The sequence below is a fragment of the Argopecten irradians genome, chromosome 12, assembly GCF_041381155.1.
Source record: "Argopecten irradians isolate NY chromosome 12, Ai_NY, whole genome shotgun sequence".
In the NCBI taxonomy this organism is placed as follows: Eukaryota; Metazoa; Mollusca; class Bivalvia; order Pectinida; family Pectinidae; genus Argopecten; species Argopecten irradians.
The window spans coordinates 175,114-307,300 of NC_091145.1; the positions used below are offsets into that span (position 1 = coordinate 175,114).

The 132,187-nt window shown below is 36.6% G+C and overlaps 1 protein-coding gene and 1 pseudogene across 2 annotated transcripts; one reads left to right on the forward strand and one right to left on the reverse strand.

Annotated features, from left to right (window-relative positions):
- Positions 1–32,924: 32,924 nt before the first annotated feature.
- On the reverse strand, positions 32,925–52,373 carry LOC138336378 (DNA-binding protein P3A2-like). Of its 2 annotated transcripts, none has more exons than XM_069285854.1 (5): positions 51,696–51,853; positions 43,171–43,427; positions 42,319–42,439; positions 40,070–40,199; positions 32,925–33,235 (listed from the first exon to the last, which is right to left on the reverse strand). In XM_069285854.1, the coding sequence occupies exons 2-5, from the start codon at positions 43,370–43,372 to the stop codon at positions 33,068–33,070; spliced, it is 621 nt and encodes a 206-aa protein (XP_069141955.1). In that variant the 5' UTR covers positions 43,373–43,427; positions 51,696–51,853; the 3' UTR covers positions 32,925–33,067. The 2 variants fall into 2 exon arrangements, with proteins under 2 accessions (XP_069141955.1, XP_069141953.1); XM_069285852.1 differs by lacking the exon at positions 51,696–51,853 and adding an exon at positions 52,246–52,373 and having other exon boundaries at positions 32,927–33,235.
- Positions 52,374–71,559: 19,186 nt separating this feature from the next.
- On the forward strand, positions 71,560–104,156 carry LOC138336510 (innexin unc-9-like; annotated as a pseudogene).
- Positions 104,157–132,187: the final 28,031 nt, after the last annotated feature.

The following is a 132,187-nucleotide window of genomic DNA, read 5'->3' on the forward strand; positions in this document are numbered from 1 at the left end:
GTTCTAGCATTACAGCAAATTGTTTCAGCGTTTTCTATAAAATTGGGTTTTAAGTACTTCAAACATAACTTTAAGGGATCTTATATGCAGAAGCTTCATTTCTACTGTGATCTTATGTCAAAGAGTTCATGGATAGTTTAAGAAGTTTAATATCTTTCGTGACTGAGTTTTCAAAAAATTTTCATATGTAAATGAACAACACATAACTTTTTACTTTTTATCTACATAAACAGCAAAAGATCATACTATGACTCAAGAATTTGGACCTTAATATGTTTTCTGAAAATCCCTAGGGGGGGGGACGCCGCCAATTTTGTCCCTCCGTCTCTTAAAATTCGATGGACGTCACGTCCATTTTCCTGACACGCTCATTTTTTATTGTTTTTTCTGACCAAGCTCCACATTGGATTTTCTAAGGCCCAATGAAACAACTGATTTCAGGTCCATTATTTTCACTACGTGACAATACGCCAATATTATACTCACACACATTATTAGTGAACATCCACTTGATATTACGCACGGTTATGTGAAAAAAAAAAAAAAAAAAAAAAAACATTAAAACAATAAAAAAAAAATAAAAAAACAATATGTTTATTTAGAGAATTTACTTCGCGTTACGTATCTTCACATTACAACGGTTGTTTTGGTGCGAGACTTTAGGAAAGCCGAGATGACGAGGCTCTGCCGAGTCATCTCGGCTTTCCGTGTCGAGCACCAATAATAAATCTTGTATTGTAAGATTACTAACCGTGTAATCTGTTTTTTTCCTGCAACCATTGTGGTCATTCAAAAACGAAAGCAAATTGACAGTTATTTACTTGGTTTCGCTCGAAGCGAGACGCTTCTTTGATGCGGAGGTAAAGATTCATTCACTAAACCGAATGAGAGTTGTACTCCCTTTTTACTGCCGTGGGAAATAAATAAGCGCATTCACAAACGGAACCGGTAATTCTATTCAGCGTGATATATATCACTGAAACAAAATTGAAAAATACTCAAAAAAAACAACAAATACCCATTTAAGAATTACTAGAAATACAACACATACCTTTTCCATGAGCCCAAGAAAAATGGACGACACCGCCATACGCGATTTTCGATATCGTAAATATGACGTCATTCCGGTGAATGTAACGTCAGGTTTTAGCGGGACTGAATGACGTTTTTTATTTACCGGAAGGTTCAAGTTCTGGGTCAAGTTAGAAAAAGTTCCTTTAGATATGGAACAAAATTCACGTGATCGTATTGACGGATAAAGCATTTCGTACTGACGGATTAAGCACAAGTTTATCCGTCAGTAGTTATCGGTCAGTATGTGGGACAGTTGCAGGATAAAGATACTGTTCAGGGGCAATGTAAATTTATATTGTATACACATTATAAGTAAAGTAACTGTAAACATTTGTTTATTTACACGTATGACAATAAAGTGTGTGAATGTATTACATCTAACTTGTAGTTTTCTTAATCTATACCCAAAAATCCATCTCCCAATTGTCTTCAGACAAATATATCTAAAATTCGATTTTTTTAACTGAATTTCATTTGACTCAACCTAAGGCCACCACACCAAAATAAACCAGTTTTTCGTCGGGAATCTCGCTCCTAAAATATCGTTCTAAGTTGTGAAAAAGTAAAATAAAAAAAAAAATAAAAACAAATCTGCTATCCAATACATAGGTTCAGAGGGAAGTAATTTATATGAAAATAGTAGCCTAATTGACCTTTATTTGACCCTGCCCCTCAGCCCCGGGGGGTCAGCCCCTATCATTTGTACAATTTCAAATCCCCATCCTATAAGGATGCTACCAATGTATTATGAGTGCTCTTCCATGCTTAGTTTCATAGAAGAAGTCGTATATATGGTAACAGCCAAATTGATCCATTTTAGACCCAGCCCCTCAGCCCCCCGGGGTCAGTCCCACCATTTGTACAATTTTGAATCTCACCCTATACGGATGCTACCATTGCATTAAGAGTGCTCTCCCATCCTTAGTTGCAGAGAAGAAGTCGTTTATATGGTAATAGCCGAATTAATCCCTTTTCACCCAGCCCCTCAGGCCCCCCGGGAGGTCAGCCCCATCATTTGTACAGTTTTGAATCCCCACCGTATAAGGATGCTACCACTGCATTATGTTTTGCAATCCCATGCTTAGTTTCAGAGAAGTCATTTATATTGAAATAGCCAAATTGATCCTTTTGTACCATGCCCTTCAAGCCCCCAGGGGGTCAGCTCCATCATTTGTACAATTTTGAATCCCCACCCTATAAGGATGCTATACCATTGCATTATGAGTGCAATCCCATGCTTAGTTTCAGAGAAGTCATTTATATTTAAATAATAGCCAAATTGATCTTTTTTGACCCCGCCCATCAGGCCCACAGGGGGTCAGCTCCATCATTATGTATGGATATAGCCAAATTGACCCCTTTTGGCCCCGCCCCTCAGGCCCTTGGGGGTAAGCCCAATCATTTATACATTTTCAATTATATAGTGCCCATAAGGATGCTACCAGTCAAATTTTGTTGAAATCCGACCAGCGGTTATGGAGAAGAAGTCGATCTTGAAGGACGGACAGACGACGGACGACGGACGCCGGATGCCACGGTATGACCTAAGCTAGTGAGCTAAAAATCGGCAAATTCCAGATTTTTCTAGACGTTTAATTTACATACGGTTAAATCCGCCAATCCTAGCTATATCTACATATATACCAGGCAGTAGAGCAATGGCCATGGCTTGCTAAAGAAAGTAAACAAAGAGGTGTGAACACTCTATTATATCAGCAGTCCTAATTATTAGTCTGTCATGGGGCTACACCGATGTAGTTATTAGAATCGGTCGCTTTGCCTGCCATGTTGTTGGGATTTCACATGGTTATAAATAATCTGTTCACTTTGATTGGTGTGGCCAAATCTATTTACGTATGTTGATTGGTTACATTGTTGTTGAAGATGTCATGTGTGTAAGGAGTACCAGTGGGGAAATTATTGCAAACAAATTATCATTAGATACACCCAGAGAAGTCCGAATGGTTTTTCTGTTTGTCGGGCATTATTCTCAGAAATTACACAAGGCGGCGCTACATGTACTGACTTAAGTCTCATTCAACCAGACTCCTATTGGCTTTGTATGCTACGCCTGACAGAGAATGCGTCTGGTTGAACGAGACTAGTACTGAATAGGGTAAGTCTAGAGAGGTTTCAAATGTTCGGTGATATTGATGTTCATCTATCCTATATAGCCTAACTGTTAGCTAGCAAGCTGATATGACCTACTTGTAGTATTACTGTTCGTACATGGGAGATGCTGAAACAAAATGTTAGGCTTTTACGTTAGGTTAATACCGATGATATAGCGGGCCTGAAGACAACCTGAACTGAATGGACATGAGGGCAAGAATATTTTGAATGAGATCGGATTGGGGAGGGGGAGAAGGAGGGGAGGGGGGGAGAGAGAGAATTTTAGTGTTTAAAACTTTAAAACACCACTATATATTTTTCTTATGTTCAGGGGATCATATACTTGCTTAAATACTTTGCCATAAAATTTTGAAATGCAATAATATAATTTTGTAAATGTTTAAAATGTGCATTGCATTATAAATAATTACAAATTAAAAAAAAATAGTAATATTTAACCAGTTTATCTTAATTCTGAACATAACAATACATTAATAGGTGTTTTAAAGTTTAAAAAAATCCTCCTCTCCCACTTGCTCCCCCTCCCCAATCCCATCCCATCCACAATATTCTTTGCCTGAGTATATTATATGCAAATATATTGCTCAATATAATCTCATATGATATAAAACATTTTGTTTCTGGCATATTATGGCACCATATGAACTTTATTCTTAGATAATTGACATTTTTACAAAACTAGGTCACTGTGACCTATATTTTGACTCTAAGTCATATTTTCCAAAACGTTTTATTTTCAACATATATAATGCATTATTAAAAAAATCATTCAAAAATATCATTTGGTTCCAACAAATCTGGACAAAACAGAAAATTGCCCCTCCTGTTTAACCTCCAATAACTCACAAGGGGAGTCCGACCTGACCTTAACCATATGTCATATCATGATGTCCTAACCCCCGGGTATCTGTAAACAAAAATAATGCTTATCGGTCATGGCCACCAGAGGGCCCAAATTGACACTCCTCCTTTGGCATGTCCAGGGGCTCAGTGGAATGAATAACTTTGGGATTTTTTTTTTATTATCTTTTTTTCGAATAATGCTGCTTTTTGGTTATTTTTGTCAATGAAAGGGTGCAAAATTAATATATTTTTATTAATCCAATGTAAACATTTTGAAATGTGATATGAAAAATGCCAAAACTTTAGCGCTCACATGACAATTAGATCCCTTCGCCTCTGTAAATCTCAAAATAAGTATTTTATTAAAAAAAAAAGCAAAATTTCGCTCGCTCGCTCCCATTTTTTTTCCTCATTTCCAGAAGAACAACTGATTTATTTTGTGTGGCGTAAGAGGTCGTCAAATATCAGATACCCAACGACCAGTTTGAGGTTAGCTTGATCAAAACTCTCCTTATCCTTGACAATGATGAAGAGAATCCGAATAAGTGGTCTAGAAACTTGCAAATGTAAATGTGATAGACATATTATTTTTTGAAGTGACCATCTTTGTCTACGTGAACATGGAAATTGAAGTTTTATTTTGGATATCCAAATTGTCGACGGGAAGACATTGCCTTAACTGCTAGTGAATAATAAGGAACAACAGGTAATTTCTTTGTCAGAAAATAAAATTTTATCGATTTCAAAATTTTCCTGTTCATGCGTTCTGGATTTATAACATTCTACTATTTCCCAATAATTTTAACGATTGCATAGTAATGCCTCGAGACATCGCGAAAATATCCCCTGAGATAATAGCTGGTATTATCATGATATTTTTAAACATTGGTAGAGTTCCAGAGCTAGGTAATATTGTCAGGTTAATTCTATGTGTAAGCTCTGATCATTTCCATTGCACATTATAATATACAATGTACCTGTATACGTATGTTTGTGTGCAATTTTATGACTGTATACACAAGTACTTCACATACAAGTCAACTTTAATTAAATTTAATTAATCTTTATATTCAGAATTTGGGAGAGAACAAAGTTAAACGTTTTTTATAATGGCATTACTTAAAAGTATTTCTATTTGTAGGTTTTCAGTGCATGAATCACAGACGAAAATAAAATATACTTTAGAAGGTTGACAAGTCAAGGTGGGCATTCCGTGTACAGACACAATCTTTTTATAAAACCCTTGTAACCACATTCATTACTAAAAACGGCGGACTCGTATGGGTAGAGACCAACGTTTAGGTTTCAGCTGGTTGATCAAATATTTCTACATCGTTATTGAGGACAAAATACAAAATGGTTTGTCGGGATCACGACAAACAGCTGATGATGGTGTGCGGACAGTGTAAAACTGCGGTGTGTGACGAGTGTATAGAACTCCATCATAACGGACACAAGCCACTTCTAACACTAAAATCGGCGGCTAAAGCTGTTATTGAGGATCTACAGAAAGCCATTGATAATCCGGATTATACCAAAATTGAAGAAGATTTTGAGAAAATTTCCGAAAAAGTGCACGCGGACAGGACGAAGCAGGAGCTTCTCGACAGACGAGACCATCTCAAAGAAGTACTCGATCAGGTGACGGAGGCGGCTGTCTATAAAATGGAACGTCACATGGAAAGTGTCTTAGAGGAATTAGACAGGATGAAAACCGATACAGAACAAAGACGTAAGGCTATCAATGATTTCAAAGGTACGGTACAAAGGCTAAGTACAATCTCAAGATTACCTTGAAGTTATCGTGCAGGGATGGAATTTGAAGCCTCCAGAAAACATCTACAATGGATTTTCGAAATATTTCCGAACTTAAATTTAGTCCAGATACGCGAAGTAATGAAACTAACCGCGTCGAGATGTTGTTTGGAGAGTTGGTACTTCAGGATAGCACGTCCCACCATGACGGAACAATTTCTCCGAATTTAGAACATTCTAAGATTGATATGCTTTCCACTCTCAGTATCTGCTCAGATGACATGTTTGGAGATGGCCCTGACAAAAATTCCATATCTGCACAATCCGACGAATCAACCAAGATCAAATTATCACACAATGGTGAAAGTCTGAGATGTGATGTGAAGCCAACCTATCATCGTTCTTTCAAACCTGGTTCTTCAGCACGAACGATTGTACCAATAGCAGAGGAGAAAAGCTCTATCTTGGCTTCTGATCGGAAAACTCTTAACCTTGTAGATACAGGAGGTGGAGCAAGACATATCTTGAGAACTAAGAACGCATTTCCGCTTGGTGTTGCTTCTGTCTCTTCGGATAATTCAACAGTTAAAAAACGTATTAAACGTGGTGCGCTCAAGGAAGAGAGAAACCAAGACAAGCATAGTTTTTCCATGTCAAGATTTTATTCGTGCAGATCCCATGTTTCCCCGTGGTTTGCGTCGCACACACAAAACGGTGACATCTTCTACTGTAGGACTCACCAACAAATGTCTACCGCCTGCAGGACCCGATCATACATCCGTACTAATCGGGTACAATAAAAAAGGGAAGTAGATAAGACGAGTTCAAAAGGACCGACATGGTCAGAATCTGCTTTTTATTCTTTTTAGGATAAAAGAGCAGTAACACAGGTTTAGTGGCTGTTTTAAATTTAACTGAACCGGGAACTGCTCACTTAGTGATATTGGATAACGATCTCAACCGGACATTCCGATATATTGGTCAGGGAGTTGCTCTTTCTGCTAATAAACCGCTACCAAGACCAACTGAAAAGTTCAGCATAACTGACGTGTTGTTCAGTCATCAGGATTTCCTACTCATCCGTGAGTATCACTCAAGAACAATGCAGCTGTTAGACTCCGTGTGTAACCTATTGAAGGTCATGGTTACTGACCTCAGTACATCACCATGGTCTCTGGCTCTACAAGCTAGTGGAGATCTTTTTAAAAAATGCCATTTTTAACACGGATGCTGATTTCTAACGTAAGCTATCATTGTAAGTGTTGCAATAATAGTATTGTTAGGACAGTGTAAGAATTTTATGATAAAGATTCTTTCGTGTTAGAATATGTTTTGTTGTGAATGAAATCAAAATGTTTAGTTTCCTTTTATAAATGACCACAGTACATGTACTTTGCGATGATAATAGCCTGCCGTACATTTCAATAAAAATAAATCAATGAGAAGGATGGAGACTGAATTTTTTTCCATCCCATCGGACATAGATATCCAATTGGACAATCAATATCACAATTCGAACTCGTGCTTTACGCGCTTGCTGAACTTTGCTAATGATCATCATGATCGGAATTCCACCTACCGTCACATATTTAAGTGATATTTACCCTGTAATAAGACTTATTTAACAGGTTTCATACAATATTAGTTCAGATTTCTATGGCTGTGAATATTTCAAAATGACCAAGATGCTTGTTTGTCACAGTACAACAAGTCTAACAAAGTTTTTGACAAAGTAAATTGGAAATCTTCAAGTTGATTACGTATATATCGCATATGCCAATTGTACAACGGTATATTCAATATGAAGTGCATTAAAATAAAAAATGAGGAATGACATATTATTATATTATATGATCATATTATAATATGAAACATTGAGAAATGGTTATATTTTTGACATGCATTGTTGTGTAATATACATTGGATTTTCTATAAATTGGGTTTAGTATCAGCATATACGTACTGTACAGAAGAAATGGAAATATATATAATATACAGGATAAGTAAATGTAAACATTCGTTTTATTAACAAGTTTGATAATAAAGTGTAAATGCATTACATCTAACTCGGTGTTATCTTACTTAAGAACCTTATTTCATCTATACACAATAATACAATGGCGCGAATCCGTCGCTCAATTATCTTCAGACAAGTATTTTCAAGAATAGTTTTTTGGCTGAATTTCAATAGACAAAACTAAAAGGTCGTTGGTTATCAGACACCCTAAACTGGTCGTTAGGTCTTGGCCTCTTTGATACTCCATGGGGTTACTATCACTGGCATAATATCTACCCCTTGAATATATCTCAATAGTAAAACAGGAGGCAACAGAAGACACGAGTAATTTGATACTTTGAAAAAGTCAAAGGGAATTATATAACAGTACACTGTGGTCGATTGCCTCCAGTTTTACTATACGATAGCCCAGGGGTGGATATAACGTCAGTGATAGTAAACCCTGGAGGATCGAGGATGGGTTAGTTCGATCAGAACTCTCAATCTCTGACTGATGATGGGTTTGTTAAGCTATGTTCGAGTTCCCGGAGATATGGAAAATTAATAGTATAAGTTTGTTTTTAGACTGGCTACCAGTCTCTAGAATATTAAAGATGCTCCACCGCCGACAAAGCATAAATGATATTCATCATTTGAACAGTAATTGGTGTTTGATCATGTATATATATATGTCTAATCAACACAAAATATAATATAAAATAATCTTTTTGGCCTTTGGTGCATGCGCAAACAGTACTTCCTTCCATATAGGATATAGTGACACGGAATTTTTTCGGGATCCAATTAATTATTTTTCATATTTTTAACTTAAAGTAAAATTAGAAGCTCAAACTTTTCAATGGTGGTAATGGTGTAAAGTAAGTAACTTTTGTAACTGAAAAAAAATACGAAATTGTCTGCTCCTGTTTGTGATAGTGAAAAAATACCAGTTGTCAGCGGTGGAGCATCTTTAAACAAATCACTAAAAATTGGTTTGATTATTTTTGTCTCTACTACATGCCTGAAACTAGGGGGAGATAATCTAGTTAAGAACTCTGCTGAGAAAGTCTAATCAGCAACTTAGGGTCTGGTGGCCAGTCTAGTTTGTTTTGAAAAGTCGCGTTATAATCTATAGCGGCACATGATGATGACTGACCCTTATAGGCTTGACTGTGATAAAGTGGACCCGACTCAGTGGTCAAGAAACTGGCTAATGTTAATGTGATGGACATATTTGTTACAGGAAGTCAATCTTGGTTCTACGATATCACGCCCCGCCCCGACACACACACACACACACACACACTCAAGTGATTTAAATTCGACAAGAACATTTCATAGACGCCAAATAACATCAATTCATACTTTCTCAGGTTGTTTTTTTTTTTTTTTTTGGGGGGGGGGGGGGGGGGGGGGGGGGGGGTCCTTTACAAACGCTTATGAATAATTTTGTATAGCAAGTTATTTTTGACGTGTCAGAAAATATTATTTCATCGGTTTCAAATATTCACGTTCTCGCTGTCTGGATATATATGATTCAACAATTTCTCAATATTTCGCGAGTCAAATTTAATTTTAGCGATTGTTTAGTAATGCCCCGTGAAATCGCGAAAATATCACCCTGTGATAATAGCTGGTATATCATGATATTTTTATGAACGACGCTAAACATTGGGCAGCGTTCCAGAGCTAGTAAGTATTGTCTGGTTATGTACAATCTCTGCTCAATTCCATTACACAATATATAGTATACCTGTATACGTTTGTCTGTGTGCAATTTTATGACTTTGTACACAGGTAATTCACATACAAGCCAGCTGTAATTAAATGTTTTGATTAACAGAACCTGGGAAAAATAAAGATTAAGAAAAACATTTTTTATAACAGCATTACAGCATACTTAAATTTGTTTCTGAAATAATAATATTAATACCTATTGTGCTATAGGTTATCAGTGCATAAATCACAGAAAAAAACACCGATATGAAATATATTTCAGAAGGTTCACAAGTCAAGGTTTCGATTTGAGTTGGGTATTCTGTGTACAGGCACAATATATTTATAAATCCATGTAACCACATTCTTTACTAAATATGGCGGACAAGTACGGATAGAAACATATGCTAAGGTTTCTAGCTGGTTGATAAAGTATTTCTACGTTGTTATTTAGGACAAAGGACAAAATGGCCTGTCTTGATCACGACAAACAGCTGATGATGGTGTGCGGACAGTGTAAAACTGCGGTATGTGACGAGTGTATAGAACTCCATCATAACGGACACCAGCCACTTCTAACACTAAAATCGGCGGCTAAAGCTGTTATTGAGGATCTACAGAAAGCCATTGATAATCCGGATTATACCAAAATTGAAGAAGATTTTGAGAAAATTTCCGAAAAAGTGCACGCGGACAGGACGAAGCAGGAGCTTCTCGACAGACGAGACCATCTCAAAGAAGTACTCGATCAGGTGACGGAGGCGGCTGTCAATAAAATGGAACGTCACATGGAAAGTGTCTTAGAGGAATTAGACAGGATGAAAAACCGATACAGAACAAAGACGTAAGGCTATCAATGATTTCAAAGGTACGGTACAAAGGCTAAGTACATCTCAAGATTACCTTGAAGTTATCGTGCAGGGATGGAATTTGAAGCCTCCAGAAACATCTACAATGGATTTTCGAAATATTTCCGAACTTAAATTTAGTCCAGATACGCGAAGTAATGAAACTAACCGCGTCGAGATGTTGTTTGGAGAGTTGGTACTTCAGGATAGCACGTCCCACCATGACGGAACAATTTCTCCGAATTTAGAACATTCTAAGATTGATATGCTTTCCACTCTCAGTATCTGCTCAGATGACATGTTTGGAGATGGCCCTGACAAAAATTCCATATCTGCACAATCCGACGAATCAACCAAGATCAAATTATCACACAATGGTGAAAGTCTGAGATGTGATGTGAAGCCAACCTATCATCGTTCTTTCAAACTTGGTTCTTCAGCACGAACGATTGTACCAATAGCAGAGGAGAAAAGCTCTATCTTGGCTTCTGATCGGAAAACTCTTAACCTTGTAGATACAGGAGGTGGAGCAAGACATATCTTGAGAACTAAGAACGCATTTCCGCTTGGTGTTGCTTCTGTCTCTTCGGATAATTCAACAGTTAAAAAACGTATTAAACGTGGTGCGCTCAAGGAAGAGAGAAACCAAGACAAGCATAGTTTTTCCATGTCAAGATTTATTCGTGCAGATCCCATGTTTCCCCGTGGTTTGCGTCGCACACAAAACGGTGACATCTTCTACTGTAGGACTCACCAACAAATGTCTACCGCCTGCAGGACCCGATCATACATCCGTACTAATCGGGTACAATAAAAAAGGGAAGTAGATAAGACGAGTTCAAAAGGACCGACATGGTCAGAATCTGCTTTTTATTCCTTTTAGGATAAAGAGCAGTAACACAGGTTTAGTGGCTGTTTTAAATTTAACTGAACCGGGAACTGCTCACTTGGTGATGTTGGATAACGATCTCAACCGGACATTCCGATATATTGGTCAGGGAGTTGCTCTTTCTGCTAATAAACCGCTACCAAGACCAACTGAAAAGTTCAGCATAACTGACGTGTTGTTCAGTCATCAGGATCTCCTACTCATCCGTGAGTATCACTCAAGAACAATGCAGCTGTTAGACTCCGTGTGTAACCTATTGAAGGTCATGGTTACTGACCTCAGTACATCACCATGGTCTCTGGCTCTACAAGCTAGTGGAGATCTTTTTAAAAAATGCCATTTTTAATACGGATGCTGATTTCTAACGTAAGCTATCATTGTAAGTGTTGCAATAATAGTATTGTTAGGACAGTGTAAGAATTTTATGATAAAGATTCTTTCGTGTTAGAATATGTTTTGTTGTGAATGAAATCAAAATGTTTAGTTTCCTTTTATAAATGACCACAGTACATGTACTTTGCGATGATAATAGCCTGCCGTACATTTCAATAAAAAAATAGATCAATGTTATATTAAGAAGGAGGGAGACTGAATTTTTTTCCATCCCATCGGACATAGATATCCAATTGGACAATCAATATCACAATTCGAACTCGTGCTTTACGCGCTTGCTGAACTTTGCTAATGATCATAATGATCGGAATTCCACCTACAGTCACATATTTAAGTGATATTTACCCTGTAATAAGACTTATTTAACAGGGTTTCATACACTATTAGTTAAGATTTCTGTGTCTGTGAATATTTCAAAATGATTTGATTCTAATTGTTTGTCACAGTACAACAAGTTTAACAAAGTTTTTGACAAAGTAAATTGGAAATCTGCAAGTTGAATACGTATATATCGCATATGCCAATTGTACAACATCATATTCAATATGAAGTGCATTCGCACTGCATTAAAGGGACAATTCATTCTACGATAACATTAAAATTTGTATATATATCGGAAAACCCCCAGTTCTAATGGGAATTAGATCAGTCGGTTTTACTGTGATATGTCAGAAAATCCCATGGTGGTGAAATGTTCAAACTCACTCGCTGTCCGCCATTACAAATTGTGGTCGAATATCTTGTATGCCGAACCCAGTCCCTTGCTCGTAGAGTAATGCTACTTTTGTCCAGAACAGCTCAAATCGCTCTGACAGAAATTTTTTTTACCTTATTAGGTGAATTGTCTTGCCTAAAAAATCATTTTTATCACCTCCTCAGTGGTTATGTAGTTCATTTGTTTAACGTGCGTGACTTAGGCTCGGGTATGGGTACAGCGTATATATTGTTACCTGCTTAATCGTATTGATCAACGATTTGTAATTACAACGGTATCAATTAAAATACTAAACAATGACGTGGAATTTGTCAATATCTTATGTTATATGTTTCATAAGAAATGTAGAACAATACATTTATGCCATATTTTGCTTCTTGGTTATGTAAAAGAATTAGCGTGAGTGAATTGTCCCTTTAAAATAAAAATGAGGAAAGACATATTATTATATTATATGATCATATTATAATATGAAACATTGAGAAATGGTTATATTTTTGACATGCATTGTTGTGTAATATACATTGGATTTTCTATAAATCGGGTTTAGTATCAGCATATACGTACTGTACAGAAGAAATGGAAATATATATATAATATACAGGATAAGTAAATGTAAACATTCGTTTATTAACAAGTTTGATAATAAAGTGTAAATGCATTACATCTAACTCGGTGTTATCTTACTTAAGAACCTTATTTCATCTATACATAATAATACAATGGCGCGAATCCGTCGCTCTCAATTATCTTCAGACAAGTATTTTCAAGAATAGTTTTTGGGCTGAATTTCAATAGACAAAACTAAGAGGTCGTTGGATATCAGACACCCTAAACTGGTCGTTAGGACTTGGCCTCTTTGATACTCCATGGGGTTACTATCATTGATATAATATCTACCCTTGAATATCACATAGTAAAACAGTAACAGTACACTGTGATCGATTGCCTCCAGTTTTACTATACGATAGTCCAGGGGTGGATATAACGTCAGTGATAGTAACCCCTGGAGGATCGAGGATGGGTTAGTTCGATCAGAACTCTCCATCTCTGACTGATGCTGGGTTTGTTAAGCTATGTTCGAGTTCCCGGAGATATAGAAAATTAGTAGTATATGTTTTGTTTTTAGACTGGCTACCAGTCTCTAGAATATTAAACAAATCACTAAAAATTGGTTTGATTATTTTTGTCTCTACTACATGCCTGAAACTAGGGGGAGATAATCTAGTTAAGAACTCTGCTGAGAAAGTCTTATCAGCAACTTAGGGTCTGGTGACCAGTCTAGTTTGTTTTGAAAAGTCGCGTTATAATCTATAGCGGCACATGATGATGACTGACCCTTATAGGCTTGACTATGATGAAGTGGACCCGACTCAGTGGTCAAGAAACTGGCTAATGTTAATGTGATGGACATATTTGTTACAAGAAGTCAATCTTGGTTCTACGATATCACGCCCCGATCCGCCACACACACTCAAGTGATTTAAATTCGACAAGAACATTTCATGGACGCCAAATAACATCAATTCGTACTTTCTCAGGGTTTTTTTTTTTTGGTCCTTTACAAACGCTTATGAATAATTTCGTATAGCAACTTAGTTTTGACGTGTCAGAAAATATTATTTCATCGGTTTCAAATATTCGCGTTCTCGCTGTCTTGATATATATGATTCAACCATTTCTCAATATTTCGCGAGTCAAATTTAATTCTAGCGATTGTTTAGTAATGCCCAGTGAAATCGCAAAAAATATCACCCAGTGATAATAGCTGATATATCATGATATTTTTATGAACGATGCTTAACATTGGCAACGATCCAGGACTAATCAGTAGTGTCTGGCTATGTCTATTTACATTCTCAGATCAATTTCTATTACACAATATATAATATACCTGTATACGTATGTCTGTGTGCAATTTTATGACTGTATTCAGAGGTACTTCACATACAAGCCAGCTTTAATCAATTGTTTTGATTTACAGAACTTGCGAAAGAAGTAAAATATTTTGTTATCTCAACATTACTTAATTTTTTTTCTGAAATAATGATATGAATACCTATTGTCCTATAGGTTATCAGTGCATAAATCACAGAAGAAACACCGATATAGAATATATTTCAGAAGGCTGACAAATCAAGGTTTCGTTTTGAGTTGGGTATTCCGTGTACAGGCACAATATATTTATAAATGCTTGTAACCACATTCTTTACTCAAAATGGGGGACTCGTATGGGTAGAGACCTACGTTTATGTTTCTAGCTGGTTGACAAAGTATTTCTACGTTGTTATTTAGGACAAAGGACAAAATGGCCTGTCGTGATCACGACAAACAGCTGATAATGGTGTGCGGACAGTGTAAAACTGCGGTGTGTGACGAGTGTATAGAACGCCATCATAACGGACACCAGCCATTTCTAACACTGAAATCGGCGGCTAAAACTGTTATTGAGGATCTACAGAAAGCCACCGATAATCCGGATTATAGCAAATTTGAAAAAGATTTTGAGGAAATTTCCAAAAAATGTCAAGAAGAAAAAATGCACGCGGAGAAGACAAAGCAGGAACTTCTCGACAGACGAGACCATCTCAAAGAAATACTCGATCAGGTGACGGAGGCGGCTGTCAACAAACTGGAACGTCACAAGGAAAGTGTCTTGGAGGAATTAGACAGGGTGAAAACCGATAGAGAAGAGAGACGTAAGACTATCAATGATTTAAAAGATACTGTGCAAAGGCTAAGTACATCTCAAGATTACCTCGAAGTTGTCGTACAGGGATGGAATTTGAAGCTTCCAGAAACATCTACAGTGGATTTTCCAAATATTTCCAAACTTAAATTTCGTCCGCATACGCGAAGTGATGAAGCTAACCGCGTCGAGATGTTGCTTGGAGAGTTAGAACTTCAGGATACCACGTCCCACCATGATGGAACAATTTCCTCAGATTTAGGACATTCTAAAATTGATATGTTTTCCACCCTCAGTATCTGCTCAGATGAATTGTTTGGAGATGGCCCTGGCGAAAATCCCATATCTGCACAATCCGACGATTCAACCAAGATCAAATTATCACACAATGGTGAAAGTCTGAGGTGTGATGTGAAGCTAACGTTTCAACATTCTTTCAAACTTGGTTGTACACCACGAACGATTGTACCAATGTCAAGAAAGGAAGAATACTTGATCTTAGCTACTGATTGGAAAACTCTTGACCTTGTAGATACAAAAGGGGAAGTAATAGATACTTTGCCAACTGAGAATGTGATTCTGTATGATGTTTCTTCTTTCTCTCCGGATAATTCAACATTTTTATGTTTATTTGCAAAGAAATGTATTAAATGTGGTACTTTAAAGAAAAAGAAACTCGAAGGCAAACACAGTTTTGAAATGTCGACATTTATTCGGACAGATCCCATGTTTCCCCGTTGATTTGTGTCGCAGCACACAAAATACGGTGATATCCTTGTTGGACTCATCCCAACAAACCTCACCCTGCCTGTAGGACCCGAACCATAACCTCAGTACTAGTCCAGTACAATCAGAACGGGAAGGAGCTAACACGAGTTCTGTTTGTTATGTTTAAAAAGACACAGGACATGTTGGTCAGATTTAACTATGTTTGTTTTTCCTTTTAGGATAAAGAAAAAGTAACACAGGTTCAGTGGTCTGTTTGTAAATTTTACTCCAAGAAACGCCGGGAGCTGGTCACTTGTGATGTTTTGGATAACGATCTCAACTTTGGGTCTGACATACCGATATATATTGATCATGAGAAGAAGAGTAACACTCTCTGCTGATGAATCCGTTACATGAACCAACTGAAAAGTTCATTGATAACTGACGTGAGAGAATAATAGTTATTGCCTTGAGGACAAATAGTGTAATTCCTCGAAATAAAAAAATCAGTGTAAAAAAACACAAGTGTTGTCAATAATAGTGCAGGTTTCTGTACAACAATGTTTGACATGTTGTAACGGAATATCTGTAAGTCTTGGTTACTGAATCCAGAAAATTTGTCCATGGATAATCGTGTGTAATCGTCAAATAATCATTGTAAGTGGGGAATAATGTTATTGTGAGGACAGTGGAAGTATATCAATGTAAAGTGTTGTAATATACAGTATTGTGAGGACAGTGTAATTGAATGTTTGTATAATGTACAGTGTAAGGAATATTCATTGTAAGTGTTGTAATAATAGTAATTGTGCGGACAGTGTAACGAATATCAATGTTAGTGGCCCAATAATAGTATTGTGAGGGACAGTGTAACTCAGTGTCATTGTAAATGTGTTGTGAGATACAATATTGAGGGGCAGCCTAATGTATTGTAATAAGTAGTATTGAGAGATTGTGGAAAGTGTAAGCAATATCATGTTGTTAAGTGTTGTCAGATATAGTATTGTGAGGACCAAGTGTAAAGAATATCATTGTTAAGTGTTGTCGATAATAGTTTTGTGAAGGACAAGTGGTTAGATATGTCTTTGTAATGTGTTGTTAAGAAATAGTAATTGTGATGCCATTGGAAAGTGTTTAAGCGTATATCATTGTAACAAGTGATTGTGATAATTGTATTGTGAGGACAGTGTAAGAATGTCATTGTAGTTTGGTTATAGAGTATCGCAATGTGATGAGAATGTGTAAGAATATCATATTGTAAAGTGTTGGTTATAATAGGATTGAGCTCGGACAGTGTAAGAATGTCTTTGTAAGTGTTTAAGAATAATCAGAATTGTCAGGGACAGTGTAAGAATATAAGTCATTGTAAGTGTTCGTTGTTAATGAATAGTATTGTAAAGTATTCGGAAACTCTTTTAAGAAATCTTGTAAGCTGCTAATTGGAAGTAATGAGGTCATTGTAAGTGTTGTAATAAATGTATTGTGAGGAAGTGTAAAGAATGTCATTGTTAGTGTTGTAATAAAAGTATTGTGAGGACAGTGTAAGAATGTCATTGTAAGTGTTGTAATAATAGTATTGTGAGGACAGTGTAAGAATGTCATTGTAAGTGTTGTAATAATAGTATTGTGAGGACAGTGTAAGAATATCATTGTAAGTGTTGTAATAATAGTATTGTGTGGACAGTGTAAGAATATCATTGTAAGTGTTGTAATAATAGTATTGTGAGGACAGTGTAAGAATATCATTGTAAGTGTTGTAATAATAGTATTGTGAGGACAGTGTAAGAATGTCATTGTAAGTGTTGTGATAATATGTATTGTGAGGAAAGTGTAAGTGTAATGAATATCATTGTAAGTGTTGTGATAATAGTATTGTGTGGACAGTGTAAGAATGTCATTGTAAGTGTTGTAATAATAGTATTGTGAGGACAGTGTAAGAATGTCATTGTAAGTGTTGTAATAATAGTATTGTGAGGACAGTGTAAGAATGTCATTGTAAGTGTTGTAATAATAGTATTGTGAGGACAGTGTAAGAATATCATTGTAAGTGTTTGTAATAATAGTATTGTGAGGACAGTGTAAGAATATCATTGTAAGTGTTGTAATAATAGTATTGTGAGGACAGTGTAAGAATATCATTGTAAGTGTTGTAATAATAGTATTGTGAGGACAGTGTAAGAATGTCATTGTAAGTGTTGTAATAATAGTATTGTGAGGACAGTGTAAGAATGTCATTGTAAGTGTTGTAATAATAGTATTGTGTGGACAGTGTAAGAATGTCATTGTAAGTGTTGTAATAATAGTATTGTGAGGACAGTGTAAGAATGTCATTGTAAGTGTTGTAATAATAGTATTGTGAGGACAGTGTAAGAATGTCATTGTAAGTGTTGTAATAATAGTATTGTGAGGACAGTGTAAGAATGTCATTGTAAGTGTTGTAATAATAGTATTGTGAGGACAGTGTAAGAATATCATTGTCATTGTAAGTGTTGTAATAATAGTATTGTGTGGACAGTGTAAGAATATCATTGTAAGTGTTGTAATAATAGTATTGTGTGGACCAGTGTAAGAATGTCATTGTAAGTGTTGTAATAATTGTTTAGTAATATGTATTGTGTGGACAGTGTAAGAATGTCATTGTAAGTGTTGTAATAATAGTATTGTGAGGACAGTGTAAGAATGTCATTGTAAGTGTTGTAATAATAGTATTGTGAGGACAGTGTAAGAATGTCATTGTAAGTGTTGTAATAATAGTATTGTGAGGACAGTGTAAGAATGTCATTGTAAGTGTTGTAATAATAGTATTGTGAGGACAGTGTAAGAATGTCATTGTAAGTGTTGTAATAATAGTATTGTGAGGACAGTGTAAGAATGTCATTGTAAGTGTTGTAATAATAGTATTGTGAGGACAGTGTAAGAATGTCATTGTAAGTGTTGTAATAATAGTATTGTGAGGACAGTGGAAGAATTTGATGGTAAAGTTTCTTACGTGTTAGAATTGTGATATTGTGAATGACATCACAAATGTTTCGTTCCTTTTAAAAATGGCCATACAGAGTTTGCGTTGATAAGCCTGCCTTAGTTTTTTTCCTACTCTCCGCAGGGAGAGTAATATATAGTATTAATGAGCGCATCCATAGCTAGCGGATATAATAGACAAATTTTTCCTTTTGTCTGGTTTAGCCCAGCTGCTTATGTCATCGTCGCTACCGTCCGTCGGTCCCGTCCGTCGTCCATCAAACTTTTCCACAAAAAGCTCTACAAGTCATTAATGGGCTCATTTGAGATTTGGGCCAATATTGGTCTGAAGCTTCTTTGGTTACCAATCCTGTATACATAATAGCTTAGCCTAGGTCGCCCCCAAACAGACTGAAGGATGGCTCGGAGTAAGGAGAAAAATATTTTTAAAAAACACCCTTCTATAGGAATTGTAGGAATTTTTGTTTTAATATGGTCTGAAACATCCTCGGAATGAAGGGGAATCCTTTTTTATAAACAGTGGGTCTGGGTCCCCTAGAAGTCTTAGGGGCGCGGACAACTATGGGAAATGTGTAGCAACTTCTTTAAAAACCTTCGCTGTAGAAATGCAAAGCTGTTTAAGTTCAAATCTAAAGCCCTTCATTGCTGATTAGCCTTGTGTTCTTGACCGTAAAAAACAGGTGAGCGATACAGGTCCACTGGGCCTTTTTGATTTTTCAATCTTGGTATACCGGTTTAACACTTACACATGTTTTTGACCAATTATTGACATACAATGTTAATTAAATAATTCAATGCATACAATTCATAACATGATTTGATAAGAAAGAGTGTTTTAATTGTCACCATTAATGTTAAGAAGTATTATCACATCACTTGTTTTTGATTTAAAAAGAACTCTACAAGGACTAAGATATGGTTTAGGGTCCTTTTTGCAGCCCCCATGTCCGTCCAAGTTCCAAACCCTGGTGATTAAAAAAAATTGTATACTTCCAGTGTATCAAATACAATATGGTATGATAGTTTTGTATTATTACTGATACGCTACATTGTAAAACCGATCCAGGACACTCTCTCATACGTGTAAACTGGCGTAGAAAAGAAATTTTAGCTCCCTTATTTTGAAAAATTTGTATCATTAAAAGAGCCTTATAAACGGCAGATTACTGTTGTTGACTGTTGTTGCTTTAGAAGTTGGGGACGACGCTTCTCTCTGTAAGTCTTCAAAAAAAAGTTTTTGGCAGGCCTGTGATGGTTCAGATTTGTTCCCTGAAGCTGCCTTCAATTTTACTTATGAAAAGTCCTTGTGGTAGTAGAGAACGTTTAAGTGAACGGAACCCCTTGAGTGATTGGAGGAGATGGGTGTACATGGCTAAAGTGACGCAGCATATTAAATGAAATAGTATAAGCATTGAGAACTTGTAGTCAGTTAATTGTGCAAACCCAATTAACATAGTTACATGTGTATAGACATAAGAACTGTTTAAATTGAAGTTTTTAAATACATGGTGTGTTTCATATATGGTTGAATGAAAATAATGCCTCGATCGAGAACGAAAATTTACCCATAACGACTATGCATGTTTCACGATGGAAAACTCATGTAGATAAGAATTTCATAGCAGTTGGTTATCGTTTATGTTTAAACACTCCAATGTCGTAGAACAACCTACGGCGGCTTCCTGAATGGTCAATTCCAGGATCTCTTTAGTCCGATTGGCTCTCAAGTTCGGGCTACTTTTTCACAGCGCATTTCTTTATAAATATCATTGTATATTCAAAGTATTAAAACAATAGAATATTGGCTCTCTATTTAGGCACTATACTTTATGGCGGAAAGATATCACTACACATTGTAATGTGGTAAGTTTCCCTGAATGAAGACGAAGAAATGGTCAATACGGTATAAATATAGTTGAAAGTTATGGGATAAATAAGTTTTCCCCAACGCGTGACTGTTGTTTATCATGTTTATCTTAACTCTCGTTAGTTAATTTTCATTTTTTTTTAAAAGACACTCGCTAAAGCTCGTGTCCTTTTCAAAATTTGAAAATTAACTAACTCGAGTTTGAGATAACATGATAAACAACAGTCACGATTGTTGAGGAATCTCAATATTCAACATGAAGAGCGCATTGCATTTAAAAAAGAGGAATGATCTGCGAAATATTGAGAAAATGGTTATATATTTTTGACAAGCATTGCTGTGTAACATGAGGTGTTCGATTATCAACGAGGTTTAGTCATTCAGCACATAGGAGAGGTACTGTACAGAGGTAAATTCACTGTTTATGTAATGGTATTAGAAAAGTACAGAATGTTAACATTTGGTCTTATTTCATGCAGAAACAGCTTGATCATACAATGAATAGAATATAGTACCATCATAATTCTGTATGGTTTGTTATGTAAGAAGTCTTTAATTCAACTATACACAACAGGGTCGCTTGGATATCAGAGAATCCAAAACAGGATTTGTTAGGGATTTGGCAGTTCATCTTCGTTACCTCAGGGGTTTACTATCTCTGGGAAGTTCTAGACCAAGCATTGGATAGTCGTTCAAAATGGACAGGGGGGGGGTCCGGGGGGCCCCCCCCCCCGGGCGGCAGGACAACAGAATTCGAGTGGTAATTATTGATGCTCGTTTTGATTTACATCAAAGGAATGATATAAAAATAACACTGCTGGCGGACTGCCTTCCAGTTTTTTTACTAATACGATAGTCCAGGAGTTGATATTAGCATCAGTGATAGTAACCCCTAGGGGGTAATAGAAGACGGGTTAGTTCCGATCAGAACTCTCCATCTCTGGGCTGATGAGGGGTTTGAAAAGCCATGTATAGTGTCCCTATCTAGGAAAAAGTAGCGGTATGTGATTATTTTGGAAACGTCGCGTTAAAATCAATAGCTGCATAAGATCATGAACTGACCCTTATAGGCTTGACCATCGATGATGAAGAGGACTCGACACAGTGTCAAGAAACTGGCTAATAGTTTAATGTGATGGAACAGATCTTTTGAAGTGACCACAGGTGGTCAAGCTTTGTGAACGACCCATAACGCTCTGGAGGTGTAAATATGTGTCAAGAGTTAAGCGTAACTTTGTAACTTTTCTGTTATAGTGGTAAGGCCTGTTAGCTTTGATCAGAAATACATAATTGATCGTTATAGTTGAAAGTATTTATATCTGACCATTTCAATGGTGATCCATATCTCCTCCAGAATAGTGGGACTTCAATCTTTTCATTTGCCTTTTATAATATTATAATGCTTAGTATCTTTTTTAGAAGTCTATAATTATAGAAAGATATTAGCGAAAGCACAAATCATTCACATATAAATGTACTTGTTAATGTGCTAACAGTAAATCTCAGCTTCTGCGTAACTTTGTCTTTTGAACTGTAATTGGCTTCCAAAATCTTTTAAATGCAGGTACATTTAGCCACAATTTTACAAGTTCGTTTTCCATGTTTCAGGTTTATTATTTTTGCAACTTAATCCAGACACATACATTCAAACACATTCAAACAAATTGAATGTTCTTCTAACGGATCTGGGAAACCTCACCCGCAAGGTGCAGCCGGTGGTCAGCCTTTCACTTTTAAGTTTGGTCACCTAATTTCAACCAAAAAGTCTGCTGGTTTGTTAAAATAAAGCTAACTATACGGATATAATTCCATCTCAGCATTTAATTCCCACTTAGCCAAACTGACGTATCAAGTATCTTTAAGGAGATATATATTATATGTAAGTAAACAAGCCATCCTTTGAAGGCGTCGAGAATAGTATCTATGTAAACGGAAATGACGTAACATAGATGGCAAGAAATCTCCGTAAACACCGGGGGCATCGCTTGTTCCACGAGAGGATCCTCGCTATATTTACGAGGGGGAAGTCGGAGGGAGAGGGGTCGCTATTTCATACAATTTTTATACAAGGAATGTTTGTGCAATTTGTTTCAAAAAAATATTTGTGTGAAGGAAGATTGGCCTTATCCATAAGTAAATTTCAGTAGAACTTTATAATAACACATATATATATACAAGGGCCCAGTTTCACGAACATAAGGAATTCCTTAACTAAAAATTCTCTATAGGAAAGCATTACATATTTTAAGGAAGGCTCCTTAACTGAAGTTTCAGTAGCGCTTTCCTTTGAGGAATTTGAAGTTATATAAGGATTCAGTTCAAAACAGAAAAGCCATCTGTAGCGCGTGTACACGAATCTCTTATATTTTCTTTCTTAACTTAAAATGCTTATGAATGTTATTCGTGAAAGTCGCTTTTAAATCTCGGGTGGAAATCTTTCTGTTTCGGCCGTAACGTTTAAAACCCCACTTTATCATTGAAAAAATGCCGATTTCTTTTCTTTGTAATTAGGAACAGATTTTTCTCTATTGGGGGCCCAAACCTAACTCCAAAGATGCGACGTTCGCTGAAAATAAGATTCAACAACCTGATTCATTAATCAAAACAAACTGTTCAAAATTGTTCAAGACACATTTCAGTGAAATACAGAATGATTTTAAATGCGGTGTAATAGATTACGAGATCCATTTCCGATAAGAATGGCGTTATTTGAGGGGCGCGTTGAAGGGGTTTTAATTTAGTGGCACATAAAACAAATCGTACTGCTATGAGAAGTCTGAACAAAATTGCGTTATGCATAGTTGCAAACCAATATTCGCTGTTTAAAAAGTCGCATTCGTAAACTTAATTCTGGAAAATTAAAGACGTTTATTGATTAAGATTTCGCGATCTTTAAAATAAGAGCACCTATGGTTCTTTCGTTACTTTTTAGCAGTTTGTTTGTTGTTTTAAGTCGTATTAACTGGTAGCGTATTTTAGGATGTGCCAGAGTATTAAAGAAGGTGTTTTTTTTTGTTTTTTTTTAACTACCCTACCTCAAATTCAATTCTGTCAGACCAACAAAATAGTGCGTGAATTACTAATGAATTAAAACTTCAAAAAATGAAAACAATATAATTATAAACAGAAATTAATTGCAAGAATTTTAAAGTAAGATTGACGTGCAAATTTCCTGTGCAAAGAAACATTTCGTTTCAAATTTAAAGATTATCCATTAAGTAGATATCCCCGTCGCTGGCCCTCAAACTTGACCAGTGGACAGTGTGAAATGTTTATTGCTCCACGTGGTGTCTATTGGTCATTATCTCCGAGGTCATCGGGCTCATAAATCATAGTGGTCAGTGTCTGTGTCCAGCATCTTGTGTGAGAAATGCTGTGGTCAGCGGATCCGCGTCAACACTCGTGTAAACTATAGTAGACTGACCACCAGTCTCTAGAATCATTTAATGTGGTTCGTAGTCCACTAAACCTGCATATATTGTTAGTTTTTTTCCCTAATATATATAGATCTATTAAGGAAAAAATAAATGAAATAAAAAAACAAACTAGTATTAACAAAGGTAGATTTAGCGGACTATGTGGTTTAGTGATGGTTTTTGTCTCTAGACATACATGTATCCGATACTAATTATCATAAGTTTCAAACAGAAAGGAGATTATTACCTAGCATTCCATCTTTAAATATTGCAGAGTTACCTCCCTTGCGGGTATTTGTATCCATAAATTATGATGTCATTATTTTGTGAGAATTACGTCGGGGTTTTTTTCTCTCGGGAAAATATGACGTTACGCTCCCAAACACATGGCGTCACAATAAATGTCTTTCCGCAATGGCGGATAATTCCTGATATGCAAATACGGAATATAATAATTTAACTGAGAAATTCATACTAAATTTCAAATCAAACTTAGAGTCTGGTGACCAGTCCATTAATACAACTCGACGTCACCATCCTCGATACTCTAGGGGTTCCGATCACATAGATTTCTAGATCGTAAGTGATCGGAACCCCTGGAGTATCGAGGATGCGACGTCACATGAGTATCCATGTAAAAAATATATGAAATTAAAAAAAATATGAATCCATGTATACACGTCTTATATTGGTCCAGAAAGTAATACTGCAAAGATAATATTTCAGATAACCACTGGGTACGAATAGCATACAGTAAATACTTAAAATGAGATTTATTAGTCTGGACAAATTTTGGCGAGCGGATACTGCAGGCTGATTATATTAGTTCGAGAGTCCTTATCATCAGCAGCATTAGAGCTCTGAACGACAGACGGGAGATTTGGGAGGCAGGGTATGATTATTCGTTCTAGGACGTACATGTAATGCGATCCGGAATTGAAATACAATTAGGCATTTAACGTAAACTATTAATAAATTATGGAATAGCAAATTAGTACTCTCATGCCGTGACTAATAACTGGGATAGTTTTAAAACTGAGATTCACTTCAAAGTATAACAATTGTAGTTTTTCATTGCTTATTGAGATATTTGCAGAAACATATGCAGCAGTTTCGGCAATCTTCGCGTAGGAAGTTTTTCTACCATATGTAAGATCTCACGAGTTATGCCCCTTTAAACTCACATGTTTCGTACGATTCCATCGTAATGGTTTTAACATATGTGACCGTCCTTAATTAGTATGCAATTTTATTTGTTCTTATTGTGTCTTGATAAAGGGGCAGATCGCCTCGAAAATTCGACAATATTTTGTCAACACTGTTGGAATATTACTTCTTTGCCCCATAATACAGATATATGTTTATAAGGATCCAGTGTTATCTGGAATACAACTGTTGATATTATACTTATTTGACATAATTTGTACAGTACGTATACACTGTTCGTGTAGATTTAGAGTCTACATATGTTTGTTTAAAAGGTCTAAACAGGTCTATGGACACTCGGGTAAATCTAAATTCTCTGATTCCTTTGGTAGTTATTGCCAAAAGTACATGTACCGTTCCACCGCAACAACATTTTTTTTGTACATGTATTTATCATTACTTTGCTTTTATACTTCTTTTATATACCCCCATTTAATTTTATATATATAATCTTCTTACTTTTGAAAAGAAAATGAATTCCTTCATGTAATACATTCAAACTATATCTTCATGGAAAAAAAACAAGTCATAATGGACTTCCTTGTATACCACCAGCTGGTTCACGCGGTTTTTTTTTTTTTATCTCGTTCATATACACGTATCATGTATCAAATACGTTTGTGACTTTGAAAATTGATTGTGACCGCAACATACACATGTAATAGCTGTTATTTTTATATCAATTATCTTAAAATTGAATTGGCATACAAAAATGTACATGTTGTAAGTCACATGTATGCCTACAATATGTATGTGAAATATCTGGGCTTCTGTTTGAGTTTGAAACTTTGTCAGATGACCTTAAAGCAATATTGAGGTAAAAGACATGCAAGTTGTGGAGACATAAAGATGATTTTTAAGTACATGTAATTTCTTGATATTAATTGGGTTCTTTATCCAAAAAACTGATGTTACCTTTGAAATAAAATAGGAGTCAGGGTAGTTAATTACATATTTTTTCGATTAATTAACACGATTTGCAGGTGTGATAAGATTACATAATTCATGTTTCAATAAATAGTACGTATCATCTAGACTATGGGTAAATTGCATGGGATAGTATACCTATATACAAGTACATATTCAATGTTTGTTAGGATGTGAAAAGTGTTAAAAACGGTATTCGTTGCATAAAACCAGTTAACGTTTTCAACACTTTTTCTCAACACCCCGTGAAGTTTTAATCGGATAATTTCTATACATGTTACCAATAATTAAAAGTTTTTGCAAAAAAAAGTTTTTTGGTCTAAATACAGTAGTCAGTTGTCCGAAATGTTATTGTAGATCGTTGCTTTCACTTTTTTTATGCTGCATATACATAAATAATGTTATAATATTTTTGTCTGTTATTGAAGTTCAAACATAAAAGATCATGCAGAATTAAAACAGGTACAGGTCAAGTTTATCTTGATCGTATATTGCGTCAATGGTCCAATAATTATAACTTGTCAAACATACAGGTAAGCCACAGTATCCAGCTATACAGGTGCCTCAAGGTGACCATCGATAGATGGCCAGAGGGCAGAATCGTTACCTTCTGTGTTTGCACGGCTTTATGAGAATGGGGGCAGTATCTTTATATAATATGTGATTTTAGAATTGTTTCTATGGAAGTTTGTTAAGACAAACAAATATACTTTACCGTTTAAAAATCATATAGGTTCATGAGTATGAAACACATAACTACCATTCTTATTAGATACATGTATATGCTTGTTGTAGAGCCTTGGTAAACATATACACCGGTTCCCGGGTGGGGGGGGTGGGGGGGGTTAGATTGGGATGAGGTATGAGGTAAAAACTAGCTGGCAAAACATATAGTAAGTGATGCTGTATACACCTCAATTATTGTCATGATAGGCAGCCGTGAAGTGGAGCTGACGGTAGCTGTACAATGCGTAAATCATGCATGTCTGTCACAACCTTGAATTTACCAGTAATACATAGAGATTGAACAGTGTTTTGATGTTTTGATTGCGTTAAAGGTGGTATGAACGCAATGGGATACAGACATATTCAATGTAGCGCGTTAGCGCTACATGTAGAATATGTCTGTATCCCATTGCGTTCATACCACCTTTAACGCAATCAAAACACTGTTCAATCTATATATTTACATAAATAAATCTACTTTTACGTAAAATTTAAAACGGTGATGGTTGCTAAGTTGGGTAACTACGGTAGTCAGGATGACCGAAGATATAGTTCCGATTGTTGAATGTTATAGCTGCAGTTTGGTTTGAAATACAATAATGACACTTTTCAATTATTTTCAACATATATTTTTTTTTCAATTTGATGATATATCAATAATGTCCATTTCGAATAAAAATTGAGATAACCAAAGCGGAACGACTACCGGTATGTATCGTTGTCAGGGTAGGGATGCGGTCCGAAGTGGAGTGAGCCGCCATATTTGATTTTCAACCGAAGAAAGTGACTGTGATTTAGCCTTTTGATGGTATGACCGTTGAGCTGCTGAATGTTTGTCATGTATGTATCGGTCTAAGAACGCGATTTAGACTAAATTTTTCATAGTCATGACTTTTATTTTATTGTACGGAGGATAGACAAGTGTTTGCGTATGTGTAGGCCTATTTTGAATGCCAAGACGCCCCCATTTAAGCTGATGATACTGTTTCGGATAGGCTACCTGTATAATGGGTTTTTTTTCTGGAAACCTGTATATGATCTGTTAACCTATTGTTCGCTTAGACGCTCCCAGAATTGTTCACCGACAATAAGATGTTCTGTATATTTAGGTGAGATAAGTGACCGTACACACATGTACAACTGACGTAACTATGGGATTCCCCGAACATTCCTGAGGAAAGCCCCCGGTTGTAGCCCTGACCAGCGATTCATTTTGTAGTTTATTACCGTTACAATGCTTGAACACATGTTTTGTTTTGATGTCAAATACATATCTAATTGGATGTAATAAAAACTCTTTATTGTTATTTTAAAATCCGTCAACTTATGACGCAAAATCTTATCGAAGCGTGAACTAGAAATAGTCCGAACCTGCACTGCTTTTGTATTCATACGTCATTGCGTTTACGCTAATTTGAACGCAACTCCCCTCCCGTTGACTATATAGGGACATATGTAAATATATGTATATATTATAATCAAAATTAATGTAGATTAGGTACTTATTCAACATTGTAATATGGTATTTTATATACATAGTCATGCTAATCAGGTTTCTGATATATGTAAACAGCCAGTGTAAAAAAAAAAAAAATTAATGAAAAGATATTGGATGAAATATGATATTCCAATAATCTTGAAATAAATGTTTTAGTTAACTATACACTTGGTATTTAGATTATTTTTAATTTTAATATATAAAGCTTCATTAACAAATAAATTAAAATGCACTACCAGTTAAAACACATATCCCTATTGACTAGCATTGTTGTAGAACTGTACGTATTTGTGTGATGAGTACAATGTATGTATGTAGAGAGGCTGCCACCTAAGTACAGCATGCTATAAATGGACCTCCTGGGGTTGGGATAAGGTACTACATGTATACAGGTGTTGTTAGTCTGTGATACACTTGACTGAACATATTGAAGGGTGCCCAAAGAAGGTCCCAGGCCCCTGGCCCCACTCTGACCAATGTTAGGTAATTTAGATTATCATACCCGTGTGGTTGATGGAACAGTATGAAGTCCAAGTGACCATGGCAACTGCAGTCCTAGCCTAAGGGTCTACCTTTCGAGCAGGCAAATTTAAGTGAACAATATACTACATGTATGGATCATACATTAATATATTATATATATTGTTATCATATAACTCACGCGGTTTGTAAAAGAAGGTCAGAATAGGATATTGTCAAATTATCAAGGTTTCTAGAATTAAAATAATTATGACAAATTCAGAATCTAATCAAAAACTATGAATCTACAGTTTAAATGGGTAGAAGTTGGATTTATTTTAATTCTGTCTGTTTGATTTGTTATCAGACATGTGACCTACATTTTAGCGATCGGTCCTTTGAACAGTGGTGCTCACGAGCAGCCACATGCCCGATAATAAATTTTTGCTTTCTTAAGCCAGTGCTTACAGGTTCCTCAATCGGTTGAGTGTAATAAAGGGTAATTTCTAATGCCGATTTTTAACGTCTATGGACGATTTCCCATTTTTCCAATGCTTTGCAACGCGCCAGGTTCCATGTAGCAAATATATACGTATTATACAAACTATTTCGCGCACCTTGCCGTTTAGAAAACTATATTCCATACATACATAGTTAAACATTTTATGAAGAATTTAATTTGTTTATGTTTATATGTCCTTGCTTTTATTATGCCCATCAATATATTCTTTTTAATCAAAATAATTTGCCGATTAAAATATATCTTTGGCGACGATTTGCTTATACTAAAAATCTTACTCCACGCAAGGTTCACCACTTTATGCGTACGAAAAAGAATTTCATCTTTAAACTACTTATCACTAGCTAAGAAAAATAGTTTTTACTGGGAACTATCCATTGATGAGACATAACCAGTATGTGGTTTACCGTACGCAGTTAATTTGCTTTTATTTAAGCATTGATGTCACTATTTTTTAATTTTATCGGGGTATTGCGGATTCTCACAAAAGTTTTCGGATTTTTTTTTTCATAGTGGTATGCAAAAAAAATATTGGCCAATCAGAAAGCCAGATTTGGTATGAAAACAAAGAAAAATTAATTATAAATTCTATAATTAACGTCCTTATTTATAAATTAAATTGTATGATAATATATATTGGTACATTTTACTTTATATGTATCTATTCAAATAAACATTACAGTACGAATGATTTCCAGTAATTAACGGCAATTTTTATGTTGCAATAAATATTATGTTTCTGATCGCAATAACTATTTCTATCTGTCAAAGTCCATATAGACTGCAGAATCAATACATATTTTGTCATATTTCTGTGGCACATCATCTAGTCTGTCTGTGGTCTGGATGTAGTGGACATTTTACCTGGACACGATGTCCACCTGTAGTGGACACTGTGTTCACACGTAGTGCACTCCGTGTCTACCTGTAGTCTAAATCTTGTGCACTCCGTGTCTACCTGTAGTCTAAACCTCGTGCACTCCGTGTCTACCTGTAGTCTAAACCTCGTGCACTCCGTGTCCACTCGTAGTTCACACCGTGTGCACAATGTGTAACCTTTAGTCTACTACCAACTGTAGGATTCTTATTTAAGGAGATACAATAGATAGGTAGTGGGTAGTTTTAGTCAGAATTTAAGTTAGAGTTACAATTAAGTGATCAGACTGATATTTGGATTTTACCTCTATCAACAGGATTTTATGTGAAGTTTATTACATATACTTAGAATTATTTGACTAACTCATCACGGTGACTTGACTTTCCCCTACAACTTCAACTGTATATATATTGGTGACTATTGTGTATTATCATTCGATTATGTGTAATAATTCCTCTCATCTGTAAATAAACATTCTTATCATATACTATGTGTTAATTGTGCCCCGCTAATTCCCCCATCATGACAATCTACAACAACGATTCAAACGTGACCTGCTCAATCCGACCAGGGCTCCGGTAACAAAAACAACGAAAATTAAACACAAACGAAAATTTAACCAGAACTAAGTCTTTATCTTAAATAGAAGAACAATGAAAATTTCCTCCAACGAAAGTGTTTATAGACATCAAACAATGAAATTAAATGTTTTTACAGTATATAATACACAAAACGACCGTTCCTGATTTCATCCTTTTCTCAACAACACCATTGTTTCGATATATATTGTTTCGATATATATTGATACATCGTGATATTTTCCTTCCGATATATCGATCCTTAAAATTCATATCAATGACAGCTTTAACACCTACAAACAAAAGCTGCATTGACAAGCTACAAGAATTACAAGTGTTACAGGCCTTATAGCAACTACTCGTAGTTTACATATTACGTACAGTAAATATCATATAGCATACCATATGTTACATAATTACCATGATCAAATTTGACACAAATGTGGATTCGTTTTTGGCACGCATTGACACCATTATCACAGAAAAATCGAAGACTGAAATTAATTTAATCTACTGTGAAATCATTAATTTTCGTGGGGGTTTAATTTTCGTGGATTTCGTTGTTTGACCAAAATCAACGAATTTACATCCCAACGAAAATAGATCTTTTTAATGAGTGTATACTAATGTCATGTAAGTTTATGCGTTAATACATCGTAGGATGATTAGTACCTCACTACATAAGTCTATTTCAGGGAATAGCATAACAATATCAAAGTTGGAAAGTGTATACATTGTTCAAAGATAGTTTTCAAAATTTGATAAACTATTTCTACATGGTCCAACGATAAATAGATTGAGTCTATCATGAAATTATCAATGTGACACGATAATTGTTTCATGGCTACAACTGAAAAAACACTGGTTGAGTACCGACTCTAGCTTTTGATTGTAACTGTACGTGGTGCAAATGTAGAGCTGAGCTCCGCTCGAGCGATCACACGGTGACAGTGTCGACTGTGTATTTTTAACAGTAATTTGTAAGGCATTCTCCACGAATTTAAGTGTCAACGAAATTGTAAAATTTTACAATCCACGAAAATTGAGCCCAACGAAAATAAATGATTTCACAGTACACAAAATTACTTAACCTATGAATAAGGAAACCAGACCATGTACAGTAGCTATGTATTGGTAGTTTACTTCATTGAATAATGATTTCTGTGAAAATCATACCTATTTAAATGTGCAGGTCCCCGTCGAGATAACATCACCAACACTATGAAGTTATGAAGTTATCAAGAATGTAGCCACAGCGTGTGAAGGTATAGCGACAGTTCGTTGATGTAGTGATCAACCAAAACAGTTCAAGGTATTATTGGGTCAGCAGTAAAAAAAATTGTTCATATTGATGTTACGAAATCAATGTCACTTGTTACGGACAACAGTAATTACAACACTTGCACCAAACCCTTAACGTTGTCATTTCCAACACCAACTTCAGAGTGATTCTATAAGCCCCCTCTCTCTCTTTACCAGAGGCAAGGTTATAACTTCTGTGTAGCAACCTTGTTACCATGGCAACCAAATTTTGACTTACAACAATTGCAAGCACATCTATATACATAGTCCCAATTATAATTGCCAAGATTTATAAAAATCGCTCCAATAATTGAAAACCTGTGTTACCATAGTACTTTTGACAAATGAAAACCTGTATACATATCTATACACGCAGTCCCTTTACTGCCAAGTTTCATTAAAAAGTAGTTTAGGAGAAATTGTCAGGACAAACTTTTCCTACAGACAGGGTGGTTCTAGTATATAAAATCCAGGGTTCCTACTATTTTTTGGACAAGAATTCAAGGCTTTTTCAAGTTTTTTTCAAGGACAGTAAGTGAAATTCAAGTTATGTTTTCACAGATATCTTTCACAAGTGGTGTGCTTATTTTTTAAGAGTAATGTAACTTGAATGATGCTGACTGGACCTATTCCAACATAAAACTATATATTCATTATGAACGAAAACAATGAATAAACTATATATTAACATTGGTTTGTTTGTGTATCTTTCTTCATGCCTCATGTTAAGAGTGTAATAAATAAGCTGGTTGCTGATTGGACACAGTTTAATAAATTAAAACAAGTAATAAAATTCAAGGCTTTATTCAGGTATTTCAACAGATTTTCCTTGTTTCTCAAAGTTTTCCCTATCCTGATTTTTTATTTCAATTTTCCCCACTTTTTCCAGTTTTCCAGGTTGCGTGGGAACCCTGTAAATCTAAAATACTAAAATGGTCCAACATTCACAAATACTATTTCTGAAAAGTAAATACCTGTGTCATTTGGTCTACTGAGGTAGGTATGCCATCAATGGACAGGGGGGGTAACTCATGCAGGCCACTTGTCTCAGTTTGATTCGAAGGTAATTCCGATAACGTTGATTCAAGATCTTGTAAAACCACACCTTTACAGCTTTTTACCTATAAAAGTAAAAAGTGGGATTTGCCAAAGCCAAGATTTATAAAAACTCTGTTTCATTTTGCAAAAGGATGTTTCAGGCAAAAATTGGTTACAACTGAAACAATGCAGAATTTTTGGACTATATAGCTACTAATTGACGAACCACAGACACCTGCCAAGACATAAGCCCACTAGCTGCAATATTGTAGCTCAAAAGACTTTTAGACAGAAACTGGTGTCGTCTTTAGAGCTATAATTGGTGCCTATTACTGCTAATGGAGCAAAGTAATGATTATGCAAACCAATATTATTAAATCGTTTGCATGCATTTCATCTTACTTGTTTTATGTCGCTTACCTACTAGGCAATAAAACTGAACCGTATAAAATATCAAATTCTCGGCAAAACATTATTTTTTACATATACATGTGAAGGCCTTTCTGAAGAGAATTTATACAGCAAGTCTACAGATTATAAATTTGATGTCTTGTGAGCAATACGGTAGATATTAAGAATGGTAGTTATGTTTGTTTTGGACAAAAATATTATGTAAATGCTTGTATACGCAAAAAATAATTGAAAACCTGCAGAAAAGTAGAGAAATTATGCCCGAGTGATTTTCTAAGGCACTACTCCACTATGATATATTATACAGGGACCAATTCGTACCCGGCCGAAAGTATAGTAGGCCGGGTACGTATATTTGTTCTATCAGCCCAATAGCAAGAGTCACATGAACAAGAGGCCCATTGGACCTAAGTCATATGACTAGGTCATATGACTATTGACACACAAAAAAAAAAAAAAAACATAAGACACAGTATACAGTTAATAAGACAATACAACAAACTCCTTATTTGAAGCTGTGAGTTTCCAAAATCAGGTACGGTAAAGGTCATTCACTTCAACAAATTTGGTTGCCCTTCATCCTAGTATGCTACCGGCCCAATATCAGTACTCTGGGCCTGTTAGTAAATCACAAGAAGTTGTTAAAGGATTTGTGCAGTCAAAAATGATAATTTCAGTTTATGCTGGATATGGCTTTATTAGACCGTGAAGAAACCTCTCCGTGCCACGCGCGACCGGAATAACCTGTAAACCGCCGATATCGAGGTCAAAATTTCAGACCTCCCGATTATGCATATTTTCTAGCTCTAAACCGTGTGACGTCATAATAGTCCGTGGCTTATAGCTGTACTATAACTGATGTGTTATCACTTACATCGACGGTCACAGGAAAAGTTGATCAAAGATTTTTTTTATGATTACTTTTGAGTGAAGTTAATCGTACAACAACTTTGGCTCGAATATAAATAACTAAAAGAGTGAAATTCGATGTTTCAAGACTCTAATTTATGCTCTAATAGCAGGTTAGTCCGCTAAACCTGCCTATATTATTAGGCTTTTTTTTTTTTTTTAATTTTTTTTTTTTGCCTAATATATAGTCAGCTCGCGGTACCTCTTAAAAATGTGAAATCGTAGGCCAGATTTGGCCTACGCTACGTCAGCGGCATATTTCTAATATATCGTCCATGCAATGCCGGGAAAATTTACACATACCTTTATATTGGGATCTTATGTACTCCTTTGCCCCCATGTTACATTCCATTTATGAAATTAAACAACTGTGTACAATGAAATACTTCCGAGACCCTTCTATTTCACACATTTGTAATGGCCGCCGTATACACATTTAGTAGAGCAAACGGCAGCCAATCAACTTCGCTTCCGGTTTTATTTTTAAATATCCATGTGTTTAATGCTGTATACATGTATAGTACTAGGCTTACCTTGTGTAGCCGCGGACTACTCTGACATCACAAGTGACCACCTAGCTCATTATCTCTGAACCGTAGTCGACACTACCCGTAAATCACGACCAAAACCAACCAATAGCGCTAAAAGCTAGGCGATTCGTTGGGTGGGACTTAATTTTTCATTCATCCAAAGCAATATCCTGACGTATTATCAAAAAAAACACCCATGTGACCTTAAATGGCAGTCAAAGTGATTTATTCAAACAAAATTGATAGCCTTTCAAGCCAGCATGCTGCAGGCCCAGTATTATGTCCCTATGGCCCTTTTCAGTTATTGACAAGTATTCATTAAAGAGTTTAGCTTATTCAACCCTGGTGACCTTAAATAAAAGCCAAGGTCACTCAGTTGAACAACTTGGTAGACCTTCATTCCAGAATGCAACAGACCCAATTTCAGGTCTCTATGCCTCTTAATTATTCACAAGTTGTTTAACAATTTAAGCCTATATGACTCCTGTGACCTTGAATGAAGGTCAAGGTCATTCATGTTAGCAAACTTGGTAGCCCTTCATTCCAGCATGTTACTGCAAGCCAATCTGATTAAAATACAGATCCTTATTATCACTGCGTTGGATAAGAGGATCTGGCAACATCCCATTAGGGGTCATGTCTAGGTGACCTTTGGAAATGGCCAATCAAATTGCTGCTGCCAGAATCTTGAATGTGACTTTAAAGGGATGAAATTGTTTGAAAAAGCTGTCAGAAATATTTTCCTGTACGAAGTCATTTCGCCCAAACAGCACAACAAACCTAATTGTATATGTATACTGGGACGAAATGGTGTTTTCAATTGATGTAACAATGTGTAGAAAGTGCATTGGATCTGAAGTACACGTGGTACAAAGGTCAGCCAAACATGACCCCTTATGGATGTAGTCAGAACCTCTATTGAACGAAGTGGTTATAAGGATCTGTATTTATCAGGCCTCTAAGCCTCTTAGTTATTCACAAAAAGGCGTTTAAAGATTTTAGCCTATTTGACCCCTGTAATCTCAACGAAGGCCAAGGTGATTCATTTTAACAAACATGAAAGCCCTTCATCGCAGCATGCTACAGTCCTAAAATCTGTACCCCAGGCCTAGGTTATTAAGAAGATATTGAAAAAGAAAAGTTTACTAAAGGCGTATTGCGCACTTTAGACATTGACGGATGGAATATGATGACTATAGGTCATAAAGAAATCATTTATAGCACTATGATCAAACAGACACCTTTTGGTTCCTAGCCCCTCAGGCCCCATGGGGGTCAACCCAACCATATGTACATCGCCAAATAGACACCTTTTGGTCCCTTGCCCCTCAGGCTCCCTGGGGGTCAACCCAACCATATGTACATGGCCAAATAGACACATTTTGGTCCCAGGTCCCTCAGGCCCCCTAGGGATCAACCCAACCGTATGTACATAGCCAAATAGACACCTTTTGGTCCCTAGCACCTCAGGCCCCCTGGGGGTCAAATCAATCATATGCACATAGCCAAAAAACACATCTTGGTCCCTAGCCCCTCAGGCCCCCTGGGGTCAACCCAACCATATGTACATAGCCAAATAGACACCTTTTGGTCCCTGGTCCCTCGGGCCCCCTAGGCCTAAGGGTCAACCCAGCCATTTGTACATAGCCCAATAGACACCTTTTGGTCCCTAGCCCCTCAGGCCCCCTAGGGTCAACCCAACCAATGTACATAGCCAAAAAGACACCTTTTGGTCCCTGGCCCCTCAGGCCCCTTGGGGGTCAACCCAGCCATGTTGACATAGCCAAATAGACACCTTTTGGTCCCTAGCCCTTCAGGCCCCTTGATGGTCAACCCAACCATATGTACAAATCCAAATAGACATATTTTAGTCCCTGGCCCCTCAGGCCCCCTGGGGGTCAACCCAACCTTATGTACATAGCCAAATAGACACCTTTTGGTCCCTGGCCCCTCAGGCCCCCTGGGAGTCATCTCAACCATATGTACATAGCCAATTCACAAAAAGACAACTTTTGGTTCTTAGCCCCTCAGCCCCCTAAGGTCAACCCAACCATATGTACATAGCAAAATAGACACCTTTTGGTCCCTGGTCCCTCAGGCCCCATGGGCCTATGGGTTAACCCCGCCATTTGTACATAGCCCAATAGACAACTCTTAGTCCCTAGCCCCTCAGGCCCCTGGGGGTCAACCAAACCATATGTACATAGCCAAATAGACACCTCTTAGTCCCTGGTCCCTCAGGCCCCCTGGGGATCAACCCAACCATATGTACATAGCCAAATAGACACCTTTTGGTCCCTAGCCCCTCAGGCCCCCTGGGGGTCAACCCAACCATATGTACATAGCCAAATAGACATATTTTGGTCCCTAGCCCCTCAGGCCCCCTGGGGGTCAACCCAACCATATGTACATAGCCAAATAGACACCTTTTGGTCCCTGGTCCCTCAGGCCCCATGGGGGTCAACCCAACCATATGTACATAGCCAAATAGACACCTTTTGGTCCCTGGTCCCTCAGGCCCCCTGGGGGTCAACCAAACTATATGAACATAGCCAAAAAGACACCTCTTGGTCCCTAGCCCCTCAGGCCCCTCGGGGTCAACCCAACCATGTGTACATAGCCAAATAGACAACTTTTGGTCCCTAGCCCTTCAGGCCCCTTGATGGTCAACCCAACCATATGTACAAATAAAAATAGACATATTTTAGTCCCTGGCCCCTCAGGCCCCCTGGGGGTCAACCCAACCATATGTACATAGCCAAATAGACACCTTTTGGTCCCTGGCCCCTCAGGCCCCCTGGGAGTCAACTCAACCATATGTACATAGCCAATTCACAAATAGACAACTTTTGGTCCTTAGCCCCTCAGCCCCCTTGGGTCAACCCAACCATATGTACATAGCCAAATAGACACCTTTTGGTCACTGGTCCCTCAGGCCCCATGGGCCTAAGGGTCAACCCCGCCATTTGTACATAGCCCAATAGACACCTCTTGGTCCCTAGCCCCTCAGGCCCCCTGGGGGTCAACCCAACTATATGAACATAGCCAAAAAGACATCTTTTGGTCCCAGGTCCCTCAGGCCCCCTGGAAGTCAACCCAACCATATATATTCATAGCGAAATAGACACATTTTGGTCCCTAGCCCCTCAGGCCCCCTGGGGGTCAAATCAACCATGTGTACATAGCCAAATAGACACCTTTTGGTCCCTGGCCCCTCAGGCCTCCTATGGGTCAACCCAACCATATGTACATAGCCAAATAGACAACTTTTGGTCCCTAGCCCCTCAGGCCCCCTGGGGGTCAACCCAACCATATGTACATAGCCAAATAGACACCTTTTGGTCCCTGGTCCCTCAGGCCCCCTGGGGGTCAACCCAACTATATGAACATAGCCAAAAAGACATCTTTTGGTCCCTAGCCCCTCAGGCCCCCTGGGGGTTAACCCAATCATATGTACATAGCCAAATAGACACCTCTTGGTCCCTAGCCCCTCAGGCCCCCTGGGGGTCAAATCAACCATGTGTACATAGCCAAATAGACACCTTTTGGTCCCTGGCCCCTCAGGCCTCCTATGGGTCAACCGAACCATATGTTCATAGCCAAATAGATACCTCTTGGTCCCTAGCCCCTCAGGCCCCCTGGGGGTCAAATCAACCATGTATACATAGCCAAATAGACACCTTTTGGTCCCAGGTCCCTCAGGCCCCCTGGGGGTCAACCTAACCATATGTTCATAGCCAAATAGACACTTTTTGGTCCTTAGCCCCTCAGGCCCCCTGGGGGTCAACCCAACCATATGTACATAGCCAAATAGACATCTTTTGGTCCCTAGCCTGGCCTTCAGGCCCCCTGGGGGTCAACTTAACCATATGTACATAGCCAAAAAGACACCTCTTGGTCCCTAGCCCCTCAGGCCCCCTGGGGGTCAACCCAACCATATGTACATAGCCAAATAGACACCTTTTGGTCCCTGGTCCCTCAGGCCCCCTGGGGGTCAACCCAACTATATGAACATAGCCAAAAAGACATCTTTTGGTCCCAGGTCCCTCAGGCCCCCTGGGGGTCAACCCAACCATATATATTCATAGCGAAATAGACATCTTTTGGTCCCTAGCCCCTCAGGCCCCCTGGGGGTTAACCCAATCATATGTACATAGCCAAAACGACACCTCTTGGTCCCTAGCCCCTCAGGCCCCCTGGGGGTCAAATCAACCATGTGTACATAGCCAAATAGACACCTTTTGGTCCCTGGCCCCTCAGGCCTCCTATGGGTCAACCGAACCATATGTTCATAGCCAAATAGATACCTCTTGGTCCCTAGCCCCTCAGGCCCCCTGGGGGTCAAATCAACCATGTGTACATAGCCAAATAGACACCTTTTGGTCCCAGGTCCCTCAGGCCCCCTGGGGGTCAACCTAACCATATGTTCATAGCCAAATAGACACTTTTTGGTCCTTAGCCCCTCAGGCCCCCTGGGGGTCAACCCAACCATATGTACATAGCCATATAGACATCTTTTGGTCCCTAGCCTGGCCTTCAGGCCCCCTGGGGGTCAACTTAACCATATGTACATAGCCAAAAAGACACCTCTTGGTCCCTAGCCCCCCAGGCCCCCTCGGGTCAGCCCAACCATATGTACATAGCCAAATAGACAACTTTTGGTCCCTAGCCCCTTAGGCCCCCTGGGGGTCAACCCAACCATATGTACATAGCCAAATAGACATTTTTTGGTCCCTAGCCCCTCAGGCCCCCTGGGGTCAAGCCAACCATATGTAGGAATCCTTAAACTACTGGTATGCTACCAATGCAATACAAGTCGATCACCCCTTTGGCACTACCCCTAAGGCCCCCATGGGGTCAGCATGAGAATTTATTAAATTTTCAGTCCCACACCTTAAGAATGCTATACTGTAATAATCAAATTTGTTTAAATTCTAATGAGCAGTTATGAAGAAGTGGATTTTTGACAGATGGATGGATGATGGATGGACGGATGCTGCGGTATGGCATATCCTCCTGAACAGAAGATAAAAGAGGCAGCTAATGCAGTATTTACATTGTGCTTACCACATTCTCCAAGGGTTGTGATCCAAACACTTTGTAATTGTTGTGAGAAGATTTGCCTGGAGTACAGCACAACACCACCGCCTGCTGACCTACACGGGTTGTGTATTCCTCAATGGTTCTCTTCAGCTTCCTAAAGCGAAAAAATTTCAATCTCAATGCAGTATTTCTCGTTCCATTTATTTCTACTTTTTTTAACTTTTTAAAATGATTACAAATATTTAAACAGTAGACATACGGTACTAAATAATTAATGGTCACTAATTAAGGTGCCCTTGAAAATTAATGGTGAGGGTCACTTATTAATAGGCCCTTAATAATTAATGGTGAGGGTCACTAATTAATAGGCCCTTAAAAATTAATGGCGAGGGTCGCTTATTAATAGGCCCTTAATAATTAATGGTGAGGGTCACTTATTAATAGGCCCTTAATAATTAATGGTGAGGGTCACTAATTAATAGGCCCTTAAAAATTAATGGTGAGGGTTACTTATTAATAGGCCCTTAATAATTAATGGTGAGGGTCACTAATTAATAGGCCCTTAATAATTAATGGTGAGGGTCACTTATTAATAGGCCCTTAATAATTAATGGTGAGGGTCACTAATTAATAGGCCCTTAATAATTAATGGTGAGGGTCACTAATGAATAGGCCCTTAAAAATTAATGGTGAGGGTCACTAATTAATAGGCCCTTCAAAATTAATGGTGAGGGTCACTAATTAATAGGCCCTTAAAAATTAATGGTGAGGGTCACTCATTAATAGGCCCTTAAAAATTAATGGTGAGGGTCACTAATTAATAGGCCCTTAAAAATTAATTGTGAGGGTCACATATTAATAGGCCCTTAATAATTAATGGTGAGGGTCACTAATTAATAGGCCCTTAAAAATTAATGGTGAGGGTCACTTATTAATAGGCCCTTAATAATTAATGGTGAAGGTCACTTATTAATAGGCCCTTAATAATTAATGGTGAGGGTCACTTATTAATAGGCCCTTAATAAGTAATGGTGAGGGTCACTTATTAATAGGCCCTTAATAATTAATGGTGAGGGTCACTTATTAATAGGCCCTTAATAATTAATGGTGAGGGTCACTAATTAATAGGCCCTTAATAATTAATGGTGAGGGTCACTTATTAATAGGCCCTTAATAATTAATGGTGAGGGTCACTTATAAATAGGCCCTTAATAATTAATGGTGAGGGTCACTTATTAATAGGCCCTTAATAATTAATGGTGAGGGTCACTAATTAATAGGCCCTTAAAAATTAATGGTGAGGGTCACTAATTAATAGGCCCTTAATAATTAATAGTGAGGGTCACTAATTAATAGGCCCTTAACTATTAAAGGTTCATGAAACTTTGATGAAACAGTTCAAGCTACCTTAGCAATCACCTTGTATAAAGAAGACCTACTCACAGCAATAAGCAGGGTCCCAAATGATAAATTTCAATACAATTTGCACTGTGTATAAAGTGTATTTTGACCATTTGTTCTTGTCCCTTGGGTGATCTTTTAAAAGCCCACTTCCTCTGCGAAACAAGAAATGTTCTTCAGTGTTTACATCCTCATAGATTTACCTCTATTTCTTCTATTGCACCCCATCCCTCCTGCCACAGGGCAGTCATATGCAGATATGAAATTTGTACACTCTGTCCCCATAGTATGCCCTTGACATTTCTGGTCAAAGGACTATGTATGGTTTAGGTGTTTTTTGCCCCCCATATCCGTCAAATTTTGAAACCTGTTGTTGAGTGATTAAATTGGTGAATATCAAATATCGAATTTATCCTTAATAATTGCAAAAAAAGTCTTTTATGTTTACACTTTATGGAAATGCATTGAATATTTGTTATATATCACATAATCTGCCTGATACATGTATCTAGTGATTCCGTGCGTGTACTATTTTTGTATATGTCACTAATGTAATATGACCTGGAGCAATTTTCATCAGCTGGAACTGCACTGACTGTGATGGCAAGACATAAACAATAAAATGAAATCAGGAGAAATAATGTGAAGTCAGGATTTCGAGGAAGGCGGGACAAAATGGCGGCCTCCACTGGATTTTCGCAATTCAACATTTTGACACGAGATTCTTTGAAATGTAGGTTGATGTAGTTATGTGATAAAAAGTATCTTGAATTTGTGTTCATTTCATATGAGATTTTATGAAATGAACATTCCTTTAAGATCCTATACTTATAAGAAGTTGCCATATCAAATGAACATTTAAACCAAAAAACCTTAGAAGTCTCGTCTGTTGACGCTTCCTTATTGAAGGATTTGTTTCAAAAGTGTGTGGTCTCTTTGGTTTTCTCCGGATACCACTGGCTATGGCTGCTGCTGCTGCCATTCCAACTGTTCCTGAAAAAGTAGAAACTTTGAATTCAAAAGCAAAAGTCAATCAAATTATCAAAATAAATCTTTAATTGTCCCAAATATTAATCTTATCTATTGAATCTGGGAAGGATTTTTTTAAATTATTGTATGCATATAAGTTAAAGGGACAATTAACTTAGGCTAATTTTTTTTCATAACCAAGAAGCAAAATATAGCATAAATGTATTTTTCTACATTTCTTATGAAACATATAACATAAAACATTGACAAATTCCACAAAATTGTTAAGTATTTTAATTAATATCGTTGAAATATCAAATCGTTGATCAATACGATTAATTAATAAGCAGGTACAATATGGACGCTGTACCCATATCCAAGCCAAAGTCACACACGTTAAAGACATAAACTACATAACTGAGAAGGTGATATAATGATTTTTAGACAAGACAATTCACCTAATAAGGTAAACATACTACTGCCAGAGCGATCTGAGCAGTTCTAGACAAAAGTTGCATTACTAGATACGAGCAAGGGACAGGGCTCGGCATACAAGAAGTTCAACCACAATGTGTAATGGCGGACAGTGAGCGGGTTTGAACATCTGCACACATGTCATCACAATGGGCTTTTCAGGCATATCACAGTAGAACCGACTGATCTAATTTCCATTAGAACTGGGTTTTTTCCGATATATGTACAAATTTTAATGTTCTCCTGGACTAAATTGTCCCTTTAAATAGTAAATGACTCACCGGAAGCAGCAAGCTGAACAGTGATTTCATCCGACAGTCCTGTTGACAAAAGATCTGAAGCATCAAATGAGCTTTCAGGAGAGCTTGGCTCACTCATACCATCACTGAGCATGCCCGTGCTCATCTGGCTAGTATTGATGGTCAGGGTGCCAGCACTAGTAATGGCATTTGCCACTGAAGTGGCCATGGCTGTGTTGATCATAATTTACAAGTCTCACATATCTCTGTAAGGTACAGCAGATTTCATATACCTGAAACTAGACAGAAAAATAAGTTTGAGCAGCAACCTTTCAGTGTCCGAATTGAATGTACCTGACGTTATCACAAAATTTTCTGCAACAACCTATTGTAATTAGTATAGATCAAGATTGTCATCTATACATGTAGCTGACCTTGCAAGTCTTTTACAATGTGAATCATGACCTAATAAATGTGTCTCAAAGGTCTGAAGGCATATGCATGTTTACTGTAATAGGTTAATTTAACATGAGTACAGAAAGAGTTCAAGCATTGCTGACATTTTGGTTCAATGATCAGGGTCCTTGTTTGTTAAGTTGTTATAAATTATAAAGCGACCTGGGCATTATTTATGGTGAATACAGTATCTAAAACACTTTTTGAATTATGTACATGATTTGAATTGCCAATCAATCAAGTTTAAGTAATTTTAAGGTTAATTATTTAGTTTTGGGGCAAAATATTTTGTCAGTTATTACCGCAAGACCTTAGGTCACTACCAGAATATTATTTTTCATTACAGAAATGCAAATGGTTTATTACTGAAACAGCTGATTTTTAAATTTTACCCCAAAGAATTGGCTAATGATGCTCAGTTAGTTTTTTTTTTTTCTATACAACGTAGAGTTGAAACAAATAGCAGACTGGGATATTAAAATATTTGTTTGATGTATTTGAATGGTATTCAAATATTTGGACCTTTATAATGTCAAAGATCTTTGAAACTCCCAAACTCTTTTTGTACTCATTCTAATTTCCTACTTGCTACTGAAGTAAATATGGGCTTCATCCTTTGTGTATTGAGCAAATACAGAAATAGATTAAATGATGTTGTAAATTTTATGACAGTGTGATGGTTATATTATCAGTATTATTACCTGTAATTTACGTGCATAAACTTGATTGCTGATTATTTAGATAAAACACAGTGAAATTGTTTGACAGAATCCCAGGAAAGACTGACATGTGTAACGTTACGTGTGCAAGTTAGCAGTCATTCAGAAGATTTTTGTTAACAAAGCATTACAGTAAAACCTTGTGGAATCAAACAATAAACTTTTGAACTTAGATGGTTCTAACTGAAAGACATAAATGATAGGTCCTTTTTTTAATCATTGCAATGTAACAACAGAACCTTGTGATTACTTAAAAAATGTGATTTTATCATTGTTGTTAACAGAGACACAGCACAGCAACAGTATTTAGCAGCCAGCTATTTTGGGAAAAGGACCCAAAGCAAAAATTGGGACAATATTAAAAGTATAACTTTAATAAATTGTTTCCAATTTTGAAAAGTTACGGAAAAAATATACGACCTTTGAGAAATGCCTTCACCTTTTTCAGGATATTAAAGGTAGGTTTCACCGAATGAAATATAAAGACTACAAAATTGAAATTTATCCTGTACATAGATATAATCTTCAGATCATTTCTAATGCATACAGCAAACAATATCGGTGGTCAGTTGCCTAGCTTGACCAGGAAAATACTCCTCTAAAAAAGGAGCGAAGATTATTGTACTTCTCAAATGATGTTTCAAACCAAATATGGATGAAATCCATCCAAGGATGAAGGAGGAGTAGGATTTTAAAGCTTAAATTAAGAAAATTTACCCTTTTGGGGCCCCGCCCCTCAGCCTCTAGGGGTCAGACCAGGCTCATTTATATAAATATGAATGTCCTTACCCAATAATGTTTCACACCAAAAATGGAAGAAATCCATCCAAGGATGAAGGAGGAGAAGGATTTTAAAGATATAATTAAGAAAATTTGCCCATTTGGGGCCCCATCCCAAAGCAGCTAGGCGTCAGACCAGGCTCATTTATATAAAATATGATTGTCATAGCTTACCCAATAATGTTTCACACCAAAAATGGGTGAAATCCATCTAAGGATGAAGGAGGAATAGGATTTTAAAGCTAAAATTAAGAAAATTTGCCCTTGCTAAAATTTAAGAAAATTTGCCCTTTGGGGCCCCACCCCCTCAGCCCCTAGGGGTCGGACCAGGCTCATTTATGTAAAATATGATTGTCCTTCCCCAATGATGTTTCACACCAAATATGGATGAAATCCATCCAAGGATGAAGGAGGAGTAGGATTTTAAAGCTATAATTAAGAAAATTTGCCCTTTAGGGGCCCCACCCCTCAGCCCCTAGGGGTCGGACCAAGCTCATTTATATAAAATATGAATGTCCTTCTCCAATGATGTTTCACACCAAATATGGATGAAATATGCTTAGTGGTTAAGTAGCTCGAGGAGTAGCCTTTTAAAGGAAAACGTTTATGCACGACGGACGGAGGACCACGACGGGCGGCGGACGACGACGGACGAATCATGATGACTATAGTCATCCTGACCCTTCAGGTCAGATAACCTAAAAACTATTACTTTGCTAGTTATTATACAATGAACTACAAGGATGAATTGTAACTATGTAAGGACCAGTAACTTTCAGTCAGGACCAGTAAATTTTATGGTCCGTCTGTCGTTTACATAATTAGGACCAGCAACGATAACGAAACGATATTGATTCCTATTTTCCTAAATCAATACATTAATGACCGAAATTGCACTCGATGACCTTCTTATGACCTAGTAATGTTGGAATTTCAAATAACAACGAATTATGTATTATATTTTACTGTATACCAACTGTATATATATTGTAAGGTTACTGATCATTTTAACTCAATGAATTTTTCACAATTACCACAAATTATATATGAAATACTCGATCAGCAATAGTTCTAGAGTGGCATGTGTTGTTTTGTTTATAGAACCGATTATGTAGTACACAAAACGACTGTTCTGGATTTCATCTTTTTCTCAACAACACCATTGTTTTGATATCGTGATATTTTCCTTTTGATATATCGACACTTAACATTTATATCAATGGCAGCTCTACAGCGAAGACTGATTTTCTTTTGATATCCACTAGCGCAATCTTTGATGTAACTTGCGGGTGCGATCGAGGGTTACGTCTAACTTTCTCTTTAAACGGGCAGTGATTTCATGAGTTGTCATATTTTGTTTTTAATGAAATATATGACATTTCTTCAAAATCTTCTTTTGTTAAAGTAATTAAGGATTAGACGTCGTGAAATTTATTAGCTTTACATTGGTTTTTCATTTAACTTGACAAGTATTTGTTAAAGGCCTACTACCTTTCCGGAGCAAAATATATAGGTTTCTTAAGTTAAAAACATTAACAACATCAGAAAAACAATGCCGATGGCCTAAGATGAGGTTACAACACCCAAAAATATACAAGAATTCCTGTGTAATATATGAAAACAGTGGAGAGTCATTTCGCTGTTTTGCTGTCTGGCACAGTGACAGCCAACTACTGTGCGGTATTTAGGATGACAGCAGGAAACAAAAGACGACCAGCGTTATGAAAATTAACATTTTATTCATTTTAATTAAATTGTTCAGAAGGTGATGATAAATGTACTATCATAAGTAAACAAGAGGCCCAAAGGGCCTTAACGGTCATCTGACTACCTTGGCAATAGTAAATTTAATTTCATATGGTGTCACTTTGTCAGGACCATGTCAGGATCATTTTCAATTTCTTTCAACAAATTTTCTTTCAAACAAGAGGCCAAAGGGCCTTAACATGTAGGAAGTTAATAAGATATAGTGTCATGGTAGCCATCTTCGATTTGGGATCAACCAGAGATGTAACAACACTTTGTCGGGACCATTTCATGCAAGTTTCAGCCAAATCGCACTGGTAGAACTTGAGAAGAAGTTCAAAATGTGTTTTCAAGATGGCGGCTGTGGCGGCCATCTTGAATTTCGGATCGACCCGAAAAATAACAACATTTTGTCGGGACCATGTCAGGATCATTTCATGCAAGTTTCAGCCAAATCGCACCGGTAGAACTTGGAAGAAGTTCAAAATGTGTTTTCAAGATGGCGGCTGTGGCGGCCATCTTGGATTTCGGATCGACCCGAAAAATAACAACACTTTTTCGGGACCATGTCAGGATCATTTCATACAAGTTTCAGCACAATTGCACCGGTAGAACTTGAGAAGAAGTTCAAAATGTATTTTCAAGATGGTGGCTGTGGCGGCCATCTTTGATTTCGGATCGACCCGAAAAATAACAACACTTTTTCGGGACCATGTCAGGATCATTTCATGCAAGTTTCAGCACAATTGCACTGGTAGAACTTGAGAAGAAGTTCAAAATGTATTTTCAAGATGGTGGCTGTGGCGGCCATCTTGGATTTCGGATCGACCCGAAAAATAATAACACTTTGTCGGGACCATGTCAGGATCATTTCATGCAAGTTTCAGCCAAATCGCACTGATAGAACTTGAGAAGAAGTTCAAAATGTGTTTTAAAGATGGCGGCTGTGGCAGCCATCTTGGTTTTCGGATTGACCGGAAAAATAATAACACTTTGTCGGGACCATGTCAGGATCATTTCATGCAAGTTTCAGCCAAATCGCACCGGTAGAACTTGAGAAGAAGTTCAAAATGTGTTTTCAAGATGGCGGCTGTGGCGGCCATCTTGAATTTCGGATCGACCCGAAAAATAACAACACTTTGTCGGGACCATGTCAGGATCATTTCATGCAAGTTTCAGCCAAATCGCACCGGTAGAACTTGAGAAGAAGTTCAAAATGTGTTTTCAAGATGGCGGCTGTGGCGGCCATCTTGGATTTCGGATCGACCCGAAAAATAACAACACTTTGTCGGGACCATGTCAGGATCATTTCATGCAAGTTTCAGCCAAATCGCACCAGTAGAACTTGAGAAGAAGTTCAAAATGTGCTTTCAAGATGGCGGCTTTGGCGGCCATCTTGGATTTCGGATTGACCCAAAAAATAACAACACTTTGTCGGGACCATGTCAGGATCATTTCATGCAAGTTTCAGCCAAATCGCACAAGTAGAACTTGAGAAGAAGTTCAAAATGTGTTTTCAAGATGGTGGCTGTGGCAGCCATCTTGGATTTCGGATCGACCCGAAAAGTAACAACACTTTGTCGGTACCATGTCAGGATCATTTCATGCAAGTTTCAGCCTAATTGCACTGGTAGAACTTGAGAAGAAGTTCAAAATGTATTTTCAAGATGGCGGCTGTGGCGGCCATCTTGGATTTCGGATCGACCCGAAAAATAACAACACTTTGTCGGGACCATGTCAGGATCATTTCATGCAAGTTTCAGCCTAATCGCACCGGTAGAACTTGAGAAGAAGTTCAAAATGTGTTTTCAAGATGGCGGCTTTGGCGGCCATCTTGGATTTCGGATCGACCCGAAAAATAACAACACTTTGTCGGGACCATGTCAGGATCATTTCATGCAAGTTTCAGCCAAATCGCACTGATAGAACTTGAGAAGAAGCTCAAAATGTGAAAAGTTAACGCACGGCGGACGGCGCACGGCGGACGACGACGGACGAAACATGACGACTATAGGTCATCTTGACCCTTCGGGTCAGATGACCTAATAACTTTTGCGACCCTACAAAATTATTGATTTCGTTTTATGATCCCATTTTAAACAAGAGATCCCAGAGGGATCTTGGCGCCCACCAAAGAATGATCTATGTCTGACAATGGAAAGAGGGATATTTTCCCTGCTTTTCAAACTTTTTCAAACACACTATATATAAAATTTGAGACAGATCGCTATAGTACTTTCTAAGAAATAGCGATAACAAACTTCAAGTATCAAAATCCAAGATGGCCGCCTGTACCGATCAGTCCCAAAATGCAATATACACAACAAGAGTCATAGGGGAACCTGTATATGAAATTTGAGAAAGATCCCTTCTGCACTTTTTGAAAAATAGAGGTAACAAACTTCAACTATCAAAATCCAAGATGGCCGCCTGTCGGCCATCTTGTTGACCGATCAGTCCCAAAATGCAATATACACAACAAGAGTCATAGGGGAACCTGTATATGAAATTTGAGAAAGATCCCTTCAGCACTTTTTGAGAAATAGCGGTAACAAACTTCAACTATCAAAATCCAAGATGGCCGCCTGTCGGCCATCTTGTTGACCGATCGGTCCCAAAATGCAATATGCACAACTAGGGCCCTAGGGGAACCTATATATGAAATTTGAGAAAGATCCCTTCAGCACTTTTTGAGAAATAGCGGTAACAAACTTTAACTATCAAAATCCAAGATGGCCGCCTGTCGGCCATCTTGTTGACCGATCCGTCCCAAAATGCAATATGCACAACTAGGGTACTAGGGGAACCTGTATATGAAATTTGAGAAAGATCCCTTCTGCACTTTTTGAGAAATAGTGGTAACAAACTTCAACTATCAAAATCCAAGATGGCCGACTGTCGGCCATCTTGTTGACCGATCGGTCCCAAAATGCAATATGCACAACTAGGGTCCTAGGGGAACCTACATATGAAATGTGAGAAAGATCCCTTCAGTACTTTCTGAGAAATAGCGGTAACAAGAATTGTTAACGGACGGACGGACGGACGGACGGACGGACGGAAGGACGGACGGACGGACGGACCACGGACGAAAGGCGATTTGAATAGCCCACCATCTGATGATGGTGGGCTAAAAATCGAAAGCCGTTTCGGAAAGGTAGTGGGCCTTTGAGAAAATGTTTTTTATTCGCGTTCATAAGTGTCTTGCTAGCCCGAGATACTCTGGCCCAGCTGACACCAGACATTATGACAGATAGATGTCTGGTTTAGGGCCAGAGCGCACTACTATATCAAAATGTGGATCAAGCGGACCAGGTCATCTCCGATTCAGCCTGACCACCGAGAAGCACCACTAACCTTAGTCTATTCAACAAATGAATAATTTATCTACCCAAATATAATAATCCGTTGAGAGTAAAGGCGATTTGCATACTTTGATAAAATGGCGACGACACCGATGGAAATTTAAAGTTGCGGAAAAGAAACGTCTGTGTTGACACAAAAGAATGTGCATGTGTGATAAAATGGATGGCTATGAGTAGATAAATTATTCATTTGTCTGGGTGGGATGACATTTCCCAAGACTTTTCCCATTCGGCAAATTTATTAAGGTCTTCTTGTAGGCATTTCACATCATGTGTGGATTTTATTGTCATGTATGCAATGGTGTCATCTGCAAAAAGGCGTACAGTGGAATTAAGGCCAGTTGGTATGTCATTGATGTAAAATAAGAAGAGGGAAGGACCTAAGACTGCATGAGCCTTGAGGGACTCCAGACTTGACATCTACGTAACCAGATCTTTCACCTTCTACTATAACAGCCTGCTTTCTATTATGTAATAAATTCTCAATCCAGGTGTTAACCTTGTCATTGATTGCATAGTACCTCAGCTTGTGACATAGGAGAGAATGACTCACCTTATCAAAAGCCTTGGAGAAATCCATTATAAGTACATCAGTCTGTTTGCCTTGGTCTACATGTTTAGTAACATCATCAATGAATTCTATTAATTGGGTTTCGCATGATAGTGACCTGCGGAAACCGTGCTGTAATGGATACAGGATGTTGTGAGTATCTGCATGGTTCATGATATTACTAACCACGATGTGCTCTAACAGCTTACTACATATACAGGTAAGTGATATAGGTCTATAGTTTTCAGGGTTGATCTTATTGCCTTTTATATAGATCGGGGCAACATGCGCTAGCCTCCAGTCAGTAGGAACAGATCCAGAGAGGAGAGATTGGTTGAAGATAATTGAGAGTATAGGGGCAATTTCTGTTGCCAAGTGCTTAAGGATCCTTGGTTTGAGCTCGTCAGGGCCAGCGGCTTTACTGGGGTTTAGATTATTTAAAAGTTTTAAGATTCCTTCAGGTGTAATCAGGATTTCGGGCATGATAGGAAAGTATGGTGTAGTTGGTATATTACATTTTTTAGAAAATTCTTCCGCCGAAAATTTGGTTCCAGTACTGAAAGACCGACTGAAATTGGAGGTTAAGTGCTTCAGCTTTAGCTATGGGATCAGTTAATAATTTTCCTTCAGATTTCAGGGAGGATATGCCGATGTAATCTGTTTTTTTGTTTTTAATGTAAGACCAAAACCTTTTAGAAGCACTGTATGTGTTATCATTTTCATGTGGTTTCAGGATACCCTCTACATATTGCCAGTATGATTGTCGGAGCTTTCTCTGTATGTCATGTTTCAGCTTTTTATAATGTTCACGTAGGTTTGAATCACCAGTTTTTTTAACTTTTTTTGTTCAGGTGGTCTCTCTTCCTGAGTATATGCTTTATCTCAGTCATTATTAACCCATGGGTTGTTATGTTTGGGTTTGGTGGTGATATGAGGTATATGTTCCATTACTCATGCATAAGGATTAGCTGATTTTGTCACTTCTGTTTTCAGCAGATAAGTTGGGCCTAGTTGTTGTCCAAGAGACCAGCACCTGAGGCAGTGTCGTCTGCATTGTTGGTGTCAAAGTTCGCCTGCGTGCGCAAGGTGAAAGACAGGTGCTGCATCATTGCGACTGCGCTTGGCTTTTCGGGCACTTCCCCTTGTAAATGTATGTAAACAGACGTATGTTTGGACAGGACACAGATTTAAAAGAGATTAACAAGTTATCGCGACGTCTCGGACTAGACTTAAATTCGAAATCTACATTAGAGGACTTTAATAATCAAAGAATATCGATTAAGAATGTTTTGACAGGATCGCTTGAATATTTATCATCGAAAACAGAACGTGACAACGAGGAAGTCGCCATTGCGTCTGCGCCCGGCAAGGATTTACTCAATGCGGTAACTCCAGTTGGAGCTAAATTTCACAGATATCGACAGAAAAATATCATGTCATCATTATACAAAACAAAAGATAAATAAATAAACAATGTTGTAAATGATCATTAAAAGCTTACCTCATCTATGGAACAGTGAAGTAGGACTGCAAATTTGACAAAATCACTTAAATTTATGCGCAGAAAATCTTTATTTTTGTCGTTCCTGAGCAGGGAAGTTCGAATTGAGTATTTTTGGCGGTGCACAGTCAAACAGAAGGCCTAAGTGTAAAAGGCCCCAGTTAAACAGTTCCGTTTAAGATTACACACAACGGTTCTGTTTCTATTTAAATTCAAGAAACATATTATGACTTTGTTGTTTATTCGTTTTTCAGCTGTTTACGTTTTAGTTCAAAGAATTGTTGTATGAAAGTACTTATTAAATCTAATTAATATTTTGAAATTAAACTACATGTATGTATGGTGCTAGTGTTATAGAACCCATATATGTATGGTGGTAGTGTTATAGGACTTAAATATGTATGATACTAGTGTTATAGGTACTACATATGTATATGGTGTAGCGTTCTTGCCTTAGGTATCATTAGATAAAACAAACAGCACTTGTTTAACTGCTCTGTGTATTGACCACGTATAATAACTACACGCGGTTTTTTACATCCGGTTCAGGGAGTACTCATTATTTGCATTGGGGAGTAATCATTATCTTTAACAAATTATGGTGCTGGTGTTTTAGTACCCAGATATGTATGGTGCTAGTGTTATAGGACCTAGATATGTATGGTGTTAAATTTATAGGACCCATATATGTATAGTGCTGGCGTTGTAGAATCCAGATATGTATGGTGCTTGTGTTAAAGGCCCACTACCTTTCCGAAACGGCTTTTAATTTTTAAAATGGGAATGTAAAACAAGATCGATAATTTTGTAGAGTCCTAAAAATTATTAACTTACCGTTAATACTACATTTATCATCACCTTCTGAACGATTTGATTAAAATAAATAAAATGTTTATTTTCATAACGCGGGTCGTTTTATGTTTCCCGCCGTTGTCCTAAGTACCGCGCGGTAGTTGATTATCACTGCGTCAAACGGCAAAACAGCGAGTTGACTCTCCACTGTTTTCATATATTACGCAGGCAATCTTGCATATGTTTGGTGTCGTAACCTTATTTTAGATCATCGGTATGCATTTTCTGGTGTTATTAATGTTTTTTAAGAAACCTTTATATTTTGCTCCGGAAAGGTAATGGGCCTTTAAAGGACCTTAATATGTATTTTTCTAGTGCTGTAGTAGCCATATTTGTATGGTGCTAGTGTTATATGGCATAGATATGTATGGTGCTAGTGTTATAGTACCCAGATATATATGGTGCTGGTGCCATAGTACCCAGATATGTATTGTGCTAGTGTTATAGTACACAGATATATATGGTGCTGGTGTTATAGTACCCAGATATGTATGGTACTAGCGTTCTACTAACCAGATATGTATGGTGCTAGTGTTATAGAACCTAGATATGTATGGTGCTGGCGTTATAGTATCCAGATATGTATGGTGCTAGTGTTATAGTACCCATATTTGTATGGTGCTAGTGTTCTAGTAACCAGATATGTATGGTGTTAGTGTTATAGTACCCAGATATATATGGTGCTAGTGTTATAGTACCTAGATATGAATGATGTTAGCGTTCTATTAACCAGATATGAATGGTGCTAGTGTTATAGAACCTAGATATGTATGGTGCTGCTGTTATAGTATCCAGGTATGTTTGGTGCTAGTGATCTAGTACCTAGATATGTATAATGCTTGTGCTAGGACCTAAATATATATTTTGCTAGTGCTATAGTACCCATATATGTACGGTGCTCGTTTTCTAGTACCTAGATATGTATGGTGTTAGTGTAGTACCTAGATATGTATGGTGCTAGTGTTATAGTACCTAGATATGTATGGGGCTTGTGTTATATGTATATCACTAGACTTCTGGTTCTCAGATATGGTTGGTACAGTACCTGTGTTATCCTTATTAAATGTTTAAGTTGTCTTAGCTTTTTAGGAATGTGTTGCAGTAAATATTTATAGGAATTAGATGTTTATAAATAAAGTTTTATGTTGGATGGCAATTTTATTTCTTTCATAGCAGTTTTGTGAACATAGCATATATTGACATGAAAACTCACTATCATTCACCATCTTTTTCATTGTCAGTTGTTTTTATTTATCCAATCTTATTTTGAAAATACAAAATTGTAATACCTTTTTACACATTTATGCTGAATCACTATGACAAACACACACACCACAATATATATACACAACACATACACCCTCATACACACAGACATACATGTACACATAGACATATCATACAAATAAAGACAGAAAGACAAGCACAGCATAGTGGCAGATAAACATAGAAACCCAAAGATAGACAGAAATTTGTATTGATATTGAGGAGAAAAAATACACATGTAAGTTTTCTGTGATATTTCAAAAGCTTCTGACTAGAAATTACAATCATATGTCCATGGTATTTCTGGAAATTTCTTGTTATGGTTGGAAAATTGTCTTAGTAATCGAAAACAAAAAGCATTTATCAATAATTCATTTTCTGAAATAGGTAGGATTAAGGCTGGAGTCCCTCAAGGCTCAATACTCAGTCCTCTTCTTTTTGATATCTTTCTGAATGATATCACTGATGATCTTTTAATTGAATGTTCTACATGTCTTTTTGTGAGCAATACAATTAAAATTCTCATCTTCATGCAAAGAAATTGGATATGCCCTTAAAAGCGATTAGAAAAGATGGATAGGTAGGAAAAAGCATTGATAAAGATTTAGATTTGATTTTTTGATGACATTTTTGACATTTGAGTTGACATGCCACATCGTGAAGTATTAACTATAAAAGTCTTAATTGAAGTAAATCTAGAGAATTTTTTTAACACACTATACATTACAGATAACTTGAAAACAGTTTAAAACAACTATATCATTTATTTGTATTTGTGAATAAATTCCATAACATTTAACATCTTGCAAGATTTCACATGATTCTAGGATAAATTTAAGTTAATTGATAAGAATCAATATGTGTTTAAAAAAACAACAGGCCCATGGGTCATCTGACTATTGGCACATTATACAACACCTCAAAGAATAAAGTAGTGGCAAACAATTAAGGCAATACAAAGACATCTTTTAATAGGAAAAGTTCAGGTTATGATATATTTTACGAATTAGACCATGAATGAAAGTCCCTTGATCCCCATCATGCTACACGTTTAATATCCAGTCTCTAGGACTCTTAGTTATTTACAAGAATTCGTTTGAAGATTTTAGCCTATTTGACCCCTGTGACCTTAAATGATTGTCAAGGTCATTCATTTTAACAAACTTGATAGCCATTCATCCCAGCATGTCACAGGCCCAATATCATGCCTCTAGAATTCATTGTTATTCACAAGTCATTTATAGATTTTACCCTATTTGACCCCTGTGACCTTGAATGCAGATCAGTCATTTATTTGAACAAAATTTTTAGCTTTTCATCCCAGCACGTCACAGGCCCAAAATCAGGTCCCTTGGCCTCTTAGTTATTCACAAGAAGTCATTTAAAGATTTTAGCTTACTTGACCACTGTGATCTTGCATGAAGGTCAAAGTCATTCATTTGAACAAACGTGAGAAGAAGTCATTTGAATCAAAAGTTTACGCATAGCGGACGGCGGATGGTGCAGGATGACGGACGATGCATGATGACAAAAGGTCATCCTGACCCTTTGGGTCAGATGACTTAAAAATAGTAACTACTTTGTATCAATTTCACAAATGTCATCTGTTCAGATCATCACACATATTACTCTTCTTTGTAAAATAAATACAACAACTATTATATATAAGTTACAAATGTCCACAGAATACCTATAACAATAAACTTTCAATAGATGAATAACAACTGAATCATATGGAATACATTTTATGCCAATCTTGTCTCCATAATAAATATTTATTCTATTAAATTAATTGAAAATAAATACTACTTCAATAAAAAAGAAGTATTGTAGTCATATTCATGAATGACATTTTATGTAAAATATAACTTGAACTCTATAAATTCATGTTTTATGAAAAACTACAAACTGATTTTGTCACCTTAAAGTCATAAACGATATTGACATAATAAAAAAACTATAGAAACTGTTTTCATATGATTAACACACATCTCAATTAAACATTTTATTTTCTTAAATAAACATAGCTGACTAGCTGCAAATGACACCAAATATTCATATATCTTTTTTTATTCTGAAAAAGTATCAACTGTTTGTTAAACAATTAAATTGACAAACACAACTTAATAAATACATACCAACTGTTCATGATCAAGTCACATAAGAACACAGCACAGATCATTTCATATGAACAAATCATAGTACAAGTTAAATTCAAGCACTAATTATTCTCTCAATTCCATTTGGAAATCTGAAGATTTGTGACACATACTATATTTCCTTGTTGCTGTGTTTGTCAGCTTCATGATCTCATGGATAGGTTAAAAGGTACAGCAAAAGTCATCAGTGCGATGAGATTACACATTTTCCACATACTGGCCCATTACCAGGAACCAATCTAGGAAGTTCAGAATTCAAGTGTAATCAGTCAGTTCATCCTCTAGTTTGGTTCATTGATTGATTAATGAGGCTTAACCACCTTAATGTCCATGCTACAGTTATAACGGAGCCCAGGACACACTCCTGGGAACTTCCTGGCAATGGCCATCACATCTATTGGTGTGTCATATCTGATCTTGTAGCAGGGTTAAGGTAACCCAACTTGGCGACGACTGTACCCTCAAATGGAAACTTCTTGATCATCTTGTCGACAACAGTGCAATAGAATTTCCTGACAGACCTGTTAGAATAAAAAAGAAAACAATTAGTGTGAAGATTTTCTTGGGCAGGTTATCACAAATGAAATTGAAATTCCTTTTAAAGTAATTATTATTGATAATAAATCATAACAAACTTCTGTTATTATCCTCCTAGAAATACATTTAATTCAGATTAATGCAGAATTTGAAATATCCTTGATTAATCAATGTTTTACAAGTATTTATAATACATAGTCATGATTTATACACTTATGTTGTTTAACTTACCCAAAAAATCTATTGATCAAGGATGGGGAAATGCTGTCCTCATTGTCGACTACCTATGCCTGGCACAATGGTCTAATGTCCAAAAATTGTTGTGTAAAATAATTAAGAATTATCAAAGATTAAAACATAAGTGTGTGACATTCATATACAAATATACATTTTATATTGACAAGAACTACTACGGCCTCTCTGCACCACACTCTCACTTCACATGTCACACGGACCACCCATCCACAATCCCATCACCGGCCTCTCTGCACTATACTCTCACTTCACATGTCACACGGACCACCCTTCCACACTCCTATCACCGGCCTCTCTGCACCACACTCTCACTTCACATGTCACAAGGACCACCCATCCACACTCCTATCACTGGCCTCTCTGCACCACACTCTCACTTCACATGTCACAAGGACCACCCATCCACACTCCTATCCCCGGCCTCTCTGTACCACACTCTCACTTCACATGTCACACGGACCACCCATCCACACTCCTATTCCCAGTCTCTCTGCACCACACTCTCACTTCACATATCACAAGGACCACCCATCCGCACTCCTATCCCCGGCCTCTCTGTACCACACTCTTACTTCACATGTCACACGGACCACCCATCCACAATCCCATCCCTGGCCTCTCTGTTACACACTCTCACTTCACATGTCACACGGACCACCCATCCACAATCCCATCACCGGCCTCTCTGCACTATACTCTCACTTCACATGTCACACGGACCACCCTTCCACAATCCCATCACCGGCCTCTCTGCACCACACTCTCACTTCACATGTCAAAAGGACCACCCATCCACACTCCTATTCCCAGTCTCTCTGCACCACACTCTCACTTCACATATCACAAGGACCACCCATCCGCACTCCTATCCCCGGCCTCTCTGTACCACACTCTTACTTCACATGTCACACGGACCAACCATCTACACTCCTATCCCTGGCCTCTCTGTTACACACTCTCACTTCGAATATCACACGGACCACCCATCCACACTCCAATCCCCAGCCTCTCTGTACCACACTCTAACTTCATATGTCGCACGGACCACCCATCCACACTCCTTAACTGGCCTCTCTGCACCACACTCTCACTTCACCTCTCGACAGGGTATGGACGGACCTGTCAATCTATACACGCCTTCCTCCACCTGCAAGAATCTCTGATATGAATTAGCAGGAAAGTGTTCATAAATTTGTGCTCATATATGTCCTCAGTGAGTATTTTTCCATTGTGTTAATGACGTTTGAGAATACATATACTTTTATCTCTTTTAGGTCTTCTCCATAATGGAATGATTTGTGACATCAGGGAGTGTTACCTAATGTAACAGTCTCATCTAAACATAGGGGTGCGGTCGCCGATTGGTTATCAAATGTCACGATTAATAATCACAATCCCTCCTTCTCTGAGTTGCGAGTCCAAATTACATGTGGAGCAGTTGCCAGGTAGTTACCGCTGGTCGGTGGTTTTTATCTGGGCACTCTTGCTTTTCACCACCACCACCAAACCTGGTATGTCCTTAAATGACTCTGGCTGTTAATGGGAAGTTAAACTAACAAAACAAACATCTGGTGGCTTCAAAATGATATTGAGACTGATATTGACTTTTGAATTGAAACATCATTTAGTTTAGGTGCATGTATGTTCAATATCAATATCACTGTAAACATGAAGCTTTCGCCCATACATAACTTGGAACTATTTTGTTGCTAAACTACAAGTTCAAAGATACCTTTACAGAAATATAAGGCCAAATAAATTCAAAAAATTCATTGCATTGTTAGTCCATACCTGTAACAAGAATTAACAGAATGTGATTTTCAAACTTCTATATCAATACCTTACTTCATCAAATATTGTGACGGTCAAGTGGTCAAGACTCTATATCCTGAACCGACTTGAAAATAACCAGTGGTAGCGCGGCTTCCGTCACACAACTATTTTAGGGGTAGAAGACTCTTGCCTAACTACCCTAACCATTGACGACTTAGTTACACCATGGTTTCACCTGAATAGTTATAAATCCTATAAGAAACAACCAGGATTCCAAAATACAGGTACAAACTTAGCCATTTATTTATGAGACATATAAAATAAATAGTTTTACATATAAATAAAATAGCTCTCATTCTTCCATACTTGTCTCATCTGTTATTTAGTTATATAATTTGGATAATAAGTATTAAGTTAATTCTTTGATAATAAATAGTAACAATGTTGTAAATAGTTTCAGATCTGATCCAATAAGTAAATAATTTATTCCATACTAAAGCTCAATAATAATCACTATCTCAGAGTTATACTATTACTATTACATTTGTACTACAAGTACAAATGATAAACATTCTTTTACAGAATAATGAACCACTCTCTACTTGGAATAATCAACTCCTATATTCTCAGCAGAATAAATCCAAGTATAAAATACAACTTTTAGTCTATTTCCAAAGTAACTGTACTAATAAAATACCAAAAGATTAGATAAATCCCTTCTATTATAGTAATTCCTAAAAGTTCCTTGAAATAACCCTCTGATTAAATAATCTATGTATAATTCAACTGTAGAATTCCAGCCTAAGCTAACAGAAATCCCGTTACAAAATAACGGTAAACTGTTCCCTTAATAAATCACATATTTACAATAAATTCCCAGAAATATTACATTTAAATACAGAAAACCCATCCCACACATATAAACTACACCTAACCTAATACATAAAGACAAGACAAGCTTTGGAACTGAGGAAACACCTCTTTGTCCATCGCTATACACCCACCTAAACAATATACGACCGACCCAGACAGAGACAGAACGCAGACTGACTGAAACTCGTTGTGACGCAATGTTTAGAATCCGTGCGCGTGCAGCGATTGCTGGATTTGCTGGAAATGCTGGATCGCTTGCTGGAAAATCTCTAACCAAAGTGGAATATTATTTGATAATGATAAACCCAAACATTAAAGAGCATAACTGTAGTAACACACGTATCTTTATATTTATAATCATTATTAAACTATCGTCTGCAACTATTTAAGACGCCGGAAGTGTTTCCAATGTAAACTACGAATCATCAGGAAAAATACGAAACTACCGTAATATGCCAGCTCCGCCGCTGTCATACTAACATCATGGCTGCGTCCAGTATCGAGAACATGTGTTTCGGTTTACCGATTACCTGACAACTTATACATGAAATAACTTTGTAAGTAGTTCTAATAATAGATGCATGAATTATCCGATTGCTTGTTTAAACAGTGTGATATACATAGAAGAGTATTCGTACCGAAACTATGACAAAACGTAGTGTTGTCACATTACCCCCCACTTAACGTGTTCAATGTCCCCATGAACACGAAACAATATTTTAAAAAAATAGGTCTCTGATAACTTATGGTTTTGTTCACGCTTTTGAATGCTTACAGGGATACACAAAAATGTACAAGTGTACCCTGCTATTTACTATCATCACAATACTGACACAATACCATTGTATTTCACAATAATTAGATACACACAAAATTACAGGTGTGTTCCAGTTACACTCCCACACTTCCTGATAAAGATACACACAAAAGTACAAGTGTGCTCTATTTTACTTCAGTGAGCTTATATAAAAAATATAAGTAATCAGATGAGATCACGCAAATTTACAATACTTTGTGCTATTATTTACTTGAATAATTATAGTTATGATACATAAGAGCAATAGTTCTCAAACCTAGATACACACAAAAGTTACATGCATGTTCTAGCACAGTATACGCGATATGAGCCACTTTACATAAGAATGATTGTTTCTCAACTTTAGATACACACAAAAAGTACAAGTGTGTTCTAATAAACAGTATTTACCCGAAATGAGCTAATCTACATAAGTACGATTGTTTCTCAACTTTAGATACACACAAAAACTACAAGTGTGTTCTAATATACAGTATTTACCCGAAATGAGCTAATCTACATAAGTACGATTGTTTCTCAACTTTAGATACACACAAAAACTACAAGTGTGTTCTAATATACAGTATTTGCCCGAAATGAGCTTATTTACATAAGTACGATTGTTTCTCAACTTTAGATACACACAAAAACTACAAGTGTGTTCTAATATACACAGACTTCCTTTATATCCACCCGTTCCTAGCTATAAAGCTTTTATAGTTAATGCGTTAGATTAAAATACAATATAACAGTTTTCACACTGCTCAACTATTAATACTCTGCAAGTATTCATACTACACAACTACTCAAAGATTCAACTAGTAATATGTTTGACAGAAAACTTTTAAAATTTATGATATACCAGACTTAGCCAACTATTTCTATCCGATATGTGTATATATATACGTAGTTAGATTATGTTACAGGGACTTTATAATATTATTATTCCAGACTCGGCACCAGTACCAATTATATAAACTCCAATGATATCCTATTTAACAGCTTACGACTTACATTCACTCTTCTTTACATACGAGATAGTTTGAACTTAACAAATACTCTAACAATCACAAACAAAAAAAATAGTCCGTATGATCTAGTTCATATGTCTGAATACAACATTTCCCGAAAAATTTCCCCGGACAATAAACAGATGACAAACTCTGATGTACAGCAGGCCAAGTTTACGAGTGATCAGACTACGCCAGTGACTTACGATCTTACAACTTTTTACAGTGTGCCAGAGGATCGTATCCTGTTCTGTAAATCACGTTATGTCATCAACCCTAGTTAAACCCCAAGAAATCCTTTCCCATGAATAAAATAATTCTAGACAAATGAAAAGGAACACCGGTAACTATATACAACAATGTACATTCCTACTGTTTCTCCTTCAACACAACCTTTCTCTTCTTACTCGCACACACACACCTATTCTCCTTTTCTCGCAACTTACGTTCGAGCTCTCTCTTCTCCTTTCTCTCCTCCTCCAGACTCTCAGCTAATTTTGTCACGGCTGCTGTATTACTCCGAACGTGGCGGGACAGGTCCAAGATAGTCTCCTCCTGGGCTGCAAGGATCTTCTGCTGCTGCTCCAGGAGCGTTACGATCGGGCCCATCCACGCCGGTGTCTTGTCCTCGCTAGTTGTCTGGTGCTGGGTCTGGATATCTTCTAAAGCTTCATCTAGTCCGGTCAACTCCTCCAAGACATCCACTTCTGGTACTTCAGGTACCGGAAGTGGAATGTCTGGCAGGGATGGAGCGGGTATAGTTGGCTCTGGTGTTATTAAAGCCTCCGGCATGGGTAGTTGTGGAACAGGGGCATCCTCCACGGTCTTTCTGGATCGGGTCCTCCACACCACCTCTGATTCCTCTCGGCTAAGTTGGAAAAAATCTTTATCTAGGGCCAAAGTTCTGGGGTTCGGATTCTTCCTGAGATAGTTGGAGGCAATCCCTAAACCCTGGCTCTCCCGCTGCTGAAGCTTTTGGCGATGGTCCGGATAATGATCTACATGACGGGCCAACTCATGTTCCCGGAGACATCGGAACAGACAAAGTGAACAATAAAAAGGTGTATCCTCTAAGGCGGCGTGGTATTTATAGAAGTGATAGACCACTCGTCTTTTCACCTCCGTGAATTCACATTGGCTGCACTTATACGCTCTCCCTCTTGAGTTCTCCATGTCTACTGTAAAACATAAATATGATCTTCATTGAAATTTTTAGGTTGTCTCCCCTTAATAGTATGACTTATTCTGCTTTGAATATAGAGTCTCATCACCTCTGCACACCATTCATACTGTATATATATTATATTATATAGTTGACAATTTTTAAAGTTTCTGTATCTTCTTTTGTAGACGTGATATCCAGCTGATGTTGTTCTCCCCAGTGAATGGTTTCAGCTTGTCGTGGTGAAGAAGACGAGTTTTCCCCCTATCATCTAACTGAATCAAGTAGTTGAATTCTGTCGGCTTCTCTGTAATAATACATGGCCCTAAATACGTTGGTTGTAGTTTTGGTGCAACTCCTACTTTCCTTTCTTCATTTAGATACCATACTAAATCTCCTACGTTATATTGATTGCAGGACAAGTTTACATCATAGTGGTCTTTCCTTCGGCGAGCATTGTCGTGAAGGTGCTTACGAGCGACATCATGTGCATGGTTCATCCTCTCACGAAGAATGGTAACGTATTCACTGTAACTGGTAATGTCATCAGAATCCGGAGTTCTCCTGCCCAAAATTATCTCAATTGGTAGCCGTACCTCTCGTCCCATCATCAGCATGTTAGGTGTAAGTCCTGTTGACTCTTGTGGTGTAACTCTGTAAGCACCAGCTAAACATCCCAAGTTCTTGTCCCAATCTGTCTGCTGTCCTTTAAGGTAGGCTTTAATCATACGTAGTAAAGTGCGATTAAATCGTTCCACTTGGCCGTTGCACTGGGGGTGACGAGGTGAAGTTCTAGTCTTCTTTATGTCTAATATAGAACATAGTTCTCTAAATATGGTACTCTCGTAGTTCCTTCCTTGGTCTGAGTGTATAGATAGAGGACATCCAAAACGACTGATAACTTCGTTCAATATAACATCTGCACATGTCTTCGCAGTCTGGTCTGGAATTGGAAGTATGTCAACCCACTTGGAAAAATAATCTGTGACAAGTAGTATGTATCTGTTTCCTCTCGGAGTTAGTGGTAAAGGTCCTAGGACATCTGTGGCGAGACGGTCTAACGGAGCTCCCACAAGCATATCGCCTAATCCAGCTTTCGGCTACTTTTCAGGTTGTTTCATTTGAGCACATGTGTTACATCTCAGTACCCATAGGTTTACGTCTTCTCTGACTTCATACCAGTAGTATCTTTGTATAGTTTTCTCACGGGTCTTCTTCTTTCCTAAGTGGCCTCCAAGGAGGTTGTTATGCATATGATGTAATACTTCAGTTCTGAGGATCTTTGGTACCAGTAGCTGTATATGATGACCGGTTCCGTCTTTACGATGAAAAGTTCTGCAAAGGACGTCATCCTTTATAAGAAGAGACTTAAATATGTGCCAATAATGGCGAACTGCTAAACTGTACTTGATTACTTCAGAGTGTGGTGGTCTTGCTTTATCTTGGACCCATAGGTATACATCTCTCAAAGTAGGATCTTCTAACTGGAGCTTCTTAATATTCTTGGAAGTACAAGAATCTTTCCAAGGTGTTCATATAAGATCTTCCTCTGGTACCTCTGGTTTTGTTTGAGATCTGGTCTTGACAGCTCGGACTTCATCTGTTACATCTTTGACTAATGAGCTCATCATATCTCTGCCTCGTTTGGTACACTTGGCACAAGGTCCACATCTCAGATACTCTGCATTGTCAGCTTCTGGACAGTCACAATCATAAGGATTCTCGCATCTTGACATACCGTCTGCATTCCCATGTTTTAGCCCTGCTCTGTATTCTATAGAAAAATCAAATGAGGACAATATCTCTAGCCACCTAGCAATTCTACCCTTGGGTTCTTTCATGCTGTATAACCATACTAAAGCTTGGTGATCTGTTCTGACAACAAATTTTCTTCCTAAAAGATATTGTCTGTAGTAGTCGACAAAATACCTCACAGCTAACAGTTCTGCCACCAAAAATACTATGTGACGGTCAAGTGGTCAAGACTCTATATCCTGAACCGACTTGAAAATAACCAGTGGTAGCGCGGCATTGACGACTTAGTTACACCATGTTTTCACCTGAATAGTTATAAATCCTATAAGAAACAACCAGGATTCCAAAATACAGGTACAAACTTAGCCATTTATTTATGAGACATATAAAATAAATAGTTTTACATATAAATAAAATAGCTCTCATTCTTCCATACTTGTCTCATCTGTTATTTAGTTATATAATTTGGATAATAAGTATTAAGTTAATTCTTTGATAATAAATAGTAACAATGTTGTAAATAGTTTTGGATCTGATCCAATAAGTAAATAATTTATTCCATACTAAAGCTCAATAATAATCAATATCTCAGAGTTATACTATTACTATTACATTTGTACTACAAGTACAAATGATAAACATTCTTTTACAGAATAATGAACCACTCTCTACTTGGAATAATCAACTCCTATATTCTCAGCAGAATAAATCCAAGTATAAAATACAACTTTTAGTCTATTTCCAAAGTAACTGTACTAATAAAATACCAAAAGATTAGATAAATCCCTTCTATTATAGTAATTCCTAAAAGTTCCTTGAAATAACCCTCTGATTAAATAATCTATGTATAATTCAACTGTAGAATTCCAGCCTAAGCTAACAGAAATCCCGTTACAAAATAACGGTAAACTGTTCCCTTAATAAATCACATATTTACAATAAATTCCCAGAAATATTACATTTAAATACAGAAAACCCATCCCACACATATAAACTACACCTAACCTAATACATAAAGACAAGACAAGCTTTGGAACTGAGGAAACACCTCTTTGTCCATCGCTATACACCCACCTAAACAATATACGACCGACCCAGACAGAGACAGAACGCAGACTGACTGAAACTCGTTGTGACGCAATGTTTAGAATCCGTGCGCGTGCAGCGATTGCTGGATTTGCTGGAAATGCTGGATCGCTTGCTGGAAAATCTCTAACCAAAGTGGAATATTATTTGATAATGATAAACCCAAACATTAAAGAGCATAACTGTAGTAACACACGTATCTTTATATTTATAATCATTATTAAACTATCGTCTGCAACTATTTAAGACGCCGGAAGTGTTTCCAATGTAAACTACGAATCATCAGGAAAAATACGAAACTACCGTAATATGCCAGCTCCGCCGCTGTCATACTAACATCATGGCTGCGTCCAGTATCGAGAACATGTGTTTCGGTTTACCGATTACCTGACAACTTATACATGAAATAACTTTGTAAGTAGTTCTAATAATAGATGCATGAATTATCCGATTGCTTGTTTAAACAGTGTGATATACATAGAAGAGTATTCGTACCGAAACTATGACAAAACGTAGTGTTGTCACAATATTGACCAGGAAGAGTAACGGCCATGGTGTCACAAATATGTGCGTAAATCACACAAGTGGAACTTGTGGAACTTGGGATGAAGTTCAAAATGTGTTTTCAAGATGGCAGCTGTGGAAGACATCTTGCAAACATCGAATCAACCCAAAAATTACAACACTTTGTCAGGATCATTTCAGGCAAGTTTCAAGTTCTTGAAGTTCAAAAAATGGTGTTAAGCCATTATAAGGTTCGCCCAAGGCAAGGACAGTGAAAAGGGCTGACTTGACCACTGACAACTAAAACCACATGTACATGCTGACACATGACCTATGTAAATTCCTTCTCCTACAAGTTGACAAACAAACAAAAAATTTGTGTGTTTTAGGTTTTAGGGTTTTTATCATCTTTTATTTATCTGTAATTGTAATGACATTGTAATGACAAAGTAGTTGTGATGACAAAGTAATTGTAATGACAAAGTAATTGTAATGACATTGTAATTGTAATGACAATGTAATTGAAATGACATTGTAATTGTAATTACATTGTAATTGAAATGACATTGTAATTGTAATGACAAAGTAAATGTAATGACAAAGTAATTGTAATGACAAAGTTAATGTAATGACAATGTAATTGTAATGACAAAATTATCACAATGACAATGTAATTGTAATGACAAAGTGATGATTATAATGACAATGTAATTGTTATGACAAAGTAATTGCAATGACAAAGTAGTTGTAATAACATTGTAATTTTAATGACAAAGTAATTGTAATAACAAAGTAATTGTAATAACAAAGTAATTGTTATGAGAAAGTAATTGTAATGACATTGTAATTGTAATGATAAAGTAATTGTTATGACAATGTAATTGTAATGACAAAGTAATTGTAATGACAAAGTAATTGTAATGATAAAATAATTGTTATGACAATGTCATTGTAATGACAAAGTAATTGTAATGACAAAGTAATTGTAATGACAAACAAAGTAATTGTAATGATGAAGTATTTGTAATGATGAAGTATTTGTTATGATGAAGTAATTGTAATGATAAAGTAATTGTAATAACAAAGTAATTGTTATGACAAAGTAATTGTAATGACATTGTAATTGTAATGATAAAGTAATTGTTATGACAATGTCATTGTAATGACAAAGTAATTGTAATGACAATGTTATTGTAATGACACAGTAATTGTAACAAAGTAATGGTAATAACAAAGTAATTGTAATTAATGATCTTTTTATAGTCCCCACTGATCAATTTCAATACAAAGACAACCTGATTACTAATTAAGACTAATTTTCCTCTGTCCCTTGTGTGGTCTTTATAGACAGGTTTGACTGTAATTACTGTGTAAACAAGCAAATTCGTTGAATTTCAATTCCCCGCTTTCAGGACATATTGTAGGTAAACATTATTGAGGTTAGGTTTAACCTTGGTTGAAACTTATTCGGAAGTAAGACATTTAACTTTGTTACCAAGTTTAAAGAAAATCAGTTAATATTTATTAGTTATTGTACGAAAGTGGCAGAAACGGACTTTTTTTTATTTAAACAAAGGGCTATAACTCTAAATAAGGTCCGTTGAAAGTCCCGATCGAAGTTGGTCGAGTCCATAAGGCATTTAACCTTGTTACTAAGTTTGAAGAAAATCGGTTTAGATTTGTTACACTAATTCCATGGAAATGGCAGAGAATGACGTTTAAATTCAAACGGCCATAACTCCGCTAAATAAAGTCCATCAATAAACGAAGTGTTACAGACAGACGGACAAACCCAAATTGATATCCGCTGTTTCGAAGAAAGTGAGGGATATAAAGTACGTAACTTGTTATGGTAATTGAATTGAGACCCAAAGGCTTAGAATCAGACATAACAGTGTCATTACCTGGCCTTAATACATGTATATTTGAATTATTGAAAAGAAGCTGCTTAATGAGGAGGTCATCTCCCAACCATTTTTACAATAAGTCGTGAGACCACAATTATTTTGGTTGAAGTTTAATTTTAACATTAAATTAATGTTTCAATCCATCAAGTGTCACCATGTGCCAATTATATATACATCCAGGTCAGGGGATGGGGATTTTTTTTCACAGGATCCTGGACAATAATAGAAAATTCAATATTTTACATTATAATAGTTAAATTGACATCTACACTACACATCTACATGTACATTAAATTTGCTGACAAATAGTAAATACCAAGTTCACACTTAATGTTTTCATGAAATATTTCTGAAAGGACTTTATTGGTGGGTTTTTCTTTGTTTTCACGTCAAATGCAGCTTTTGGATTGGTTTGAAAAACTACTATGAAAAAAAATTAAGCTCTGCCTAGTTGATAACAATTAGCTCATGCACGCACTCTGCAAGAAACTGCTGAGAACTACAGTACTCAGAACTACAGTACTCAGAACTACAGTACTCAGAACTACAGTACTTTTTTGAATTAATGAAACTCCATTGATTACTACTACAGTTTAAATGTTAGTTTTCTGACAATCTTGCTACAGTAAGATTTAATATCGCTTGCATTAAAAAAAATAATTTTAAAAATACGTGAATATTACATACCAATGTCAATATAAGATCCCAGAGAGATCTTGGCGACCACCAAAGATTTATCTTTTCTCTTCTTTTCAAACTTCAACTACCAAAATCCAAGATGGCAGCCTGGTGGCCATCTTGTTGACCAATTGGTCTCAAAACACAATACAATGTATGCACAACTAAGGCCCTAGAGGAACTTACTTATGAAACTTGAGAAAAGTGTCGGGTTTGCAATATATAATATAAATTCAGGTCAGGACTCGAACCCAGATCTTGTTTATTTCAAACATGCTCTACCTTGAGCTACCTGAATTATATACACAAGCAAAGTACTGCATAACTCAACGTTTTTTTTATCAGACTGGAGTCTGGAATCAAACGGGAAACAGCTTAATCTACAAAGTATATTAAAGGAGGCCCTCTAATGCTGAAGCTACTCCAAGATATGTTCAACAAAGCAAAAAGCATGGTAACATTTATCAATATGGTAAGAGAATACCATAAAAATACTCTAGTGAACGCTCGAGGTGCCATCAACAGGCATCTATGATCCAGTATTCAGCCTCTAACAGTCAGAACATATTGTCTGCTGAAATTTTGTCCAATTCCACTTTCAATAATCGTACATTTTCCTTTTGAAAGACAGACTGGGCTAGTGTCATTGTTCTTGACTGAATACAGGTAGGCCTAGTACATGTTGACAGACCGGGCTAGTGTCATTGTTCCTGACTGAATACTAGTAGGCCTAGTACATGTTGACAATAAAAAGGGCGCGGAAACGTGACGTCATGTACACATCACAAGGTAGTGGCATTGCCCTCGGGTATTAATTTGTTAAAAAATAATCTGATATTAAATCAATGAAAGTGTATATTTATGTTTTTATTTTTAAATATATGTACTTTAAAAATTAATTACCATTGATCGCAATATTTTTTACTTCATCTTTTGCAAGAGAGCAGTTTGCAATTAGTTTTTTTTTCATACTTCAATGAAGTAAAAAAATATTGGGATCAATGCTTAAATGTGTGCTGAGGAAATGTATCAATGGGAACATGAATACAAACCAACGGTCTGGAAAATAATCCTGGTATCATTAGCTGTTAACAACAAAAGGAGCACACAAAAATGTCCAAGTCTGCTCGGAAGTGGGTCTACAGGAGAGGTCAGCTGGATGCCACCATTCACCAATGCAAGGGAGACAATCAAAAATATTTAGAACACGTGTGTTTAATACAGATCCAGGTAAAAATAGGTGTCTTAATTGAATTTTTTAGATTCATTTTAGAGGGAAATTTCAACCTGACTTGACTCTGAACAGGAGGTATAAGAAATGAAATCTAGGTTTCAAAAGCAGTGTACACCATAGTAAGGGTAAATTATGTGCTGAACATGGGGTAATTTACAACCTGGAAGAAACTGAGTCCTGATGTTTATTCTTTAGCTGTAAAGACACGTAGTAGTTTTCCCAGCACCTGAAGTTCCTTAGGCCCCGTATAGTCAAAGCAAAGGGCTTGAGACCTGAATATAAACAAGATAACAATTAGAATCTAGCACCTGAAAAACCTAGCATCTGAAGTCATGGTAACAGATTGTTAAAGACAATTTAAACCGGTGATCTTGTGCAAATTATTTCCTCACACAAGTGCATGTGACAATCCAGAAGTTGTTATTTACAATAAGAATAAAGTAGGGGGTTTATGTATCAGTTTCACTACAGCGAGCTTTCCTGACATATCAAAGTAAAACCAACTAATCTAAGTTCTATAAGAACTGGTTTGTTTCCGAAATATGTGCCTTTGTAAATCTCCATGTATCCAGTACCTGTACTTTGAGAATTTGTGATTATAATAAATAATAAGTTGATTTTTATTCCTCTCTTTGTTCTTTATGGAGTAGTGCTAGGCTGGAACCGAATCCCTTATATATTACTTTTACTTGGCGATTGCTGAAATACGCAACCCAACTCGAAAAGTTACAAGGACAATTCAGTCTAAGAGTACATTAAAATTCTTACACTGAAATAGTTATCTAGATTTTTGAATACATTATTGTAAAATGGAACATTTCCAGCGACGGAGGTGTTTCCATCTATACTGGTATATATAATGCTCCGAATATGGAGACAGGTCGTTGAATATTTTATACACTTCTACAACATCTTTTCATTCTCTTCTATACTCTAATGTAGGTAGTCCTAGTTTTTTGCCACATGGTAGGTCTTGTATAGTATATACTCTTTTGGTGTCTGTCTGCTGGACATTTTCAATAGATATTTGGTCTTTCACTTATATTGTAGACCACACTTGAGTTGCATATTCTAAATGGAGCCTAATAAGCAGTGTTCAATCTACGGTTTTTTTCGTGGGTCCTTTTCAATGGTTTTTGTGAAAACAATGGGTCCCACAGTGTTATAAATACCCATTCCCAGAAATTACATTGGTCGTTTTAAAATTCTGTGAGTCCAGGACTCGGGATGCGCACGTAGATTTATCATTGAATAAGACTTGTAGAGTGATAAAAACAAGTTATATTCATGTATAAGAAAGTTCTAAAAATGAGACCTAGAATACTATTTGCTTTTTTTTAGATATGTTGGCTGAAGTATAAAATGTCACCCTTAGGTCTTTCTCTGTGAATACTTTTTGTATATGTTCGAATTTTGTGTTAGGTTGCCAATATTGAGGTACCTTTCCAGTCTTGAGTCCATTTGACTATGCCGTTTATATCGGACAGTACCGTTGTTCTTAAACAGCTTAGAGTCATCAGCAAAGTGTTTAATGACACTGGTTAACCACAGGCATTTGGCTCTATAGACATATAATACTATGTCACAGAGATAAAAATGTCTATAGAGCCTGTGGGTTAACGACATCTGGCAGATCGTTAATATAGATGATCAAGAATAGGACTGGACTTAGTACACTACCTAGTTACTTTAACCAGAATATCCCAATTCAACGATCCCGTAACCTTGGAGTTGTTTATTAAATGGTTGTGAGGAACTTTGTCGAACGCCTTACTGAAATCTAAATAGATGGTATAAACATTTTCTCCTTTATCAATGACTTCGGCCAAACTCTCCATTACCTCTAGTAGGTTCCTTGTACATGATTTTCCTGTCATGAAACCGTGTTGATGTTCAGTAAATAATTTATTATGGTCCATGTGATTCACTATTTCATCTCTAATAATTCTTTGAAGGGGCCGCGGTGGCCGAGTGGTTAAGATGTCCCGACATATTACCACAAACCCTCCACCTCTGGGATGCGGGTTCGAATCCCATGTGGGGCAATTGCCAGGTACTGACCACTGGGAACTCCGGCTTTCCTCCACCAACAAATCTGGCACGTCCTTACATGACCCTGGCTGTTAATAGGACGTAAAACTAAACAAACAAAATTGAAGGATCTTGCCTGGAATTGATGGGGTGATAGTTTTCTACTTGGTGTTGTTTGCCATTTTTGAAAATGGTTGTAACATGAGCTATAAGCCATTATTTGTCAGGAATCTTTCCTTCATCTAAGGATTTTGTGAATGTTTCTAGAATTAATTTCGGATGAAAAATATCAGGCCCTTGTGATTTCTTGGGGTTTAACTTCTTAATCACTTTTCTGATTTTGTCTTGATTTATTTTGATGTTCGATAAAATATTTTCAAGCAAGGCCTGATGGGAAATTGGTCTTCATTGTCTGGTGAATTGAAAAATGTTCCGAAGTAGTTGTTCAAGTACTTTTCAACGCTGTTTCTTGGTGCAAGTTTGTGGTGTGCCATCAGTTTTTACCACGTTAATTACAGACAAACATGTTCTTGTTCTTTCTTGTACATATTACCAAAATAGCTTGTTATTGCTATTGTTTTTTCATGACGATAATGAGAATTCCTGATTTTACTTATGTAGCGGAATTGGACTGGGTCGATCATCTGTGACCAAGTAGCTCAGTCGATAGAGCACTCGGCTATTGTTCGAAGGGTCCCGGGTTCGAATCCCGGTCTGGCCGCTACATTTTCTCCTCTCCTGTTACAGAATGGCACCCAACTAAATAACCCACGGTGGTGGTGTTTGGAAGGGTCTCGTATGTCTTTGAGGGCGAAATGGAGTATCTTGTATTTTTGATGAATATCAATAATTTCTATAATGCTGTAACAAACAATTAGGATATAAATCCCCATGTCCTGTGCATCTGTTCATATTTTTACAGTGGTTGTTTTTTTACATAATGAGGCTGTAAGGACGGCCTTCCATGTATGTAGTGTGTGTATGTAGTGTGAAGTGCCTGTACTCATGTTGTGTCTTCTTGTATAGTGGAATTCTTGCCCCTTTTATAATTCAATTATCACTGAAACATGCAGCCGAATACATCAAAAAACACGCCCCACCCGGTCACATTATACTGACAACGGGCGAACCAGTCGTTCCACTGTTTGCTGAGCGCTAAAGCAGGAGTAGACGTCATAGACTATTTTTGGAAAATGAACCAGGAAAAAAGTTACCTTTGTTTATTATTCTTGATGTCAAATCAAAGATTTCAATGTTAAATTGATTTTGATAACTATAACTTGATGCTGTTGGAATGTACAGTAATAAGTTATATGTGTGACGGCCATATTGGAAAATGGCCGCCATGACGTCATAGGTGATTTTTGGAAATGGCCCGGATCCTAAAAAGTTTCATTTGGTTGTATACTTCATGTCAAATCAAATTAATTATATTTAAATCTTAATGAAATTTTATAACTTAATGTGAAGATATGCAACAAGTAAAAAAGTGTCTGGCGGCCATATTGAAAAATGGCCGCCATGACGTCATAGGCTATTTTTGGAAATGGCCCGGGTGCTTAAGGTGGCAGTGTACAGTAGATTTGAAAAATTCAGCAAAATAGTGCAGGCTTTAATTATGTACAAACAGCTTTTTAACCTTAAGGTAGCAGAAAACAGTAGATTTGGACAATCTATGAAATTAAGGCACATGCCTTAGAAATATAGATATAGTCATTTAACTGTAAAAAATACCTGTACAAAAGTATATATATACTTAATCAGCAAAACTTTTGCAATTACAATTTGATATTTTGATACAGATTTGGCCATATTCTGCGCTTATACATGCATGTGAATACCATGGTAACAACAAAAAAATACATGAAAAATTGCAAAATATGATTTTTAGCCCAAAATTGCATAAAATTGTACTCAATTTTTTTCTTAAGACCTACCTTAAATTGAGCGCTTCTATCACAATGGCAAAATAAGCTAATTTATTTCATAGGTCGATTAGGTGGATTTTTCAATATTTTTGCCTAAACCCGCGCCATGGATTTTCCTTCAAGTAAAGCTAGCATTTCAGGTCAAGACGCACTTCCGGAGAAGCCCAGAATCTCTAACCCATTTTTGTTATGTTTATTTTTGAAAAAAATGAAACTTATATCAAACCCTCCATATTGGATGTACCAATTTCAGAATATATTTGATTTTTAATTATGCATGGCTCAAAACAGGGGCTCCCCACTTAATAACAATATAGACCGTGGCCAGGCTGTTCTTCTCTGGTTTGCTACCTTATGCAAGAAGTTATAACTTTCTAAGCTTCTCGAAAACCCAAATATTGTCTTGAACATGATGCGACGAACAAAATGACATATCCGCTTAACGCGTATCTTTAATAGTCACCGAGTACTGCCAATTTCCCTGAATGGTACATTTTGATTGATTTTCCTCTCAAACAAGCAACAAGGGGAGGTAATTTTAAAAAATAAAAGTCCTATAACTCTGTCATTTACTGAATTAAAATGGATTTGAATATTGAATATTTTGAGATTCTCTCTATGACATGCAGTGGAAAAAACAAGGATTTCATCAATATTGACCCTGCTGTATGACGTCATAATTACTCTGACGTCATCAGTAACCATGACATTATCAGTGTGTATCTATGACGTCATAAATACTCAATGACGTCAAAAATAAGGTCAGAAACCCTACTTATACTGTTGCTCTGCAACAGATAAACTGATTCTGATACATGTATCTAAATAATGACATGACATCAAGGATTCGGAAATTTCACGTATATGATATTATGGTTTTGTATTCTTACCCAGGAAATAAGCATTTTCATGAATAATCTGTAAAAGTCTCCGCCACCCCTATTTTATCAAAAATAGACTGTTTTCCCTCATATAATTAAGAAATTGGTAATAATAGACAATACCGGCCTTGCCGCACACTCAATTTCTGACAAATACATGCTTTTTTGAGATCAAGACAAGTTAAATAGTGTTTTTACAGAGAAAATCACAAAATAACACTATTGCTCTAAGTTTCCATGGATACCGGGCAATAAATCAAGTTAAAATAATCAGAATTCATGCAATATGGGTTGTATAACATCCAATAAATTATAATGAGTTAGTTTTCAAACAAATGAAAGCAAAATGAATTTTAGCCAAATTATTTAACAATAAGCATGTATACATGCCATGAAAATGAGCAAATAAGCCAATTACCTCCTCTCACCCATCCCATGTGAAAATCATGATTTCTCCCTGTCTATGACCTGTTTTCTTGAGGTTCCCAGCTATAATGAACAGAGGCACTGCTTATTTACAAATGACAATGCACTTCCTTCGAAAATCTCTTTTTCCATGCAGTATAAGGTAGCAGAAAACAGTAGATTTGGACAATCTATGAAATTAAGGCACATGCCTTAGAAATATAGATATAGTCATTTAACTGTAAAAAATACCTGTACAAAAGTATATATATAATTAATCAGCACAACTTTTGCAATTACAATTTGATATTTTGATAAAGATTTGGCCATATTCTGCGCTTATTCATGCATGTGAATACCATGGTAACAACAAAAAAAAATACCTGAAAAATTGCAAAATATCATGATTTTTAGCCCAAAATTGCAGAAAATTGTACTCAAGACCTACCTTAAATTGAGCGCTTCTATCACAATGGCAAAATAAGCTTACTTTTAGACGTTTCAGAGCAAATCCATGAGTCTGACAACTTTTCAGCGGCAAAAAACGTGTTTTACAGTTTTGAGTTTAAAATCGTCAAAAATTTGTTTTACAATTAAATGATACGAACGTTTTTTAGACGTTTCAGAGCAAATCCATGAGTCTGACAACTTTTCAGCGGCAAAAAACGTGTTTTACAGTTTTCAGTTGAAAATCGTCAAAAATTTGTTTCTCCATTTCAATCATGCTAAAGCCTACTTTTAGACGTTTCAGAGCAAATCCATGAGTCTGACAAATTTTCACGGGCAAAAAACGTGTTTTACAGTTTTGAGTTGAAAATCGTCAAAAAATTTGTTTTACCATTTCAATCTTGCTAAAGCCTACGTTTTAGACGTTTCAGAGCAAATCCATGACTCTGACAACTTTCAGCGGAAAAAACGTGTTTTACAGTTTTGAGTTGAAAATCGTCAAAAATTTGTTTTACCATTTCAATCATGCTAAAGCCTACTTTTAGACGTTTCAGAGCAAATCCATGAGTCTGACAACTTTTCAGCGGCAAAAAACGTGTTTTACAGTTTTGAGTTGAAAATCGTCAAAAATTTGTTTTACCATTTCAATCATGCTAAAGCCTACTTTTAGACGTTTCAGAGCAAATCCATGAGTCTGACAACTTTTCAGCGGCAAAAAACGTGTTTTACAGTTTTGAGTTGAAAATCGTCAAAAATTTGTTTTACCATTTCAATCATGCTAAAGCCTACTTTTAGACGTTTCAGAGCAAATCCATGAGTCTGACAAATTTTCAGCGGCAAAAAACGTGTTTTACAGTTTTGAGTTGAAAATCGTCAAAAAATTGTTTTACTATTTCAATGCTGCTAAAGCCTACTTTTAGACGTTTCAGAGCAAATCCATGAGTCTGACAACTTTTCAGCGGCAAAAAACGTGTTTTACAGTTTTGAGTTGAAAATCGTCAAAAATTTGTTTTACCATTTCAATGCATGCTAAAGCCTACTTTTAGACGTTTCAGAGCAAATCCATGAGTCTGACAATTTTCAGCGGCAAAAAACGTGTTTTACAGTTTTGAGTTGAAAATCGTCAAAAATTGTTTTTTACCATTTCAATGCTGCTAAAGCCTACTTTTAGACGTTTCAGAGCAAATCCATGAGTCTGACAACTTTTCAGCGGCAAAAAACGTGTTTTACAGTTTTGAGTTGAAAATCGTCAAAAATTTGTTTTACCATTTCAATCATGCTAAAGCCTACCTTTAAACGTTTCAGAGCAAATCCATGAGTCTGACAAATTTTCAGCGGCAAAAAACGTGTTTTACAGTTTTGAGTTGAAAATCGTCAAAAAATTGTTTTACCATTTCAATCATGCTAAAGCCTACTTTTAGACGTTTCAGAGCAAATCCATGAGTCTGACAACTTTTCAGCGGCAAAAAACGTGTTTTACAGTTTTGAGTTGAAAATCGTCAAAAATTTGTTTTTACCATTTCAATGCATGCTAAAGCCTACTTTTAGACGTTTCAGAGCAAATCCATGAGTCTGACAACTTTTCAGCGGCAAAAAAACGTGTTTTTACAGTTTTGAGTTGAAAATCGTCAAAAATTTGTTTTACCATTTCAATCATGCTAAAGCCTACTTTTAGACGTTTCAGAGCAAATCCATGAGTCTGACAAATTTTCAGCGGCAAAAAACGTGTTTTACAGTTTTGATTTGAAATGTCAAAAATTTGTTTTACCATTTCAATGATGCTAAAGCCTACTTTTAGACGTTTCAGAGCAAATCCATGAGTCTGACAATTTTCAGCGGCAAAAAACGTGTTTTAAAACAAGTTTTACAGTTTTGAGTTGAAAGATGTCAAAAATTTGTTTTACCATTTCAATCATGCTAAAGCCTACTTTTAGACGTTTCAGAGCAAATCCATGAGTCTGACAACTTTTCAGCGGCAAAAAACGTGTTTTACAGTTTTGAGTTTAAAATCGTCAAAAATTTGTTTTACAATTTCAATGCGCCTAAAGCCTACTTTTAGACGTTTCAGAGCAAATCCATGAGTCTGACAACTTTTCAGCGGCAAAAAACGTGTTTTACAGTTTTGAGTTGAAAATCGTCAAAAATTTGTTTTACCATTTCAATCATGCTAAAGCCTACTTTTAGACGTTTCAGAGCAAATCCATGAGTTTGACAACTTTTCACTGGCAAAAAACAAGTTTTACAGTTTTGAGTTGAAAGATGTCAAAAATTTGTTTTACCATTTCAATCATGCTAAAGCCTACTTTTAGACGTTTCAGAGCAAATCCATGAGTCTGACAACTTTTCAGCGGCAAAAAACGTGTTTTACAGTTTTGAGTTGAAAAATCGTCAAAAATTTGTTTTACCATTTCAATGCTGCTAAAGCCTACTTTTAGACGTTTCAGAGCAAATCCATGAGTCTGACAACTTTTCAGCGGCAAAAAACGTGTTTTACAGTTTTGAGTTGAAAATCGTCAAAAAATTTGTTTTACCATTTCAATCATGCTAAAGCCTACTTTTAGACGTTTCAGAGCAAATCCATGAGTCTGACAACTTTTCAGCGGCAAAAAACGTGTTTTACAGTTTTGAGTTGAAAATCGTCAAAAATTTGTTTTACCATTTCAATCATGCTAAAACCTACTTTTAGACGTTTCAGAGCAAATCCATGAGTCTGACAACTTTTCAGCGGCAAAAAACGTGTTTTACAGTTTTGAGTTGAAAATCGTCAAAAATTTGTTTTACCATTTCAATCATGCTAAAGCCTACTTTTAGACGTTTCAGAGCAAATCCATGAGTCAGACAAATTTTCACGGGCAAAAAACGTGTTTTACAGTTTTGAGTTGAAAATCGTCAAAAAATTGTTATACCATTTCAATGCGCCTAAAGCCTACTTTTAGACGTTTCAGAGCAAATCCATGAGTCTGACAACTTTTCAGCGGCAAAAAACGTGTTTTACAGTTTTGAGTTGAAAATCGTCAAAAATTTGTTTTACCATTTCAATCATGCTAAAGCCTACTTTTTAGACGTTTCAGAGCAAATCCATGAGTAAGACATATTTTCAGCGGCAAAAAACGTGTTTTACAGTTTTGAGTTGAAAATCGTCAAAAATTTGTTTTACTATTTCAATGCTGCTAAAACCTACTTTTAGACGTTTCAGAGCAAATCCATGAGTCTGACAACTTTTCAGCGGCAAAAAACGTGTTTTACAGTTTTGAGTTGAAAATCGTCAAAAATTTGTTTTACCATTTCAATCATGCTAAAGCCTACTTTTAGACGTTTCAGAGCAAATCCATGAGTCTGACAACTTTTCAGCGGCAAAAAACGTGTTTTACAGTTTTGAGTTGAAAATCGTCAAAAATTTGTTTTACCATTTCAATCATGCTAAAGCCTACCTTTAAACGTTTCAGAGCAAATCCATGAGTCTGACAACTTTTCAGCGGCAAAAAACGTGTTTTACAGTTTTGAGTTGAAAATCGTCAAAAATTTGTTTTACCATTTCAATCATGCTAAAGCCTACTTTTAGACGTTTCAGAGCAAATCCATGAGTCTGACAATTTCCAGCGGCAAAAAACGTGTTTAACAGTTTTGAGTTGAAAATCGTCAAAAATTTGTTTTACCAATTCAATGATACGAACGTTTTTTAGACGTTTCAGAGCAAATCCATGAGTTTGACAACTTTTCACTGGCAAAAAACAAGTTTTACAGTTTTGAGTTGAAAGATGTCAAAAATTTGTTTTACCATTTCAATCATGCTAAAGCCTACTTTTAGACGTTTCAGAGCAAATCCATGAGTCTGACAACTTTTCAGCGGCAAAAAACGTGTTTTACAGTTTTGAGTTTAAAATCGTCAAAAATTTGTTTTACCATTTCAATGCGCCTAAAGCCTACTTTTAGACGTTTCAGAGCAAATCCATGAGTCTGACAACTTTTCAGCGGCAAAAAACGTGTTTTACAGTTTTGAGTTGAAAATCGTCAAAAATTTGTTTTACCATTTCAATGCTGCTAAAGCCTACTTTTAGACGTTTCAGAGCAAATCCATGAGTCTGACAACTTTTCAGCGGCAAAAAACGTGTTTTACAGTTTTGAGTTGAAAATCGTCAAAAATTTGTTTTACCATTTCAATCATGCTAAAGCCTACCTTTAAACGTTTCAGAGCAAATCCATGAGTCTGACAACTTTTCAGCGGCAAAAAACGTGTTTTACAGTTTTGAGTTTAAAATCGTCAAAAATTTGTTTTACCATTTCAATGCGCCTAAAGCCTACTTTTAGACGTTTCAGAGCAAATCCATGAGTCTGACAACTTTTCAGCGGCAAAAAACGTGTTTTACAGTTTTGAGTTGAAAATCGTCAAAAATTTGTTTTACCATTTCAATCATGCTAAAGCCTACCTTTAAACGTTTCAGAGCAAATCCATGAGTAAGACAAATTTTCACGGGCAAAAAACGTGTTTTACAGTTTTGAGTTGAAAATCGTCAAAAAATTGTTATACCATTTCAATGATGCTAAAGCCTACTTTTAGACGTTTCAGAGCAAATCCATGAGTCTGACAACTTTTCAGCGGCAAAAAACGTGTTTTACAGTTTTGAGTTGAAAATCGTCAAAAATTTGTTTTACCATTTCAATGCTGCTAAAGCCTACTTTTAGACGTTTCAGAGCAAATCCATGAGTCTGACAACTTTTCAGCGGCAAAAAACGTGTTTTACAGTTTTGAGTTGAAAATCGTCAAAAATTTGTTTTACCATTTCAATCATGCTAAAGCCTACTTTTAGACGTTTCAGAGCAAATCCATGAGTCTGACAACTTTTCAGCGGCAAAAAACGTGTTTTACAGTTTTGAGTTGAAAATCGTCAAAAAATTGTTTTACCATTTCAATGCGCCTAAAGCCTACTTTTAGACGTTTCAGAGCAAATCCATGAGTCTGACAACTTTTCAGCGGCAAAAAACGTGTTTTACAGTTTTGAGTTGAAAATCGTCAAAAATTTGTTTTACCATTTCAATCATGCTAAAGCCTACTTTTAGACGTTTCAGAGCAAATCCATGAGTCTGACAACTTTTCAGCGGCAAAAAACGTGTTTTGTTTTACAGTTTTGAGTTGAAAATCGTCAAAAATTTGTTTTACCATTTCAATCATGCTAAAGCCTACTTTTAGACGTTTCAGAGCAAATCCATGAGTCTGACAACTTTTCAGCGGCAAAAAACGTGTTTTACAGTTTTGAGTTGAAAATCGTCAAAAATTTGTTTTACCATTTCAATCATGCTAAAGCCTACCTTTAAACGTTTCAGAGCAAATCCATGAGTCTGACAAATTTTCAGCGGCAAAAAACGTGTTTTACAGTTTTGAGTTGAAAATCGTCAAAAATTTGTTTTACCATTTCAATGCTAAAGCCTAAATTTTTACTTTTAGACGTTTCAGAGCAAATCCATGAGTCTGACAACTTTTTCAGCGGCAAAAAAACGTGTTTTACAGTTTTGAGTTGAAAATCGTCAAAAATTTGTTTTACCATTTCAATCATGCTAAAGCCTACTTTTAGACGTTTCAGAGCAAATCCATGAGTCTGACAACTTTTCAGCGGCAAAAAACGTGTTTTACAGTTTTGAGTTGAAAATCGTCAAAAATTTGTTTTACCATTTCAATCATGCTAAAGCCTACTTTTAGACGTTTCAGAGCAAATCCAATAGTAAGACAAATTTTCACGGGCAAAAAACGTGTTTTACAGTTTTGAGTTGAAAATCGTCAAAAAATTGTTATACCATTTCAATGCCGCTAAAGCCTACTTTTAGACGTTTCAGAGCAAATCCATGAGTCTGACAACTTTTCAGCGGCAAAAAACGTGTTTTACAGTTTTGAGTTGAAAATCGTCAAAAAATTGTTATACCATTTCAATGCCGCTAAAGCCAACTTTTAGACGTTTCAGAGCAAATCCATGAGTCTGACAACTTTTCAGCGGCAAAAAACGTGTTTTACAGTTTTGAGTTGAAAATCGTCAAAAATTTGTTTTACCATTTCAATCATGCTAAAGCCTACCTTTAGACGTTTCAGAGCAAATCCATGAGTCTGACAACTTTTCAGCGGCAAAAAACGTGTTTTACAGTTTTGAGTTGAAAATCGTCAAAAATTTGTTTTACCATTTCAATCATGCTAAAGCCTACTTTTAGACGTTTCAGAGCAAATCCATGAGTCTGACAACTTTTCAGCGGCAAAAAACGTGTTTTACAGTTTTGAGTTGAAAATCGTCAAAAATTTGTTTTACCATTTCAATGATGCTAAAGCCTACTTTTAGACGTTTCAGAGCAAATCCATGAGTCTGACAACTTTTCAGCGGCAAAAAAAACGTGTTTTACAGTTTTGAGTTGAAAATCGTCAAAAAATTTGTTTTACTATTTCAATGCCGCTAAAGCCTACTTTTAGACGTTTCAGAGCAAATCCATGAGTCTGACAACTTTTCAGCGGCAAAAAATGTGTTTTACAGTTTTCAGTTTAAAATCGTCAAAAATTTGTTTTACAATTTCAATGCGCCTAAAGCCTACCTTTAAACGTTTCAGAGCAAATCCATGAGTCTGACAACTTTTCAGTGGCAAAAAACGTGTTTTACAGTTTTGAGTTGAAAATCGTCAAAAATTTGTTTTACCATTTCAATCATGCTAAAGCCTACTTTTAGACGTTTCAGAGCAAATCCATGAGTCTGACAACTTTTCAGCGGCAAAAAACGTGTTTTACAGTTTTGAGTTGAAAATCGTCAAAAATTTGTTTTACCATTTCAATCATGCTAAAGCCTACTTTTTAGACGTTTCAGAGCAAATCCATGAGTAAGACATATTTTCAGCGGCAAAAAACGTGTTTTACAGTTTTGAGTTGAAAATCGTCAAAAATTTGTTTTACCATTTCAATCATGCTAAAGCCTACTTTTAGACGTTTCAGAGCAAATCCATGAGTCTGACAACTTTTCAGCGGCAAAAAACGTGTTTTACAGTTTTGAGTTGAAAATCGTCAAAAATTTGTTTTACCATTTCAATCATGCTAAAGCCTACCTTTAAACGTTTCAGAGCAAATCCATGAGTCTGACAATTTTTCAGCGGCAAAAAACGTGTTTTACAGTTTTGAATTGAAAATCGTCAAAAATTTGTTTTACCATTTCAATGATGCTAAAGCCTACTTTTAGACGTTTCAGAGCAAATCCATGAGTCTGACAACTTTTCAGCGGCAAAAAACGTGTTTTACAGTTTTGAGTTGAAAATTGTCAAAAAAAAATTTGTTATACCATTTCAATGATGCTAAAGCCTACTTTTAGACGTTTCAGAGCAAATCCATGAGTCTGACAACTTTTCAGCGGCAAAAAACGTGTTTTACAGTTTTGAGTTGAAAATCGTCAAAAATTTGTTTTACCATTTCAATGATGCTAAAGCCTACTTTTAGACGTTTCAGAGCAAATCCATGAGTCTGACAACTTTTCAGCGGCAAAAAACGTGTTTTACAGTTTTGAGTTGAAAATCGTCAAAAATTTGTTTTACCATTTCAATCATGCTAAAGCCTACCTTTAAACGTTTCAGAGCAAATCCATGAGTCTGACAAATTTTTAGCGGCAAAAAACGTGTTTTACAGTTTTGAGTTTAAAATCGTCAAAAATTTGTTTTACTATTTCAATGCGCCTAAAGCCTACTTTTAGACGTTTCAGAGCAAATCCATGAGTCTGACAACTTTTCACCGGCAAAAAACATGTTTTACAGTTTTGAGTTGAAAAATGTCCAAAATTTGTTTTACCATTTCAATCATGCTAAAGCCTACTTTTAGACGTTTCAGAGCAAATCCATGAGTCTGACAACTTTTCAGCGGCAAAAAACGTGTTTTACAGTTTTGAGTTGAAAATCGTCAAAAATTTGTTTTACCATTTCAATCATGCTAAAGCCTACTTTTAGACGTTTCAGAGCAAATCCATGAGTCTGACAACTTTTCAGCGGCAAAAAACGTGTTTTACAGTTTTAATTTTCATTTTCAAAAATTTGTTTTACTATTTCAATGCTGCTAAAACCGACTTTTAGACGTTTCAGAGCAAATCCATGAGTCTGACAACTTTTCAGCGGCAAAAAACGTGTTTTACAGTTTTGAGTTGAAAATCGTCAAAAATTTGTTTTACCATTTCAATCATGCTAAAGCCTACTTTTAGACGTTTCAGAGCAAATCCATGAGTCTGACAACTTTTCAGCGGCAAAAAACGTGTTTTACAGTTTTGAGTTGAAAATCGTCAAAAATTTGTTTTACCAATTCAATGATACGAACGTTTTTTAGACGTTTCAGAGCAAATCCATGAGTTTGACAACTTTTCACTGGCAAAAAACAAGTTTTACAGTTTTGAGTTGAAAGATCGTCAAAAATTTGTTTTACCATTTCAATCATGCTAAAGCCTACTTTTAGACGTTTCAGAGCAAATCCATGAGTCTGACAACTTTTCAGCGGCAAAAAACGTGTTTTACAGTTTTGAGTTGAAAATCGTCAAAAATTTGTTTTACCATTTCAATCATGCTAAAGCCTACTTTTAGACGTTTCAGAGCAAATCCATGAGTCTGACAACTTTTCAGCGGCAAAAAACGTGTTTTACAGTTTTGAGTTGAAAATCGTCAAAAATTTGTTTTACCATTTCAATCATGCTAAAGCCTACTTTTAGACGTTTCAGAGCAAATCCATGAGTCTGACAACTTTTCAGCGGCAAAAAACGTGTTTTACAGTTTTGAGTTGAAAATCGTCAAAAATTTGTTTTACCATTTCAATCATGCTAAAGCCTACTTTTAGACGTTTCAGAGCAAATCCATGAGTCTGACAACTTTTCAGCGGCAAAAAACGTGTTTTACAGTTTTGAGTTGAAAATCGTCAAAAATTTGTTTTACCATTTCAATGATGCTAAAGCCTACTTTTAGACGTTTCAGAGCAAATCCATGAGTCTGACAACTTTTCAGCGGCAAAAAACGTGTTTTACAGTTTTGAGTTGAAAATCGTCAAAAATTTGTTTTACCATTTCAATGATGCTAAAGCCTACTTTTAGACGTTTCAGAGCAAATCCATGAGTCTGACAACTTTTCAGCGGCAAAAAACGTGTTTTACAGTTTTGAGTTGAAAATCGTCAAAAATTTGTTTTACCATTTCAATCATGCTAAAGCCTACTTTTAGACGTTTCAGAGCAAATCCATGAGTCTGACAACTTTTCAGCGGCAAAAAACGTGTTTTACAGTTTTGAGTTGAAAATCGTCAAAAATTTGTTTTACCATTTCAATCATGCTAAAGCCTACTTTTAGACGTTTCAGAGCAAATCCAGGATCCATGAGTCTGACAAATTTTCAGCGGCAAAAAACGTGTTTTACAGTTTTGAGTTGAAAATCGTCAAAAAATTTGTTTTACCATTTCAATGATACGAACGTTTTTTAGACGTTTCAGAGCAAATCCATGAGTTTGACAACTTTTCACTGGCAAAAAACAAGTTTTACAGTTTTGAGTTGAAAATCGTCAAAAATTTGTTTTACCATTTCAATCATGCTAAAGCCTACTTTTAGACGTTTCAGAGCAAATCCATGAGTCTGACAACTTTTCAGCGGCAAAAAACGTGTTTTACAGTTTTGAGTTGAAAATCGTCAAAAATTTGTTTTACCATTTCAATGATGCTAAAGCCTACTTTTAGACGTTTCAGAGCAAATCCATGAGTCTGACAACTTTTCAGCGGCAAAAAACGTGTTTTACAGTTTTGAGTTGAAAATCGTCAAAAATTTGTTTTACCATTTCAATGATGCTAAAGCCTACGTTTATACGTTTCAGAGCAAATCCATGAGTCTGACATCTTTTCAGCGGCAAAAAACGTGTTTTACAGTTTTGAGTTGAAAATCGTCAAAAATTTGTTTTACTATTTCAATGATGCTAAAGCCTACTTTTAGACGTTTCAGAGCAAATCCATGAGTCTGACAACTTTTCAGCGGCAAAAAACGTGTTTTACAGTTTTGAGTTGAAAATCGTCAAAAATTTGTTTTACCATTTCAATCATGCTAAAGCCTACTTTTAGACGTTTCAGAGCAAATCCATGAGTCTGACAACTTTTCAGCGGCAAAAAACGTGTTTTACAGTTTTGAGTTGAAAATCGTCAAAAATTTGTTTTACCATTTCAATGATGCTAAAGCCTACTTTTAGACGTTTCAGAGCAAATCCATGAGTCTGACAACTTTTCAGCGGCAAAAAACGTGTTTTACAGTTTTGAGTTGAAAATCGTCAAAAATTTGTTTTACCATTTCAATCATGCTAAAGCCTACTTTTAGACGTTTCAGAGCAAATCCATGAGTCTGACAACTTTTCAGCGGCAAAAAACGTGTTTTACAGTTTTGAGTTGAAAATCGTCAAAAATTTGTTTTACCATTTCAATCATGCTAAAGCCTACTTTTAGACGTTTCAGAGCAAATCCATGAGTCTGACAACTTTTCAGCGGCAAAAAACGTGTTTTACAGTTTTGAGTTGAAAATCGTCAAAAATTTGTTTTACCATTTCAATGATGCTAAAGCCTACTTTTAGACGTTTCAGAGCAAATCCATGAGTCTGACAACTTTTCAGCGGCAAAAAACGTGTTTTACAGTTTTGAGTTGAAAATCGTCAAAAATTTGTTTTACCATTTCAATCATGCTAAAGCCTACCTTTAGACGTTTCAGAGCAAATCCATGAGTCTGACAACTTTTCAGCGGCAAAAAACGTGTTTTACAGTTTTGAGTTGAAAATCGTCAAAAATTTGTTTTACCATTTCAATGATGCTAAAGCCTACTTTTAGACGTTTCAGAGCAAATCCATGAGTCTGACAACTTTTCAGCGGCAAAAAACGTGTTTTACAGTTTTGAGTTGAAAATCGTCAAAAATTTGTTTTACCATTTCAATCATGCTAAAGCCTACTTTTAGACGTTTCAGAGCAAATCCATGAGTCTGACAATTTCCAGCGGCAAAAAACGTGTTTTACAGTTTTGATTTTCATCTTCAAAAATTTGTTTTACTATTTCAATGCTGCTAAAACCTACTTTTAGACGTTTCAGAGCAAATCCATGAGTCTGACAACTTTTCAGCGGCAAAAAACGTGTTTTACAGTTTTGAGTTGAAAATTTTCAAAAATTTGTTTTTTACCATTTCAATGCATGCTAAAGCCTACTTTTTAGACGTTTCAGAGCAAATCCATGAGTCTGACAACTTTTCAGCGGCAAAAAAAACGTGTTTTACAGTTTTGAGTTGAAAATCGTCAAAAATTTGTTTTACCATTTCAATCATGCTAAAGCCTACTTTTAGACGTTTCAGAGCAAATCCATGAGTCTGACAACTTTTCAGCGGCAAAAAACGTGTTTTACAGTTTTGAGTTGAAAATCGTCAAAAATTTGTTTTACCATTTCAATCATGCTAAAGCCTACTTTTAGACGTTTCAGAGCAAATCCATGAGTCTGACAACTTTTCAGCGGCAAAAAACGTGTTTTACAGTTTTGAGTTGAAAATCGTCAAAAATTTGTTTTACCATTTCAATGCTGCTAAAACCTACTTTTAGACGTTTCAGAGCAAATCCATGAGTCTGACAACTTTTCAGCGGCAAAAAACGTGTTTTACAGTTTTGAGTTGAAAATCGTCAAAAATTTGTTTCTCCAATTTCAATGCTGCTAAAGCCTACTTTTAGACGTTTCAGAGCAAATCCATGAGTCTGACAACTTTTCAGCGGCAAAAAACGTGTTTTACAGTTTTGAGTTGAAAATCGTCAAAAATTTGTTTTACCATTTCAATCATGCTAAAGCCTACTTTTAGACGTTTCAGAGCAAATCCATGAGTCTGACAATTTTCAGCGGCAAAAAAAACGTGTTTTACAGTTTTGAGTTTGAAAATCGTCAAAAATTTGTTTTTACCATTTCAATGCATGCTAAAGCCTACTTTTAGACGTTTCAGAGCAAATCCATGAGTCTGACAACTTTTCAGCGGCAAAAAAACGTGTTTTACAGTTTTGAGTTGAAAATCGTCAAAAATTTGTTTTACCATTTCAATCATGCTAAAGCCTACTTTTAGACGTTTCAGAGCAAATCCATGAGTCTGACAACTTTTCAGCGGCAAAAAACGTGTTTTACAGTTTTGAGTTGAAAATCGTCAAAAATTTGTTTTACCATTTCAATCATGCTAAAGCCTACTTTTAGACGTTTCAGAGCAAATCCATGAGTCTGACAACTTTTCAGCGGCAAAAAACGTGTTTTACAGTTTTGAGTTGAAAATCGTCAAAAATTTGTTTTACCATTTCAATCATGCTAAAGCCTACTTTTAGACGTTTCAGAGCAAATCCATGAGTCTGACAACTTTTCAGCGGCAAAAAAAACGTGTTTTACAGTTTTTGAGTTGAAAATCTTCAAAAATTTGTTTTACCATTTCAATCATGCTAAAGCCTACTTTTAGACGTTTCAGAGCAAATCCATGAGTCTGACAACTTTTCAGCGGCAAAAAACGTGTTTTACAGTTTTGAGTTGAAAATCGTCAAAAATTTGTTTTACCATTTCAATCATGCTAAAGCCTACTTTTAGACGTTTCAGAGCAAATCCATGAGTCTGACAACTTTTCAGCGGCAAAAAACGTGTTTTACAGTTTTGAGTTGAAAATCGTCAAAAATTTGTTTTACCATTTCAATCAATGATGCTAAAGCCTACTTTTAGACGTTTCAGAGCAAATCCATGAGTCTGACAACTTTTCAGCGGCAAAAAACGTGTTTTACAGTTTTGAGTTGAAAATCGTCAAAAATTTGTTTTACCATTTCAATCATGCTAAAGCCTACTTTTAGACGTTTCAGAGCAAATCCATGAGTCTGACAACTTTTCAGCGGCAAAAAACGTGTTTTACAGTTTTGAGTTGAAAATCGTCAAAAATTTGTTTTACCATTTCAATCATGCTAAAGCCTACTTTTAGACGTTTCAGAGCAAATCCATGAGTCTGACAACTTTTCAGCGGCAAAAAACGTGTTTTACAGTTTTGAGTTGAAAATCGTCAAAAATTTGTTTTACCATTTCAATCATGCTAAAGCCTACTTTTAGACGTTTCAGAGCAAATCCATGAGTCTGACAACTTTTCAGCGGCAAAAAACGTGTTTTACAGTTTTGAGTTGAAAATCGTCAAAAATTTTGTTTTACCATTTCAATGATGCTAAAGCCTACTTTTAGACGTTTCAGAGCAAATCCATGAGTCTGACAACTTTTCAGCGGCAAAAAACGTGTTTTACAGTTTTGAGTTGAAAATCGTCAAAAATTTGTTTTACCATTTCAATGATGCTAAAGCCTACTTTTAGACGTTTCAGAGCAAATCCATGAGTCTGACAACTTTTCAGCGGCAAAAAACGTGTTTTACAGTTTTGAGTTGAAAATCGTCAAAAATTTGTTTTACCATTTCAATGATACTAAACGTTTTTTAGACGTTTCAGAGCAAATCCATGAGTCTGACAACTTTTCAGCGGCAAAAAACGTGTTTTACAGTTTTGAGTTGAAAATCGTCAAAAATTTGTTTTACCATTTCAATCATGCTAAAGCCTACTTTTAGACGTTTCAGAGCAAATCCATGAGTCTGACAACTTTTCAGCGGCAAAAAACGTGTTTTACAGTTTTGAGTTGAAAATCGTCAAAAATTTGTTTTACCATTTCAATCATGCTAAAGCCTACCTTTAAACGTTTCAGAGCAAATCCATGAGTCTGACAATTTTTTAGCGGCAAAAAACGTGTTTTACAGTTTTAATTTTCATTTTCAAAAATTTGTTTTACCATTTCAATCATGCTAAAGCCTACTTTTAGACGTTTCAGAGCAAATCCATGAGTCTGACAACTTTTCAGCGGCAAAAAACGTGTTTTACAGTTTTGAGTTGAAAATCGTCAAAAATTTGTTTTACCATTTCAATCATGCTAAAGCCTACTTTTAGACGTTTCAGAGCAAATCCATGAGTCTGACAACTTTTCAGCGGCAAAAAACGTGTTTTACAGTTTTGAGTTGAAAATCGTCAAAAATTTGTTTTACCATTTCAATGATGCTAAAGCCTACTTTTAGACGTTTCAGAGCAAATCCATGAGTCTGACAACTTTTCAGCGGCAAAAAACGTGTTTTACAGTTTTGAGTTGAAAATCGTCAAAAATTTGTTTTACCATTTCAATGATGCTAAAGCCTACTTTTAGACGTTTCAGAGCAAATCCATGAGTCTGACAACTTTTCAGCGGCAAAAAACGTGTTTTACAGTTTTGAGTTGAAAATCGTCAAAAATTTGTTTTACCATTTCAATGATGCTAAAGCCTACTTTTAGACGTTTCAGAGCAAATCCATGAGTCTGACAACTTTTCAGCGGCAAAAAACGTGTTTTACAGTTTTGAGTTGAAAATCGTCAAAAAATTGTTTTACCATTTCAATGATGCTAAAGCCTACTTTTAGACGTTTCAGAGCAAATCCATGAGTCTGACAACTTTTCAGCGGCAAAAAACGTGTTTTACAGTTTTGAGTTGAAAATCGTCAAAAATTTGTTTTACCATTTCAATGATGCTAAAGCCTACTTTTAGACGTTTCAGAGCAAATCCATGAGTCTGACAACTTTTCAGCGGCAAAAAACGTGTTTTACAGTTTTGAGTTGAAAATCGTCAAAAATTTGTTTTACCATTTCAATGCATGCTAAAGCCTACTTTTAGACGTTTCAGAGCAAATCCATGAGTCTGACAACTTTTCAGCGGCAAAAAAACGTGTTTTACAGTTTTGAGTTGAAAAATGTCAAAAATTTGTTTTACCATTTCAATCATGCTAAAGCCTACTTTTAGACGTTTCAGAGCAAATCCATGAGTCTGACAAATTTTCAGCGGCAAAAAACGTGTTTTACAGTTTTGAGTTGAAAATCGTCAAAAATTTGTTTTACCATTTCAATGATGCTAAAGCCTACTTTTAGACGTTTCAGAGCAAATCCATGAGTCTGACAAATTTTCAGCGGCAAAAAACGTGTTTTACAGTTTTGAGTTGAAAATCGTCAAAAATTTGTTTTACCATTTCAATCATGCTAAAGCCTACCTTTAAACGTTTCAGAGCAAATCCATGAGTCTGACAAATTTTCAGCGGCAAAAAACGTGTTTTACAGTTTTGAGTTGAAAATCGTCAAAAATTTGTTTTACCATTTCAATTCGCCTAAAGCCTACTTTTAGACGTTTCAGAGCAAATCCATGAGTTTGACAACTTTTCAGCGGCAAAAAACGTGTTTTACAGTTTTGAGTTGAAAATCGTCAAAAATTTGTTTTACCATTTCAATGATGCTAAAGCCTACTTTTAGACGTTTCAGAGCAAATCCATGAGTCTGACAACTTTTCAGCGGCAAAAAACGTGTTTTACAGTTTTGAGTTGAAAATCGTCAAAAATTTGTTTTACCATTTCAATCATGCTAAAGCCTACTTTTAGACGTTTCAGAGCAAATCCATGAGTCTGACAATTTTCAGCGGCAAAAAACGTGTTTTACAGTTTTTAGTTTTCATTTTCAAAAATTTGTTTTACTATTTCAATGCTGCTAAAACCTACTTTTAGACGTTTCAGAGCAAATCCATGAGTCTGACAACTTTTCAGCGGCAAAAAACGTGTTTTACAGTTTTGAGTTGAAAATCGTCAAAAATTTGTTTTACCATTTCAATCATGCTAAAGCCTACCTTTAGACGTTTCAGAGCAAATCCATGAGTCTGACAACTTTTCAGCGGCAAAAAACGTGTTTTACAGTTTTGAGTTGAAAATCGTCAAAAATTTGTTTTACCATTTCAATCATGCTAAAGCCTACTTTTAGACGTTTCAGAGCAAATCCATGAGTCTGACAACTTTTCAGCGGCAAAAAACGTGTTTTACAGTTTTGAGTTGAAAATCGTCAAAAATTTGTTTTACCATTTCAATGATGCTAAAGCCTACTTTTAGACGTTTCAGAGCAAATCCATGAGTCTGACAACTTTTCAGCGGCAAAAAACGTGTTTTACAGTTTTGAGTTGAAAATCGTCAAAAATTTGTTTTACCATTTCAATGATGCTAAAGCCTACTTTTAGACGTTTCAGAGCAAATCCATGAGTCTGACAACTTTTCAGCGGCAAAAAACGTGTTTTACAGTTTTGAGTTGAAAATCGTCAAAAATTTGTTTTACCATTTCAATGATGCTAAAGCCTACTTTTAGACGTTTCAGAGCAAATCCATGAGTCTGACAACTTTTCAGCGGCAAAAAACGTGTTTTACAGTTTTGAGTTGAAAATCGTCAAAAATTTGTTTTACCATTTCAATGATGCTAAAGCCTACTTTTAGACGTTTCAGAGCAAATCCATGAGTCTGACAACTTTTCAGCGGCAAAAAACGTGTTTTACAGTTTTGAGTTGAAAATCGTCAAAAATTTGTTTTACCATTTCAATCATGCTAAAGCCTACCTTTAGACGTTTCAGAGCAAATCCATGAGTCTGACAACTTTTCAGCGGCAAAAAACGTGTTTTACAGTTTTGAGTTGAAAATCGTCAAAAATTTGTTTTACCATTTCAATCATGCTAAAGCCTACTTTTAGACGTTTCAGAGCAAATCCATGAGTCTGACAACTTTTCAGCGGCAAAAAACGTGTTTTACAGTTTTGAGTTGAAAATCGTCAAAAATTTGTTTTACCATTTCAATCATGCTAAAGCCTACTTTTAGACGTTTCAGAGCAAATCCATGAGTCTGACAACTTTTCAGCGGCAAAAAACGTGTTTTACAGTTTTGAGTTGAAAATCGTCAAAAATTTGTTTTACCATTTCAATGATGCTAAAGCCTACTTTTAGACGTTTCAGAGCAAATCCATGAGTCTGACAACTTTTCAGCGGCAAAAAACGTGTTTTACAGTTTTGAGTTGAAAATCGTCAAAAATTTGTTTTACCATTTCAATCATGCTAAAGCCTACTTTTTAGACGTTTCAGAGCAAATCCATGAGTCTGACAACTTTTCACGGGCAAAAAACGTGTTTTACAGTTTTGAGTTTAAAATCGTCAAAAAATTTGTTTTACCATTTCAATGCTGCTAAAACCGACTTTTAGACGTTTCAGAGCAAATCCATGAGTCTGACAACTTTTTTTCTGTAAAAAACGTGTTATACAGTTTTCAGTTGAAAATCGTCAAAAGAAACTTTCTCCATTTCAATCATGCTAAAGCCTACTTTTAGACGTTTCAGAGCAAATCCATGAGTCTGACAACTTTTCAGCGGCAAAAAACGTGTTTTACAGTTTTGAGTTGAAAATCGTCAAAAATTTGTTTTACCATTTCAATCATGCTAAAGCCTACTTTTAGACGTTTCAGAGCAAATCCATGAGTCTGACAACTTTTCAGCGGCAAAAAACGTGTTTTACAGTTTTGAGTTGAAAATCGTCAAAAATTTGTTTTACCATTTCAATCATGCTAAAGCCTACCTTTAAACGTTTCAGAGCAAATCCATGAGTCTGACAACTTTTCAGCGGCAAAAAACGTGTTTTACAGTTTTGAGTTGAAAATCGTCAAAAATTTGTTTTACCATTTCAATGATGCTAAAGCCTACTTTTAGACGTTTCAGAGCAAATCCATGAGTCTGACAACTTTTCAGCGGCAAAAAACGTGTTTTACAGTTTTGAGTTGAAAATCGTCAAAAATTTGTTTTACCATTTCAATGATGCTAAAGCCTACTTTTAGACGTTTCAGAGCAAATCCATGAGTCTGACAACTTTTCAGCGGCAAAAAACGTGTTTTACAGTTTTTGAGTTTAAAATCGTCAAAAATTTGTTTTACCATTTCAATGATGCTAAAGCCTACTTTTAGACGTTTTCAGAGCAAATCCATGAGTCTGACAACTTTTCAGCGGCAAAAAACGTGTTTTACAGTTTTGAGTTGAAAATCGTCAAAAATTTGTTTTACCATTTCAATCATGCTAAAGCCTACCTTTAGACGTTTCAGAGCAAATCCATGAGTCTGACAATTTTTCAGCGGCAAAAAACGTGTTTTACAGTTTTCAGTTGAAAATCGTCAAAAATTTGTTTTACCATTTCAATCATGCTAAAGCCTACTTTTAGACGTTTCAGAGCAAATCCATGAGTCTGACAACTTTTCAGCGGCAAAAAACGTGTTTTACAGTTTTGAGTTGAAAAATGTCAAAAATTTGTTTTACCATTTCAATCATGCTAAAGCCTACTTTTAGACGTTTCAGAGCAAATCCATGAGTCTGACAACTTTTCAGCGGCAAAAAATGTGTTTTACAGTTTTGAGTTTGAAAATCGTCAAAAATTTGTTTTACCATTTCAATCATGCTAAAGCCTACTTTTAGACGTTTCAGAGCAAATCCATGAGTCTGACAACTTTTCAGCGGCAAAAAACGTGTTTTACAGTTTTGAGTTGAAAATCGTCAAAAATTTGTTTTACCATTTCAATCATGCTAAAGCCTACTTTTAGACGTTTCAGAGCAAATCCATGAGTCTGACAACTTTTCAGCGGCAAAAAACGTGTTTTACAGTTTTGAGTTGAAAATCGTCAAAAATTTGTTTTACCATTTCAATCATGCTAAAGCCTACTTTTAGACGTTTCAGAGCAAATCCATGAGGTCTGACATACTGTTTTCACGCGGCAAAAAACGTGTTTTGTTTTACAGTTTTGAGTTTTAAAATCGTTCAAAAACTTTTGTTTCAGAGCAAATCCATTTCAATGCATGCTAAAAGCCTACTTTTAGACGTTTCAGCAAAGCAAATCCATGAGTCTGACAACTTTTCAGCGGCAAAAAACGTGTTTTACAGTTTTGAGTTGAAAATCGTCAAAAATTTGTTTTACCATTTCAATCATGCTAAAGCCTACTTTTAGACGTTTCAGAGCAAATCCATGAGTCTGACAACTTTTCAGCGGCAAAAAACGTGTTTTACAGTTTTGAGTTTAAAATCGTCAAAAATTTGTTTTACCATTTCAATCATGCTAAAGCCTACTTTTAGACGTTTCAGAGCAAATCCATGAGTCTGACAACTTTTCAGCGGCAAAAAACGTGTTTTACAGTTTTGAGTTGAAAATCGTCAAAAATTTGTTTTACCATTTCAATGCTGCTAAAGCCTACTTTTAGACGTTTCAGAGCAAATCCATGAGTCTGACAACTTTTCAGCGGCAAAAAACGTGTTTTACAGTTTTGAGTTGAAAATCGTCAAAAATTTGTTTTACCATTTCAATCATGCTAAAGCCTACTTTTAGACGTTTCAGAGCAAATCCATGAGTCTGACAACTTTTCAGCGGCAAAAAACGTGTTTTACAGTTTTGAGTTGAAAATCGTCAAAAATTTGTTTTACCATTTCAATGATGCTAAAGCCTACTTTTAGACGTTTCAGAGCAAATCCATGAGTCTGACAACTTTTCAGCGGCAAAAAACGTGTTTTACAGTTTTGAGTTGAAAATCGTCAAAAATTTGTTTTACCATTTCAATCATGCTAAAGCCTACTTTTAGACGTTTCAGAGCAAATCCATGAGTCTGACAATTTTCAGCGGCAAAAAACGTGTTTTACAGTTTTGATTTTCATCTTCAAAAATTTGTTTTACTATTTCAATGATGCTAAAGCCTACTTTTAGACGTTTCAGAGCAAATCCATGAGTCTGACAACTTTTCAGCGGCAAAAAACGTGTTTTACAGTTTTGAGTTTGAAAATCGTCAAAAAAATTTGTTTTTACCATTTCAATCATGCTAAAGCCTACTTTTAGACGTTTCAGAGCAAATCCATGAGTCTGACAACTTTTCAGCGGCAAAAAACGTGTTTTACAGTTTTGAGTTGAAAATCGTCAAAAATTTGTTTTACCATTTCAATCATGCTAAAGCCTACTTTTAGACGTTTCAGAGCAAATCCATGAGTCTGACAATTTTTCAGCGGCAAAAAACGTGTTTTACAGTTTTGAGTTGAAAATCGTCAAAAATTTGTTTTACCATTTCAATGCGCCTAAAGCCTACTTTTAGACGTTTCAGAGCAAATCCAATAGTAAGACAAATTTTCACGGGCAAAAAACGTGTTTTACAGTTTTGAGTTGAAAATCGTCAAAATTTTTTTTACCATTTCAATCATGCTAAAGCCTACTTTTAGACGTTTCAGAGCAAATCCATGAGTCTGACAACTTTTCAGCGGCAAAAAACGTGTTTTACAGTTTTGAGTTGAAAATCGTCAAAAATTTGTTTTACCATTTCAATCATGCTAAAGCCTACTTTTAGACGTTTCAGAGCAAATCCATGAGTTTGACAACTTTTCACTGGCAAAAAACAAGTTTTACAGTTTTGAGTTGAAAGATGTCAAAAATTTGTTTTACTATTTCAATGCTGCTAAAACCTACTTTTAGACGTTTCAGAGCAAATCCATGAGTCTGACAACTTTTCAGCGGCAAAAAACGTGTTTTACAGTTTTGAGTTGAAAATCGTCAAAAATTTGTTTTACCATTTCAATCATGCTAAAAGCCGACGTTTCAGAGCAAATCCATGAGTCTGACAACTTTTCAGCGGCAAAAAACGTGTTTTACAGTTTTGAGTTGAAAATCGTCAAAAATTTGTTTTACCATTTCAATGCATGCTAAAGCCTACTTTTAGACGTTTCAGAGCAAATCCATGAGTCTGACAACTTTTCAGCGGCAAAAAACGTGTTTTACAGTTTTGAGTTGAAAATCGTCAAAAATTTGTTTTACCATTTCAATCATGCTAAAGCCTACCTTTAAACGTTTCAGAGCAAATCCATGAGTCTGACAATTTTCAGCGGCAAAAAACGTGTTTTACAGTTTTGAGTTGAAAATCGTCAAAAATTTGTTTTACCATTTCAATGATGCTAAAGCCTACTTTTAGACGTTTCAGAGCAAATCCATGAGTCTGACAACTTTTCAGCGGCAAAAAACGTGTTTTACAGTTTTGAGTTGAAAATCGTCAAAAATTTGTTTTACCATTTCAATCATGCTAAAGCCTACTTTTAGACGTTTCAGAGCAAATCCATGAGTCTGACAACTTTTCAGCGGCAAAAAACGTGTTTTACAGTTTTGAGTTGAAAATCGTCAAAAATTTGTTTTACCATTTCAATGATGCTAAAGCCTACTTTTAGACGTTTCAGAGCAAATCCATGAGTCTGACAACTTTTCAGCGGCAAAAAACGTGTTTTACAGTTTTGAGTTGAAAATCGTCAAAAATTTGTTTTACCATTTCAATCATGCTAAAGCCTACTTTTAGACGTTTCAGAGCAAATCCATGAGTCTGACAACTTTTCAGCGGCAAAAAACGTGTTTTACAGTTTTGAGTTGAAAATCGTCAAAAATTTGTTTTACCATTTCAATGATGCTAAAGCCTACTTTTAGACGTTTCAGAGCAAATCCATGAGTCTGACAACTTTTCAGCGGCAAAAAACGTGTTTTACAGTTTTGAGTTGAAAATCGTCAAAAATTTGTTTTACCATTTCAATCATGCTAAAGCCTACTTTTAGACGTTTCAGAGCAAATCCATGAGTCTGACAACTTTTCAGCGGCAAAAAACGTGTTTTACAGTTTTGAGTTGAAAATTGTCAAAAATTTGTTTTACCATTTCAATCATGCTAAAGCCTACTTTTAGACGTTTCAGAGCAAATCCATGAGTCTGACAACTTTTCAGCGGCAAAAAACGTGTTTTACAGTTTTGAGTTGAAAATCGTCAAAAATTTGTTTTACCATTTCAATCATGCTAAAGCCTACTTTTAGACGTTTCAGAGCAAATCCATGAGTCTGACAACTTTTCAGCGGCAAAAAACGTGTTTTACAGTTTTGAGTTGAAAATCGTCAAAAATTTGTTTTACCATTTCAATCATGCTAAAGCCTACTTTTAGACGTTTCAGAGCAAATCCATGAGTCTGACAATTTTTCAGCGGCAAAAAACGTGTTTTACAGTTTTGAGTTGAAAATCGTCAAAAAATTTGTTTTACCATTTCAATGCTGCTAAAGCCTACTTTTAGACGTTTCAGAGCAAATCCATGAGTCTGACAACTTTTCAGCGGCAAAAAACGTGTTTTACAGTTTTCAGTTGAAAATCGTCAAAAAAAACTTTCTCCATTTCAATCATGCTAAAGCCTACTTTTAGACGTTTCAGAGCAAATCCGTGACAATGTTTCAGCTTCAATAAACGTGTTTAACAGTTTTGAGTTGAAAATCGTCAAAAATTTGTTTTACCATTTCAATGATGCTAAAGCCTACTTTTAGACGTTTCAGAGCAAATCCATGAGTCTGACAACTTTTCAGCGGCAAAAAACGTGTTTTACAGTTTTGAGTTGAAAATCGTCAAAAATTTGTTTTACCATTTCAATCATGCTAAAGCCTACTTTTAGACGTTTCAGAGCAAATCCGTGACAATGTTTCAGCTTCAAAAAGTTTTAATTTTCATTTTCAAAAATTTGTTTTACCATTTCAATGCTGCTAAAACCTACTTTTAGACGTTTCAGAGCAAATCCATGAGTCTGACAACTTTTCAGCGGCAAAAAACGTGTTTTACAGTTTTGAGTTGAAAATCGTCAAAAATTTGTTTTACCATTTCAATCATGCTAAAGCCTACTTTTAGACGTTTCAGAGCAAATCCATGAGTCTGACAACTTTTCAGCGGCAAAAAACGTGTTTTACAGTTTTGAGTTGAAAATCGTCAAAAATTTGTTTTACCATTTCAATGATGCTAAAGCCTACTTTTAGACGTTTCAGAGCAAATCCATGAGTCTGACAACTTTTCAGCGGCAAAAAACGTGTTTTACAGTTTTGAGTTGAAAATCGTCAAAAATTTGTTTTACCATTTCAATCATGCTAAAGCCTACTTTTAGACGTTTCAGAGCAAATCCATGAGTCTGACAACTTTTCAGCGGCAAAAAACGTGTTTTACAGTTTTGAGTTGAAAATCGTCAAAAATTTGTTTTACCATTTCAATGCGCCTAAAGCCTACTTTTAGACGTTTTGACATATTTCAATGGCAACAAAACGTTTTTTATTTTGTTTTACCATTTCAATCGATGCTAAAGCCTACTTTTAGACGTTTCAGAGCAAATCCATGAGTCTGACAACTTTTCAGCGGCAAAAAACGTGTTTTACAGTTTTGAGTTGAAAATCGTCAAAAATTTGTTTTACCATTTCAATCATGCTAAAGCCTACTTTTAGACGTTTCAGAGCAAATCCATGAGTCTGACAACTTTTCAGCGGCAAAAAACGTGTTTTACAGTTTTGAGTTGAAAATCGTCAAAAATTTGTTTTACCATTTCAATGCTGCTAAAGCCTACTTTTAGACGTTTCAGAGCAAATCCATGAGTCTGACAACTTTTCAGCGGCAAAAAACGTGTTTTACAGTTTTGAGTTGAAAATCGTCAAAAATTTGTTTTACCATTTCAATCATGCTAAAGCCTACTTTTAGACGTTTCAGAGCAAATCCAGTAGTAAGACAAATTTTCACCGGCAAAAAACGTGTTTTACAGTTTTGAGTTGAAAATCGTCAAAAATTTGTTTTACCATTTCAATCATGCTAAAGCCTACTTTTAGACGTTTCAGAGCAAATCCATGAGTCTGACAAATTTTCAGCGGCAAAAAACGTGTTTTACAGTTTTGAGTTTAAAATCGTCAAAAATTTGTTTTACCATTTCAATGCGCCTAAAGCCTACTTTTAGACGTTTCAGAGCAAATCCATGAGTCTGACAAATTTTTCAGCGGCAAAAAACGTGTTTTACAGTTTTGAGTTGAAAATCGTCAAAAATTTGTTTTACCATTTCAATCATGCTAAAGCCTACTTTTAGACGTTTCAGAGCAAATCCATGAGTCTGACAACTTTTCAGCGGCAAAAAACGTGTTTTACAGTTTTGAGTTGAAAATCGTCAAAAATTTGTTTTACCATTTCAATCATGCTAAAGCCTACTTTTAGACGTTTCAGAGCAAATCCATGAGTCTGACAACTTTTCAGCGGCAAAAAACGTGTTTTACAGTTTTGAGTTGAAAATTTTCAAAAATTTGTTTTACCATTTCAATCATGCTAAAAGCCTACTTTTAGACGTTTCAGAGCGTGACAACTTTTCAAAAAAAAACGTGTTTTACAGTTTTGAGTTGAAAATCGTCAAAAATTTGTTTTACCATTTCAATCATATGCCTACTTGAAGACGTTTCAGAGCAAATCATGAGTCTGACAACTTTTCAGCGGCAAAAAACGTGTTTTACAGTTTTGAGTTGAAAATCGTCAAAAATTTGTTTTACCATTTCAATCATGCTAAAGCCTACTTTTAGACGTTTCAGAGCAAATCCATGAGTCAGACAAATTTTCACGGGCAAAAAACGTGTTTTACAGTTTTGAGTTGAAAATCGTCAAAAATTTGTTTTACCATTTCAATCATGCTAAAGCCTACTTTTAGACGTTTCAGAGCAAATCCATGAGTCTGACAACTTTTCAGCGGCAAAAAACGTGTTTTACAGTTTTGAGTTGAAAATCGTCAAAAATTTGTTTTACCATTTCAATCATGCTAAAGCCTACCTTTAGACGTTTCAGAGCAAATCCATGAGTCTGACAAATTTTCAGCGGCAAAAAACGTGTTTTACAGTTTTGAGTTGAAAATCGTCAAAAATTTGTTTTACCATTTCAATGATGCTAAAGCCTACTTTTAGACGTTTCAGAGCAAATCCATGAGTCTGACAACTTTTCAGCGGCAAAAAACGTGTTTAACAGTTTTGAGTTGAAAATCGTCAAAAATTTGTTTTACCATTTCAATGATGCTAAAGCCTACTTTTAGACGTTTCAGAGCAAATCCATGAGTCTGACAACTTTTCAGCGGCAAAAAACGTGTTTTACAGTTTTGAGTTGAAAATCGTCAAAAATTTGTTTTACCATTTCAATCATGCTAAAGCCTACCTTTAGACGTTTCAGAGCAAATCCATGAGTCTGACAATTTTTCAGCGGCAAAAAACGTGTTTTACAGTTTTGAGTTGAAAATCGTCAAAAATTTGTTTTACCATTTCAATCATGCTAAAGCCTACTTTTATACGTTTCAGAGCAAATCTATGAGTCTGACATCTTTTCTGCGGCAAAAAAACGTGTTTTACAGTTTTGAGTTGAAAATCGTCAAAAATTTGTTTTACCATTTCAATCATGCTAAAGCCTACTTTTAGACGTTTCAGAGCAAATCCATGAGTCTGACAACTTTTCAGCGGCAAAAAACGTGTTTTACAGTTTTGAGTTGAAAATCGTCAAAAATTTGTTTTACCATTTCAATGCGCCTAAAGCCTACTTTTAGACGTTTCAGAGCAAATCCATGAGTCTGACAACTTTTCAGCGGCAAAAAACGTGTTTTACAGTTTTGAGTTGAAAATCGTCAAAAATTTGTTTTACCATTTCAATCATGCTAAAGCCTACTTTTAGACGTTTCAGAGCAAATCCATGAGTCTGACAACTTTTCAGCGGCAAAAAACGTGTTTTACAGTTTTGAGTTGAAAATCGTCAAAAATTTGTTTTACCATTTCAATCATGCTAAAGCCTACTTTTAGACGTTTCAGAGCAAATCCATGAGTCTGACAAATTTTCACGGGCAAAAAACAAGTTTTACAGTTTTGAGTTGAAAGAAGTCAAAAATTTGTTTTACCATTTCAATCCTGCTAAAGCCTACTTTTAGACGTTTCAGAGCAAATCCATGAGTCTGACAACTTTTCAGCGGCAAAAAACGTGTTTTACAGTTTTGAGTTGAAAATCGTCAAAAATTTGTTTTACCATTTCAATGCGCCTAAAGCCTACTTTTAGACGTTTCAGAGCAAATCCATGAGTCTGACAACTTTTCAGCGGCAAAAAACGTGTTTTACAGTTTTGAGTTGAAAATCGTCAAAAATTTGTTTTACCATTTCAATCATGCTAAAGCCTACTTTTAGACGTTTCAATGAAAAACGTCAAATGAGATTTGTTTTACAATTTCAATGTGCTAAGCCTACTTTTTAAGCCGTTTCATAGCAAATTCCATCAAATTAAAGAGCAAAAAAAATGTTTTTACCCAACAGTTTTAAGTTTACAAGCAAGGCCATGCTGAAGAAGTTTTGTAGCAATGTTATTTTCAAGCAAAATTTCTTTAATTAGACATGTCATTTTTGAAAACCGCAAAAAAGTCCAACCTGTTTTAGAATTCAAATTCCAAAATCACAAAGTGTTCACTTGGTCTAATTTTAAACCATTTAATAAGAACCTACTTTTAGAACGTTTAGACGTTTACAAGTTTTTCAGTTTTAAAAATGTCAAACAATTTAAACTTGTTTTAGACGTTTACATGAGTCTGACAATTTCAAAACATTTGTTTTAACAGTTTTTGAGTTAAAATCGTCAAAAATTTTTTATACCATTTTAAAGACGTGTTTAGAGCAAATCCTATAGATAAGTCATAAGCAAATCATTACTTTCATTTGAGTTCTCGTCTGTTGTTTCAAATTTAAATGAAGTAAAGCGTAAACGTTTCAAAAAAACGGTTCCTTTAGTGGTTAGCATGTCACAAGCCTATTTCAAATGTGTTTTAACACTAAGTGTCAAAAATTGAGTTTTACCATTTCAAGTCTGAACCTTTGTAGTTTATTCTAGTACTTAACATTTCAAAATGATGTTTCGACAACCTTTTTGGAAACGGGCTTTACATTTTTGATTGAAATAGAGCGGTCAAAAATGTGGTAAATATTAAGCCAAATTTTGAGTTTCCATGCATCAACGTGTTTTATGTCAAAATTATGATAACCATTTCAATTTTTCTTTAAAAACGTTTTCAAGAGCTAGATCTGACAAAAGCCTACATTTAGACTGGTTAGTAATTTTCAAATGTAATGAGCAAATCAAGGCAAATCCAAACAACTTTTTTGAAATGTGACCCACTTTCAGGAGTTTTTGAATTGAAAGATAGTTCCAAAAAAATGTGTTTTAAAGTTTAGGTGAGCAAAATTTTACCCTTTCGTCAAAAATTTGTTTTACAGTTTTTTTTTTGAAAATCGCTAAAGCCTTACAAAGTTAGTCAGGTTTCAGAGCAAAACCATGTGTTTTGCGAAGTTGTCAGCCGTTGTCAATCAAACTGTTGTCCACGAGAGTGATTGTGTGTCAAACGATCTTGAGTTGTAACCATCTTAAATGATTTACTTTTCACTGCTATGGTCGTCACCAAACATTACGTCGGCGATCGCCCATACAGTGCTTCTGTCCCGCACATTTCACAGCAACAGAAGTAAAGTACACCAATAGAGTTTGCTGGGTGTCGAACACGTATTACATTCCATTTGCGCGGGAAATCCCGTCGAACTACGAAGTGCGCTGGTCGACAGAGATCACATACTACCAATGGGTTCCGGTAATGCTGCTGTTGATTGCGATGTTTCTGAAGCTGCCTAGGCTTGTCTGGCGTCTTGGTCTACAAATGTCTGGAATTGGTCTCACAGAACACTCTAAAACTAACTCACCTGACTCAAAGTCTAAGTCCAGAAGAGCGTGAGAAGCGACTACGAGCTCTGTCGAAGTACATTGGGACGTTGGGCCAGGTAGTAGCTCATCTCCATACAGATCCCGGAGTTTGCGGTCCTCTCCGTGAACGGCTCGGGTATTTACTGTTTCTTGGCTGTGGCCGCCATTACGGAAACTATTTAGTCAGTCTGGCTATTGCTATAAGAACAATGTACTTTGTTAACAATGTTGCATTATTGTTTTTCTTAAACGAATTTCTAGGAAACAAATTTTATCTGTTTGGATATGAAGTCATTGCATCTGTTCTTAAAGGCGAGGAATGGGGTGATGTCGCCGAGATTTCCACTCGTGACCCTATGTGACCTTGACCTTCGACAGATGAACTAACGTTCAAAAAGATGGACGCTCCAGTGGTGTTCGTCCCGTTTAACTTTTACAACGAACGTTTCTTCGTGTTCCTGTGGTTTCTGGTTTACCATGCTTGCTGTGTTAAGCTTCATTAATCTCATGGCTCTTTTATTTTCCACAGTCGTCCCTCAAAACAAAGAAAGCTTTATAAAGAAATATCTTCTACTGCAGAACTTAGATCAGTGGGAAAACAAAAGCGCATTTTCCGAGATTAATAACAAAATTTGTTGGAGGTTTCCTAAAGCCAGACGGCGTTTATTTGTTGAAGCTGATCAGCAGCAACTCGCAGTCCACTGGAGTGTCTGAGATCATAAAGTACCTCTGGGAGGATTTACCGAGAGCAAACTAATATGACGACCAAAAACGGGCAGATACGATCCGGAAAATATGGCCGACCTAACGCAGACAGCATTGTTCGATTAGTTAACGGAACTGGCTCATTGCATGCTCGACATAAAGAGTATTTTCTTGTGATTCCACTCCTGGACAAATTTCAAATGTAAATTAAAGACTCCATTTAAGGTTGGAATATTGCAAGTATCCTCTAGATTTACTGCAAAAAAAACATTTTGTTATACACAATATTTCGCGCTTGGTTTTCTCAACATATTCGTGACGAAGCGCTCTCAGTGACAACCCTGCAAACATATATGTACGTGTCATAAGTTATTTTTCGCCAAATACTCGAATTCTCAATCGATCTCTCTTGCGAATTTTTTTATCTCGCGAAAAAACATGTTTTACAGTATTTGAATATATGTGTGAATTAGATTTAGGTCAATTTACTCATTTATTTAAGTAATATCTTAAGGATAATCAATGCAGGGAATTATTTATCAACGATCTTTCCAGGAAAAAATGTCGTGGATGTTCTGTTTGATTATTCCGTCTTTGTATTTTACACAGTTACCTCTCTTGCGGGTAGGTTTCCATTGTGATGTTATTTTTATGTAAGCAAGGGCAGATAACTATGCAACGTGCAAATACAGAATACAGTGTAATGCAATATTTTCGTGTTCAAAATAGCCCAGGGGAGGCTGATGTTTTAAACCATTCCATCACTTACTGAATGATGTTTGAATTGTCCGAAAACTTGTTATTTATCAATCAATCGTCCCTCTTCATCCAGTGTTCAAACAATCAAATATAAGAGCATGTACTAATCAAGCATGTATTCGGAGTAGGGATTCCCCCCATTTCTTCTTCATTAGAGCACGCTTCATCGAAATAGTCTCATCGCGTCAATCATAAATGTCATTTGGTAATCCAAATCGGGAACCTTCGACGCTTTCCGTAAACGACAAAATAAAAGTATTGTTTCGTTTACGGAAATTGCCGAAGGTTCTCGATTGTTGTTTATCCTTCCATTCCTTTTTGTAATTTAATCCTTCCGGGTTATTCCATGTGCCTGAGAAGGATAATGCTATCAATATTTCATAAACAGTTATAATTCTCCACAGTGGAATTTTGACCATTATTCATAATCCGATTGCCACCTGATTGTAGTTCAATGTAAAATATTTAATTTTAACAAGTTTCAAAATTTCTTTATCACAATATGCGAATTCAGAAGGAGGAAAAAGATATGCATTTTTAATATTGTGTAAGCACCTTTTTTCTTTTGTTCAGGATTGAATTTAATAGAATGGTTTTGGTGTGGTGTTACAATACAAATACACTACGAATAAACCACAAAGCAGTTTTTTGGTTTGCCTTAATAGTTTACACGTGCTAATTATCTCATGATTATGTATATGACGTTCGTGCTTTTTTGTATCTTTTTAAATGAAATTACGTGATTGGAAGTGAACTTTCTTTTCATGTTGTTTATATGTTCATCTGTTTACGAGTGTCTTTTCTTGTGTTTTGCTTGTAATACATATTTTGATTTGCACAATAATGTATATCCATGTCTTATAAGCCGTTGATTGCATGATTAGTCTGCTAGCCGATCGGGAACTGTCGGCACATTCATTACACGTGGGTTTTGTATTTATTTGTGTGTAACTAATAACTCAAATACTTTATATTTACATATCAATTGCTTATACTTCGAATTACTTGGTAATTTTTGTAACAATACAAAGTTTATAACTTTAGGCATTTAGGAATTTTTCGTAATTCTTTTCCGATAAGTGACTTTGAGTGCAACTTATAATGCGGGAACCCATCTTTAAAACATATCTCCATGAAACCATTTCTGATAATAAAGATAGATTCCGCAACAAGTGACTGTTGCTTATCACGTTTTCAAACTCAAGTCAGTTAGTTTTTCAATTTTTGAAAAGACACTAGCTGTAGAAAAATGTCATTTCAAAATTTAAAAATGAACAAACTCAAGTTCAGATAAACATGATAAATAACAGTCACCGCGGTGATAAACTTCTTTATCCCATAACTTTGATTTTTATATTTATACCCTTTGTGATCAGTTTTCTGGTCAAATTCCGGGAATGTTACCACCACATATCGCATCATATATATCAGTCCGCTAATAAAATATAGTACTCAAACATAAAGTCAATAATTTTGTTTATACTTTTTATAATCAAACTACGTAATGTAATTTAAAATAAAAAATGCGCCGTAAAAAGTAGTCCAAAGTTGAAAGCCAATCAGAATCAAGAGAGGTGATGAAAATGACCAATGAGAGTCGCCGTACAGTAGGTGTTTAAACAATCTGATCTTTATTTATCACTTCGTTGTATAAGAGGATCTGACAACATCCTATTAAGGGTCACGTTCTGGTGATCTTTGGACATGGTTAGTCAAATTGCTGCTGCCAGAATCTTGACTGGAGACGAATTAGTTTGAAAAAAAAAATATATATATTTTTCCATGTTCATGTGTATATAGTCATCTCGCTCAAAGAGCACAACAATAATAAATGTCTATGTGGACGAAAATAGCGTCTTCAACTGAGATAGCAAGGTGCAGAAAATGCATTTGATATTAAGTACAAGTGGTATAGAGGTCATCCGAACATGACCTTTTATGGGATGTTGTCAGATCCTCTATTGAATGGAGTGGTTATAAGGATCTGTATTTTAATCAAATTGGTGATTACACACTGGGCTGAAGGACACAATCATATGATTTTTGTGTGAAATATGCATAATTATAGGATAAAACAGAATACAAAAGTGCGCTGTTCCCATAAAAAGCTTGTTGCTGTCATTATACCATCTTTTCACAAAGAGTGTAAGGGTCGACTACTCATGCTTTGTCTGAGATTGTACAATCTTGTTATTAGAGTTGTCGTTCCTGGAAATAACGATAAATAAAGTCATCTATGATTATCATTTGAATTATTTTTTAATAATTATTTAAAAAAATACATTTTGCCATTCTTATCTGTTTTAAGATAGATGTTTTCTGTTTCCACGTGCTGAAAAAGAGTCTATTTCAAAATAAATTATGTAATTAAAAAAAATATAATTAATTCGTCTAATTTCATCTTGTACTTAGATCAAGAGACGACATTTTCCCAGTGATTCTTATTCTGGACAATCTATGATATAAGAGTACTGTAAGTCAAGAATTTAAAGATGTAAATGTGTTAATCATGGCAGGAGATTACTGTCCAATTGAATGTCATTATAGCAATTCAAATTTTTTGTGTTATACAATTAGACTAACGTTTGATTAGAATCACGGCCATCAACTAAAACACAAGTCTATGTTGATATTGTTTATCCACGGAGAAACTAATTGGCATTTAACAGCTAGACTAGGCACCGGAAAACATACACAACCATATGAGAAGGAAAAACATCATTGACGAAAAGTTCGACGACTTTTTGTCTATAATTTATTTATCGAAACGCCGATGAGTCTAACTTAATACGATGATCCGTTCAACTCATCGAGATTTTTCTATATTTTTCACCTTAGACCACAGATGAGAGTTAGCACGCGGAAACTCTTTAGAAGATTAAACAGGACGCTCGCCTTGACCTGTTCAATTTCTCCTATTATTTCTAATAAAATGCCCATAGGATAGCGATACGAAACAGCTGTATGCTTCATTTGTGGATTCAATTTTTTATAATTTAAACAATTAGATGACACTAGAATAGCAGATGTCACGGTTTTCTGCATTTTTAACCCAATTTGACAAGTAAATACGAAAATGGAAAAGGATTCAACAATACATTGAATTCGTATAAAATCGATCGTCATTGGGACGTCAACTTAAAACACATGTTACGACATTTTTTAAGTCGTCAATATTTTCCACTACGCCTTTAACTTCATAATAGACTCTTAATCAATAACAAGGGAATGGTTGATTATACAGTTTGACTAAGGATGGCCTTCTGTATGTGCTGAGTGTTGCGTGAATGAGGAGCGTGTTTCGGGAGACTGCGGTATGTTCGTGTTGTGTCCTGTTATATGGTGGAACTCTTGTCCTTTTTGTAGTGGTATATCACTGAATCATGCAGCCAAAGACACAAAGCAACACACCCCACCCGGTTACGTTATACTGACAACGGGCGAACCAGTCGTCCTACTCCCAGTATGCTGAGGGCTAAACATGAACATAAACTACCATTTTACACACTTTGGTGTGTCTCGGCCAGGTGCCAGACCCTACCTCAAAGAGGCGAGCGTTCAACAGAAGGCCAAAAGTTGGGTAGTGTCAAGAGGGGCGGGGGGGGGGGGGGGGTGCGTTAGGAAGAATAGAGTCAATTAGGAAGAAGAGAAAAAGATCATATCCTTAATTTAGTCGCCTTTTACTGTCATTCAATAGGGGCAGCAGGTACAATTCTAACGCCCTACCTGCAGGAACATAGTGAATAACAGATGAATCGACAACATCTATACAAACATTACCTTATATAGAAACTATTGGAATGAATGTTTATTTCATAAGATTCTCCGAAACGAGTCTTCGGAGATTTATTTTTTGCGAGTCATGGCGAGACGAGGTTCATAAAATTTTATGTAAAATGAAAACATTTGTAGATACTTTTATCACGCAACAACAACATAGTTACATTTCGGCATTTTCACTAGGTTGTAACGTCTAGTTAAATGAATGATATGGGAGTCTGTGGTATATTGGTGTATCCTAGTAATAAGGCCCTTTTCATAGTGTTATCTAACAGGAGAATGCCACCGAAGATACCGAGCATGCACACCCCTTCCAGTTTTTATGTACTGAGATCGGGTACACCAGTCGTCCCATTCCTCAATGCTGAGAGCTAAACAGGAGCAGAAACTACCACTTTTATAGACTATGTGTGTGTCTCGGTTTGGGGACTGAACCCAGAGTCAAACTTATGGCGTTCAACTGAAGACTAAAAGTCAAGCTGTGTTATAATTAATGGAGACGTGTGGAAGAAGAGAGTCAATTATGCCTAAAGGCTCGTGGCATATCAAATCATTGATATCATTACTATGTTTGGAATGAGGTTATTTTTGTCAGAATAAAAATTATTTATTCAAAAACAATCGTTATCTAGGTAGATTAAAACAATAGTTTTACATACTTTTACGCTCAATGCAACATTACTAAATGCATTTGCTATCTGATTTTTGCATTTAATGAAAATTGTGATCTGCATTATGAGCCAATAAATGCAGCCTAGACTTGGTGCAGTAATATCAATATAAATGGATGTGAGTTTTGTTTACTGAAACCATGTTAGTCCGCGCGGGGAAATTGACATTGTAGTTGAATAAACCAGTTTGGTTATGAAACTATAACAAAATCTGTTAAATGTGTGGAAGAAAACTGAAAAGCTACTGAAAAACATTGAAATTTCGATGTTTTTTCAATTTTTTATAGGGGCTATATTTTATCACTTTGAACTTGTAACGGGCGCTATTCTATTTATCTGCCACCCAGATTGCATTTATATCTCCTATAAATGCAATCTAGCATTCCTTTAATTATTAAATAATTGTCTTGTTGTAGGGCTTACAGATTAGTGGGTCGAAGGATTGGAAGGCTCTTTCTTTTGTAACAGGAGAGGAGAAAATGTAGCGGCCAGACCGGGATTCGAACCCGGGACCCTCAGAATACTAGCCGAGTAACATACAACAAGTGTATAAATCACTAGATGTATACATAATTGTATATTTCAGAATGACCAATGTATACATTTGTCTCGTATATATATTTCTAGTTATATGTATATGTATTTTTTATAACAGAAACTACAAAATTATTTACAAATGGCATGTCGAGAAAGAACAATGCAAATATGATGCACAATGTCAGAATTTTGATATTTCTGGTAGTTGCTAGATTTTGGATATCCAATTCTTTGTGAATTTTGGTCAATATCGATCATTATATAATACTAATAATGATAATCTATATGACCAATAAATGTACTGTTGAATATTGTTAAAATAACACATGTTCTCATACATGTACATGTAGCTATAAAAGGAAGATAGACTCGTTACAGCTATAAATGAATTATGTATTTTAAATTCAATTTCTCAAGTGGTTTATTTTTTTTTATTTACTCCCCCTCCCAATTTATGTCTATGATATCTACGTGTATTGAACTATGAAATACATTTAACACCTTTTCTTTTCGTTATGCTGATTCTTGAAATCCATAGGCCAAGTGAATTTTTATTTATACAGAAACATATTCAAATGGATAATTATATGACCATCATTTTTCGAATTCGTCTCTTTTTACATTTGTATATGACATTATGAAAATTGAATATTACCCAGGTTTGATAATTTAGTAAGCTGTTAAAACAGAGATAAGATCTCTACTTAATTTTTTTTTTACACAAGATACACCTGGCTTATACCAGAAACATAAATAACTTATAATTTCCGCTAATCTACGTATGTATTTAGCATGATTTCAGTTGCAATATTTCCTATTTTATATATAAGTAAATCGTCACCATAACTATATACTGTATATATATCTGTACAATTATCGTAACCCCATTTTAGGAATACATATATGTCCACCTTTGTGCTATAACCCCACTACCAAACACCTCACTGACGTTGTCCTCGTGACGTCACATCCGGTTATTCCCCAAATCAGCGTGAGCGGCCAATTCCCTGATTAGCAGTTGATATACAGGTAAAAATCGAGCGCTTCGGAGGGCGGTATCTCGGTACTAAAGCGGCCGATTTTGATGCGGTTTTCAACATTCTTGTCAGGAGATCAAACAGAATACATATCTAAATATCATTTTCCATGCCGTGTACACTTTAACGGTATCACCACTGTGAATTCTGACCAGTGTTCGGCGATATATACTAGATATAACGGTTCATTAAAACGACATCTAGTAAACTAGACAACATTCTATGAAGGTGTGATCACATTTTAAGTTGTTTAAAACTAAAGTGTATCTCGGTAAACCTGATACAACTTATGATGTAATTCATAAAATTGTGTATTGTAAACAACACAACTTTTCACTTTCCGCCTGCCACGGCCTAGGCCGCGTACAACTGTTGATCGAGCAATAAAATACACTAGAGGTAAAATCTCACATGACGTATTTTGAATCACTTATTGCATTGCTCGCATAATAAACGGCAAATTCGGCAGTATTCAACATTAAATCAATTAGATATCTATTTCGGTGTGGAATTAAAGTACATTTATATGAATCACTAATTATATATATATAATCCATACGGATTTTTTCCCTACCAAGGTTGACGTGACACATTGTCTACAATTTACATTTTATCGTTTATTATAAGGAGATTTGAATGCGGTTATTTTTTTATCTTACATTTGCCTTTGGTTATATTTATTTGATATGGCATATAATTTAAAAAAAGAGTAAAAAACAAATATCTATTTGACATGACAAAACAAGGGATTGCTTTTGCTTGTTTAAATAAAAATAAAAAGCAGAGCTAGTGTGGATTCGAACTCCTAACCTTTACCAAATGGTGGCAACGCGCCAACTGTCTGAGCTACACAGACACACTACTTCTGGTCGTTCTGACAATGACTGATACTCTTTTTTAGCGGACATTGAATTAAAATAATATATCGAACACGTGTTTTTTTTCTCACTTTTTCGGTACGAAAGCATGAGAGGACCGCATTTTGAAAACAGGATTTAAGTTCTTTTACGTTACACTGAATAAAATGAGCCATGCTATAAGTTGATCCTCCAATGTGCTACATAAAAACAGATTTTAGATTTTGGTTTTAGTTTAAAACAACTCAAGAGTCCCGTTAAATCTGATACTAAAGCAAGATAAGTAATTAGCGTACTCTTTTATTCGGGAGACTTAGAATGATAGCCGCGTTTGAACCTGCTGCATTTATCAATAAAATACTATTCATATCTTTTTACTTAATGTGCTCATCAAACATTGCCCATCAACAGCATGTCTAATCCAGACTTTTGACATTAATTCTTCAGTTAGTATCCATATGAATTTCTTCATTTTTATGTCTATCTCAAGGTTATATATACAAGGACAGTTTAAGAATGGAACGATTTTCAACGGCATATATATTCGATATGGGTGCTATTTAATATCATTGTGACCGATTAATGAAAATGAAGGTCACTGCTCATTTAAATGTGACATACAATTTGGGCATAATAACGACTAATTTTATTTCTGGTGACATCTCCCCCACCATCCACCCTTGGGTTACTTAGCTATAAAGCACTTCTGAAAACCAAGAATCGGCTGGGTTTTAATTTGCATGTATTATATCACGAGCTAAAAATAAATGGTTTGATCCGCAATATTCTAGTTTTGTTAATGAGCATGTTCTACAGAATACACGACTCGAATTTTTTTGAGGTATTTAATGCACAAAAATATTTGTAAAGCAATGTATTTTGGGGAAATCAATGTTTTGTATACTAACGTATCGTGAACGTTAAAGAGAATGAAAATGAATTTTTGCTTCATAGAACGGGATTGAACGATTCAGACTTACAAACACACAGACAATATTTTCAAATGTACAAAATAAACAAAAACAAATCCTAATCTTAATTATAATTTTCGGTAAAATTGATTAAGTGATGAAGGTTCGGAAACGAAAGCAGGAAACTAATCAGCCAGAGATATAGTTCAAAAACTGGGAATATAAAAAACAATTCAGCAAATTCAATCACACAAACGAGGAAAAATGATATTCATTGTATATATACTAATGCAGACAGTCTTCCGAATAAACATGATGAACTGAAGGCACGAATATTTCAATCCAGCACGGAAATCGACATCATCGGGGTAACTGAAGTATATCCAAAAAATAAACGATTTCTGTCGAACAAGGCAGAGCTTGGTATTGAAGGGTATGATATCTTTATTAATGAATATAATCATCACAGAGGAGTAGCAATTTATGTTAAAGACAATCTTAAAGCTGTGGAGGTGATTACTGGATCTTCATTTAAAGAGAGTATTTGGATCAAAATTAAACTCACAGAAAAGGATTCATTATTAATTGGTTGTATATATAAGAGTCCAAATACGGACACAAGAAATATGGAGGAACTATATGATTTACTGAATTCAGTCACAGCAACGAACGAATATTCTCACATACTTATAATTGGAGACTTCAATTTCCCAAAGATTAATTGGGACCGTTCAACCTCCGTGAATGACCAAGATGGAGAGCAGTTCATAGAATGTTTGAGAGATAATTACCTAACTCAACACGTCAGACAGTATACAAGAGGAAGAATTGGGAGCGAACCAAGCATACTTGATCTGGTGATGACCAACGAAGAAGAAATGATCAGGGAAATCATCCATGAAAGTCCCATTGGGCACAGCGACCACTTGGTACTAAAGTTCAAATTTACATGCTACCGTCAACAGTCCAATGTAACTCTTAGCCGCCGAAACTATAATAAGGGGAATTATGCTGGCATGCGCAAGGATCTAGACATATCATGGGAGGAAATATTAAAAGGAGATGCGGACAGTATGTACGATCAATTCATTGAAATATTGAATAGATGTATTGATAAACATATCCCTATGATAAAAGGCAACAAGCACAACGCAAATAATAAACCATACCTTCCACTGAACGAGAACATTAGAAAGAAAATCAACAAAAAACACAGGGCATGGCAGCGATATTTAGAAGTGAGAACAGAGTCGAAATACAGAGAATATACTAAAATCAGAAATCAGGTAAAGGGTGCATTGAGGAAGGCGAGACGAGATATGGAGAAAGACATTGCAGGAAATGTCAAAAGAAACCCGAAACGTTTCTGGAAATACATCAACTCGAAAAGAAAGGTAAAAACAGGGATTTCAGAACTTAAGGGTCTAGACGGAGATGATTGAAAAATTGCTGTGTTGGATAAGGACAAAGCAGAAGTACTTGCACAATTTTTCAGTAGTGTTTTTACAGAGGAACCTAGAGGAGATATGCCAACTTTGGATAATAAGCTAATCAAACATGACTCTTATGAACTTTTATGTACCGAGGAGTCAATAATGAAATTATTGGGGAACTTGGACAGTAACAAATCACAGGGTCCAGACCAGATACACCCAAGATTACTAAAGGAACTAAAATTAATTCTATGTAAACCACTTCGTATAATTTTCAATAAATCAGTACATGGAGGTATAGTACCTAAAGCGTGGAAGAAAGCCAGCATAACGGCTATATTCAAGAAGGGTTCAAAATCAGATGCAGGAAATTACAGACCGGTGAGCCTAACAAGTGTAGTTGGAAAGACAATGGAGAGGATAATCAGAGATGCAATAGTCAACCACATGGACCTAAATAATCTATTCAGTGCTAAACAGGTTGGATTCATAGCAAAAAGGTCAACAGTTCTACAACTACTGATGGTACTAGAAGATTGGACCGATATTCTGGACCATGGAGGAGAAATAGACGTTGTCTACATGGACTTTATGAAGGCTTTTGACAAAGTGCCTCATAAGAGATTAATCGCCAAACTCCGAAGTTATAGAATAAACGCGAAAATAGTTAATTGGGTGGAAAACTTTCTTAGTCAACGAAAGCAACGCGTAATAGTGAATGGGAAATCATCAAAGGACTATCCAGTATTGAGCGGAATTCCCCAAGGCAGTGTCTTGGGTCCGATCTTATTTGTGATTTATATAAATGATTTACCGAAACATACCACATCAAATACTTTCCTATTCGCCGATGACACCAAAATCTACAGGGAAATTAGAAATGAAGATGATAAAAAGGCTTTACAATCGGATTTGGACAAACTGCAAGAATGGTCAAACACATGGCTACTGAAATTCCACCCGCTGAAATGTAAGGTTCTAACCATAAAAGGAAAAAGCCATGAAAGTCGAAAGTACAACATGACAGATGCAGGAGGTAATAAAATTAATCTTGAGAACATATCATCGGAAAAAGACATAGGAGTGCATGTGGACAAGGATCTAAATTTCTCTATACACATTCAACAAGCAGTCAATAAAGCCAATAGTATTCTTGGACTTATAAGAAGATCTTTTGTATACATAGATGAAATATCATTTAAACAACTTTTCAAAGCATTAGTAAGACCACATTTAGAATACGCTGCAAGCGTCTGGAATCCATACAGAACAAAGGACATCGAATCTATAGAAAAAGTACAGCGGAGGGCAACCAAACTAATTCCAGGGCTTAGAGATCTACCCTACAGCGAGAGATTAAAGCGTCTAGGTTTACCTTCACTATCCTACCGGAGACTGAGGGGAGACATCATAAATGTATACAAGATAATGAACAATTTCCATGACGAAAGGGTTACCATTGGAATATTTGAGCATGATATCGCATCCCGGACGAGAGGTCATTCGCAAAAATTAAAGAAAAAACATTGCAAGTTAGATATACGGAAATATTCCTTTGGATTTAGAACTATCGATATATGGAACAGTTTGCCAGAAAATATCATAAACTCAACAACAATAAGAGACTTCGAGATAAGTCTAGACAAGCACTGGGCTAATTTGGAACTTAAATACAACCACTTGGGGAGCTATAAAATGGAACACGGACGTGCCAATTAACTAACTTCATTTAATAATTGATATCACTTAATTACTAATTGTACATCATGGATATTATTTCATTGTATTTCATTGTATGAGATATGGACATAGAGGCATATTACTTGCCTGCGTCCATAAAATATCTTATTAAATCTTATTAAATATTGTTTATTTAAAAAAAATATTTGTCTTACACCACAAGGTCACACACCTCATCCGAAATATAACGATGCCGTCGATTGCCAGATGATTGAAATTTGTACTAAGACCAAGAGTGATATTCGTAGCCAGTCTAGGTTGTCACTCGAAACAAAGCTCCCAAACCAGTACCTTATTATCCCATAGCACGCGCTAATGACCTCTTCGATATCCAAACTGGCTACTCTCTTAACGGTAGCACCACTGTGAATTCCGACCAGTGTTCGGCGATATATACTAGATATAACGGTTCATTAAAACGACATCTAGTAAACTAGACAATGATCTATGAAAGTGTGATCACGTTTTATGTTGTTTAAAACTAAAGTATCCTGGTAAACCTGATACAATTTATGATGTAATTGATAAAATTGTGTATTGTAAAACAACACAACTGTTCACTTTCCGCCTGCCACGGCCTAGACCGCGCACAACTGTTGCTCGAGCTAAACAAATACACTAGAGAAAAACAACACAACTTTTCACTTTCAGCCTGCCACGGCCTAGGCCGCGTACAACTGTTTCTCGAGCTAAAAAATACACTAGAGAAAAACAACACAACTTTTCACTTTCCGGCTGCCACGGCCTAGGCCGCGTACAACTGTTTCTCGAGCTAAAATATACACTAGAGAAAAACAACACAACTTTTCACTTTCCGCCTGCCACGGCTAGGTCGCGTACAACTGTTGCTCGAACTGAAAAAATACACTAGAGGTAAAATGTCACATGAAGTATTTTGAATCTCCTATATCCAAAATAGATTGCTATGACTTTTGTATTGCTCGCATAATAAACAGCAAATTCAGCAGTATTCAACATTAAATCAATAAGATATCTATTTCGGTGTGGAATTAAAGTACATTTATATGAATCACTAATCCATACGGATTCTTCCCTACCAAGGTTAACGTGACACGTTGTCTACAATTCACATTTTATCGTTTATTATAAGGAGATTTGAATGCGGTTATTTTTTTTATCTTACACTTGCCTTTGGTTATATTTATTTGATATGACATATAATTAAAAAAAATCTATTTGACATGACAAAACAAGGGATTGCTTTTGCTTGTTTAAATAAAAATAAAAAGCAGAGCTAGTTTGGATTCGAACTCCTAACCTTTACCAGATGGTGGCAATGCCCCAACTATCTGAGCTAAACAAACACACTACTACAAGTCGTTCTGACAATTACTGATACTCTTTTTAGCGGACATTGAATTAAAACAATATATCGGACACGTGTTTTTTCTTTTTTTTTCATTTTTCGGTACGAAAGCATGAGAGGACCGCATTTTGAGAACAGGATTTAAGTTCTTTTACGTTACACTGAATAAAATGAGCCATGCTATAAGTTGATCCTCCAATGTGCTACATAAAAACAGATTTTAGATTTTGGTTCTAGTTTAAAACAACTCAAGTCCCGTTAAATCTGATACTAAAGCAAGATAATTAATTAGTGTCCTCTTTTATTCGGGAGACTTAGAATGATAGTCGTGTTTGCACCTTCTGTATTTATCAATAAAATAGTATTCATATCGTTTTACTTAATTTGCTAATCAAACATTGCCCATTGACAGCATGTCCAATCTAGACTTTTGACATTAATTCTTCAGTTAGTATCCATATGAATTTCTTCATTTTTATGTCTATCTCAAGGTTATATATACAAGGACAGTTTAAGAATGGAACGATTTTCAACGGCATATATATTCGATATGGGTGCTATTTAATATCATTGTGACCGATTAATGAAAATGAAGGTCACTATTCATTTACATATGTAAATTGCTCATTTAAATGTGACATACAATTTGGCCATAATAACAACTAATTTTATATCTGGTGACATCTCCCTCACCATCAACCATTAAGTATTTTAGTTATAAAGCACTTCTGAATACCAAGAATCGGGTGGGTTTTAATTTGCATGTATTATATCACGAGTTAAAAATAAATGGTTTGATCTGTAATATTCTAGATTTTGTTAATGTGCATGTAGTGTAAACCTAGTGACACCATGTCTATCTGTAGTGTAAACCTAGTGTACACCATGTCTATCTGTAATGTAAACATAGTGACACCATGTCTACCTGTAGTGTAAACCTAGTGTACACCAGGTCTATCTGTAATGTAAACATAGTGACACCATGTCTACCTGTAGTGTAAACCTAGTGACACCATGTCTATCTGTAGTGTAAACCTAGTTTATCCATGTCTATCTGTATTGTAAACCTAGTGTACACAATGTCTATGTGTAGTGTAAACCTAGTGTACACAATGTCTATCTGTAGTGTAAACCTAGTGTACACAATGTCTACCTGTAGTGTAAACCTAGTGTACACCATGTCTACCTGTAGTGTAAACCTAGTGTACACAATGTCTATCTGTAGTGTAAACCTGGTGACACCATGTCTACCTGTAGTGTAAACCTAGTGACATCATGTCTATCTGTAGTGTAAACCTAGTGTACACCATGTCTACCTGTAGTGTAAACGTCGTAACACCATGTCTATCTGTAGTGTAAATCTAGTGTACACAATGTCTACCTGTAGTGTAAACCTAGTGACACCATATCTACATGTAGTGTAAACGTAGTGACACCATGTCTACCTGTAGTGTAAACCAAGTGACACCATATCTACATGTAGTGTAAACGTAGTGACAATATGTCTACCTACACAGTGTAAACCTTGTGTACACCATGTTTACCTGTAGTGTAAACCTAGTGTACACAATGTCTACCTGTAGTGAAAACCTAGTGACACCATATCTACATGCAGTGTAAACGTAGTGATACAATGTCTACCTGTAATGTAAACCTGTAGTGACACCATGTCTACCTGTAGTGTAAAACTAGTGACACCATGTCTACCTGTAGTGTAAACCTAGTGTACACAATGTCTACCTGTAGTGTAAACCTAGTGACACCATATCTACATGTAGTGTAAACGTAGTGACACAATGTCTGCCTGTAGTGTAAACCTAGTGACACCATGTCTACCTGTAGTGTAAACCTAGTGACACCATGTCTACCTGTAGTGTAAACCTAGTGACACCATGTCTACCTGTAGTGTAAACCTAGTGACACCATGTCTATCTGTAGTGTAAACCTAGTGTACACAATGTCTACCTGTAGTGTAAACCTAGTGACACCATATCAACATGTAGTGTAATCGTAGTGACACCATGTCTACATGTCGTGTAAACGTAGTGACACCATGTCTACCTGTAGTGTAAACGTAGTGACACCATGTCTACCTGTAGTGTAAACGTAGTGACACCATGTCTACCTGTAGTGAAAACCTAGTGACACCATGTCTATCATGAGTGTAAACGTAGTGATACCATGTCTACCTGTAATGTAAACCTAGTGACACCATGTCACGTATGTAAACTAGTGACACCATGTCTACCTGTAGTGTAAACCTAGTGACACCATGTCTACCTGTAGTGTAAACCTAGTGACACATGTCTACTGTAGTGTAAACCTAGTTAACCATGTCTACTGTAGTGTAAACCTAGTGACACCATGTCTACTGTAGTGTAAACCTAGTGACACATGTCTCCTGTAGTGTAAACCTAGTGTACACCATGTCTACTGTAGTGTAAACCTAGTGACACCATGTCTACCTGTAGTGTAAACCTAGTGACACCATGTCTACCTGTAGTGTAAACCTAGTGACACCATGTCTACCTGTAGTGTAAACCTAGTGACACCATGTCTACTGTAGTGTAAACTAGTGACACCATGTCTATCTGTAGTGTAAACCTAGTGTACACATGTCTACCTGTAGTGTAAACCTAGTGACACCATGTCTACCTGTAGTGTAAACGTAGTGACACCATGTCTACATGTAGTGTAAACGTAGTGACACCATGTCTACCTGTAGTGTAAACGTAGTGACACCATGTCTACCTGTAGTGTAAACGTAGTGTGACACCATGTCTACCTGTAGTGTAAACGTAGTGACACCATGTCTACCTGTAGTGTAAACGTAGTGACACCATGTCTACCTGTAGTGTAAACCTAGTGACACCATGTCTACCTGTAGTGTAAACCTAGTGACACCATGTCTACCTGTAGTGTAAACGTAGTGACACCATGTCTATCTGTAGTGTAAACTAGTGACACCATGTCTACCTGTAGTGTAAACCTAGTGACACCATGTCTACCTGTAGTGTAAACGTAGTGACACCATGTCTACCTGTAGTGTAAACCTAGTGACACCATGTCTACCTGTAGTGTAAACGTAGTGTATACACCATGTCTACCTGTAGTGTAAACCTAGTGACACAATGTCTACCTGTAGTGTAAACCTAGTGACACCATGTCTACCTGTAGTGTAAACTAGTGACACAATGTCTACCTGTAGTGTAAAACCTAGTGACACCATGTCTACCTGTAGTAACGTAGTAAACGGTAGTGACACCATGTCTACCTGTAGTGTAAACGTAGTGTAGTACACCATGTCTACTGTAGTGTAAACCTAGTGACACCATGTCTACCTGTAGTGTTAAACCTAGTGTACACAATGTCTACCTGTAGTGTAAACCTAGTGACACCATGTCTACATGTAGTGTAAACGTAGTGACACAATGTCTACCTGTAGTGTAAACCTAGTGACACCATGTCTACCTGTAGTGTAAAACTAGTGACACCATGTCTACCTGTAGTGTAAACCTAGTGACACCATGTCTACCTGTAGTGTAAACGTAGTGACACCATGTCTACATGTAGTGTAAACGTAGTGACACCATGTCTACCTGTAGTGTAAACCTAGTGACACCATATCTACATGTAGTGTAAACGTAGTGACAACCATGTCTACCTGTAGTGTAAACCTAGTGTACACCATGTCTACCTGTAGTGTAAACCTAGTGACACCAATGTCTACCTGTAGTGTAAACTAGTGACACCATGTCTACATGTAGTGTAAACGTAGTGATACAATGTCTACCTGTAGTGTAAACGTAGTGACACCATGTCTACCTGTAGTGTAAAACTAGTGACACCATGTCTACCTGTAGTGTAAACCTAGTGTACACAATGTCTACCTGTAGTGTAAACCTAGTGACACCATGTCTACCTGTAGTGTAAACGTGACCAGTGACACAATGTCTGCCTACAGTAGTGTAAACCTAGTGTACACATGTCTACCTGTAGTGTAAACTAGTGACACCATGTCTACCTGTAGTGTAAACCTAGTGACACCATGTCTACCTGTAGTGTAACGTAGTGCACCATGTCTACCTGTAGTGTAAACGTAGTGACACCATGTCTACCTGTAGTGTAAACCTAGTGTACACAATGTCTACCTGTAGTGTAAACCTAGTGTACACAATGTCTAACCTGTAGTGTAAACCTAGTGACACCATGTCTACCTGTAGTGTAAACGTAGTGACACCATGTCTACCTGTAGTGTAAACGTAGTGACACCATGTCTATCTGTAGTGTAAACGTAGTGACACCATGTCTACCTGTAGTGTAAACCGTAGTGTACACCATGTCTACCTGTAGTGTAAACGTAGTGACACCATGTCTACCTGTAGTGTAAACGTAGTGACACCATGTCTACCTGTAGTGTAAACGTAGTGACACCATGTCTACCTGTAGTGTAAACGTAGTGACACCATGTCTACCTGTAGTGTAAACCTAGTGACACCATGTCTACCTGTAGTGTAAACCTAGTGACACCATGTCTACCTGTAGTGTAAACGTAGTGACACCATGTCTACCTGTAGTGTAAACCTAGTGTACACCATGTCTACCTGTAGTGTAAACGTAGTGACACCATGTCTACCTGTAGTGTAAACGTAGTGACACCATGTCTACCTGTAGTGTAAACCTAGTGTACACCATGTCTACCTGTAGTGTAAACGTAGTGACACCATGTCTACCTGTAGTGTAAACGTAGTGACACAATGTCTACCTGTAGTGTAAACGTAGTGACACCATGTCTACCTGTAGTGTAAACCTAGTGACACCATGTCTACCTGTAGTGTAAACCTAGTGTACACAATGTCTACCTGTAGTGTAAACTAGTGACACAATGTCTACCTGTAGTGTAAACGTAGTGACACCATGTCTACCTGTAGTGTAAACGTAGTGACACCATGTCTATACCTGTAGTGTAAACGTAGTGACACCATGTCTATCTGTAGTGTAAACCTAGTGACACAATGTCTACCTGTAGTGTAAACCTAGTGACACAATGTCTACCTGTAGTGTAAACCTAGTGACACCATGTCTACCTGTAGTGTAAACCTAGTGACACCATGTCTATCTGTAGTGTAAACCTAGTGAACCATGTCTACCTGTAGTGTAAACCTAGTGACACCATGTCTATCTGTAGTGTAAACCTAGTGTACACCATGTCTATCTGTAGTGTAAACCTAGTGTACACAATGTCTACCTGTAGTGTAAACCTAGTGTACACATGTCTACCTGTAGTGTAAACCTAGTGTACACCATGTCTACCTGTAGTGTAAACCTAGTGTACACCATGTCTACCTGTAGTGTAAACCTAGTGTACACCATGTCTATCTGTAGTGTAAACCTAGTGTACACCATGTCTACCTGTAGTGTAAACCTAGTGTACACATGTCTATCTGTAGTGTAAACTAGTGACACCATGTCTACCTGTAGTGTAAACCTAGTGACACCATGTCTACCTGTAGTGTAAACGTAGTGTACACCATGTCTACATGTAGTGTAAACCTAGTGACACCATGTCTACCTGTAGTGTAAACGTAGTGACACCATGTCTACCTGTAGTGTAAACGTAGTGACACAATGTCTACCTGTAGTGTAAACCTAGTGACACCATATCTACATGTAGTGTAAACGTAGTGACACAATGTCTACCTGTAGTGTAAACCTAGTGACACCATATCTACATGTAGTGTAAACGTAGTGACACAATGTCTACCTGTAGTGTAAACCTAGTGACACCATATTTACATGTAGTGTAAACGTAGTGACACAATGTCTACCTGTAGTGTAAACCTAGTGACACCATGTCTACCTGTAGTGTAAACGTAGTGTACACAATGTCTACCTGTAGTGTAAACCTAGTGACACCATATCTACATGTAGTGTAAACGTAGTGACACAATGTCTACCTGTAGTGTAAACCTAGTGACACCATGTCTACATGTAGTGTAAACGTAGTGACACCATGTCTACCTGTAGTGTAAAACACCATGTCTACCTGTAGTGTAAAACTAGTGACACCATGTCTACCTGTAGTGTAAACCTAGTGACACCATGTCTACCTGTAGTGTAAACCTAGTGACACCATGTCTACCTGTAGTGTAAAACTAGTGACACCATGTCTACCTGTAGTGTAAACCTAGTGACACCATGTCTACCTGTAGTGTAAACCTAGTGACACCAATGTCTATCTGTAGTGTAAACCTAGTGTACACAATGTCTACCTGTAGTGTAAACCTAGTGACACCATGTCTACCTGTAGTGTAAACGTAGTGACACCATGTCTATCTGTAGTGTAAACGTAGTGACACCATGTCTACCATGTAGTGTAAACGTAGTGACACCATGTCTACCTGTAGTGTAAACGTAGTGTGACACCATGTCTTCTGTAGTGTAAACGTAGTGACACCATGTCTACCTGTAGTGTAAACCTAGTGACACCATGTCTACCTGTAGTGTAAACGTAGTGACACCATGTCTACCTGTAGTGTAAACCTAGTGACACCATGTCTACCTGTAGTGTAAACGTAGTGACACCATGTCTACCTGTAGTGTAAACGTAGTGACACCATGTCTACTGTAGTGTAAACGTGTGACACCATGTCTACCTGTAGTGTAAACGTAGTGACACCATGTCTACCTGTAGTGTAAACGTAGTGACACCATGTCTACATGTAGTGTAAACGTAGTGACACCATGTCTACCTGTAGTGTAAACGTAGTGACACCATGTCTACCTGTAGTGTAAACGTAGTGACACCATGTCTACCTGTAGTGTAAACGTAGTGACACCATGTCTACCTGTAGTGTAAACCTAGTGTAATCCATGTCTACCTGTAGTGTAAACGTAGTGACACCATGTCTACTGTAGTGTAAACTAGTGTACACCATGTCTACCTGTAGTGTAAACGTAGTGACACCATGTCTACCTGTAGTGTAAACATCGTGACACACCTATGTATGTCTAGTGACACCATGTCTACCTGTAGTGTAAACCTAGTGTACACCATGTCTACCTGTAGTGTAAACCGTAGTGTGACACCATGTCTACCTGTAGTGTAAACCTAGTGTACACCATGTCTACCTGTAGTGTAAACCTAGTGTACACAATGTCTACCTGTAGTGTAAACTAGTGACACCATGTCTACCTGTAGTGTAAACCTAGTGACACCATGTCTACCTGTAGTGTAAACGTAGTGACACCATGTCTACCTGTAGTGTAAACGTAGTGACACCATGTCTACCTGTAGTGTAAAACCTAGTGTACACCATGTCTACCTGTAGTGTAAACGTAGTGACACCATGTCTACCTGTAGTGTAAACGTAGTGACACCATGTCTACCTGTAGTGTAAACCTAGTGTACACAATGTCTACCTGTAGTGTAAACTAGTGACACCATGTCTACCTGTAGTGTAAACCTAGTGACACCATGTCTACCTGTAGTGTAAACGTAGTGACACCATGTCTACCTGTAGTGTAAACGTAGTGTACACCATGTCTACCTGTAGTGTAAACGTAGTGACACCATGTCTACCTGTAGTGTAAACCTAGTGTACACAATGTCTACCTGTAGTGTAAACGTAGTGACACCATGTCTACCTGTAGTGTAAACGTAGTGACACCATGTCTACATGTAGTGTAAACGTAGTGACAACCATGTCTACCTGTAGTGTAAACGTAGTGACACCATGTCTACCTGTAGTGTAAACGTAGTGTGACACCATGTCTACCTGTAGTGTAAACGTAGTGACACCATGTCTACCTGTAGTGTAAACGTAGTGACACCATGTCTACCTGTAGTGTAAACGTAGTGACACCATGTCTACATGTAGTGTAAACGTAGTGACACCATGTCTACCTGTAGTGTAAACGTAGTGACACCATGTCTACATGTAGTGTAAACGTAGTGACACCATGTCTACCTGTAGTGTAAACTAGTGACACCATGTCTACCTGTAGTGTAAACGTAGTGACACCATGTCTACCTGTAGTGTAAATGTAGTGTAATGTCTACCTGTAGTGTAAACGTAGTGACACCATGTCTACCTGTAGTGTAAAGTAGTGTAACTGTAGTGTAAACACCATGTCTACCTGTAGTGTAAACCTAGTGTACACAATGTCTACCTGTAGTGTAAAGTAGTGACACCATGTCTATCTGTAGTGTAAACTAGTGACACCATGTCTACCTGTAGTGTAAACGTAGTGACACCATGTCTACCTGTAGTGTAAACCGTAGTGACACCATGTCTATGTAGTGTAAACCTATGTACACAATGTCTACCTGTAGTGTAAACGTAGTGTATACACCATGTCTATCTGTAGTGTAAACCTAGTGTACACAATGTCTACCTGTAGTGTAAACCTAGTGTACACAATGTCTACCTGTAGTGTAAACCTAGTGACACCATGTCTACCTGTAGTGTAAACCTAGTGACACCATGTCTACCTGTAGTGTAAACGTAGTGACACCATGTCTACCTGTAGTGTAAACGTAGTGTATACACCATGTCTATCTGTAGTGTAAACCTAGTGTACACAATGTCTACCTGTAGTGTAAACCTAGTGTACACAATGTCTACCTGTAGTGTAAACCTAGTGACACCATGTCTACCTGTAGTGTAAACCTAGTGACACCATGTCTACCTGTAGTGTAAACGTAGTGACACCATGTCTACCTGTAGTGTAAACGTAGTGTGTGACACCATGTCTACCTGTAGTGTAAACGTAGTGACACAATGTCTACCTGTAGTGTAAACCTAGTGAACCATGTCTACCTGTAGTGTAAACGTAGTGACACCATGTCTACCTGTAGTGTAAACCTAGTGACACCATGTCTACCTGTAGTGTAAACCTAGTGACACCATGTCTACCTGTAGTGTAAACGTAGTGACACCATGTCTACTGTAGTGTAAACGTAGTGACACATGTCTACCTGTAGTGTAAACCTAGTGACACCATGTCTACCTGTAGTGTAAACCTAGTGACACCATGTCTACCTGTAGTGTAAACCTAGTGACACCATGTCTACCTGTAGTGTAAACGTAGTGACACCATGTCTACCTGTAGTGTAAAGTGTAAACCTATGACACCTGTATGTAAACCTAGTGACACCATGTCTACCTGTAGTGTAAACGTAGTGACACCATGTCTACCTGTAGTGTAAACCTAGTGACACATGTCTACCTGTAGTGTAAACGTAGTGACACCATGTCTACCTGTAGTGTAAACGTAGTGACACCATGTCTACCTGTAGTGTAAACGTAGTGACACAATGTCTACCTGTAGTGTAAACGTAGTGACACCATGTCTACCTGTAGTGTAAAACCTAGTGACACCATGTCTACCTGTAGTGTAAACCTAGTGTACACAATGTCTACCTGTAGTGTAACACTAGTGACACCATGTCTATCTGTAGTGTAAACCTAGTGTACACCAATGTCTATCTGTAGTGTAAACCTAGTGTACACAATGTCTACCTGTAGTGTAAACCTAGTGTACACCATGTCTACCTGTAGTGTAAACCTAGTGTACACCATGTCTACCTGTAGTGTAAACCTAGTGTACACCATGTCTACCTGTAGTGTAAACCTAGTGTACACCATGTCTACCTGTAGTGTAAACCTAGTGTTACACCATGTCTATCTGTAGTGTAAAACCTAGTGTACACATGTCTACCTGTAGTGTAAACCTAGTGACACCATGTCTACATGTAGTGTAAACCTAGTGACACCATGTCTACCTGTAGTGTAAACCTAGTGACACCATGTCTATCTGTAGTGTAACTAGTGAAACCTAGTGTACACCATGTCTACCTGTAGTGTAAACGTAGTGACACCATGTCTACCTGTAGTGTAAACGTCGTGACACCATGTCTACCTGTAGTGTAAACGTAGTGACACCATGTCTACCTGTAGTGTAAACGTAGTGACACCATGTCTACCTGTAGTGTAAACGTAGTGACACCATGTCTACCTGTAGTGTAAACCTAGTGACACCATGTCTACATGTAGTGTAAACCATAGTGACACCATGTCTACCTGTAGTGTAAACGTAGTGACACCATGTCTACCTGTAGTGTAAACGTAGTGACACCATGTCTACCTGTAGTGTAAAACGTAGTGACACCATGTCTACCTGTAGTGTAAACTAGTGACACCATGTCTACCTGTAGTGTAAACCTAGTGTACACCATGTCTACCTGTAGTGTAAACTAGTGACACCATGTCTACCTGTAGTGTAAACATAGTGACACCAATGTCTATATGTAGTGTAAACCTAGTGACACCATGTCTACCTGTAGTGTAAAACTAGTGTACTACATCCATGTCTATCTGTAGTGTAAACCTAGTGTACACAATGTCTACCTGTAGTGTAAACCTAGTGACACAATGTCTACCTGTAGTGTAAACGTAGTGACACCATGTCTACCTGTAGTGTAAACCTAGTGACACCATGTCTACCTGTAGTGTAAACGTAGTGACACCATGTCTACCTGTAGTGTAAACCTAGTGTACACCATGTCTATCTGTAGTGTAAACTAGTGTACACATGTCTACCTGTAGTGTAAACCTAGTGACACCATGTCTACCTGTAGTGTAAACCTAGTGACACCATGTCTACCTGTAGTGTAAACCTAGTGACACCATGTCTATCTGTAGTGTAAACGTAGTGACACCATGTCTACCTGTAGTGTAAACCTAGTGTACACATCATGTCTACTGTAGTGTAAACCTAGTGTACACCATGTCTACCTGTAGTGTAAACCAATAGTGTACACCATGTCTACCTGTAGTGTAAACCTAGTGACACCATGTCTACCTGTAGTGTAAACGTAGTGACACAATGTCTACCTGTAGTGTAAACCTAGTGACACCATGTCTACCTGTAGTGTAAACCTAGTGACACCATGTCTACCTGTAGTGTAAACGTAGTGACACCATGTCTACCTGTAGTGTAAACCTAGTGTGACACAATGTCTATCTGTAGTGTAAACCTAGTGACACCATGTCTACCTGTAGTGTAAACGTAGTGACACCATGTCTACCTGTAGTGTAAACCTAGTGACACCATGTCTAACCTGTAGTGTAAACGTAGTGTACACACCATGTCTACCTGTAGTGTAAACGTAGTGACACCATGTCTATCTGTAGTGTAAACCTAGTGACACCATGTCTACCTGTAGTGTAAACCTAGTGACACCATGTCTATCTGTAGTGTAAACCTAGTGACACCATGTCTACCATGTAGTGTAAACGTAGTGACACCATGTCTACCTGTAGTGTAAACGTAGTGACACCATGTCTACCTGTAGTGTAAACCTAGTGACACCATGTCTACCTGTAGTGTAAACACTAGTGACACCATGTCCTACCTGTAGTGTAAACGTAGTGACACCATGTCTACCTGTAGTGTAAACGTAGTGTACACCATGTCTACCTGTAGTGTAAACGTAGTGACACCATGTCTACCTGTAGTGTAAACCTTAGTGACACCATGTCTACCTGTAGTGTAAACCTAGTGACACCATGTCTATCTGTAGTGTAAACGTAGTGACACCATGTCTACCTGTAGTGTAAACCTAGTGTGACACAATGTCTACCTGTAGTGTAAACCTAGTGACACCATGTCTACCTGTAGTGTAAACGTAGTGACACCATTGTCTACCTGTAGTGTAAATAGTGACACAACCATGTCTACCTGTAGTGTAAACCTAGTGACACAATGTCTACCTGTAGTGTAAACGTAGTGACACCAGTCTACCCTGTAGTGTAAACGTAGTGACACCATGTCTACCTGTAGTGTAAAACCTAGTGTACAACCACGTCCATGTAGTGTAACACTGTAGTGTAAACATGTAGTGTACACCGTAGTATCTATCCTGTAGTGTGTAAACGTAGTGACACCATGTCTACCTGTAGTGTAAAAGTAGTGACACCATGTCTATCTGTAGTGTAAACGTAGTGACACCATAATCTATCTGTAGTGTAAACCTAGTGACACCATGTCTACCTGTTGTGTTAAAAAAAATTAAACCTAGTGACACCATGTCTACATGTAGTGTAAACGTAGTGACACCATGTCTACCTGTAGTGTTAACCTAGTGACACCATGTCTACCTGTAGTGTAAACGTAGTGTTATTACACCATGTCTATCTGTAGTGTAAACGTAGTGACACCATGTCTACCTGTAGTGTAAACCTAGTGACACACAATGTCTATCCTGTAGTGTAAACGTAGTGACACCATGTCTATCTGTAGTGTAAACCTAGTGACACCATGTCTACTGTAGTGTAAACGATATATATAAGTGACACCATGTCTACCTGTAGTGTAAACGTTGTGACACCATGTCTACCTGTAGTGTAAACCGTAGTGACACCATGTCTACCTGTAGTGTAAACCTAGTGTACACCATGTCTACCTGTAGTGTAAACCTAGTGACACCATGTCTATCTGTAGTGTAAACCTAGTGTACACCATGTCTACCTGTAGTGTAAAAACGTAGTGATAACCATGTCTACCTGTAGTGTAAACGTAGTGTATACACCATGTCTACCTGTAGTGTAAACCTAGTGTACACATGTCTACTGTAAGTGTAAACCTAGTGACACCATGTCTACCTGTAGTGTAAACCTAGTGACACAATGTCTACCTGTAGTGTAAACCTAGTGTGACACCATGTCTACCTGTAGTGTAAACGTAGTGTATACACCATGTCTATCTGTAGTGTTAAACCTAGTGTACATCAATGTCTACCACTGTAGTGTACAAATGTCTTCCTGTAGTGACACCTAGTGACACCATGTCTACTCGGTAGTCGTAAACGTAGTGACACCATGTCTACCTGTAGTGTAAACCAAGTGACACCAATATCAACATGTAGTGTAAAACGTAGTGTATTACACAATGTCTACCTGTAGTGTAAACCTAGTGTACACCATATTTACATGTAGTGTAAACCTGAGTGGACACTAATGTCTACCTGTAGTCTGTAAACCTTGTGACACCATGTCTACCTGTAAGTGTAAACCTAGTGTACACCAGTGTTGTCTACCTGTAGTGTAAACCGTAGTGACACCATGTCTATCTGTAGTGTAAACTAGTGACACATCATGTCTACCTGTAGTGTAAAACTAGTGACACCATGTCTACCTGTAGTGTAAACCTAGTGACACAATGTCTACCCCGCCTGTAGTGTAAACCTAGTGACACACCATGTCTACATGTAGTGTAAACCTAGTGTACACAATGTCCTACCTGTAGTGTAAACCTAGTGACACCAACTGTATCTACACCTGTAGTGTATGAAACGTCGTGACACCATGTCTAACCTATAGTGTAAACGTAGTGACACCATGTCGTAGTCTACCCTGTAGTGTAAACGTAGTGACACCATGTCTACCTGTAGAGTAAACGTCGTGTGACACCATGTTCTATCTGTAGTGTACAACGTTAGTGACACATATCTACATGTAGTGTAAACGTAGTGACACCATGTCTACCTGTAGTGTAAACCTAGTGACACCCATATCTACATGTAGTGTAAAACTAGTGACACCATATCTACATGTAGTGGTTTAACGTAGTGACACCATGTCTACCTGTAGTGTAAACGTAGTGACACCATAAACCTTACATGTAGTGTAAACGTCCGTGACACCATGTCTACCTGTAGTGTAAACCTAGTGGACACCATGTTGTAACTATGGACGAGCTCGGCAATGCAAGTGTGGTAAGGGATGATACCAAGACTGTTATACAATATATACAAGGTTTATTTTACAAAATATACATGATTGTTTTTGGGTTTTTCCTTAAGTAAAACTAGATACATTATTGCACAAATTACACATATGAACCAATATTATACAAAACTACCTATAAAAGCTTATTACATACAATACTTATAATAAACCCCTAGAGTCCTCTCAGATAGGATCACCGGAGTTGTCGTGGTCTGTAATCCACGGTCTGGCTACCAGCTGCTACCTTGTGGTTAAGTTGATGCTACCTGATGCAGCAACACATATACATATCAAAGTCAACAAAGTCGAAGTTCATGACGCGTTGCAGGGTCAGCATAAAATAATGCATAAGTGTTCACATAGAACGAAGGCCAAGACTCGGCTCACACAGAACCTGCAGACGTCGCCCACCACAGGACCGCCAATCAAAGCCTCGATGCAACCCTTTATGGAAACTGTATAAACGATATACACTTGGCTGAAGTGGTAGTAGTGCCACAATATATCCACCATCGTCAGGGGTTTAAGCTAAAATATACGTATGTCAGATTTACTATTTACACCACTATATTCGATGATAAAATTAATAAAATATACTATTTAGCAATATATGTATACCTAACACGATGTTACAAAATGACGGTGCATTCCGCCTTAATGGTTGGCGCATTCCAACAGGTGCGGTTCACTCAACCGTGACGACTACACGATTATATAACGTGGCATTGTAAACGTTCAATAGTAGTAAACAATCGACTAACTTACGTTATAAACATTGCTATCATAAAATAGTTTGCTATATTACATCAATTGAATAGTTTAAATGTTTCCACGAACTAATATACTATATAGAAATGACACTAGCATGTACATGTGCGCGTATGTAAACAACACGCCACATTACAATACACTACACAGGTGAGTTAATTAGGAGATACCTGGCTAAACTAATCACTTGTTAGACTCACAGATAGCAATACACAGGTATGTACATGATATAATATTGACAAATGGGTAAAAACTCACCACAATCTGTAGTTTGTGCTCTTGTACACATATCTGCACGTGGAGTATTATCATTCACGCATGGCTATCTACCTGTCGCTACACAGTTATAGCTAATAACAGACCCGAGCGCGGATAACTAAATTCCGTATTTACAATGCGCGAAACAATACAAACTGTAAAATGATTAAAAAATATATATGTGACCGTAACATATGCCCCCGCTAGAAGAATAAACGTTGGGGTGCATACAACAACCTTTATTTGACAAGAAGGTCACGAAATTTTACTGGAAAATCTCTAGAAAAATCTAGGGAAATAGTCTACACTCTACTCAAAAAATCTGCGCCTACATTTTCGCTACCCCTAATGGCCTGGATACGGAAT

Bases quoted from the DNA above. Each gene is read 5' to 3' on its own strand.
- LOC138336378 (XM_069285854.1), bottom strand. From the start codon at position 43,372: ATGATCAACACAGCCATGGCCACTTCAGTGGCAAATGCCATTACTAGT. The intron at 42,440-43,170 runs GTGAGTCATTTA...CTACTTTTTCAG, and splicing joins TGTTCAGCTTGCTGCTTCCG to GAACAGTTGGAATGGCAGCA. The intron at 33,236-40,069 runs GTAAGCACAATG...TTACTTTTATAG, and splicing joins CACAACCCTTGGAGAATGTG to GTAAAAAGCTGTAAAGGTGT.